Here is a 144,179-nt window from a genome sequence, read left to right on the forward strand (position 1 = left end):
ACATGTAGTATGTCGTGAATGTTTACATCTACATGTAGTATGTCGTGAATGTTTACCTGTACATGTAGATGTAGTATGTCGTGAATGTTTACCTGTACATGTACATATAGTATGTCGTGAATGTGTACCTGTACATGTAGATGTAGTATGTCGTGAATGTTTACCTGTACATTTACATGTAGCATGTCGTGAATGTTTACCTGTAGATGTAGTATGTCGTGAATGTTTATCTGTAGATGTAAATGTATGTCGTGAATGTTTACCTGTAGATGTAGTATGTCGTGAATGTTTATCTGTAGATGTAGTATGTCGTGAATGTTTACCTGTACATGTACATGTAGTATGTCGTGAATGTTTACCTGTAGATGTAGTATGTCGTGAATGTTTACCTGTAGATGCAGTATGTCGTGAATGTTTACCTGTAGATGTAGTATGTCGTGAATGTTTACCTGTAGATGTAGTATGTCGTGAATGTTTATCTGTAGATGTAAATGTATGTCGTGAATGTTTACCTGTACATGTACATGTATTATGTCGTGAATGTTTACCTGTAGATGTAGTATGTCGTGAATGTTTACATCTACATGTAGATGTAGTATGTCGTGAATGTTTACCTGTACATGTAGATGTAGTATGTCGTGAATGTTTACCTGTACATGTAGATGTAGTATGTCGTGAATGTTTACCTGTACATGTACATGTAGTATGTCGTGAATGTTTACCTGTAGATGTAGTATGTCGTGAATGTTTACCTGTACATGTAGTATGTCGTGAATGTTTACCTGTACATGTAGTATGTCGTGAATGTTTACCTGTACATGTAGTATGTCATGAATGTTTACCTGTACATGAACATGTAGTATGTCGTGAAGGTGTACCTGTACATGTAGATGTAGCATGTCGTGAATGTTTACCTGTACATGTACATGTAGTATGTCGTGAATGTTTACCTGTACATGTACATGCAGTATGTCATGAATGTTTACCTGTACATGTAGATGTAGTATGTCGTGAATGTTTACCTGTACATGTACATGTAGTATGTCGTGAATGTTTACCTGTACATGTACATGTAGAATGTCGTGAATGTTTACCTGTACATGTACATGTATAATGTCGTGAATGTTTACCTGTACATGTAGATATAGCATGTCGTGAATGTTTACCTGTACATGTAGATGTAGTATGTCGTGAATGTTTACCTGTACATGTAGTATGTCGTGAATGTTTACCTGTACATATAGATGTAGTATGTCGTGAATGTTTATTGATCTTAATATTCGGTTTCTTTTTGTAGAGATGCAGGTTTATTAAACATGTAAAATTACCTAAAAGAAAATGTACCCCAGTAACAACCCATGCCAGAACCACGCCATTGTTTAATTATGTTTGTTAGAAGTTTTTCGAAAATTATTATTGATAGATAGGTTATTACGAGTGAATGTTACAAAATACATGATAATAAGGATATTCTGCTCTCTAAGGATAACTAAGTTTCATAGATTTTGGTGTGAAATGAAGTTAATTTATTTGATCATAACTCACTGACAGAGTCAATTTCCAACCAAGGTTAGTGATTTGTTTTAGAGCAATCTATTTTATAAGAAATGTATCCTGCTTTCAAGGAAAATGTGATTTGTACACACAAGTAAGTTGTACGTTATCTGTTCCTTAAATAGAAACGTTATATGTGTACTAGTGACATTCTCGTAGGGGAAAGAGGTCAAATTTCGGATCAATAGTAAAATTACCATACTTCAGTAATTTGTAATTACAACAAATGTTTAAAAGATACCAACATAAAAACTCGTCATCACTAAACTTCTCTCTGTGAATCAGACATTGATTTTCAGTGACTTCCTACTATTCTAATTCACCTTTAAATGCGTATAGGGACATCCGATAACTGTCTTCATGTTATTCGAAATGCCATAACGATATGTCGTTGAAATAATAAAAAAAAAAAACATCTGCATTTATAACGTATCCACCATATACTACGCCTATGTTCCCCAATGAGATGGTGAGGTCACATCCACTTAGGGCAGCCGGAGGAGAGGGATTCTGAAGCATTGTCTAAATCAACTATTACGAGCTCTAAACCAATTATAACATATTCTACTATAACACAGTGAGTTGCTAGCGTCATGTTGAAATCGAAGAATTATTACCATTATAGAGTTTTCCTCTACATTTAAATACAGTTACATTGTAGAAAAAAACTGTCAAAGTTCCTATATTAAGGGATAATAATATAATATAGCATTGCCAGACTTTCCACTTTGACTTACCCAAAACAACAGAAGAGTCTCCTGAGAAATCGGCGTAATCTTTTCATCTTCTAAAATAGAAAACGAAAATCTACATCTTAAGGTAGGTCCCTAGTCCTGGACCTACTTGTGATTTCTCAAAAATTTGAGTTTAGATACTTAGATTGTTCATTTCAGGGTATGATAAAAACAAAATAATGGGGGGTTGTCAGTATAATGAGTAAATTATGGTATTTTTATTATGTGTACCCCCATTTGTCAAACGGCAATATCAGAATTCATTGAAGAAGTCCTAGAATATGTCCATAAAATTTTGTTTGAGGTATGATGCTGCAATGTTTTTCCTCAAATATGAAATAAATATGTTTAACTAAATAATTAAAAGTGAAATTTTAATATAGTTTCATGTTTTTTAATAATGGTGGTACAAAATTGAACTCAATACAGGCCCTCGGCAGTCAAAAATACGGCACTGCAACACCACTAATATGAATATTTTAAAAATTTGACTTGTGATTTTTCATTCAAACTCACATATTATGTTCATATATGAATGCTTGTTAAAATACATTTAAAAAATCTGCCCTTTCTCAGCATAATATTTTCACAGCATCTCAATTTATATTTACATTTTTGGGCCAAAATAACCATTTTGAAGATGATTTTCACATAACAGAAGATAACAAATATATAACAAGATAACAAATATATAACAAATGCAGAATTGTTTTATTTAATTCCACAAGTGCATGATTGCATATCATGGATTTTTTTTAATTTACAGATAATTTTAACATGTAATACCCCGGCCTGTATATCAATTAAACAAATATGTACCTCTGGTTTTATGTGTGAATTAGATGACAAAAAATGGAAAGAAGATTGGATCCATAGTCTACTTAAATATAAGTGATGGAGTGTTATTGTATTCATTTTACTAAATTAAAAAACATCCAGGTAAATGTAAAAACAGTATAAATCCACCCAATAATAATAGTACGTGAACCAATACTGGAGTTCGATCCGGACATGACGTCACGCTACTAGACCCCTACTTTAAGTGTTTTATAGACTAGAACGTGCAGTATAGGACAGCTGATGACAATGTAAGCGACTTTCCCTATTTAAGAGTCAAAATCAGTGAGCATCAAGCATTTCATGGAAAGTCAAAAATTTTATTTTTCAGAAGCTATTGATATACAATTTATGTTTGATTTTATCCCACTTAATACAAAACCAAACCTAAAATGTTTTGGACCCGTTACGGGTCTGATATCCAAGGTCATTCACTTCCTTAGCAACAGGTGCACATATTCTTGTGAAAATCAATGATTTTTAGTTAAGGGGGATATATTTCCTGTAAGTTAATATTCTATGTTATTTTGTCCACTTGATTTAGTTTTATGATGGTTTTACCCATTTTTGAAAAATAACGCACAATTTTTCCAGGGTAATTGTTGCCATGACAACGGAAAAAAACATGATTTTTAACACCTAACTGATTTCCCAAATATAGCAGAAGTATGTCGCTATATAATTAAAATCTACAACCACCCTTGGAAAAATGAAATCTATATTCTTGTTAGGGGTCATCAACATATTATACCTGTAAAATAAAATTCGTTGGCAACTTAAGTACAGAAAAGTTATAAAAGGTTCAAATGTATGTAGAGTTTGCATTTCAAAGCATTTTTAAAGGATGAAGGGGAAACAGATTAATTACAAAATTTATAAGAATATAATTCATATTTGTTCTGAGAATTACATTGTTATTTTGTACTTATTGTTGGTTGGAAAATTCACCTACATTTGAATAATATAATAGGGTTATTGAACTTACATTGTTGAATATTGGCACGAGTTGGTTGTGAAAATGCAACTTGCGAGTGCGTTTTGACAACCAACGAGTGCCAATATTCACCAATATACATGTAAGTTCAATAACCCTTTTATTATATAGCTAAAGTATTTACATGTAGTTGTTAAATTATATCCCTTTTCACTTAAAATACTCCAAAATAGACGATAATTCATCAATATTGGCATCTAAGGTGAAAGTGTGCAATATCAGCATGCATTTCTTAACTCTTCAATATTAAACCCGTCATTACGACTTGTTGACGTCATTACGGTAACATCAATATTGAACGCTCATACTCGGAATGTTTCGGGCGCACACAATTTACACAATGCAAAGTTAGCGTTCAATAAATTCTCGGGATATTGAACGCTAACATTCTCTAGATTTTACGCAGATTTTATAATAGACTATTAATTAGCTATATGATAATTATATATATTGTTTGAATATTATAATAATTATGTATTCAGGGTCATTCCAGTGTAACTAAAAGTCTCATTTTTGTGTTTGCAATTTTTAAAAATGATATTGTGTATTGAAAATAACCAACTAATATTCCTACTAAAAATCTATTTGTTATTTCAAAATATGAAAAAAATAGAAATTTCTCAATCTGCCCTCGGGCTCTCAGTGATAATGGAAATACACATGTTTGTATTTCAAATACGACATTTTCTTTATTCTCCTGTGTATCATTTCCCGGCCTACCGGTACTTAAAATACTTATCAAATAAAATTTTGATAAAGATACATGTATATGTGTCTTTTGTGCATTCATTTTGTAAAAGACAACAAAATTTGGAAAATTAACATTTTAGTTACTTTGAATCGTGCTTAGCATAAAGTAAGAACACCCAGCTGAACGTTTGTGTAAATGGCACAAAACACAACTTGTAAATATGACCATTTATCATGTTTATAATGCTTTTTGGAAAGTATCTGTTCTAATCGGATCACGCGCTCCTCTTTTTCCGTCACCAATATCGGAGTTTTACGAAGAGGTTTACTTTTACAATCGACGGCTGATTTTTACAATTTAAAGGGATCGTCTCAAACTACAGAAATTGGATGTATATAAACTGCTTCATAAAAACACCAAAACGACAATTATGTTTAGTGACTCTTATATTCTCTCCACATTCGTTCGACACTTTCGCAATGCATTACTCGTTTTGACATTTAATTAAGTTTTAAAATGTTAACTGCGAATGACAAGCTGAGAAATGCATAAAGGGACCCAGAAAATTGCCATAAAAAGAAAAGATTACTGTATATCATAAGCGTACCACAGCGCATTCAATGAAATCAGACGAACTCAAGTTATCCTAACATTTCTGAATAATGTGTCAGCAGTCCTGAAAACTTAAAAGTTCTCTATATATTACATCTTGGGTTTCTGGCTTTCCCAGGAACAAAGGAACCCCCACCTAACCACACATACCTTTAAACGGCAGCTCTATACTAGAATCAAAATTTGAGGGGGTAGGCTTGTCGAGATATATTTTGTCATAGCTCCCCCTAATTAAAAAACCCACAAGGTAATGTTTTGTACACCTCTCTTTCGTGTTGAAGCTCTAGGTCTAAATGTGAAGACAACTAATACGTCATGTGTATATTGTATACATGTATATCAAAATACACTGTAGAATCAACGATATTTGTGGTAACTCAGTTTTTCTTGATACACACACATGGATAGTGAAGATAAGTAAGTGATTGATCTCACAACTTCCACAAGGAAAATAACAACCACAAGGAAAATAAAGAGTTGGGGAAACATGGACCCATGGGAATACCAGAGGTGGGATCAAGTGGCCAGGAAGAGTAAGCATCCCCTGTCGACCGGTCATACCGGCTGTGAGCCCTATGTCTTGATCAGATAAATGCATAAACACCTTGAAAAGTTTGACTTAGATAGCATACTTGAGTCGCGCTAAGAATCAAGTGACCCGGCTACAGTACAATAATGAAATTGTTGACCTTCTTTTGTATAAACATTATTCCGCATAGAAATGACCAACATATTTACAAATCATGTTTATTCCACCAGAGTAAGAATCAAAAATATTTTGTCTTAGAATAAGCAACTCTCGGTACTACTGTCTCCAGGGACGCCAGCCTGAGCTTGAAGCAGCCTTCACCTATCAGAAATTTCCGGCTCAATCGGCTTACCCGGCGGGATACGTGCGCAATTCCGGTTCACAATCAAGTGTGTCCCCGGTCATCGCCGATTAAACCCGGAAAGGAGCAGATCAACAAATACAGGTTTAAATAGCTCAAAACATGAAAACTGGTCCCCATCAAAACCGATTACTCCCTGGTATATACTGTACATTATCGATATAAGCATCTGGCATGTGCTTGTCCTAAATGCCGTACCCTGTGGGGGTCCGGGTTAGAATAGGCGAGACCTGAAAAACCAAGGCCCCGTGTCACAACAGGTGTGGCACGATAAAGATTCTTCTCTGCAAAAAGGCCATAAGCGCCAAGCATTGGCCTAAATTTTGCAGCCCTTCACCGGCAATGGTGATGTCTCCATACGAGTGAAAAATTCTCGGGTGGGACGTTAAATAATATACAACAACTGAATGCCGTAAAAGTATTGAATTTTGCAAGTACGACTCCCATATTTGGAGTTGGCCCCTTTAAATTGTAAAAGTCAGCCGTCGATTGTAAAAGTAAGCCTCTTCGTAAAACTCCGATAAGAAGACTTGGACGTGGATCGGCGCAAGAATTGCATCAAATCAATGCATTTCCTCGCCGGAAGCGTTCCCGTGGATAAAGTTAAAAGGCCAGAACCGACTCCCTGTATAATGTTTTATTTAGATTTTCACCAGATTCAATTTTGGTATCATTAACGTCTTATTCACTCTAATATATAAACATATTAGTGGAAAACGATAGTGGTAGAATACTAAGATATGTTATTATACCTCAGTATGAGAATGCCATGCAACGCGTAATCTGATTGGTCTAGACGGTCACGTGCCTGGGAGGACAAAACTTCATATCTCCCTCTCAGACTTCATATTTCCCTATCATATTTCCCCCTTGGGCAGCCTCGTGCATTTTCCATAAATTTAACGTCAAGGTAGATGAAGTGTATTGTGACGTCACAATAAGTCCGAGTCATTCTACTTTCATAGTTCGTAAGACACAAAATATGCGGGTCTCTGATACACAGTTGAATCGCATGGTTTTGGTTGATACAAAAACAAGCAAGTACTCCTAGTAAATCAGCACTCAAGGAGAATGGAAATACAAAAACTGGTTATCATATCACTGTATTTCGTTGTTTGTACCTTCTACCGTAATACGTTGACGGCGCGGTGTAACCGTTAGGACGATCCCAGCTACATACAATGTAGATGAGCGGACTCCAATTTCAAACGTACTTTTGTAGTCTTGCTTTGTTTCGGTATAATAAACAATTTATTGCATGAATGTTCGGGAGATATGAAGATTTATTCACCCAAGAAAAATCATATTCCCCTCGGGCGTTGCCCTCGGGAAATATGATTTTTCTTGGGTGAATAAATCTTCATATCTCCCTCACTATCATGCAATAAATGTATAATATTTTAAATGCATTTGATAGCTCGCGTTTCATTTGTAACGTACGACTGTTACGTCATAGTTACATTTGTGTATACATGGCAACAGACTCTGATGGCGTCGATCTTCTTACCGGTTACGCAAACTTCCCCCGTCGAGGCCTCATTACGTCACCTACGAATAGACCTCTCCTCAAACTTCCGCCAGAGTTTGTTTGCTCACAAACCAATCTCTTCCAGTTAGGCATTATGGGATAGCGATTTCTTAGGCGGCTATACTGTGTGACGTCACTGTAGAATGACGAAAAAACCATAACGTCAAACGTAAACAGTTCAAAACAAGAACGTAAACATTAAACACTATAATTTATACCGAGTATCCCTACCTTTTAATGATATTTTGATAATTTTATGTTTAAAATCAAATCCATACTTTTATATCAATGCTCCTAATGTCAATATTTTCAAGCTTTTAACTACGAACTACTTCTTTATTGTTATTTGCCCGCGTGATAATCGTGGACTCACAATATACAAATCTGTATATTGTGCTGCGTCACATAGGAGAGGTCTGTACATAGGTGACGTAATGAGGCCTCGACGGGGAGTTTGGACCTCTCCTATGTGACGCAGTACAATATACAGATTTGTATATTGTGAGTCCGCGATTATCACGCAGGCAAAGAACACTAAATAATTAGTTCGTAGTTAAAAGTTTGAAGATATTGACATTAAGAGCATTAATATAAAAGTATGAATTTTATTTCAAACATAAAATGATCAAAAGATCATTAAAAAGTAGGGAGACTCTGTTCAAGTTATTGTGTAAAGTAATGAACTTGATGTTGTTTACAGTTGACGTTATGTTTTTTCGCCATTCTACAGTGACGTCACAAGGTATACGCGGCATAAGAATCGCTATCCCATAATACCTAACTGGAAGAGTTTGGTTTGTAAGCAAACGAACACTGGCGGAAGTCTGACCGGTTACGGAAAAGGATGAGCGTGTGATCCGATTGACGAGGTTCATTTGCGGTTACGGAAATAGCCGAGTAGTTACGATTGATGTAACACGTCACGGTCTATGTTTGACGTCATACAACAACTGAAGCAGTGACGGATACATTACGAGTTTGATTTATGCACCTGAAAATACAAACTTCCGGGTTTTTTGGAATTTAAAAATGAGAACCCCTCAAGCCGAGTTTCCATTCCTTGATATATAGCATTGCAACAAGCTATCAAATAGAATGTGTAGCATAAAATATCACTTCTAAAATAAATATTTTACCCCAATTCATAATATGAAGTCCGTAATAGCTCCAAGTGACTGAAAATGTTAAACCGTCTGTACTTTCATTTTAATATCAGGAATTTTCATCGGTGCCACTAACTACCCACATTGACATCGTCGAACACCTGTGGTAATGTGATTTAGATAAAAATAGACATAATAAGACATTTGTATATTTATAAAGACTTGTTATTAGCATAATTTATGTACTATAATGAATCAATATTGATAAATATTAGTATTTGAGTCTCTAAATCGTTATGGGTCTTCCATCTCTTTTGGGTAATTAGTCGTAACTACAGTTAATGGTTGGGATTGTGAAAGTATAGACGGTTTAAAAAATTTCAGTCACTTGGAGTTATTACGGTCTTCATTTTATGAATTGGGGTAAGAAATTCATTTTAGAAATGATATTTTATGCTGCACATTCTATTTGATAGCTTGTTGCAATGCTCAAGCACTCTGTGTAGTCGTATAGTGTCAGGGCCCAGCTAAAAGTCAACCAAAAAATAATAGGCATTTTTCCGAGTTCATTTCTGCATATCTTGGGAAGTATACAGAATTTCGGGATGAACTTTAGAAATTATGTAGATTGATTATGTATGAATAAATTAAAATACAAAGTAGAATTTTATATCAATTAATTTATTGTTTTTACATCAGCTAACTTGGGTACCCTATATTTAGAGTTATATACCTTTACTCTTTATATAGTAAATTCGACACCCAAGCGATGCAATTGCCTGTGTTGTATATATAACATGCGTTGAAATCTGTTGAACATACATTCAATTTAAATTTAAACAATATTTTATTATGTATGAAACATAAATGGATTAGGCAGCAGGCTTGCAGCCTATATAAGCCTTCTCCAAGAACATACATAGTCCTAATTTGTACGTGCACAATGTAGCTTGTCCAAGGTTTTATGAAGTAAAGGTCTCCTATTCATTTATATAATAGGATACTCGAAATTTTGAACGTATTTGCTATGTGTACGTGGGATTTTTTTTTGATTTTTTGTTATTTGATTTAAAATAGTTATTAATACATGAAATGTACCAAGAAAAAGACTTTATTCAAAGAATTTAAATGTTTGGGTAATGTTTTTTCATTGAATTTTCAATTACAGATGTATGGATAATACAAGTTTTAAAAAGGTGATTTCATCAATGATTTATGGTAAATATGGGTTTCAACAGTATCAAATTATTTACAAGTAGTTTTACAAAATTTATAACAACTCTCCTAGGGTATCCTAACTTATTAGTCAAATAGAATGTTCTCTCCTGGAACATTCCGTGGGGATCTGAGTTAGAAGAGGTTCTAAGTACCCCTTGTTTGTCGTAAGAGGCGATTAAAGGGGGTGATACTTCGGATAAAACAGGAAAAACCGAGGCTCCTTGTCACAGCATATGTGGCATTATAAAGACCCCTCAATCCTCAATGGCCGTTAGTACTTGCCAAAGATCAAATGAAAATCTGCAAGCATTACAAAGTGCAGAAAACTGATTGGCAGACAGTCGGACATTCATAGTGCAAACTTAAAGTCCCTCCAGTCTCGCCGGTAGTGGACTAGCAAACGACTAAACACACACACATTACATACCCCGGCTGGAGCAGATCTCGGTTCTTCTTGAGTTTCCTCTATCTTTTCTCCCTGTGTTATGTCATTCTCCTGTTCTATCTGAATTACAATATATATATATATATATAGAGAGAGAGAGAGAGAGAGAGAGAGAGAGAGAGAGAATACATTCATCACAACAGAATATTAACCTTGATAACTAGATTTGGCATAACCGTTACCAATTTTAAAATCTAGGAAACATCAGCACAATTCGTTCAATATAAATCAATATTTCTGATGATCTTGGAGAATTATTATCTATGTGCAATTTTCGAAAAGTCCAAACGGTTGGTAACTGAGGATAATTCATTGTTGCTCATCTAAACATACCACAGCCGGGATAGGTTGAGTTGCGTCCATGATTTTCTCTTTTATCACTTCTGCTCCTTCTTTATCATTCTTGAATTAAAATAATCATATACATCAGATGATTCATTTGGTTATTTGCCAAAGCAACTAAAATTGTATCTACTTGTATCTATCTAAACATACCACAGCCGGGATAGGTTGAGCTTCGTCCGTGATTTTCTCTTCTATCACTTCTGCTCCTTCTTTATCATTCTTAAATTGAAATAATCATATAAATCAGATTATTCATTTGATTATTTGCCAAAGCAACTAAAATTGTATCTACATCTTGTCGGAGAAGTGAACGGTTAAAACTAAAAAAACAATATGAATTCATGGCGCATTTCCTTTAAATGATTCCATTATGAATACCACTCTTACACCTACACCCTGTAATAGCTAAAAAGTAAAGAATCGTGGTACATGTATATATGATAGACGATTCAAAGAGAAAGACCTGCAATGCACGCAACCTACCATCCCATTGACTTAGACAGCATAAGATGAAACAAACTACATAAAGAGTCCGAATCTTAGGTCGGTGTTTAGGTTTTTGTTTTGACTCCTACATTTATATAGAAAAGGGGTCAGCTGCTTCCATAATATTATAGGTTACTTTGAAAACTATACCAAAATAATTTGAAAAGGTACTTCGAGCAGAGAGAATCTGCAAAGTCATTAATACAAATAGGTGTGAGCTCGTCGATAATATCAAACAAACACCAGTACAAACTGCAGGGATTCCAAATCTTTAATTATTTACTACTGCCCTTATTCCTCCAACCCGAAAGGATTCAGCTATCAATAATATATTGTAGACTGTCACTTCCACAGATGCATACGGGGAGCTGTGCACATTTTGCTGTTTTGTATCTCAGTTTCCTTGCATATAAACGTCATTGTTAAAAGGATTTACTATAGGATTAAACATTCATTTTGAAGAATGTTAAGTTTGTGAGTAAACTATCCAGAGTTTACACATTGATAAATTCTTCAAAAAGAATGTTTGATTCTTATAATTCCAATTCGTTCCTTGTATTATCAGTTTGGAATAGTTTCCCCGCACTGTGTTATTTGTTTTCAGGCTCGTATGTATACATAGCGTTTTGGGATTCATTGATGTGTAAATTCTCGTTTAGATTTATTTTTGTCCAATCAAAACAATTGTGATAAACGGCATTGGAATTATTCTTTAATAAAGATGTATTCCTGCATGTATTATAACTTTACCATTCGTGATGGACAACATAGTAGTCCAGTAATAGTTAACGAGTTAATGAGTGGAACGTGAGAAACTATACCATAGTGCATACCCACTCACCTGTCGGTAAAATTCATTAATATAGCTTTCATAAATAAAAATCTCCATGAAGTCGTTGTGGATGTCTCTCATTAACTTTTCACATTGCAATTTCTGTAAATAATAGAAAAATATTGATCTTAACAGTACGTATAAGATAAGCTACATGTGCAGTGCAGAGAGTATAAGACTCTCTTATGAGTAGCCATGAAATATAAGGTGATTCCACCCGAGGGTTGCAAAAAAGCTGTGAAACCCGAGGCTTTGCCGAGGGTTTTACCGCTTTTTTGCAACCCCGAGGGTGGAATCACCTTAATATTTCATGGCAACTCATAAGAGAGTATTTTTCTCTCATATTTCTAGAGTTTTCCGTTTTCCTTGTGCCTAGCGACGCCATTTTGAGAATTTTTCAATCAATTAATTTTTCGCTCTACATTAAAAATAACATCAGAATCGAATTCTACGACCTTCATTTTGGCAACTATGTTGCTGACAAAAAATCGGCCGACGAGTGTATAAGTGAATTGTATTAGAGTTATTCCTCTTTGAATAAATCAATAATCAGGGTGCGTGACGTAACTTGACAGTCATCAGCGCGAAACATTTTGACAGACCTAATCAGAATATGCATTCACAACTGCACGGTTTTTTTTCTTTTTCTTAGAGGAGCATTGATATTGATATTAATTGAGCAGTTATTTAATGACGAGTGTGTGAAGAGGAATTCCAAGTGGTTTTTGTTGGTGAATATGGGCATGGCTAGACTTTCGTTTTTCACGCGTGCAAGGACTCGAGTTTCATGGACATTGAACGCACTTATTTCACCTGAGACACGGACAGTAGACGTTGACAGAGTGAATGTGGAGGTAGGCCTAGACGTAATAGACCGTGTGGGCTGGGTTTCTGTGAACGGGCATAATGCACCGGATGACATAGGTGTATGAGGAATTTGTGACTGTTGTTGAGTGTGCAGTAATTGTTCAAGGAATGTGTATTTTTGTGTCCGGTCACATACACCTGGAGATTATCAGGGACATTACAATCTGTCATTTTTTGTACAAGAGCTTTGCAGACGCTAGTGTTCGTCAATCGAGGCGAGGTAAGTTGCAAGCTAGTTATGTATTGATTATGACGTCACGGGATATGTAAGATAAACGTCACGTGATATGAAAGATAGAAATATCTTACATACCTTTCTTTCATAGAATATCTGTATCTTACATACGTAGATATGAGAGAAAAAAATTTAATGTTGATATAAAGTTAGAAAGTGTACTACTTTGTATCAAATAACGAAATTTTACTGTCCGACTCAATATCAGATTGATTCATTGTATTGGAACTGAATTATTTCAAAGCAGAATAGATTACGTGCATGGCGGATCTTCCGAGTTTTCAGTACTTGGTCAAGTGTAAAAATATACTGTAGCACCGTAACCGACAACAGGAAGACAACTCTTCAAGTTTAACCATTGCTTTATTCAATCACAGTGGAAGATGAATTTATTGCATGAAGTTTGTTAAAATCAACATCAAAGTTATCCGAATCTAGATCATGTCCGACTCCCTTTACCTATGTGTGGTACATTCTATATTTTACAAGTGCAGCTGACAACTTACGAGATGCTGGTACAATGAGCGGATACTAAAAGGGCAAACTATACTAGCAACATTCTAATAAAGGTGATAAGCAAGTCATGTACTGACCTGGGTATCTACCATCTAGTAGACAACGCAGTACTCATCAGGTTCTCTTGGTCGTGATCCATGATTACAAATTGCAGAACTTATACAAGGTTCCTGGCAAATGACAATGTAGGTTCTATATTGTGACGTCATATAGAACTACATGTATATATATTCTTTTAGTAAATTGGCTTCTTATTGTGACATAATAGAATAGCATCCATTAATTGAAATCATTCGGCAAACTTCGGCCGATTCTGGTACTAGCCTCGAATGTATGACAGTAAGTGATATGTATATACGTCTAACATTTGTAATGCGGTCGTCGATTTACTCTACCGGAAAAACAGCCGCATTCAGAAAGTAGTGATCTAAATATGTTTTTTTTTAAAAACATTACGTCTAATGGTTCACTGAATTTTCGAGCTGGAAGACCACAAGATCAGGATGATAATCCACCTAAGTTCACTATCATAGTCCAAGACGTGATTTTGCGAGATCTCAGCCATTTTTGACAAGGGACTTCTGGGATTGGCGTCAAAAAATTTTCTTGTTAAAGGTTTAGATTTAGTTCGGATTATTTCGCGCGCTTTAGTCATTGGAGCTCGCAGTACGAGCCACAGCTTCGCGCTAGCTCGCTATAAAACTAGCATAATATGTTAATATGATCTGTGCAGAGTTTTTAAAAAAAAATTCAGCCTTATCATTTACATATGCCAGTAATACCTTGTAAATTTGTGGCATCCCCCCCCTAAATTTGCCACTTAAATTATCAGATTTATAACACATAAAACCGGAAGAACAATTTTATGGAACTCCCCCCCCCCTCCCCACCTCCATTTGCTAGCTGTATTCATTACAGTTCATATATCGCATTTCAGTTTTAGTCATGTTTAATCTTTTATGATAGACACCCTTTTGAGACCTACGCACATAATATTACATATGTATATCAAAAATGTTTATTGCACTTGTGGGATGATGCGAATATAAAACACGAGCCGAGAGTATTTTGGAAACGATAATATGCAAGAAATAGGGACTGAAAACTAAGTCGCATAACATTATCTCTTTATGTACACGTGGTTAATCAAACCATAGTTAGAATATGAATAAAAAATGTACGATCAGATATATTCCGAAAAAATAAAAGTTACAACTAAATACAGTCAGAATTGTCACATCGAGGACTATCGTCATTTGCAGCTAAACATTGTGAGAGTTTTTTTCAACCCTTTAAGTAACCGCCGCGGTGGCTAGAGGTTAGAGCGTTCGCCCCGCATACGGAATTTAAGACTGGGGTTCGAATCCCGGCCGCGACAGACTTAAGTCGTTCACATAATTCATATATTATGATCGGTGATATGACATTTTTAAAAACGGTTTCTATGCGAGATTTGTGTATTCCATTGAAATAGATAAACTCTGAAGTTACATATTTTATCAAAAATACGTCCGAAATACCCAAGGAATTGAACATTTAAAAATAAAAGAAGGGGGGTACCGGAAGTCCTGTCCACAAGCACCTGTGCCTTAGACCAGTGTTTAAAGTTGATAGAACACTTATCCCGGTTACCATTTACATGTATTGTTTAATCCAGTATTTATGTAAGCAGTTATTTTTATCAAATAAAAACTTTTGTAGTATTACATATTCTTTGTTACCATGCTAACATTAAGTTTAATATTGTATATGTCTTTATTATGTATTTATTGTTCTTTGTTTTACATGTAAAACGCTTTATGGTAATTGTTTCAATTCTATGTATATTACAATTATATGTAAAGTGCTATGAATAATAAATAATAATGATAAATGATAATCAAAAACAGCGGTTTTTAATCCGCTACCGCATTTGAGAAGCAGTAAATCAAGCGGATTCAAAACAGCTAATTTTTAAGTAGATTGATGAAACGTTATATTCTGAGGATCATTCCTCTTTCTCCCTGTTTGTGCTTCCCTTATTGATAATCATCGTCGCAAACCATGGTTTTGAGCCCACACACGCCCCCTCAAAGCAGTGCCTACGGTATCATGATAGGAGGAATCGACGAGAAACACCCGTGGGTAACTGACGATGGTTCACAATCAGCCATTTTAATTATTGCATGCAATGATTTTCGTTTTCCGTTTTAGAAAAGCAGCACTCTTTATAAGGAAAACATAAGGACAAGGGATGTGTGACCAATCTTAGTAATAAAACATACTTTATGCATTATGTGGTCTCAACAGAATTTCCGTCAGAATGATATTGCATCCTAATTCATTATCATACGACATACAGATTATACAAATTGAATCCTTTTCTAAGGCTACATTTATTAGATATGTACGTGTGGTACATATATGTACATTTTGTTTAACAAGTTGTTGACAAGCTTACGAGATGCTTTTACAATGAGCGAATACTACATTCTAATTAAAAATTGTTGTTGACAAGCTTACGAGATGCTTTTACAATGAGCGGATACTACATTCTAATTAAAAATTGTTGTTGACAAGCTTACGAGATGCTTTTACAATGAGCGGATACTAAAAACGCAAAATGCCACGTAGAAAATACGGTACTCACCAAGTTCTCTTGATCGTGATCCATGATTAATTAATGAAGTTCAGTCGGAGCTAAGGTTGTATCAAAATATGCATTCAGGCTGACAACGTAGATCTTTATTGTGACGTCATAAAGGACTTTGCATCATCAATACTTCCGGTAAATTGACTCGTTATTGTGACGTCATATGATTGGAATAAGTGCCAGTTTTACCTATGCAGGCATCGTCGCAAACTACGGTTTTGAGTCCACTCACGCATCTGGAGAGAATCGATCAGAAGCACCCGTGGGTAACCGGCGATTCCTATGCATGTAGCGATCAAAACTGGCAGTATTCTATAAACGTATTCGCCTTGAAAGTGCCACATCAAAGGCATTTTAAATACACAACCACACGACCAGAATTAATCATAATCTCTCTTAAATTATCAGATATATAACACTTAGATTGGAATAAAACACACACCAGAAAATCCCCCCCCCCCTCGGCTCCATTCACTAGCTGTATGACAATACAATGTACATAGATCATACTATATTTTTAGTCATATTTAATCTTTTCTACATGATAAACACACATTTAAGGGGACTGTTTCACGATCCTCCCCTCCCAATTTTGTTTTTCACTTTAAATGATCAAAATCTACAATCTAATATGTTTAGATTCGTTGATTGATTGATTGATGTTTTCCGCCACACTCAACAATTTCTCAGTTATCTGGTGGCGCCCAGTTTTTATTGGTGGAAGAGAGAATCCAGATACAATGTATCTGGGAAGAGACCACCGACCTTCCGAAAGTAAACAGGGAAACTTTCTCACTGAACGGCGCGAGCGGGATTCGAACCCGCGCCGACAGAGGTGAGAGGCCGTGTGATTTTGAGCGCGATGCTCTTATCACTCGGCCACAGAGGTTTCACAAAATATTAAGGTTATTCATCATGACAGAAGCTCGTTATAGAGAATTTATTATTTGTATTGAAAACAAAAATTGAAGTGTGTTATTGTTTACGAAATTTTCAAAATAAATGAATATTGATCCAAGTTTATCATAATATCTCACATCTCAAGTATATTTTAGGTTCGTTTAAAACTTTAAATTTGTGAAAGTACAAAATGAAGATGCTTTGATTTACAAAATTAACGTTTCACTGGTTTGTTTGTTTACATAAAAAGACTCTAGTCTTCGTTTACATAACACAAAATCAAAGCTAAAATGTTGCTCTTATCCTTGCATTCAGACGGTCCAAAGTTTAGCTGTCAACATCAAATGAGTTATATAGGTTTAAGTTTAACATAAAAAATATTTCTTTCGAAAAACGTGAACCAGTCCCTTTAAGACGTATACACATATTATATAAAAAATACAGCACTTGTCGGATGATGCGGAGATGAAACACAAGTCAGGGCATTTTGGAAATGATAACATGCAAGAAATTTAGACTTATGGAATTTTTTTTAGTAAAATTCAAACTATGTCGCATGACATCATCTGTCAATGTAGGCCTACATGTGTTTTTTAAACCATAGTTAGAATATGCTTCATAAGAGTGGGGAATAAACAATCAGATGGATTCTAAAGAATTACGACTAAATACAGCGAGAATTGTGAAATCCATGACCTCTGGGTCAGAGATTCAGGTCCTAGGTTGGGACCATTCTCTCACCAGAGGGCGCGTTACGTAAGTTTCACATACAGCGCCAATCGTAACTACTCGGCATTTTCTGTAACCGCAAATGAACGGTTACGGAAAAGGAGGAGCGCACGGAACTCTGGGTAGAGAATGAGGTTGGAGTGTTGCTAAAACGCGGAACGGAAAGCGGAACTAAATGGAAAATATTGTGTATAATAATATTATGAGGAGATCAGCTTGCAGTTTGTAAAATTAGAAGGGTCATGAACAAGCTTAAGGGAAGCAGAATGTACAGACACCTGGGAAGTCATGCACAGAATCCACCGTTTCATATAATTCATACAAAAACATATGACTTGTTTTATCGTCACTTTTATATGGCCAATAATTACGTGTAATCTGTATAGGTTTATGCATATACTGTCCGTGAATAAAACCAATCGTATTCAAAGATATCGAAGAAAATCGGGTGTATGCTACATGTACATGGTGTGCATGGGGTGTATGCTACCAGATTTCTTTTACGCATAAGTGCGGAATGTCATTCAATATTTAAGCATATTGATTGTAGTAGTACTTATATTTGTTGTTTACACGCGGTATGTCTGTATAATGTTATGTACTGAATCAATCAGTTCCCAAAAGCTTTTGTTTGACGTTACTAATTCAATCAGCACACAACACACACACACCCTAGAAGTAATCTTTGTCCTCATCATGGCTATGCATATCATACTTTAAGCTTATGTTCTTTGTCTAACCATATAAGGGTAAGGGCACTGAATGTAGCATAAGTGGATTCAAAGACAATTATGGACAAAAACGGCACAAATCGCCACACAAAGATACGTCGAAAAACTTAAAATATGTTAACAATTAACATTTAACATTTGCAGTATAAATAAAAATGTATCCAATGGATAGTTGTATTCTACTTAAAAGGAGAATCATTTTCACTCTATTCGTCCTCTCGCACATCGAAAGAAACAGTGGTTAGAAAGATGCATGGGGAGAGGGGGTAATTTGTACCCTTGATATTATCAAAAGGCTCACAAGCATCGTAGACCATTAAACTAAAAAGAACATTTTTTAAAGAATTTGGATAAAGAATGACATGGGATTTTACGTATCAGGTCACTAAATAACTGTGTAACTAATAATGTTTAGGCGTTACAATGTGTCTGAATTTCCGATGAAGTGAGATATTTGATATGATTTTATTTTTCACTTTCAAATGTTGTTCTGGTTATTTCCATAGAGGAATGGAAAATTTACGTTTTTTGAGACTAACTGATAAGTTATAATCCTTTTAGCTCAACTGAGCTGAAGTCTCAAGTGAGCTTTTCAGATCAAAATTTGTCCGTTGTCCGTCGTCGTTGTAGTCGTAAACTTTTCACATTTTCATCTTCTTCTCCAGAACCACTGGGCCAATTTTAACCAAACTTGGCACAAAGCATCATTGGGTGAAGGGAATTAAAATTGATTCAAATCAAGGGCCACGCCCTTCTCCAAGAGGAGATAATAGTGAAAATACATTAACAACATTTAAAAATCTTCCTCTCCAGATCCACTGGGCCAACCAAACTTCAAGTTTGTTCAAATGAATGTGAATACACCTGTACATATGTAAAAGCTTTGAAAATCTTCTTCTCAAGAACCACTGGGCAAGGAAAGTACAGATTTACATGAAAGTTTCCTGGCATAGTGCAGATTCAAGTTTGTTAAAACCATGGCCCCTGGGGGTAGGATAGGGTCACAATAGGGAATCAAAGATTTACATACAAATATGTAGGGAAAATCTTTAAAACTCTTCTTCTCATGAACCATTGGGCCAAAGACTTTTACATTTCCATGAAAGCTTTCTGACATAGTGCAGATTCCAGTGTGTAAAACATAGGCAAATACATAAAGAAAATCTTGAAATATGAGCCAAGGCAACTCAGGTGAGCGATGTTGCCCTTGGGCCTCTTATTTAAGAACGTTACCAAATCAATGCCAGCCACAAGAGATATTAATCTGAGAAAATATTCAACGATGTGTCAGCATACCTCTTTAATATTTGAATACTGCAGTTGGTTTCAATGTACTACATGTAGTTAGTCGTATGATGTACATATATAATGGAATCAAACATATCCCCATACACAGGTAGCTTACAGAGTTCGCTTTCCGTCACTCGTTTGTAGAAAACATTTTTCTCTCTTTATATATATTCAATTAGTATATTTTCATTATAGTTAGAATGAAGAGGTGTTAGACAACATGGTTATAAAATGTGTTGCATATACATGTAATTTGCGTTTTTCTCCCAATTTTAGACAATTTATGCAGAAGAACATTTACAAAGCAACAGTGGGTAAAAATTTAACAGATACAAATAACATCCAGGACATGTACCACGTGTAAAGGATTGTATACATGTATGTAACGTAAGTAGATTCATTCAGTATACTGGGCTAGTACTAATGCATGTACTCTCATATAAAACAACAAATAGAAATACTATACTACACTCAGTATGTTTAAAAATTGAACATTCCACACTAATTGTCTGTAAAGGAAATCTGGTAACATACACCCCGTGCACAACATGTAGCACACACCCCATGCACTACATTGATTTTTCGTCGATATCTTTGAATACGATTGGTTTTATTCACTGACAGTATATGCATAAACTTATACAGATAACACGTACTTATTGGTCATATAAAAGTGACGATAAAACAAAGCGTTGTCCTGATATTTGATCCTAGACACGCGGTAGTGCCATACTTGCCCCAATCGTCGGAATTGTGTTGATGTGTTTGATAAAACTAGAAAGTGTACAGTGGATATATTTGTTTCCATATATTCCTGAATTAATGCTTTCTTTCGTAACCATATGCTTTTCAGGGAAATATACCAATAAATTGAGATATTATGCGAAAACGAACCTCAACCATCTACGGTATATATATTTCCGCTTCGGAAACCTACACCCGGTCACAACATAGCCTACATTGTACACCCCGCATGCTGGGGTATATTCGGTGTGCCCAAGGTCTTGCATACAGTAAAAGGAAGTTCAGTTCGAGCTATGTGGATCAGCCCATTGGACAAAAATGACGTGTCCAAATTCGCTCCCTAGAAAAACATTGATTAGCAAACCAAAAACAATAAACATGTAATTTGCAGTGTAAATATATTCGTAGATTTATGGTATATTGAGTGCTAACTCTTTTAAAACATCTTTTACTACAATGTATCTCTGAAACTTTGGAAAGAACAGGTGCCGAGTTAACCGGGCATCGAATTCACTCTTACCGGGAATTGCTTTGTTCCCTAACTGAACACAGACACAATAGACAGGCAAGTTATGTAAGAAAAACGTATCATAGTAACTGTGTATTACGTATATAAATATATATGAACTTTTAAAATACGTTTGCTCCCAGCCGTTGCAATCTTACTTACTGGGTATTTAGTCCCAGTCAAGTGAATCGGAAACAAATTTTTACAATGTACGTATAGGTTAGACCCATTCTCTCACCAGAGGGCGCGCTACGCAAGCTTCACTTTCACCTCTGTTATCGTCTGATAAATAGTTCGGCTAACCACATGATCTCGCACGGACAAAATAGCGTCTTTGACTCCAACAGAAAGACACGTTTCTGTTCTTTGTGTAATGTAAGATTTTCATCATTATAATCTCACTAGTTTTTCTAATGTAGAGTCCATAGTTACGATTCGGAAGTGAAAGTGAAATTAATACATTTGACAAGACAAAATAGTTCCATAAATATGGAGGTTACACTAACGTAATACAGCGTTTCGATACCTACCAATGTGTTTTTAACTCATAAATTTATGTTTTATTTATGAAAATGATGTAGATTTATTTTATTTTCAAAGACGTTCTGTTTTACAAAGTTCTTGTAAATCAGACGATAACAGAGGTGTTGTGGAGCGTAGCGTAACGCCCTCTGGTGAGAGATTGGGTTAGACCAAGAAGTCATGAATGAGCATGCATGTCTGATTTTAAATGGCGAGATAAAAACATAACATCGTCTTGTTGTATTCAAAATTGTTTGAGTGTGTCATCTCGTTAGCATAGTTCCACCTGGATTTGAAAAATTTAAATAAAACTCTAATATTTTCAAACTTTCAAAATTCGAATAACAATCGAAATTAGAACTTTTAGGTCCTCAGGATGGAAATATAAAAACATATGACTCAACTAAGATCAGGTAATAGTATCTACATGAATTAGCTTGTCAAACCATGAAACTCCGATTTCTCAAATTAATTGCTGACACAAATTTCATTTACGAAAGAAAATTAATATACCCGATATCTATCCGGGCCAACACCACTACACTATGTCACACGTCAGTTAATTTCAAAACATATTATAAACAGCTCGTTACTAGGATGACCTTCGTTGAATTTCATTCATAATAGTCCATCCAACATTTAGATGAAAAAATATAGGAAGATAAATAGATAAAGATAGATAGATAGATAGATAAATAGATAGATGCGTGTGTGTCTCTGTGTGTGTATAAAATTATAAAGCATGACACCGGTTTCCGAAATTACTGACACGGATTCCATTTTCCGGAAAAAAAGAAAATACCCGATTTATAAGCGAATTCCAGGTATTTATAATGAAAGTAGAATAACTGACTGAACCAGGTACAACAACTAGAGGCGGGTGAGTGAATTTAGAAAGATATTCTAATATTTGAAAATTAATTGTTGTGACACTATCCATTTTTTCTATTTGAACCATTCTCTGACAACTAGAAGCAGTGTTGGGAATCCCTTGATGAGAAATGGTTAAATGCACTGACATGCGGGTAAAACATTTGGTTTCATCTACATTCGCAGTTGTTGCTCAGTCAGATTCTGGATATCTTCCTGACCTTTCTCCTGTGATAGGAATACCCAATCTTCTGTGTCGGTAAACGGCCTCTTTTAGACACTCTATGTATATCAGGCGCTGGTTTCATCTTCACTAACAAACGTCAATGCAACTTTTGCTCTTGAATAAATTATGCAAATTGACCACCATATTGAAAATGAGTTATCGTTCTTTGCCCACGCTTCGATTCGTCTAGCTAACTGCGCAACTAAAAATAGTATAGGTAATTTCCGAATGAAGTATGCGCAGTTATTGCCCTTTGATAACTCTTTTTTAACTCTAACGTGACATGCAAACAGCAAAGAAATCGGTTAATATTTGGAATTTTGGCGATTTTTTTTAAAGTTATGGTAGGTTAAAAAAAGGGATTTACATATTAAAGATGCAAAAATTAAACAAGTTTAGACAATTATGTGCAATTTCTTCAGATTTTGTGACAATTGTTTGAAATTATTTAGGCTTTCTACTTTCGATTTCGCAAAGGTTCATTATGCGTCGTTCTATGGATTTTTGCGTCGATCACCCCAATTGAGATTGGGTGTTCGTTCATGATTGGATGTTTCTGTCTGATTAAAGGTTGTTTTTTTTACATTTCAGAAATTGCTAGATCTGAATTATTACTTTGTAACGAAATATATGTATGCATATATCTGATACACAGTGCAGCGACTGCCAGTGTACATATGTGCATTTTACACATGCATATTGGTGGTATACATTGCATTAGCTTAGCAAAGTAGTAGCTACCAGTTGGGGTAGGGAGGTTCATATATGCTTTTTTTATTGCAGTGCAGTGACAGTGTGCACCAATTACTTTTGGCTTAGTATAGTAGCTATCCATAGCTTAATTTAATTTGTCTCTCATTTATACGTAATTTGTACGTACAGTGCAGTTTCGCTACTAGCTACTACTTCAATTAAGACGCGTGCAACGTTCGTACTTGATACGTTTACAATATTGTTTATTTTGATATGCTAATCAAGGTGCGCTTGCGCACTTGCGCTCTTCCGGAAGGAGCATAGTAAGTGTAGAGAACGTTTGTTAGTGATCTTGATATTCAAAACTGGAAGTGGGACAACTCAGCTGACGCACTAGCTTAGCGAATTAGCCCTGGGAAAGATTCCTTGGGTTCATACAAGCTGTAGAAGTGCTGTTGCACTGTTTACATGTACACGTGTTTTCTCTCCAGAGATTAATAACATAGGGTACTACTAAATGAAGAACTATCAGGGGCGGGTCCCGGAATTGCGGTTACGGGGGGGGGGGCACTTTATGGGGCAGGGGGTGTGGGGGCTGCTTTGAAGCCCCCAGTGGGTCCAGGGCGAAGGCCTGGTGAGGGTTCAGAAAGCGAAGGCCCCGGAAGCTCCTTGATTTTATAGGGCTTGAAATATGTCTCCTATTTAGTCATTTGTACTATTTTCTATATTTTTTTTATATGGAGAAATTAATAAAATAACGCAAATATTAAGAGTTTTTGGAAAAAATGAAAGTTCTCTCAATAAAGTAATTCAAGAAATCAAAAACTTTTGCCGTTTATATCTCCAGGAGTGGAAGAAATTATTACTTCTTTTATCGTTTAGTGTATTTTTCCGAACAAGACGCCACGATTTACCTATCCGCCACCGACTATAAAGCTCTATAGGCGGATTTTGTACGATGCAGTGATTTAATATATATGACCTGTTTATGATCATATTCAAGTAGCGTAGCTTCGTTAGGCTCGAGTAGGTACGTGCCTGTACAATTTTTTTTTTCATTTATCAAAACACATTTTTGTACATAAATATTTACAAAATATATGATGTACATATACATTTCTAGTCTTTAAAATCGGATATAAAATTATCATTCCGTCAGACCTTTTCTTTTTATAATGTATTCTACGTAATGGTTATATAATTTTTTTTCTTTTCTAAACTTTGGCGATCACAATGACTCGCTCTCGAACTTAACAGTTTAAAAATTTTCAAAAGTTGTACAATATCTAATGTATATTGCAATCATTTTGATGCTCAGGGTAGTGCAAATGAGTCCTAATATTTGAAAATTTTCTCCGGGGTGACCCCGACCCCCCTCAGCGGGAAAGGGTGAACCCCTCCCGCAACTACCCCCTCGGCGCTTCGCGCCTCGGTGAAACCTTCAGTTTCATCTGTCGGGCTTACACATTGGAATAGTCTAGCTACGCCCCTGTCCATCATCCTAGTAATATATTGCATTTTTATTAGGGTCCCACATGAAATGCGGGAAGCCCTATAGTAATCACATTGTCCGTCACAACGTCTGTCTGTCCGTCAACATTTTCTTTGTGATACGATAACTCGAACAGTTTTCATTGTACAGTTTTCAAATTTTGTACACATGTAATTTACAGTACGAGGAAGACACCTATAGATTTTTGGGGTCATGTCACTTTGTCTGTCTGTATGTATGTCATCATATTTGTTATTATGAACACCGTTTCTTTGTGACACGAATACGCAAACACTTTTCATTGTAAAGGTGTTTTTTTTTTTGTGTACAAAAATAATTTACAATAAGAGGAAGATACCTATAGATTTTTGGGTCATGTCACTTTGTCTGTCTGTATGCCACCACTTTTCTTATTATGACTAAATTTACCACTGTCTAAGGGAAATAATTCAATTTGAATTATGATAAATTCTATTGATATAGAAAATTTACAAAAAATAACTATACAACATTGTGTATGTGTATATATATTGTTTTTTTTTTAAATGCGATATAAAACAAATGCTTGGTGTTACATGTATATTAAATTAAATGTACGTCATTCCCAGTCAACAACTCTCTATCGGGATCGGAGTACGAAATTAAATTTCTGACATCCGGTTGCAAAGTGGAACTGCTTCATTGAAGTACTAATTGTACATTACACCTTAGAGAACTGTTCCTTTTAATATGTTGTACGGTGTGACCGTTGAGACGAGCGAAGCCCATTAACATCTTGCAACACGACTTTTATCCGCCTCTTCATTTAACGCGGGAACTATAACGCGCTTGGTGTAAACAGTTACAAATTGTGACGTCATATTAGCTGCAATGTTTTTTTCTTCTCTCAAACCAAGCAAAAACAAAACGTTTGAAGCTATGAGAAAGCTTGTCTGGAATTTAAAAACGTTAATTGTACTTTCTAAACAATCTAATTATTTTAATTACGGGATTGTCAACAAGTAAAGCTTTTTAAAAAAGCTTGCCGTCTTTAGCAGCAACTCTATAGAGCGAAGTTGAATTATGTCCCTTGTCTTCATTATTGAATTGAGCTAAAATAAATAATCTCACGGACATCATGCCTACAAAGCTGTGTACTGACTCCCATTGTAAAAGTTTGTATTTATGAAGGGTATATGTACTGGAAATCAAAATCACTGTTCCCTGTATTAGCACTGATTAAAGCCTCCATATCAAATGAAACTGAGATTTTCAGTGTGCATATCAAAATATTTATTTTTTAACAAAGTTATGAAACAAAACAAACTAAAAAGATTTAAATTGCTCAAATTTGCATAAAAATTATTCTTGCATATTGTACAGTACAACTGCTTTAGAAATTAACCAGGATAAAGACCTGAGAATATTGTAATAGTTTTGCCAAAAATTATATCATAAAATACATATCAGCAATCAAGAGTGAATTCATCAAAATGAATAAAAATTCTTGTGATTCAACGTTACTTCACAGACTTAAATACCATTGTGTCTCTGATTTAAATCATGAAAAAACGTCACTCTATGATATGTAAGAAAAAATATGAAACAATCACACATAATTAACTATACTTCTGGAAGTCCCTGAAAATACATAAAGTAGACTCGTTTACCTAAATTGTAATAACAGGTGGATGGATTATTCTTTTGCATGCTTTAAAAAAAACAGTGATCCTCATTTTGAAGTCAAGCCTTATTTATTCTTATGTAATTCTTAGCTTAAGGTATCATTAAAACTGTTTTGTAGGGATTAGCCCTACCGAATAGACAAAGACAAGCAATCAAAACAAAAAACGGCGAGTTTTTCTGTTTGTATGCAAAAATGAAAACATTGCTGTAAATGAAGTAACCATAGAAATGCTTTGTATTAGTTGCTTTTAAAAAAGTAATGTGTCAATTTCATGAATTGCATTTTTCTTTTGTTCGTTTTGTCGATTTTTTAAAGATTGAAAATCTTGAAAAATTGTTAAGTCGTACGAAAATTAGAACACCAGAAAATTATCTCCCTTGCCTTGAAGAGCATTTCAACCAATGAAATAATTGAAAATTTTCACTTCATGCACTTTCTACCAATGAAAAAAGAGAGGAAGTGCAAAGTCCGAAGACTGTAAAACACTTCAACTCTGTATACCGTCTTCCTTGGAAGACGGTAATGAAGTATACCACAGTGACGGCGACATTTTCCCGGAGGCATTATGGGTAGTCCCCATCATTTTTCAGCTGATGAAGAGCAAACCACGTGACTCAATTGCGTAATCATTGGAGCGAGCTCGTCGCGTCGCGAAACTTGCTATTAAAGAAAGTCACAAAGTACATACAAAATGAGTGTACCTTATTTATTACTGTTACCGAACTTTCGTCGGTGAAAATCTCGAAATTGTGTGTTTCACTTCTTGTTGTGAGTATTTTGATATCTGTTTAATATGATTTTTTTAAGCGCAGATTTCTATTTTTAAAACAGTAGAACACTTCCATCAGATCTTAGACCCCCGATGTCAGAATTTCCTTTTCCACCAATATGTCCAATTTAACGTAGGTCGTGGGTTTACAGACCTTTTTTTCTCACTCGAAAACCCCATCTGAAAATTTGACCGATGTATCTTGACAATGTATACTAATCTGTGAAAATTGTTTTTCATTCAACAGCACAGTTTTTTTTTTAGTAATTACGTCTTCAACATACCATTGTTTAAACGATAGCGACACTGTTTTCCATTGAATTATATAGAAAATAATAGTGATTGACTTTATTCATTGCATAATTCAACTTAAAATAGACAGAATTTGGTGCTGTTCATCTTGCATTGATAATATTAATATCAAAGAAAAACAAAAATAATTTGAAAAATATGTATGAAAAAAAATTATGGGGTATTCGAGTTCGTTTTTTAAAGAAAAAGATGTCAAAGTTTGATAAAAACTATCAAAGCAACATTTTTTAACAGATAACGTTACAAATATTCGCGACGTCATTCAACAACGTTATTCATTTACTTTTCATGCATCACTAAAAAAAGAACTCAAAACAACGTTATTGACTCCTGGTTTTGAAGGGGAAATGAAATAAGTAAGTAAGTAAATTGTTTATTATAGTGACATGTGTAATGATACAGTTATACAATTAATTTTACAATAAACGTAGTTTATTACATTCGGTCCAAAGGACCAATAGTCACTGATTAATATTTTTACAATGTTTAAACAAACACATAAATGAAGATGGAGTGATATTAGAATGTCTTTTTTGTGAAGTTCTGACGGATTTTAAAAGCATCAAGTATGAAGATAGCGGCTAGCCTAGGAAATATACATAAAATATGTGAGAAGAGTGCATTATCTAATGGCAAATTTGACAATTTCTTATAGAGGGCAAAGCCCTCTCACGGCCCGAAGGGCCGTGAGAGCAGAGCTCTCCCTATAGGTAACATGTATATACATGTTTAAAAGGAAAATATAGGAAAACAATGAAAAATTAAACCATACCTATGGAACTTGAAAATTTTGGTACTAATGGCGTCGATTCGAATACTATCGCGTGGACATGTATTTCTCCATTTTGAATCTCGTCTACCCTAGTTCACGTCGTTCTGAGATGTTACAAAAATTCGTAAAAGCATGTAAATCTTATTTTCTTAATCATATATAATCACTCCACCATTAACTCCATGTTTGTTGTGGTTCAGACGCTATGTTTGTAAATTTGCTCAAATACGACGCTGAATATGACGTCACAATGTACTGTTTACATCAGTTGCGTTATATTTCCCGCGTTCAATATATAGGCGGATCAAATCCTGCTAACTTCGGGTTGTTTTTGGTCTGTTTTGGATATAGATACTGATACCAAAACTTGTTTGCTTCACCTTCAAACACGGTCACGCCGTAAAACATATTATTTTAAGGTTACATTTTTGATTTCATATACATGTAGTTTAATCATGTCTTAATACCGAGCGAAGCTCGGACGGGCCGAAGGCAAGGCTCTAAAGGTAACATATATGTAAAAGAAAAAAAGTCAAAATCAGCGAAAGAAAAAGAGATAATCTCTATATACGTTCAGTGAAAATTTCGTGATCCATATGGGAGCCGCCATTTATTTTTTCATTACCTGCTTCAACAGTTATTCGTGTTTTATTTTGAATGCCAATAATAGAAGACTCTAACGTGCAATTCGTAATTTAAACACTCATTTTGTTCAAAGTGAATAGTATAATTATCATTGTAACAGGTTTTAGCAAATAAATACATATAAAGCCGTAATACGACTAAATAGATGAACGAGTTCATGAGTTTCTGTGAATAAGAGTATACGATAAATTACGGTTACTTTTTTACCATTTTGAATTTATTGGTTAATTTTGTTTAGTTTTAACGGCCTTTTTCATTGCATACGGAATGTATTATTATTGTTTATAATTGTTTGCTTTGAAAAAGAGAAAAAAGTCGAGGCTAAATGTGACGTCACAATGCACAGTTTACGTCGCCTTGCGTTCTATTTCCCGCGTTCAATGAATAGGCGGATCATGTAAAACTGTTGTCCCCATATAAACTCCTTTAATATTGAGATGTTACTGGGTGTTTAGGGCAAGGAAATTTCATTCAAAATATATATTTTTAAATGAATCACAATCTACCGTACTTAACGGAATTATGATTACCATTCGGGACACGGAGTTACGTACATGCTTCGCTCGGTCCAACGGTCACACCGTATACATATTAGCGAGCGAAGCTCGCGTCGCGAAGCGACGCGACGAGCTCGCTCCAATGATTACACATATGAGTCACGTGATTTGCTCTTTATCAGTTGAAAAAAGATGAGTATCACCCATAATGCTTCTGGAAAAATGTCACTGTGGTATACTTCATTGAAAATCCCGTAATTAAATTAATTAGATTGTTTAGAAAGTACCATAAACGTTTTTAAATTCCAGACAAGATTTCTCATAGCTTCAAACGTTTTATGTTTGCTTGGTTTAAAAGAAGAAGAAAATTGCTGCTAATATGACGTTACGATGTAACTGTTTACATCCACCGCATGATATTTCCCGCGTTAAATAAAGAGGCGGATAAAATGTCTATAAGTCGTTGCAAGATGTTAATGAGCTTCGCTCGTCTCAACGGTTACACCGTACCACATATTAGCGAGCGAAGCTCGCGTCGCGAAGCGACACGACGAGCTCGCTCCAATGATTACGCAATTGAGTCACGTGGTTTGCTCTTCATCAGCTGAAAAATGATGGGGACTACCCATAATGCCTTCGGAAAAATGTCGCCGTCACTGCGGTATACTTCATTGACAACCCCGTAGATAAAACAAATAAATAGTTTGGAAAGTACCACAAATGATTTTAAATTCCAAACAAGCTTTCCCATACCTTCGTACGTTTTGTTGTGGATAATTGATTGGTTTGAAAGAAAAAATACCGCAGCTAATGATGACGTCGCAATGCACTGTTTACAGCAACCGCGTTATATTTCCCGCGTTAAATGAAATGCCTAAAGTCGTGTTGTAAGATGTCATGAGTCTTCGCTCGTCTCAACAGTCACACCGTATGCATATTATTCTAACCAGAAATACAACTAAAGTTGTTTCTATTTTACAATATATTTATGTTTATCTAACACCCCCCTCACAAACACATAGAAATGCTCACTTTCCAACCCCTTGAAAACATGAACGCCGTTTAAAACTGTCATTATTTTTAACTTGTATTACAGATTCACTTGAAACGTCAGCTACTTTTTCTAATTTTCGACCAACTTCACATTCTTGTTCTTTATACATTTAGAGTCTTGAGCCCGTTGCAGTGTTTGAAATAACCGTTCACCCGCCCGCCCAAGACGCATGTATTTTACCACGGGCGAATAAATTTCTTGGTATAGTCGCCCGATCGGACGTGATAAAATTTCCGCTAAATAAAATCTAGATGAATCAACTTCAATCAATCAATCAATCAATGCTTTATTCTCATTATTGTACCTGTAACTAGATGGACAGACCTCGTCGATTTAGTACATTTTACTGCATATTCTACCGTACGGTATATAAAATTTCAATACAATATAATGTACTAGAAACGAATTAGGTCCATCGTACTTCATTAGAAGATAGATACATGCAGTAACACATGTAAAAGTAATTTTAAAATATGCAGGGCAAGTAGGTCTTTGACAGGGCTAACAATTTTTACAAGCAGTCAGCTAATTTTACAGCGAGTTTGAAACACTCCTTGAGGTGGGCAGTTGTAAGGTTCAACTTTGCTAGAATACATGTATTGTTAGTTTGCTGTTCCCCAATACCGGCATTCATTTGTAAATATGATTAAATCTCTCTCTCTCTCTCTCTCTCTCTCTCTCTCTCTCTCTCTCTCGTATAGGCAACTTCTGCTCAATTTTTTTCCGGGGTTCTGGAAATGTTTTCAGAGACATTTACAGCAGGACACATTGAAACATTTCTTTATAGGATATCCCTGCCCAACGCTTTTGATTATTCAATGTTGTCCGATCTTCACGTATGATGGGGTAGAAATAAAATTATGAACTCGCCATTTTCAAATGTCCGCCATAAAAGCATCAAATCTCTGAATAAAACTTTCATGAACTGGGAAACTCCCGTCCGATTTTTCCCGGGTTCTAAAAACGATTATAAAAGCATTCCCAACATCGCCATCTGTCTCACCTCCCCAAGTTGTCCGCTGCTAAACTTTATACAATAACAGGATAAAACATATTACTAGCCGAAATTTTGCACCGGAAACGAAAGGAAGACAACAAAATCAAACGAAGCATGTTCTACTTCGATAATAACGGTTGGTAATATTTATGTGATATCGGTAAAGTATTATGTTCTTTATATTCAGTCAATGACCCATGTATACTTTATTCAGACAAATGTTACGTCACAATTGAATGTGCACGTAAAAAGACGTTGAGTCGTAGGATTTGCGTACCCGAAAACGATGACGTAAACAAACCTGCGACCTACGTTAAAATCCTTTCCGAATGGTATGTACCATATTTTGCACCAATTTTCCATTTTAATCCTCTTAAAATGGGATTTAGTTGCACTCTGTTGTGTTTGAATGGATGAGTACATGTATGTGCCAAACAGAAGTAATTCACGTTTGCATCAATCGCTCATAAATATGCTTCATGATTCCTTTTTCACAAATGTTCTCTCGAATGTATCTTATTAATTCTGACATTTGAAACGGCCCCAAACATTGCTATATCAATTACAGATGTAACTTTCCTCTAATAACCCTCAGCGGGGCCCTTGCTGATCGTGTAAGTTTTCTAGTATTACATGATAAAGGCGCTATATGAGTTTGATTTATTATAGCTGCAGAACTGTAGCTATCTGAGAAAATATTGGGACAGATCAGAGAGCTACAGATCCACCCCTTATAAAAACCTTCCATATACGGCCCTAAAAAGTGCACAGTTGAGACCTTATATCGCTATATTTTTGCATTGCCGTCTCATAAATTTAATATAAAAAATCCTGACCATCTTTTCCCCCCAAAGTATAATGTTTGAAAGCGGAAGCAGCTGATCCGATTTTTCTTGTTATAAGCCCGTGGGGGTGGGAGGGTGGGGGGTATTAACAGACTGCTTGTTAACTTTCGATTGTATATTTTTGTAGATCGGTAAAGTTGGCTACTAGTAACCAGCTACTAGTAACTGGCTACTTAAAAAGAGAAAAGTTGGCTACTAGTAGCCAGCTACTTGAACCAGGAAAAGTTAGCTACTAGTAGCCAGTTACTAGTAACCAGCTACTAAAAGTATGAAAAGTTAGCTACTCGTAGCCAGCTACTACAAAATATAAAAGTTATAATTACTGATAGCTCGCTACCAGATAAAGGTTAATGAGTTTGAAAATTATTATCTATCAGATTTATTTCTAAAGAGGAGGTATGAAATTTCATGCTCAATTATCCCCAATTACAAAACGTTGCAATGCAAAATACGAATAAACTTTTTCAACTGAGTGTTTACTTTAAAAGTGATACGGATTGAATTCAGACCTTCAATCGTTTGATATACCATCCATTTTGAGATATCTGCTACTTTTACAATTTGATTCGAGTTATCCTGAAATTTCAACATAAGTGTGAATACCGTAAGAAACTTTATGTTTGTATTAGATATCTGACGAATTTACGACTATATACATATGGCAAGAAGAGATAGATGGTGTTTTGGTACGCCACGAATTTTCAGATATCGCTCTTTAGGAAATCAGTTACTTATACATTTTGATTATCGGTACAATGAAATTTCAAGATCTGTGTGAATACCTTAAGGAACTCCGTGTTTATATCATATATTTAACTAACTTACAACGATACGTATGGCGAGTAGTGATATTGGGTATCATGATATGTCATCAATTTTCAGATATCACGCTTAAGGAAGTCAGCTACATATACCTTATGATGGCAGGTAAACTGAAATTTCAAGTTTTTCGCAAATATCTTAAGGAACTCTGAGTTTGTATTAGATATTTGACTAATTTACAATTATCAACGTGAAGAAGAGTGATATTAGGTATCTTGACATGCCATAAACCAGATATCATACTTAACGAAGTCAGCTACTTATACGTTTTGATTCCAGGTAACCTGAAATTTCAAGTTTTTCATAAATATCTTAAAGAACTCCTTGTTTGTATTAGATATCTGACTAATTTACAACTATCCATGTGAAGTGGAATGGTATTAGGTATCTTGATATGACATCAATTTTCAGATATCACCCTTAAGGAAGTCAGTTATTTATACCTTTTGATTGCAGGTAACATGAAATTTCAAGTTTTGTACCAATATTTTAAGGAACTCTGAGTTTGTATTAGATATCTGACGAATTTACAATTATCAAAGTGAAGAAGAGTGATATTAGGTATCTTGACATGCCATAAATTTCCAGATATCACGCTTAAGGAAGTCAGCTACTTATATCTTTTGATTCCTGGTAACCTGAAATTTCAAGTTTTTCATAAATATCTTAAAGAACTCCTTGTTTGTATTAGATATCTGACTAATTTACAACTATCCATGTGAAGTGGAATGGTATTAGGTATCTTGATATGACATCAATTTTCAGATATCACCCTTAAGGAAGTCAGTTATTTATACCTTTTGATTGCAGGTAACATGAAATTTCAAGTTTTGTACCAATATTTTAAGGAACTCTGAGTTTGTATTAGATATCTGACGAATTTACAATTATCAAAGTGAAGAAGAGTGATATTAGGTATCTTGACATGCCATAAATTTCCAGATATCACGCTTAAGGAAGTCAGCTACTTATATCTTTTGATTCCTGGTAACCTGAAATTTCAAGTTTTTCATAAATATCTTAAAGAACTCTGTGCTTGTATTAGATATCTGACTAGTTTACAACTATCCATGTGAAGTGGAGTGGTACTAGGTATCTTGATATGCCATCAATTTTCAGATATCACCCTTAAGAAAGTCAGCTACTTATACCTTTTGATTGCAGGTAACCTGAAAGTTTTTAGAAAATATTTTAAGGAACTCCGTCGTTCTTTTAAATATCTGATTAATTTACCAATGCACATATGACAAAATCTGATATTAGGTACCTTGATATGCCATCAATTTTGAGATATCACGCTTAAGGAAGTCAGCTACTTATACCTTTTGATTGCAGGTAACCTAAGATTTCAAGTTTTCCGTAAATATCTTAAGGAACTCTGCGTTTGTATTCGATATCTGACTAAGTTCCAACTATCCACGTGAAGAGGAGTGATATTAGGGATCTTGATATGCCATCAATTTTCAGATATCACCCTTTAGGAAGTCAGCTACTTATACCTTTTGATTCCTCGACACCTGAAATTTCAACTTTTTCATAAATATCTTAAGTAACTCTGCTTTTGTATTAGATATCTGACTAACTTACAACTATCCACATGAAGAGGAGTGATATTAGGTATCTTGATATAGAATTAATTTTCAGATATCACCCTTAAGGAAGTCAGCTACTTGTACATTTTGATTGCAGATAAACTGTAATTTCAAGTGTTTAGTAAATATTTTGAGAATTTCCGTTTTTGTTTTTTATATCTGATTATTTTACCAATGCACATACATGTATCACAAGGAGTTATATTAGGTATCTTGATATGACTTCAATTTTCAGATATCACGCTTAAGGAAGTCAGCTACTTGTGCATTTTGATTGCAGGTAACCTGAAATTTCAAGTTTTTAGAAAATATTTTAAGGAGCTCCGTGTTTGTTTTAGATATCTGATTAATTTACCAATGTACACATGACAAGATGTGATATTAGGTATTTTGATATGCCATCAATTTTCAGATATCACTCTTAAGGAAGTCAGCTACTTATACCATTTGATTCTAGGTAGACTGAAATTTCAAGTTTTCCGTACATATCTTAAGGAACTCTGTGTTTGTATAAGATATACCATTAACTTACCATCTCACATATGACAAGGAGTTATATTAGGTATCTTGATATGCCATCAATTTTCAGATATCACGCTTAAGGAAGTTAGCTACTTAGACCTTTTGATTCCTGGTTACCTGAAATTTCAAATGTTTTGTAGATATCTTTTAAGGAACTCTGTGTTTGTATTAAATATCACACTAATTATCTACTATCCACCTGAAGAGGAGTGATATTAGGTATCTTGATATACCATCAATTGTCAGATAGATATGTTAGATATCTGACTAATTTATCTTTGCCGATATTACAGAGCTTTATATGAAGTGTCTTGATATGCAATCAATTTTGAGATATCACGTTCGACGAAGTCAGCTACTTATACCTTTTGATTCCAGACATCCTGAAATTTAAAATGTTTTGTATATAGCTTAAGGAACTCTGTGTTTCTGTTAGATATCTGACTAGTAAACTACTATCCACGTGAAGAGGTATGATAATAGGTATCAAGATGCCTAATATCACTCCTCTTCACGTGGATGGTTGTAAGTTAGTCAGATATCTAATGCAAACGCAGAGTTCCTCAAGATATTTACGGAAAACTTCAAACATCAGGTTACTTAGAATCAAAAAGTATAATTAGCTGACTTCCTTAAGGGTGATATCTGAAAATTGATGGCACATCAAGATACCTAATACCATTCCACTTCACATGGACAGTTGTAAATTTGTCAGATATCTAATACAAACAAGGAGTTCTTTAAGATATTTATGAAGAATTTGAAACTTCAGGTTACCTGGAATAAAAAGGTATAAGTCAATGTAGCTGACTTCGTTAAGTATGATATTCGAAAATTGTTAGCATATCAAGATACCTAATATCACCTCTTTACGTGGATAGTTGTAAATTAGTCAGATATCTAATACAGATACAGAGTTCTTTAAGATATTTATGAAAAACCTGAAATTCCAGGTTACCAGGAATCAAAAGGTATAAGTAGCTGACTTCCTTAAGCGTGATATCTGGAAATTTATGGCATGTCAAGATACCTAATATCAGATTTTGTCATATGTGCATTGGTAAATTAATCAGATATTTAAAACAAAGATGGAGTTCCTTAAAATATTTTCTAAAAACGTTAATTTTCAGGTTACCTGCAATCAAACGGTATAAGTAGCTGACTTCCTTAAGCGTGATATCTCAAAATCAATGGCATATCAATTAAGATACTTAGTACCACTCCACTTCACATGGATAGTTGTAAACTAGTCAGATATCTAATACAAACACATAGTTCTTTAAGATATTTATGAAAAACTTGAAATTTCAGGATACCAGGAATCAAAAGGTATAAGTACCTGACTTCCTTAAGAGTGATATCTGGAAATTTATGGCATGTCAAAATACCTAATATCACTCTTCTTCACTTTGATAATTGTAAATTAGTCAGATATCTAATACAAACAAGGAGTTCTTTAAGATATTTATGAAAAACTTGAAATTTCAGGTTACCTGGAATCAAAAGGTATAAGTAGCTGACTTCGTTAAGTATGATATCCGAAAATTGTTGGCATATCAAGATACCTAATATCACACCTCTTCAGGTGGGAAGTTGTAAATTAGTCAGATATCTAATACAAACACAGAGTTCTTTAAGATATTTATGAAAAACTTGAAATTTCAGGTTACCAGGAATCAAAAGATATAAGTAGCTGACTTCCTTAAGCGTGATATCTGGAAATTTATGGCATGTCAAGATACCTAATATCACTCTTCTTCACTTTGATAATTGTAAATTAGTCAGATATCTAATACAAACTCAGAGTTCCTTAAGATATTGGTACAAAGCTTGAAATTTCATGTTACCTGCAATCAAAAGGTATAAGTAGCTGACTTCCTTAAGGGTGATATCTGAAAATTGATGGCATATCAAGATACCTAATACCATTCCACTTCACATGGATAGTTGTAAACTAGTCAGATATCTAATACAAACAAGGAGTTCTTTAAGATATTTATGAAAAACTTGAAATTTCAGGTTACCTGGAATCAAAAGGTTTAAGTAGCTGACTTCGTTAATTATGATATCTCAAAATTGTTGGCATATCAAGATACCTAATATCACACCACTTCACGTGGGTAGTTGTAAATTAGTCAGATATCTAATACAAATACAGAGTTCCTTAAGATATTTGCGAAAAACTTGAAATTTCAGTTTACCTGCCATCAAAAGGTATATGTAGCTGACTTCCTTAAGAGTGATATCTGAAAATTGATGGGATATCAAGATACCTAATATCAGATTTTGTCATATGTGCATTGGTAAATTAATCAGATATTTAAAACAAAGACGGAGTTCCTTAATATATTTTCTAAAAACTTTAATTTTCAGGTTACCTGCAATCAAAACGTATAAGTAGCTGACTTCCTTAAGCGTGATATCTCAAAATTAATTGCATATCAAGATACCTAGTACCACTCCACTTCACATGGATAGACGTAAACTAATCAGCTATCTACTACAAGCACAGAGTTCTTTAAGATATTTATGAAAAACTTGAAATTTCAGGTTACCTGGAATCAAAAGGTATAAGTAGCTGACTTCGTTAAGTATGATATCCGAAAATTGTTGGCATATCAAGATACCTAATATCACACCTCTTCAGGTGGGTAGTTGTAAATTAGTCAGATATCTAATACAAACAAGGAGTTCTTTAAGATATTTATGAAAAACTTGAAATTTCAGGATACCAGGAATCAAAAGGTATAAGTAGCTGACTTCCTTAAGCGTGATATCTGGAAATTTATGGCATGTCAAGATACCTAATATCACTCTTCTTCACGTTGATAATTGTAAATTAGTCAGATATCTAATACAAACTCAGAGTTCCTTAAGATATTTGTACAAAGCTTGAAATTTCATGTTACCTGCAATCAAAAGGTATAAGTAGCTGACTTCCTTAAGGGTGATATCTGAAAATTGATGGCATATCAAGATACCTAATACCATTCCACTTCACATGGATAGTTGTAAACTAGTCAGATATCTAATACAAACAAGGAGTTCTTTAAGATATTTATGAAAAACTTGAAATTTCAGGTTACCTGGAATCAAAAGGTATAAGTAGCTGACTTCGTTAATTATGATATCTCAAAATTGTTGGCATATCAAGATACCTAATATCACACCACTTCACGTGGGTAGTTGTAAATTAGTCAGATATCTAATACAAATACAGAGTTCCTTAAGATATTTGCGAAAAACTTGAAATTTCAGTTTACCTGCCATCAAAAGGTATATGTAGCTGACTTCCTTAAGAGTGATATCTGAAAATTGATGGGATATCAAGATACCTAATATCAGATTTTGTCATATGTGCATTGGTAAATTAATCAGATATTTAAAACAAAGACGGAGTTCCTTAATATATTTTCTAAAAACTTTAATTTTCAGGTTATCTGCAATCAAAACGTATAAGTAGCTGACTTCCTTAAGCGTGATATCTCAAAATTAATTGCATTTCAAGATACCTAGTACCACTCCACTTCACATGGATAGACGTAAACTAATCAGCTATCTACTACAAGCACAGAGTTCTTTAAGATATTTATGAAAAACTTGAAATTTCAGGTTACCTGGAATCAAAAGGTATAAGTAGCTGACTTCGTTAAGTATGATATCCGAAAATTGTTGGCATATCAAGATACCTAATATCACACCTCTTCAGGTGGGTAGTTGTAAATTAGTCAGATATCTAATACAAACAAGGAGTTCTTTAAGATATTTATGAAAAACTTGAAATTTCAGGATACCAGGAATCAAAAGGTATAAGTAGCTGACTTCCTTAAGCGTGATATCTGGAAATTTATGGCATGTCAAGATACCTAATATCACTCTTCTTCACGTTGATAATTGTAAATTAGTCAGATATCTAATACAAACTCAGAGTTCCTTAAGATATTTGCGAAAAACTTGAAATTTCAGTTTACTTGCCATCAAAAAGTATATGTAGCTGACTTCCTTAAGCGTGTTATCTGAAAATTGATGACATTTCACGATACCCAATATCACTACTCGCCATACGTATCGTTGTAAGTTAGTTAAATATATGATATAAACACGGAGTTCCTTAAGGTATTCACACGGATCTTGAAATTTCATTGTACCGATAATCAAAATGTATAAGTAACTGATTTCCTAAAGAGCGATATCTGAAAATTCGTGGCGTAACAAAACACCATCTATCACTTCTTGCCATATGTATAGTCGTAAATTCGTCAGATATCTAATACAAACATAAAGTCAAACATAAAGTTTCTTACGGTATTCACACTTATGTTGAAATTTCAGGGTAACTCGAATCAAATTGTAAAAGTAGCAGATATCTCAAAATGGATGGTATATCAAATGTTGGAAGGTCTGAATTCAATCCGTATCACTTTTAAAGTAAACACTCAGTTGAAAAAGTTTATTCGTATTTTGCATTGCAACGTTATGTAATTGGGGATAATTGAGCATGAAATTTCATACGTCCTCTTTAGAAATAAATCCGATAGATAATAATTTTCAAACTCATTAACCTTTATCTGGTAGCGAGCTATCAGTAATTATAACTTTTATATTTTGTAGTAGCTGGCTACGAGTAGCTAACTTTTCTTACTTTTAGTAGCTGGCTACTAGTAACTGGCTACTAGTAACTAACTTTTCCTGGTTCAAGTAGCTGGCTACTAGTAGCCAACTTTTCTCTTTTTAAGTAGCCAGTTACTAGTAGCTGGTTACTAGTAGCCAACTTCACCGATCTTATTTTTGTCTACATGCATTAAATTCGTAGAAAGAACTTTCAGAAATTCATTTTGTGAATCCTTTCTTTTTTATTGAGCATTTTTGACGAAAATCTAATGTGTTCAACTTTGTGAATCGACTGCAAAGTTGATATAGAACGTGAGTTTGATGTTTGATTAATCTACACAATGAGTGTTGTAAAATCTGATTTAGGGCCTACATGTCTAATTGAATATCAAGTAATCAGGCCCTATTATGGAAAGTACTTTCACCCTTGTAAATCGAATTAATGTACGTGAAAAGGCAAAAAAGTCATTTACACTATGTATCTTCCTCGCGGCTACTAATACTTCTCATTACCAGCTCGTTGGATTTATCGCGCTTTGATGACTCTTGTGCGTCATTGGTAAGAAAATGCACAAATCTCGCGAGCAAGTGCGAGATTACTGGGACATAAACGAAACGGTCATAGCACACCCCCTCCCCCCTTTTAAAAGTTAAAATACATGGTGTATTTTTAAATAAAATTACCATTAGTCAAACTGCATTTTTCAAATATTCTAACACTATCTTATTAAAGATGTTACATGTTTTTAAAACTCCACCACACCTATTTTAAAAATTCCAAACAACGATGTTCTCTGGACACCCAAGCTTAGATGCAGTTTGGAAACGCATTAGGTGTGTTAATTAGTGTTATAAACGTCTTTAAAAATTGCAGTTTGGCATATACATGTATATAACTTGTTCTAAAATATGGAAACTGACGGAGGGTGTACGTGTACGTGCCATATGAACCTGTCCTAATTGTATGATAAAATAGAATGTCTTCATAGTCTGACAGAATAACTTTAAAAACATATTCATCACATTAATTACAAGAAAAGTTCTTGTGTTGGATGTGCATATAGGTTTTTCCCTTCACAGTTCTTCTTGCGATTGACGCTTTATATCGGTCAGACTTGGCAAATTTAGTAGCTTCTCTTCCTCACATAGTTTAATAAGTTCGTCTGTTTTCTTGTAAGAATAATCAATTCCTAAATTTGACTTTAGAATTTTAATCAGTGTTGTGGTTTGCAGTCGGTTATAATATATATTCGATACCATAATTCATATTATGTATGCCTAAGTAATGTGTTTACATTATGTTGTCCCGGTAGCAGGACTTTACGCGCCTTTAATTTGAAGAGTTCCACTAATGGAAATGATAAGTATTAAACAATACAATGCTTACTTTGTTATTTCATCGGGTGGTGAAGGTACATGTACATATAGCAAGCATTGCAGAAAAAATGTATTTTTTTTCCTGCAATGATCGCTACCTATCTCCCGATGAAGCAACAAAGAACGACATATTGTTGTATATATTAATAGGCCTTTTTAAAAAATATATAAACTAGAATTAAGTTCTTAAATAGAATACGGTTGTTCCATGTGTTACATGTACGTTATACGGAACAGCCAATGTACCCTTTGACCTTAATGACGCTTCATATTTGGTAATAAATATGCAGACAGGTGGTACTAGAAAATCAACATACTCTACCCAGAGTTACGTGCGCTACTCGCACTATACTGTGAAGCTTGCGTAACGCGCGGTCTGGTGAGAGATTGTTAGCTGACACTTGTTGCTCGAGAACTTTGTCACAGCCGCACGGCAAAATATCACAAGATACATGGAGTTCCTTGTGACTTCTGCGTACTGAAATGACACCGAATGATACCCCCCTTCTGAGAATGCAAGTCTCTTGAGCTTTAAGGGAATTAAATAGAATGTTCTATCGTGAAAGTGATAATGTCCTATGGACCCGGTGTAACAATAGAATGCCCGCAATGACCCCCCCCCCCCCCCCCCTCCCCTCCAATTGCACTCAGTACATGTTTTGGTAAAATCATGTCACACATTTTTATGCCCCCGAGATCGGGGGGGGGGGGGGGGGGGGGGGTATTGTTTTTTCTGTCCTGTCCCTCATTCTGTCTGAAACTTTAACCTTCCTAGTAACAGTAAGTGATAGAGCTTTCATATTTCACATGAGTGTTCCTTGTGACTAGACCTTTCCGTGTGTACTAAACTTTTTGACCTTGACATAGACCTACTTTTAAAGAATTTGACATTGGTCATAACTTCTAATCTTGCACATGAGCATTTCTGGTGACAAGATCTTTCTACTAGTACCAAGATCTTGGTGCTTGTGACCTTGGCCATCTTTGGAATTGGCCATGATCGGGGGCATTTGTGTTTCACAAGCACATCTTGCTTGTTGTTTTTTGGTGAGTAAATGTTGTTTATTGGCATTTATCGGGTTTGGATTTTTACAAACCCCTACATTCCAACTTAGCCAGTGAATATGGGGTAATTAATAGGTAAAACAATATATATACAACAGGCACTCACAAATAAAGAAAGAAGAAAAGTGTAACAATACTCTGGCTACATAATCCTTAAATAAAAAGTAGGCCAATGTTTAAGGGTATAGGACATTCATATGTACATGTACACGACAGTCTTTGCATGTAATTTACTAAATTGTCTACTTGACAATATTTATACATATAGCATCATACAGTTATAAAGTTTTAGTTTATTGTATTCAAAGTTGCTCAAATAACTTCTTTGTTTTTTTAAATTCATCATAGTGGTTTCTTATAGCTAATTTCAATTCTACATTGTATACTGTACATTTTTCAAAGTCAGCTTAAAGCTATTTAACTCAAGTGTTTTGTTGTGACACACACACACACACACACACCGTCGAGCACTCTAGAAGATTATATCGGAGATTTATCCCACTATATATATATATATATATATATATATATATAATATTAAATAAAATATCACAATACGTTCCAGGCCATATCATATCTTATTTAATATTTTACCTATTGATTACCGGACACTGAGACAATTTTTCACATATCTATCTATGTATCGATCTATCTATTTATCTATCTATCTATCAATGGCAGTTGTATAATGGGCAGTGTAAAAGGTAATGGGCGGTTGTTTCTGGGACCTGGCAGTGTGTACATTTGTTGTTTGTGTGCCTGGTGTACTGACTTAAATCGACCAATAGATCCTCCACCCCCCTCAAACGTGTGATGATTTTGTCGTAGTATATGTTAGAGGTTTTGAGCATGGATTGGATTTCATTTTAGTGAAGAGCCTGATCATTGTCGAGCTTTGTATACCTGCCAGACTGACCGTAGACCATTCTTTGATTGGATTGGATAATTTCTAAATTGTCGAACTTAATTTTCAATTTTCAGCTATTGGAGTTGTGTTAGGCTCGACTGCGTTTGAATCATAACATTCCTGAGATTATGTAATCAATAATTAATAATCAAATTAGTTCTAATTGACACTTGATTGATTTTTAATTAATCTCATTAAATTAATTTGTTAATTGAACTCATTAGATGACGTCATAGGTAGTCTCACACCCTGGTAGGCTACCAGGAGGCTACTCCATAGTAACTCTATGGGAGGCTACTGTGCTCGAACCCTGGTTTTTCCCCTACTAATATTCTTTTTTACAAGCTATAACATCAAAAGAAAACATATTACTGATCTATTCATATACATTCCTTATAAATATTTGAACTAGTTCAAATAACACCTTTCAGCGTACATACATGCAGTGTATGAAAAGGGTGCTATATAAATATAGTATTATTATTATTTTTATAGTTCACATTCATGCAATAGGTGTTCAATACTTTCTCTTTGTTGGCTACATAATGTACATAGATTGTGAATAATTTGTAAGAATGTGTTGGTAGTCAATATCCTGTGGTTAACACTATATTGAAACCACTTTAATTTTCTTTCTTTAATAATAAAAAATACATCAGAATTAATGTTTCCCCATTCATCTTGTAAAAGTTGAAACCGTTCATTCCATTTTTTTAATTGGCCTGTCGCCTTTAGGTTTTACTTCATTATCATTAAGAGTATTATAAAAAATAATTCTATTTTTGTCTAAAATCAAAGGAATTAAATGTGTTGGAATATCACATATCATTAATATACAACCAAAAAGTTACTTTCACAACTGACTCGCCATTAAAATTTTCCATTTTAATTAGCGTAGAAAGAGAACTAAAACCTACGAGTTTGAATTTCGCTGTGTTCCATTTTACCGGAAATTGTCATTGTGTAAGCGAACAGCTCCCAAATAATGAAATATCAACTTTTACAGACAATGTTACTACGCCGTTATTTTACAGAAGTACTATTAATTTATAGTTTCAAATAAACGCTGTGAAATGAGTTTACTAATATAAGTTAAGTCGACATTGCAGCGTGAAATCAAATTAATATGAAGATTAATGTTCTTCTTTTGATGAAAATTGCTTTCATTAGGCCTGAATGAAGAAAATAAAGCATTTTGCACTGGGAAACACATATCTTTAACCTCTAGCACTGCAGTGATTATTTCTACCTGTTCGTCTTTCAATTCTACCGGGTAATTCTGTGTCCACTACACATCGTACACTTTTTGTCTTCAAGCTCTTTACGACAGGTATGTTTCACCGTTTTCCATATATGGTACTGGTCGGTTCTTTATTGAGCATTCGGTCCCGTGGGGATCCGGGTTGGAGTAGGTCCTCAGTACCCTTTGCTTGTCGTACATGTAAGAGGCGATTAAATGGGCGGTTCTTTGAATGAGACCACAAAAATCGAGGCCCCGTGTCACAGCAGGTGTGACACGATGAAGATCCCTTTCTGCTCAAAGGCCGTAATAGGCTGTTTTGACTTTGGGCAAATCTTGGCCCTTAATGCCCCTTGCTTGGATAAATTATCTCCCCCTCATCTCTATTTGACAATCCATTTTAATGATTTGCATCATCTATGTAATATTTAAGTAGGCGTTAAAAATGACCCCTTTACTGATCAAAATTTAACGTTGATCACTTTTCAACGACCGTTCTTGATCAAAATTTAACGGCAAAATTTGATTGGGGTCAACTTTTAATGTTAAGAAATGACCCCCGGGGTCGTTTTTCAACGGGGTCACTATTTAATGTTACACCGGCTTGTCAATTCATTATGTTGCTAAGTGAATGGTACATTTTGGACGTGAAAGCATTTCTATGGTTTTAAAATTTTCGGTTTTTTGACAACTGAAAAAAAAAAATTCAACAAGTCGACATAATTAACGAAAAAGTCGATATAATATTCTGACAAATCGACATGATTACCACAACCAATGGCAGAAATATGCCACCATTTGTTTTCTGTTGAACCCCATTGCTTGCCATTTGCAACTTTTGTTTCAATCTAGTTAGATCTCTTTTTAGTGCCGTGTGACCGCGTGTACGTTTACACATTCCACGAACTCCGTGACCTTATTTCGCGACATTCTTGAAATTGTTGGAAAAGGTTTTCGATTTATTTTTCACCTTTTATTTGAATTTAAAATGACAAGTAACGTTTACCTTTATTTTACAATTATTAATTTTTTGAATTTGGAGATTGTCCTTCTTAGACTGTTTCATTGCACCAATGTTCAAATATGGAAATCATGTTATATTTAAATAACAAAGGCGAAGGTCGCAAACACTACATGGAAAAAAACTTAAAACGGCTTTTAGATTTTCATATATATATATATGTGTGTGTGTGTGTGTGTGTGAAAGGTTAAGATAACGAATAGTGATCAATCTCATTACTCCTATAAGCAATGCAAAATAGATAGTTGGGCAAACACAGAACCTTGGACATAGCAGATATGGGATCAGGTGCCTAGGAGGAGTAAGCATCCCCTGTCGACCGGTCTTATGTACAACATATAAGTATGCTTCCTTGTCTTGGGAAGGAGGGGGTGTTGATCTTACACAATGTAATCATGATGTGAGAGTTTGGAATAGCATGGGTTAAGGTTAGCCATATCATTTCAATGCATTTTGTGCTTTTTTATGCAGTATGCAGAACCAAACCGTTCAACCCGACTCTGCAGAACCTGATCTGTGTAGTCAAATCAACACTGCTCTCTTCACTGAATTCGGAATGGTTATATATGCGGTAAAGTATAGATTTTCTGAAATGTATTCGTCAAATATGTTAATTAAACCTCGTTGCACAATATACGTGTATCTAAAACGTATCTGTACATGTATTTGCCTCATTAAAGAAATGGATTTAATTATTGACTAACTTACATGAAATAAACTGGTGTTAGGTACTTTTCGCTTCATAGAATGCAAAGATTTTCTGTTTTAAATGTATATGAACTGTTACAAACCTTACTATATGGGAGACATTGATCAATAGTTGATTATTTTATCATTAACTAGATTGTGGCGATAGTGATCATATGCTTTTTTGAAAAGAGGCGCTTCAAAGCTGACGTTTGCCATGGTAGACCCGGATTACCATTGTGAGTAACAAGTTGATGTACTATCATACATGTACATGTATTTCAGAATACAAAGGCATATCAAACTTTATTTGAGAAACTGGTATTCAAATCATTTAATAACTTTTAAAGTGATGACTTTACAACGATGCTGATTGGATGAAAATTCGTGTGATGTCTTAGTCAAAAAAAATTTCGTCCGGAGTTCATCTGCACTAAGCACGCGGGACTACTTTTCTATGGAATGCGTCTTCCCCGTTCTAATTTAATTTAGCTCTATTTATAAACGGGGATTTTCACAGAAGAATTGTAAACGAAATATATTTGTTTGGTTTTTTTTTTCCATTGCTACCAAAAATAAACACAACCATATGAATAAAATACAAATTTAAAGAAACAAAACATATAGTGATGACATGGAAGAATTATCAACTTGATGATGTAGGAAACTGACTGGTAGAAGTAGACATGCAGATTACACGAGTTCCTGACATGTATGTTCGTTAACATGACGGAGAAAGCGACGACTTTTGATCTGGGAGATATTTATGAAATTGAACGGCGTTATATGGGGCTCAACAAGGGCGATTTAGATGAAGAGGTGTTGAGCTTTTTACTTGATACTAAAAAGGAGCCGAGCCGCATTCCACCGTTCCACATCCAGTCACCGCTTGTTCTCTTTTTGTATATCTAATTCAGCTTTTAATCATTGCATCTTTTATTTGGCGTATAATCTATTTGATTCTGCAAGGTAACTGTATCTGACCTGAACGCACAGCCAGTTTTGTTGTTTTCATCGTTACGATATATATGTATTCCTACGCGCCATTTCATAAACGTTAATTCAAGCTTTTTGGTGAGAGAAACTATTTGATTTTCTTTTTTAAAAACATAATTAAATGATAACTTATAATTCTTGTTTTGATGCATGTATCAAACGAAAAATTGGACGGAAAACTTTTTCATCAATGCGCGTATAATTTGAAACTTGAAGTATTGAATGCACAGAAAAGCAGATTTGTTTAATGATATGTTATAAGAGTAAGTTAATTTGATTGAATTAGAAAAAAATTCCTCAAGTATCACAACAGTTAAGATGTTGATATAATTGGACGTAGTTTTTATACACAATAAGTAATATCGATATTATGTTTCGACGTTATAAACATTGCGAAGGAGACTACTTTGTTATTGCTTGAGGCAGGCAAAACCCAACAACAAATGAATGGAAATTTGTCATTTATTGCGTAATTGACGCAAAAAAAAAATATACAATTGTATAAAGAAAATGCATACGATGAATTAAAGACTAGACTGTTTGACCTCATAGACAGTTGCTTTTTCAACAAAAGTGGGAAAAGGAAATATTCATATCTAGTGATCAGTCATCCAAAAAATTACTTTGTCAAACACCACTCTGATTTCATGCACAAGTACTCTGAAGTTGAAATGAAAAATTATATATACTGGAGTTTCTCATTGACAATATCTTTGTAGTCTGATGATTAGGTTTTCCAACATTCTGTTGGAATTCCCATGGGTACGAATTGTGCTCCTTTGTTGGCTGACCTGTTTTTGTATTTAATTATTCCTAAGGGTTGTTTTAAATCGTTTTATCTGTTATTAGTGTAATTATATCATTACATTAGGCGCTATATATTGATAATAATGATTATGCATTTTAATTCTGACACTATGAATATTTTATTCATACAGGGCTCGAAATCAACATATGCCCGCCAGTCTGTGACTGGTTAAAAGTCTTGCAGACTGACTTGACTGACATTTCTTTTAGTCATTTCGATGGGACTGGTTAATTTTCTAAAGCATCATTTTGGAAAATAGACTTATGAAATTTTATACACACATTTAGCATGCTTCGATCTGTAGACATCAGACGAATCTGATTCGTAAATATAAATCCCACATTTTAGTGTTACAATAGTGCCTGAGGCACATGGAGTTAAATTTCATTTTAGTAACATTAACGAAATATGTTTAATTATTTCTGGAAAACTCTTTCTGCGGACTGGTTGAAGTTATACCCCATCAGTCCGGCTGGACTGGTGATATAAAAAGTTAGCTTCAAGCCCTGTTCACATGTATGTGCACATCGATTTTATATCATCTTTTCTCTCACATTTGTAAAGCGCTTTAGAAAACTAATGTTGATAGGGCGCTATATAAATCTGTTAGTTACAATATTCTTATGAAGTCAGAGTTTATTCAAAAGTTTCCACATGAGAAGAAATAATCTCTTGACCTTCAACTTGACATTTAGATATATCGACGACGTTTTATATATTGATAATCATTTTCATCCATACCTGTATGTCGATTCGATATATCCCTGTGAAAGCGAGATAAAAGACACCACAGAGTCCCCCACATCTGTTTCGTATTTCGATATTTTAGTGAAAATGGATATTAACGGCAAACTAACAACTTAATTCTATGTCAAACAGCATGATTTCAGCTTCTCCGTCGTCTATCATAGCCTTAAGTCTATTATCAATAATTCGTACATTGTGGATCAGCTCTTTGGAGGAATAGGACAAGTTTTAATTTGTTCTGCTTTTAACATTGATTGGCAAGCCTAAAAACTAAAAAGAACATGTAGTCTGCGATGTAAATACGTTTTTAGATTTAGTGTAGTTGTAGAGCTAGGTGTATTTATATGTAGTTTTTGTTGTTTTGTTATTATTGTCTGTTGATATTGGCCACATTACGTAATCCTTTTCGTTTGTCTTGAAATTTCGATTCATTCCTTGTGTTTTTAATTTATTAGGGGGTGGTATGGTATAAACCCCTATTATAATTCATTACAGACCACTAAGTACGCCATAATAATTAGGAGGTCTATGAATGTACCTTTAAGAAATGTATTTCAATTTTTTGAAAGTATATTTAAGATGGTATACCTTACATGGAAGATACGCATTTTTACGCATCTCTGATAGAGTATGTGGAAGATTTATCTAAACTCTAAAAATAAGGGTTATAACATTCAAATCATAGTGAAAAATCAACAAATAAGAAAGAAAAAAAATTCTGATTAAAATTTAACTTCTCCTTAATAACTACAAGTCCAATTCTTTTCAAATTTGGTATGAAGCATCAATTGGACAAAGGGGACATAAATTATAAATTTCAGGACTCCAGCATTCCTGGGGCCCTAGGGTCGGGGCAAAAACTGCCCAAAATTGACCAATTTTCAAAAATCTTCTTTTCAAGAACCGCACATGTGTAAGAAAAACTAAATACATAGTGATGGAGAGCAAGAAGGTTTCTACCAAAATTGTAAATTTCATGATCGCCGGGGTAGGGGTTCTGACCACAGGACGGGACCAAACTTGGTATATAGTGTTTATGTGTAAAACACTTTAAATAACATCTTCTTTAGTGTGGTTGATACTATATTGACACCAAATAGATATTTAAAAAGAGCAGGTAGTCCTTTACCAAAATTGTAAATTTGATGATCCCAGGGGTAGGGGTTTTGGTATCAGGGTGGGGCCAAAATGGTCAGTCATTAAATGTGTGAACAATAAACATTTTTAACTTCTTCTTGATAACTATCATTCCAATTCTTTTCATATTTGGTACGAAGCATATTTGGAACAAGGGGGACGGAGATTGTAAATTTCATGATCCCCGGGGTAGGGGTTCTGACCCCAGAGCGGAGCCAAACTTGGTATATAGTGCTAAATGGATAGAGCAGGTAGTTTTTTTTTTTACCAAAATTGTAAATTTGATTTTCTCCAGAGTAAGGGTTCTGACCCCAGGGTGGGGCCAAACTTAGTATATAGTATGTATGTGTAAGTTTGCTGATACTGTATAAAATCTAAATGCATACTTAGAGATAGCAGAAAAAGATGTACAAAAAATGGTGAATTTCATAACCCAGGGTTATGACTTTAGATGAGTCCAAATTAGTCATATCTTTTGATATTTTAATGTTAATACGCCTATTATTTAAAGCCTTTCATCATTGTATCCATTTTTGAGGGCAGTGAAGTTTTAAGAACACATCTTGTTTATACTGTTGCTGAACATTAGAATTTAGCTTAGATATTCAGAACAGGAATTTTTTTTCTAGATTTCATAGCCCATGGAAGTATTTGTAGTTTTTCACTAGTATTCAAGTGACCGATAAGGCATGCGGGCCTCTTGTTTTTAAAGTCATGGAGTACGTAATAGGTTAATCAAATTGTATTGAATTTTTGCGATATTTTTAACCTCGCGTTATACTTGTGTGAAAAGTCATAAGATCAGATTAAAGTTGACATAACAAAAGATCATACAGTTGTTTGTAATATAGTTGATGAAAAAAGTTCACTTTTGGAAAACAGTGCCGATTGTTTCATTGGTTTACGTGACAGTTCATCATCGTAATATTGCATATATATTTTATGTCGCGTGTAATGAAATCAGCAAATCACCACATATATATAATTTAAAATTAATTGACTTGATAACACAGGAACGTATTCCTTTTTATATATCTAAAATAGAATATCATCTTATAGTCCTTAAACGAAAACTAAAACATCGTCAAAATGTGTCATAAAATATTTCGTCAGGATCGGTCAACATCCACTTATCAATGGTGTACTAAGCAGAGTGAAAAAAGGAGGGTGTATTTGCTAAAATGTAGTTGTAACAGGCATTTGTGTTGTGAGCAATGCTTCCGAACATTTTACTTGCACATGAATATGTGAATTATTTGTTTTGAGTAAATAATTTCTTTAAAATGTTATGAAGTATTCCATTTTATTTCGTTCTGTATTGTGGTAAATAAAAAGAGAAGTACTCAGCTTCAATGAAAACTTTACACAATTTGATCCACCTGTTTTCATTAGAATCTCAGTAATGTATTGACATTTTATCATGACATTGACATCGAAATAAAGGGTCAATGACCTTGAACTTTGGACCAACATTAAATTCAACTTATTTTTGTGATTTTGTGAGCATATTAGCTTATAATGAATGGTAATTTGACTTCATTTAGCCCATATTCACGCTATAAATCAACAAACGAACAGTGACCAGTAAATGACCAGTAACTTTTAAAGATACTGGTCATTTACTGGTCACTGTTCGTTATCTTCACTATACACAAGTTGGTAACTATATAATTTCTGCAATATATTTGTTTATAGTGTTCCCACAATACTTTCCATATATATATATATATATATATATATATATATATATGCATTTGATAGCATTGATCTGATTTTATTATCACCATTTATTTCATATCTATAGGAAATGAAACTTAGTATATAGCCATCGGAATGAATTTCCACATTATTAATCAGTTCTTGTTACCAAGGCAACAAAAAAACAACGTTTTGAATATCCTTTTCAGAAGTTCACAATCTAACCTTGGAAATATATACTTTATTATAGGTAAATAAGACCAAATTTACAAAGAAAATACATTGATTATATGTTGCTAATTTACAAGAAACACATATTTCTCTGCCATGTAAGGGGCTAAGTCTCTTCTTCACAGTGGCATATTGAATGGAGCGCACTTTGTTTTGTAATTCAGCATTTAACGAAACCCAATCAAAATAGCTTCTCTACGTTTTCTACTGTGACGTCGTAATCTATAATATTGAAAATGCCGCGTTTTGATTGTGGCGTCCCAGTTGCTATAATTTGTTTTAAAATGTTTCCGCAAAAATGAAACTACATTGTATATGGGAAGATAGCATTCAGTTTCAATTCCTAACAATATTAAGGAGAAAACCCAGAGTAAATGTATCATAACTAAATGTAATATCGATCGTAGCTGGAGCAAAAGGATAGATGTGGCGTCACGGTCTTTTTTGATGTCATAATCCTAATGATGAAGTCAATCTCTCCCAATCTTCAATTCGAAAGTTCGTTCGCTGTTTTTATAAACAAACTTAAAGCAAATCTTTTTAAAGTTGCATTTAATTTGTAATTCTGTCTTATTGTAAACAGTTGTTTTACAGGTAAAGATAGAATTTAAAAAGATAGTTAAATAAAAATCCCATTCTCATAATCGTTTAGCATGTCTTGAATAATCATTTATAGTGTTGCCTTAGTTACTATGTTAAACTTAGTTTAGTATTATTCCATGTACACTTTTATGTATTTATTGTTCTTTGTTTTAGTTTGTTTGACAAGTAAAGCGCCTCAGGGTAATTGTGTTGATTAGATAAAGTGATATATAAGTGTGGAATAATTGATAGATGGATATAGGGCTCACGGCGGGTATGAGCGGTCGAAAGGGGATGCTTACTCCTTCTAGGCACCTGGTCCCACCTCTGGTGTGTCCAGGAGTCCGTGTTTGCCCAACTATCTATTTTGTATTGCTTATAGGAGTTGTGAGATTGATCACGTTTATGCACCTTTGCATTTCCCGCCTCTGAAAATAGCAACCGCATACGTTGTGTTTCCAATTATATTGGCATGCCCAGTGATGCGAAACATGTGACAACAACAACCAACCCCTCCCCCCTGTGTCATTGCTTTAGGGTTATACGGACCCTGAAGCGTGCTATTACATCTCCAAAGCGTTTCGTTTCGTTCCGTGCAAACCGTTCAGTGTTCCGTGCAGACCGTTCAGAGTTTTCGTGCAAACTGTTCACCGTTTCGTGCAAACCATTCACCGTTCCCTGCAGACCGTTCAGCGTTTCGTAGAAGAATCATTTCGAACATATGATCAAGCCACGCCCATAGAAAAATGATGATCGTTCAAACAACGCCCTTAGAAACTTACAGACCGTGCAAAACGTGCAAGTCAATTCGGTATTGGATGTAAATGCAGGACAGGTGGACATTGTTGGGAATTTGTGCAATTATTTTAAAATGTCTCTAAGACGGGCTTTATACAATGACAATCTGCAAATAAGCAAAAGAAAACAGTTTATCATAAAACCACCATGCAGAGTAAAATCCCATACCATTTTACCACTCCTGGTAGTTTTTAGCAAGTACAGAGACATGTATATATGTGCCGTCGGTAGATTTTTTTTTATTTTTTTTTTTTTGGTATATAAGAATAATTCATTTGTCTTGTTACACTTGTATGATCAAGTTTCTCTTATTGATTAAAAAAAATCGTTTCTTCAAAATTGTTTATCGGAACTGTCTGCATAATGCGAAGACCGACCTTTGTATAACTTGTATACCCGGTATTCTTCAACTCTTTAATTTTCGCGATGTAAGAAATGCAGCCACCTGATACAACTGGGCTCTCATATCTGCTAGATAGTGTCAGGAATGTAAAACAAAACTATAAACTTAATCCATAACTTCATAAATTTGTGAATATTTTTTCCATTTTTTTTTTACATTGTTTTCCTTCCTTCTGTTTGTTCTTCACTCTACCATTTGTATGACATGATCTAGTATTCTGTTTGTTCCTCACTCTGTCATTTGTATGACATGATCTAGTATTCTGTTTGTTCCTCACTCTGTCATTTGTATGACATGATCTAGTATTCTGTTTGTTCTTCACTCTATCAGTTGTATGACATGATCTAGTATTCTGTTTGTTCCTCACTCTGTCATTTGTATGACATGATCTAGTATTCTGTTTGTTCTTCACTCTATCAGTTGTATGACATGATCTAGTATTCTGTTTGTTCCTCACTCTATCAGTTGTATGACATGATCTAGTATTCTGTTTGTTCCTCACTCTATCATTTGTATGACATGATCTAGTATTCTGTTTGTTCCTCACTCTGTCATTTGTATGACATGATCTAGTATTCTGTTTGTTCTTCACTCTATCAGTTGTATGACATGATCTAGTATTCTGTTTGTTCTTCACTCTATCATTTGTATGACATGATCTAGTATTCTGTTTGTTCCTCACTCTGTCATTTGTATGACATGATCTAGTATTCTGTTTGTTCCTCACTCTGTCAGTTGTATGACATGATCTAGTATTCTGTTTGTTCTTCACTCTATCAGTTGTATGACATGATCTAGTATTCTGTTTGTTCTTCACTCTATCATTTGTATGACATGATCTAGTATTCTGTTTGTTCTTCACTCTATCAGTTGTATGACATGATCTAGTATTCTGTTTGTTCTTCACTCTATCATTTGTATGACATGATCTAGTATTCTGTTTGTTCTTCACTCTATCAGTTGTATGACATGATCTAGTATTCTGTTTTTTCTTCACTCTATCAGTTGTATGACATGATCTAGTATTCTGTTTGTTCTTCACTCTATCAGTTGTATGACATGATCTAGTATTCTGTTTGTTCTTCACTCTATCAGTTGTATGACATGATGTAATATTATGTTCTGTATATTTCAATGTATTATACATAACTGTGCATTTCTAGTATATATAATTGCATAATCTTCACACGAGGGAATTAAAGTACGAATGTATGAACATTCGTACAGAAGGTGTGAAAATCGGCGGGGGCAATTGAAATATGACAAAAGGGGTATTTATAATTTTTTGTTTCTCAAAAATGAATGCAGTTTTCTATAGGTTTAAAATTGAGGCTAATATAACAATCGCAAACTTACATACAATGTTGAAAAAATCTGTTGATCATTACTGTAGTTAGTCATGATTTATTTTATCTATTCATTTATATATTTGATTTATTTCTCAGTCTATTTCAATCATATTTTGATTGTTTCTTTTTGTTTTATATTTTTCCTTCTTGTCCAAGGTGAAAGGTGTTTATCGACTGGTTAATACGATGTCTAGATGCATCTCCCCTCGCCCGAGAATATGTTCCAGTCTTACCTGACGAGAAGTTGTTTAATCATTGTATCTGTTGTCATTCACGTATATAAATATGTTTAGGTTTATTCAACATCTGTCTTTGAGAAGAGGCCTGGAAAATACAAATTGCACAAGTGTTTAACGGCATTTAAATTGAATGTACAAAAATAGCGAAACAGACGCTAATAAGTAAAAACGAAATCTACCGCGTCGTACATGAGCAGTCATTTTAAAATGGATCATTATCATTTCTTTCTCAACCCTTTTTAATATCTTGAATATTACATAATGAACCATTATATTGAGACTATTTCTTGTTTAAACTAACCCCAGAAAGAATGTAATGCCGAAAAAAATCAAAGCGTACAGGTCATGCCTACCGTTTCGTGCGGACCGTTCACATCCATCCCCCCCCCCCCCCCCCCCCCCCCCCCCCCCCCCCCCCCCCAAATGTGTTCTTTAACGACACTCAGAATGAATGTACAAAAATAGCAAACCAGATGCGACCATTTCATATATTCAGTTTCTATTAATTCAATAAAGCAATGAATCAATAAAAGTTGAATAATCGATATTCCACGACGATACAATTTTTGCATATTTTTTTTTTTCATTTCCGAAGTTAAAAAAAATATTCATTTGTTTTTATTCCAACGTGTTCATAAGTCATTGATTTAATAAGTAAAAATGAAATTTACCGCGTCGTACATGAGCAATCATTTTACCATGAATCATTATCATTTTTTCTCGACCTTTTTAACTCACCTGAGCTGAAAGCTCAAGTGAGCTTTTCTGATCGCCTGTTGTCCATCTGTCTGTCCGTCTGTTAACTTTTTACATTTTCGACTTCTTCTCCAGAACCACTAGGCCAATTTCAACCAAACTTGGCCAAGATCAGCCTTGGGTGAAGGGCTTTAAAGTTTGTTAAAATGAAGGGCGATGCTCCTTTCAAAGGGGAGATAATCAAAAAAGGCAAAAATAGAGTGGGGTTATTTAAAAATCTTCTCAAGTAACACTGAGCCAGAAAAGCTGATTTTTACATGAAAGCTTCCTGATATAGTGCAGATTCATGTTTGTTCAAATGATGGCCCCCAGGGGTTGGATGGGGCCACATTAGGGGATCAAAGTTTTACATACAAATATAGAGGAAAAGTCTTAAAAATCTTCTTCTCAAGAACCACTGAGCCAGAAAAGCTGAGATTTACATGAAAGCTTTCTGACATAATGCAGATTCAAAATTGCTAAAATCATGACCCCCAGGGGTATGATGGGGCCACATTAGGGGATCAAAGTTTTACATACAAATATATAGGGAAAATCTTTAAAAATCTTCTTCTCAAGAACCACTGAGCCAGAAAAGCTATTTACATGAAATCTTTCTGACATAGTGAGATTCAAGTTTGTTCAAATCATGGCCCCCGGGGGTATGATGGGGCCACAAGGGGTGATCAAAGTTTTGCATACAAATATATAGGGGAAATGTTGATATTTACATGATAGCTGCCTAACATAGTGCAGATTTAAGTTTGTTCAAATCATGTCCCCCGGGGTTAGGTTGGGGCCACAATAGGGGATCAAAGTTTTACATAGAAATATATAGGAAAAATCTTCTTCTCTCTTAAGAGCCTATGAGCTAGAAGAGCTGATATTTACATGAAAGCTTCCTGATAGTGCAGATTCAAGTTTGTTAAAAGTATGGGCCCCGGGGTAGGTTGGGGTCACAATTGGAGATGAAAGTTTTACATACAAATATATAGGGAAAATCTTTAAAAATCTTCTTCTCAAGAACCATTGGGCCAAAGAAGTTGACATTTACATGAAAGCTTTCTGACATAATGCAAATTCAAGTTTGTAAAAATCATGCCTCCAGGGGTAGGTTGGGGCCACAAAAGGGACTAAGGTTTTACATGCAAATATATATAGAAAGTCTTCAGATATGGGCCAAGGTGACTCAGGTGAGCGATGTGGCCCATGGGCCCCTTGTTTAATATCTAGAATAATGCCATTATCTTAAAACTATTATTTGTTTAAACTAATCTCAGGATGAACCAAATAATGCCAAGAAAACCAAAGCGTGCAGGCCATCCCTACCGTTTCATGCAGACCGTTCACAAAGCGTGCAAGCCACGCATACAAAGTGGTCAGGATTTCATGCGAAGCGTTTCGTGTAAATCGCTCAGCGTTCCGTGCAAACTGTTCAGCGTTTCGTGCAAATCGTTTATCGCTCCGTGCAAACCGTTCATCGCTCCGTGTAGATCGTTCAGCGTTCCGTGCAAGACTCGTTTCGTACCGTTTCGTGGTGTTGTAGTACGCTTCAGGGTCTGTGCTACATGTATATGTGGGAAAACGCTTACTTAATCCAAGCGTAAATTACCAATTTTACAGTAGTTTGATATTCACGCACAAAATAAAGAAAATCAGCCATACCATTTACTATGTCAAAGAAATTGTACTTATATCTGAGAAGTTTAACATTAAATGATCATGATCAGCTTCATCAATTCTAGGCTTTTGAATGGATATCAATTGATGCATCGTTACCAAAATGAAAGAGAATGGGTATAACATGTAGCAAACGTGAATCTACATTTATTTACCGTTAGATCATTTAGTTAAAATTCGGATATTGTTATAATTTGCTCTTTGAAAATACGGCATTGATACAGAAGGGTGATTATATAAAATTTCCGAAAATTTTAATTTTATTACAATGAATTTCAAAATGAAAAACAAAATGAAATATAGAAACTATGAATTAAGGAATGTCATTATAAACCATTCTATATAGTGTTAGAAAGAATTCCATGTTATCATTCTTTGCAGACCGATCAATTTCTTGGACGGAACCTCAAATTCAGTCGCCAATGCAGCAGCGTTTGGGTGCACTTTGGATCATATCATTATCTACTTATTCTTTGGGCCTGTGAGAATTACTGAGCATCCATGGCTATCATGTAAGATTTACATGTTATTACTATTACACCTAAACGCATTGATGAATGAAAGATGAAAGCGGAAAATTCTCAGTCATAACTTGTACATTTGCAATTGAAACTTATTTGCATGAAAGGCGAAGATAACGAACAGTGATCAATCTCATAACTCCTATAAGCAATACAAAATAGATAGTTGGGCAAACATTGACCCCTGGACCCACCAGGGGTGGGATCAGGTGCCTAAGAGGAGTAAGCATCCCCTGTCGACCGCTCACACCCGCCGTGAGCCCTATATCCTGATCAGGTAAACGGAATTGTCCGTAGTCAAAATCAGTGTGTCAAGAACGGCCTGACAATCGGTATGAAACACGTCAGACAGCATTTGACCCAATGATAGGTTGTATTGACGAACTAGATCGTTATAACGACCATACAATTTGCGAAATGCTGACTTCAACGAGACTGTTGAAACCCCTGTACCATCAACTTGTTTGTCATTAGCTTGCCTCGATTTTAAAACTGACCATACGTAGAACAAGCTCTTGTGTATCGAGTCAGTTGAGAGATATAAACACCATACGCAGGTGATAATGGAATATTGCTACATAAATATGTGATGTTGACGATGGAGAAGCTGAAATCATCCCGTTTGTCATACAGTTGAGTAGTCAGTTTGCCGTTGATGTCTACATTCAATAAAATATCTAAGTATGAAGCAGAATGCATATGGTTTCAATATAGCGTTTGTGTGGGATTTTAACTTGAATGGTCTTTGATGTCAGCCACACTATCTTACAGTTCTTTCCATGTTCATAACGTGCTTCATGATGTCCATCGCATTCTACCCCATTTTTGCAAGCTTGAACACTTCCTCGAGATTATTTGGATCCATCATAGGATTTCTTTATATTCTGCTTTTGTAAGTACAAATATTAATTTTTCAGAAAAAACTAATCAAGTGTTTTATATGTAACTTTAATTTTAAGCTGCGTAATTATACAAATTCGATTAAATCTCTTCAAATCCTCTATAGAAGAACGTTACACAATATGCAATCAATTGATCTTCAAATCCTTTGAAATTCATATTTAGAAAGACAAAAGTTAACTAGTAATAAAGATTTCATGAATTGGATCACAAGTACAAAATATTGCAAACAATAAGAATACCTTGTATTAATTTTGTTATTTAGGTCACTTGTAGACATTGGACGATTTTATGTCTGTACCACAGAGACCTGGGTAAGCATATACATACACACAACGTCACTTACCCGATTGAGCTAGATATTTCTTTCGATGTATCATCAAACAGTTTTTGTCGTCATCAAATTTCGTCGATTTATCAAAAATAATTTTACTGATACGCAATGTCGTGGAAAATTACTCTATGTATAAAATCTGTGCATTTCATTACTTTGCAATATCAAAAAGACGCTGAAAATTTGTATTCAACGAAAAATGATGACACCACAGTAGATAATAAATACATGTACGTAAAGTATCATCCTTAGTGTATCTTTACAGTTTTTTTTATTGATGTGTACTTTTTTTGGAAATTTGATGAAATCAATACTTCTACACACGTTACTATTGTGTGCTTGGTTTCAATTTACCACAATTAGAAAGTGTTGATATTCTTCACCGTGTTTCAGACAAGACGTCTGTGTAAATAAGAGTACTAGGTACATGTATGTACTTAGTCTAGCACTTTCCTACCCCTGGACACTTTAATCGCTGCATGTACTACACAAAATATACACCGATTATGTTAAGTAATCGTCGGAATCCAATTTACGTGTAACGCCACACCACTCCACCCCAAATCTGTTCCTAGAAGTTCATACCACATGTTTGTTTAATTTTAAACCACTCATTTAAGTGGGAAAAATTCAGACACGTGTAAAATTTCTTCGTAGTGAAAAATTACAATTTGGTATTTTCCTTTCATAGAACATCTTATTGAATTTGGGTATAGCATTTTGAATAGTTTACCAATATTATATATATTATATTATATTATATACTATTATAGTAGGCATTGTCTTCACACTGGTTTCAGCTGTGGTCCATTAAATTCATCACAATAATCTCTGAAGCATATCTACTGATTCTGTTCATTTATCGCTGTGTGACAGCCCTGTTCAAGAAATCAGTTAATGTAAGTCAATTTGTCAATTCAAGTATGTAGACTGCTTTATCTATAATTGTACTTCGAACATAATTAGATTCCATTTATTTTAGAGCAAGGAGCCTTTAGTCAAAATCGATCAGATGATGCATGTGATGGAATTGCTCCAAACACCTGTCTCTACAAGTACATCGGAAAACATCAAGTATAGCACTTTATGAGATTCTTTACGTGTAACAGATTGACAACCATTGATTAGTGTAATAAGTACATTAATTTTTTTTTAAATCCTCCCTCTAAAAAAACAAGAATCACAAAGCATGTATCAATGATTATAAAATCCCTTCTTAAAACACACCTTTTGATATTAGTAGGATTTTACAAGTGTTTTGGTTGAGATCACTTTACAAACTGTTTTTATTTGTACATTCATATTTGTATTTCAAATGTCTTTGCCTTCGATATCTTTGCCAATTGACATGACTATAACTATTTCCTCATGATTGCTATCATAGTCGGAAACCCACGGTTGATTACGCTTCCTTCCTCTCTCTATCACCCGTGGGTCCATTCATTCCTACTCGCTCGTTCTCATAAATAAATATTTTAAAATATCGTCCAATCAAAGTAATCGTTATAGTAATGGAACTCTTCTGTTTTTAAAGGTAACACTAACTTAACTTTGCTATCACAGCAATTGTATACCGAAATTGGACTGAAAGCGTCTCTTTAATTGGACAAATTTGCTTAGGGTTTTCCATGAGCGCCCAATGAAATTGCCTCATTCATTATTCAACAATAATTGAACATGGAAATATTCATATCCAGTGATCAGTCACTCCAAGAATTACGTTGTTAAATACCACCCAGATTCTAAGAACAAACACTCTGAAGCTGATATTGAAAATGATGCTGGAGTTCCCCATAGATAATATCTTCGTAGTCTTTGGTGATCAAGTCTTCCAACAATCGTTTGGAATTCCCATGGACACAAATTGTGCTGTATTAGCTGACCTGTTTTTATATTCTTACGAGGCAGAATTTATTCAAAAGCTTCTACATTAGAAGAACAAAACCTCTTGTGGTGTTGAACTCGAAATTTGAATACATCGACGATGTCTTATTTTAACAATAATCATTTTCATTCATATGTCGATTCTAGATATCCCAGTGAACTCAAAATAAAAGACACTGCGGAGTCTTCCACATCTGCCTCATACTTGGATATTAAATTAAACATAGGGAAATCTTATGAAAATGATACCACCGTCTTTTTGTTAAAATTTTACCCGGAGAACAGTATAAAGAAGTACCTATCATATATTGACGAAATATAAACAATTTCAATGATCTTAGAGAGAAGATAATAAAGAACACAGAGAGAGCTGTTCATGAAGCGAAGTTATGCTGTCTTCACAAAAGTCTGTACAGGTGCACCACAAGGACCCTAGTGATCAACACCATCGTCTTCATGATCTTTTATTATGTAATGGTTTAAATATGATTTTTTTTGTTTCAATGATTAAAGTACCATTCTTCATGTAACGTTTGTTTTTATCAATGAATTTTGACTTTGTTTCCAGATATTTGTTATTATAGTGGCAAATATTGATGATGCAGGAGAGATTATTGATCAGTTGCCTGATACCAATCCATCTTGGTTTAAGAAGACTTTGAAAACTTTTATACAGGTTATCAGAGGTATTGCCAGTTTCCCCCCAAACTCTCTCTCTCTCTCTCTCTCTCTCTCTCTCTCTCTCTCTCTCTCTCTCATCATCATCATCATCATCATCAATCGTAATACAGAAGCCATCCTCCGAACCATGAATTGATTCAAAAAGCATTCATTTCATTCCTTTGTAAACTCTCTGATGTATTTATACATACCTGTTTATTAACAGTGTCCTTTACAATCGCCAATATCCTATCGGCTGTATATTTGGTAGCCAATATGATCTTCATTTACCGATCACAGAGACAACATGTCATCCAAATGTGGAAGGGAGACCGATCTTTCATTCCAGTAAATTGTACGCAAAGCCACAGCGATATGTTGGTAAGTCATCTAACCACAGCTATTGTAAAGGGTTCCACCCGATCTTCTGTTCTATAGAACGAAGTAGAATTGTAAGTTTTCAGAAATATTGTACAAAAAGGATTGATTGATCGATTAAATATTGTTTAACGTCCCTCTTCGAGATTATTTTACTCATATGGAGACGTTACCTTTGCCGGTGAAGGGCTGCAAAATTTAAACCTATGCTCGGCGCTTACAGCCTTTGAGCTGATTTGGATCTTTATCGTGCCACACCTGCTGTGACACGGGACCTCGGTGTTTGCGGCCTCATCCGAAAAACCGGTCCATTTTGTCGCTTCTTACGACAAGCAAGGGGTACTGAGGACCTATTCCAACCCGGATCCCCTCGAGACGGGATTTAGTGAAAATGTACGATATCTAACAATCAATATTAGAGAGATAGCGGCAGTGAGTCAATGTTCAACTTGCCAGCGTCATTTTCCGTGGGCAGATTAACCCTCTATGTTAGACAAACTAAAATAAAAAAGAGCGCCAATTCAATCGAGTCATCATTCCTTGGAAACTTTAAGAAACTAAGTACCATAAATGATAATGAATAGAAATTCAATCATGTGACTAACAACTGAGCCATGAACATTTATGGGATGTACTACGCAACCATTTGACACTGAGACTAGCCAAATCATGACAAAAGGGTACGCGATATATCGCAAATCTGGTATCATATCATCGTGTAACTATAACGTATACTACTCTTACACAATGGTATTGGGCAAGGCAGTACCTGAGATTTTAACTTTGCTTTGAAAGATATTTTTAAAAGTGTCCGGGTACATAAATGAGACTATATTTTGTAATTCTAGTTAATATTGAAAATATCGACTAATCTATAGGACTAGAACATGTAACATTCAGCTTGAATATATTTAAAAACCTAAAATTTTGTTTAGAAAATTAGAAAGTCTTTAATAATCAGATTGCATACTCTTTGATTTTATTGAGAACCATCTATCATTGTAGGTTAAAAATCTAATGTACGCAGGGAACCAAGCTGCCCATCTCCTTGGAGGTTTGTTGTCATTTTCCTTGCTTTTGATACCAAATATAGATGCAGAAAGTAAAAACAAATGCTCATGAAAAGGATGATGAGTGTTGTTACTTATCTACCAAAATATTCATTTGTCAATAAAATTGATTATTTTGATTGTGATGTTTTATACGCCCGTCGAAGACAAGACGTATATATAATTATGGTATGGCGTCGACCGTCCGTCTTATGGGCAGGATATAGACCGAACCGTAAACTCCAGTATTTTGCAACTTGGTACATTTGATCACTATGATGAGAGGAAAATGTGTACTGTTTTTCAAGATCATAGGTCAAAGGTCAAGGTCGCAGTATCACTTAGTAGGAAAACCTTGTGGGCACGATACAAACCGAACCGTAAGCTTCAGGATACTACAACTTGATATATTTGATCACCATGATGAGAGAAATATGCCTATTGTTTTTTAAGGTCAGAGGTCAAATGCTAAGGTCCTAGTATTACTTAGTAGGAATAACTTAGGCAGGATATAAATTAAACCGTAAGCTCCAGGATATTGCGACTGGGTACATTTGATCGCCACGAGGAAAGGAAGATGGAGTTAGAGGTCATAGTTGCAGTATCACTTAGTAGGAAAATCTTGTAGGCACTAGGCAGGATACAAGCCGAACCGTAAGCTCCAGGAATTTGATTATCATGGTGAGAGGAAGATGCCTATTGTTCTTCAAGGTTAGAGGTCAAATGTCAAGGTAGTAGTATCACACTAGAAAGACCTTGTAGGCAGGATACAAATCGAACCATAAGCTCCAAGATATTGCAAGTTGGCACATGTGATCATCATAATGAGAGGAAGATGGCTATTATTTTTCAAAATCATACTTCAAGGTCATAATATCACTTAGTAGGAAAACCTTGTAGGTAGTATACAGACCGAACTGTTCGGCTAGGACCGTCAAACATGGTACACATACACTTTATACCAAGGGGAGGATGCCTATTGTTTCTCAACGTCAAGGTCGTAGTAGCAGGATACAGACCAAACCGTTAGGTATGAGACTATCAAACTTGGTACACATACATCTTGTGCCAAGTGAAAATATTGCATATAGAGTACATGATTTGTTTGTTTTTACGATGCAAAGATAGTATGTCAAACGCTGATGATTGCTGACACTATTTGAAGGCAAGTTCTTCAAATCATGGTGAAAGAAAGACACCCTATATTAGCTTTTCACGGGCGTATTATGTACCGTTGGCGGTACTCTTATTGTAGTATTTAAAAGACACATCAGCTCATACATTTAGAACATTTTGACTCAATCGGTCGTAATGATATATATTTCAAAGAAAAAAGATTGGAAAATATGCACTGATATGACCTTTTGACACTGAAGACTTTTTTGAGGTCATGGGATACCATGAAAAACTTTATAAATTATTGTTCCCTGTTAAATTCCTAAAAATGTGTCATATGCTTACCCCAAATAAGGACACATATCAGTTTTACTTCGCGTCACATGTGATACTTACCTCTTAATAACCTATGGATTTTCCTGTCTAGTACCTTAACCCAACCACAGAGAAAAAGAAACCGCTCCCTTTAGATCCCCCACTTTCGTGCATGTGCGCAATACCATGTGCTTTTTCTCTGTGGTTCGCCATATTGTAAGGCACCGTCTAGCCTCAGATCAACTCTTAACTTAATTATTGGTTATTTAATTGGCTTTATCGATGACTTTTTATCGCGATAGTAAACTTTTTGATTCATTTGACAGTCGGTAAGTCTTAGAAGTTGTTTTTCTTTCTGTATTATGTCTTCGGAAGATATCTGAGGAAACTCCGCAGAGCCACGGGTAGATGAGATGAGGTATAAACACTTATTCGATTCCTCCGACGCGTCTCAGGAGCGGGAAGCATGGCGTCGTAACAAAAAGCAGCAGTCTATGTCTCAAAGTCGAGAAAATTCAGTATTGCCTGCTAAGCGACAGAGAGTAGGTCAGTCAGAGCATGGCTCAACCGAATATCCTCCATTAGCATCTGGGGACCAACAACATGGCACCCCATTTTGCGCATAGTCAGTCACACCAGACACCCCAGGGCTATTTTACCATCCACAACCCCCTTATCCTTACCAACACATGTGGTTTAATCCCCCACAGTCCCCCAATGGTTTGTGGAATTGGTCGGCGCCTTCAGGGCGCCAAAACATGGCACCGTCTTCCGTGGCATCGGTGCAGTCTCGTATTAGATCGTCTGAGTCTCGTATTAGATCGTGCGGTAGTAATTCTGATGCAGACGGTGTTTCGATTTTTGAGCCGGTTGACGATTCTCTTGTAGACCAAGAGTCTCAAGGTTCGAAAAGAGTGGATAGGAGACACTCAAAACGCCTTCTCTGTTGTTTGTTACCCCAAGTTCAACATTGGGGGATGATACTGAAAGTACGTCATGTACTCAAGGGACCAAGAGTCAGACTTTTCATCAGTCTTCTCTTACTTACAGTAAAGAGGCCCTAGTGTCGTCTTTGTACAAGACAAAAAAGGAGGGGGTCAGAAAGCCCAAACCAAGTCAGTTACAGGAGTCTCACCTGTACAAAGCCTTTGGTGAGGCTGCAGTCATTCAAGGGGGCGAGGACGAGTCAGTCCCCAAGTTATGTTTCGACCCATCCCAGAAAATGTCGTTCAAAGTTCATGTTCATTTGTTATAAAAAGCAATATGATTTAAAATATATATATATATATATTCTAGATATATTTATGCGTTTGAAAAGTGGAGGAAACAATTCTGTCTTGTATATTAATGGTATGATAAATATAGGAATGTGGACAACCCTAGTAATTCGCTGATGAATGTTGATATGTTTTTAAATCATAACATGGTTAGTTTGAGTATGCATTTACTCCCAACACTTTTCATGTAAAGGATTTTTATTTATTTCTGAGTATATCAATAAAAATTCAGCTGGTTACTCGCATGAACCTGAACTTTTATTCACAAGTAGGGTCTCTTGCTCTTTTCCAAAAATAAAGTGTTACGTGATATTCAACGGACGTCATGGGAAATTAACATGAGGGGAATCTAAGGTAGCTCCGTCACATTCAACATATGGGTAGTATCGTTCGGTGTTTAACTATGGAACGCCGTTTCTGCCTTATAGTGTAAATCAGCCTTACGTTATGTCGATACATCTTTATGTTATGTGGTTACATCATTACGTTATGTGGTTACATCATTATGTTATGTCGATATTTCTTTATGTTATGTGGTTACATCTTTATGTTATGTGGTTACATCATTACGTTATGTCGATACCTCTTTATGTTATGTGGTTACATCATTATGTTATGTCGATACATCTTTATATTATGTGGTTACATCATTATGTTATGTGGTTACATCGTTATGTTATGTCGATACCTCTTTATGTTATGTGGTTATATCATTATGTTATGTGGTTACATCATTACGTTATGTCAATATTTCTTTATGTTATGTGGTTACATCATTATGTTATATCGATACATCTTTATATTATGTGGTTACATCATTATGTTATGTGGTTACATCGTTATGTTATGTGGTTATACCATTACGTTATGTGGTAACATCATTACGTTATGTCGATACATCTTTATGTTATGTGGTTACATCATTTTGTTATGTGGTTACATCATTACGTTATGTCGATACCTCTTTATGTTATGTGGTTACATCTTTATGTTATGTGGTTACATCATTACGTTATGTCGATACATCTTTATGTTATGTGGTTACATCATTATGTTATGTGGTTACATCATTACGTTATGTCGATACATCTTTATGTTATGTAGTTACATCATTATGTTATGTGGTTACATCATTACGTGATGTGGTTACATCTTTATGTTATGTGGTTACATCATTACGTTATGTGGTTACATCATTACGTTATGTCGATACCTCTTTATGTTATGTGGTTACATCATTATGTTATGTGGTTACATCATTATGTTATATGGTTACATAATTACGTTACGTCGATACTTCTTTACGTTATGTGGTTGCATCATTATGTTATGAGAAACTTTCAAGTGCTCGAGATTTATACAGATGCAAAATGGCGCGCTTAAATTCAAACGTTGTGTTTTCAGAATTATCACATTGTCTGGCCTGTGCCCTTTTTAAAATTTGTCGTCTTTTCGTTATTTCGAGGCGAAAAGACGGACAAAATGAAAGCGACTGTATCATGTAAATAACATGAAATAGACGCGAAAAAATTATTTGCTAATCGCATACTGATAGAATGAAATACACAAATTAAAGTGCATCGTATACATACAACACATTCAATGCTTGCAAAATAGTACATACACACAAGTAATGCACATAGCATGATGAATTTCAACTATTTAAAAAATTAGATTAGTTCACTACACGTATTCTTCAATCCAGCACTTCCCGTGGGGATCCGGGTTAGAATAGGTACTCAGTAGCCCTTGCTTATCATAATGGGGCAGTCCTTCGGATGAGACCGCAAAATCCGAGGTCCCGTATCACAGCAGGTGTGGCACGAAAAAGATCCCCCATGCTCATAGGCCGTAAGCGCCGAACATAGGCCTAAATTTTGCAGCCCTTCACCAACAATGGTGACGTCTCCATATTCAGTGAAATATTTTCGAGAAAGACGTTAAACAATATATGTAATTCATCAATCAATTCAGCACTTCAAACATCAACTGCCTTTCATTACTACTTTGAAAAATGGGGAGGAGGCAGCAAATCAATCGAACTTTGCATGTAGAAAATATGGAATTTGTGTGTTAAAATAAAGAAAAAGTAAATTGTAGAAAGTGGATAGACCAGACACCCTGCCCACCCCAACACCCTGTTTTAACGTGCATGGTATAAAACATCCACACAAAAAGATGTCTTCAGTAGAATACAATTATTTGAGTACCATAATTTAATTATAAAAGTTTCCTTCTTTGTAGATGTAATTAATGATTATCCACAACAATCAGCAAATTTCATATCGAATTCCTATAAAGTCAGACAGAAAAAAATAACGGGGAAACCTGTACATGTATTGTGTTGTCTTTCGGGGTTGTTTTAGAGGCGAAAAGTCGCTAATTATCGTTTTGTCGTCTTTTCACCTCGAAATAACGAAAAGACGACATATATCTAAAATGGTATAAATCAGTCACCATCATTAACCCAATTTCATTTTAAAAGTAATCCTGGAAACACTCTGTTTGAATTTGTGAATTTTAGGGCGCTATTTTGCATCTGTATCAATCTCGATCACTTGAAAGTTTATCATAACATAATGATGTTTGCACATAACATAATGATGTAACCACATAACATAAAGAAGTATCGACATAACGTAATGATGTAACCACATAACGTAAAGAAGTGTCGACATAACGTAAGGATGTAACCACATAACATAATGATGTAACCACATAACATAAAGAGGTATCGACATAACGTAATGAGGTAACCACAAAACGTAATGATGTAACCACATAACGTAAAGAGGTATCGACATAACGTAATGATGTAACCAAATAACATAATGATGTAACCACATAACATAAAGAAGTATCGACATAACGTAATGAGGTAACCACATAACATAATGATGTAACCACATAACATAAAGAGGTATCGACATAACATAATGATGTAACCACATAAGATAAAGAGATATCGACATAACGTAATGAGGTAACCACATAACGTAATGATGTAACCACATAACGTAAAGAGGTATCGACATAACGTAATGATGTAACCAAATAACATAATGATGTAACCACATAATATAAAGAGGTATCGACATAACGTAATGAGGTAACCACATAACATAATGATGTAACCACATAACATAAAGAGGTATCGACATAACGTAATGATGTTACCACATAACGTAATGGTATAACCACATAACATAATGATGTAACCACATAACATAAAGAAATATTGACATAACGTAATGATGTAACCACATAACATAATGATATAACCACATAACATAAAGAGATATCGACATAACATAACGATGTAACCACATAACATAATGATGTAACCACATAATATAAAGATGTATCGACATAACATAATGATGTAACCACATAACATAAAGATGTATCGACATAACGCAAGGCTGAATTACACTATAAGGCAGAAACGGCGTTCCATATTTAACCGTAACAAGTATAACTAGTAATCCTAATTGTTCGCGAACAATTAGAGGTCTTTCCACCTTTTCAGACATTCAAACAATGTCTTTGAATACAAAAAAATGTGTACTTTATATGCTTTAGACGGTATAAAAATTGCTTATTTTCAAAGTTTCTAGATGACCTTGACCTTTGACCTTGACCTAATTTTCAAGGTCAAAGGTCAGGGATGTCACTTCAGTTGGTCCTGTCTTCCTACAACAAATACTTTAGGAGTTGTAAATTTCTACGTTAAATTAAAAAATTTTAAGGGCATTAATTCCCGTTAGGGATCAACCAATCATCAAAAACAGGAAGTCATCTTTTACAATTGATCAGGCAATAAGTTTAGTGAACATTTCGTGTTCGTCCCATTTACGGTTTCAATACTGTAGTGATAACAATGGTTTTTACGCAAGTCGCTGTAAATCGAAGAAAGATCAAAGTTCAGAGTCGTAATGCAATGCATTGACTTAAGTTGGTTCTTGACTTATTGTGCATATTATACCTAATCTGTACTTTATATGCTTTAGACGGTGTGAAAATTGCTTATTTTCAAAGTTTCTAGATGACCTTGACCTTTGACCTTGACCTAATTTTCAAGGTCAAAGGTCAGGGATGTCACTTCAGTTGGTCCTGTCTTCCTACGACAAATACTTTAGGAGTTGTAAATTTCTACGCGAAATCGAAACCTTTCAAGGGCATTAATTCCCGTTACGGATCGAGAAACCATCAAAAACCGGAAGTCATCTTTTACAATTGATCAGGCAATAAGTTTAGTGAACATTTCGTGTTCGTACAATTTACGGTTTCCATACTGTAGTGATAACAATGGTTTTTACGCAAGTCGCTGTAAATTGAAGAAAGGTCAAAGTTCAGAGTCGTAATGCAATGCATTGACTTAAGTTGGTTCTTGACTTATTGTGCATATTATACCTAATCTGTACTTTATATGCTTTAGACGGTGTGAAAATTGCTTATTTTCAAAGTTTCTAGATGACCTTGACCTTTGACCTTGACCTAATTTTCAAGGTCAAAGGTCAGGGATGTCACTTCAGTTGGTCCTGTCTTCCTACGACAAATACTTTAGGAGTTGTAAATTTCTACGCGAAATCGAAAACTTTCAAGGGCATTAATTCCCGTTACGGATCGAGAAACCATCAAAAACGGAAGTCATCTTGTACAATTGGTCAGGCAATAAGTTTAGTGAACATTTCGTGTTCGTCCCATTTACGGTTTCCATACTGTAGTGATAACAATGGTTTTTACGCAAGTCGCTGTAAATTCAAGAAAGGTCAAAGTTCAGAGTCGTAATGCAATGCGTTGGAATAAGTTGGTTTGTGACTACTTGTGCATACAACACTTTTTCTGTACTTTCTATGCTTTTAACTGTATGAAAAGTGCCTGTTTTTAAAGTTTCCAGATGACTTTGACCTTGACCTGATCTTCAAGGTCAAAGGTCAAGTATTCCATTCCAGTTGGTTTCGTCTTTCTACGACTTATATTTTAGGAGTTTTGAATTTTTCCGTAAAAATCATAAACTTTCAGGGCCATTAACTCCCTTTAGGGATCACCGAAAACTTAAAAGTAAACACTACAACGCTTCAGCTTGATCGACTAAAGAATCTAGTGAAAGTTTCATGCTCTTATCATTTACGGTTTTCGAAGTGAACCGATAACAAGGGTTTTTTGCGTAAAGTCCCATAAGTTCGTTAGGGGTCAAAGATCAAATACGCAGGGTGAGATCTGAGCATGTTTCGAGATGTCAAATATGATGGTCTACATTGATTTTCGATAAGTCTTAAGACGTCAAGAGCTTCTCGCGGCGGAAAGAAAAGAAGACAAATAATAATAATAATAAAAAACAGAACAATATCAAAAGGTCTTTCCACAGAAAGGTGGAAAGACCTAATGATACCTGTGAATTTGAGATGTAATTTCACCTAATAACTGTAGTGCATTTACTATGGAAACCCTTACCCTAATTGCGTCTGAGCTTTTGGATATGCCCCTAAACTCAAGTTGGCTATTTGGGGAAGGCATTCAGGATGTGGTAGATAAGGTTCGGGTTCAGAAAAGTGCTCAAACATCGGCAATCGCTTTTACTTTTGCACCTAAGAAATGACCTTTTCGCGAGTCAGGCCTAAGTCACGCTTTTGGCAGTCAGCAGCAAGCCACAAATAGCCAAAATAGGAAGCAACCTAGGGGGGGGGGGTTCTGATGACTTTAAATCTGGCAAACCCTTTATGAGCAAAGGCAAGAACCAGTTCAGGAACCGTTCTGGTTCAGGCAGTGGTAATAATCAACAGTCCGGCGACCGTTTTAAGTCGCAATTACAGTCAGATGACCAGACCTTTCGGCATAGGGACTCGAGGGAGACAGGACTGTTACCCAAAGTGGGAGGTCGGCTGACTCAATTTATAAAAGAATGGCACAGTATAACTTCAGTCTGTTGGGTGTTGGAAAAAAAAGGGTATTTACCCAAATTCCTTTGATCAAGTGGGGGGGTGGGGGTAAATGCACCCCTGTTCCAGTAAATCTAGAAGCCAGAGAGGTTTTCTGTCAAAATATTCAAACATTATTAGAAAAAATATAATTGTTCCTGTTCCTTTAGATCCTATAGATTGATCACTGTTCGTTATCGTCGTCTTTCATCAAGTAGGCCAAGCCTTTCTTTTACAGCACCTTTTTCCTGGTCCCCAAGAAAACGGGGGAATATCGTCCAATTCTAAATCTAAGACCACTAAACAAATTAGTGGTACGCAGAGGATTCAAATTGGATTCTATACATACTATAAAGATGCTTCTTCAGCCGGGAGACTTTACAACGTCTCTGGATTAGAAGAACGCATACAATTATATCTTAATAAGAGAATCTCATCAGAAATATCTCCGCCTCGAATTTATGGGCAACATCAATTCAAGGCTCTTCCGTTTGACCTTTCTTTGAGCCCTCGGGTATTCTGCAAAGTCCTTGCCCCAATTATAGAACACCTTCATTTACAGGGCAATCAGGTGATATTTTATTTGGACGACGGACTGATAATACATCAGTCTCCTGTAATTTTGAAACAGTAATCAGAAGAGGTGTGCAGTTTACTAACCCGGTTAGGTTGGATTCTATCGATAGAGAAATCGAGACTGGATCCTAGTCAGGATTTTACTTATGGGGGGGGGGGGGGTGGTAGTTCAACACAAAATTGGGCAGATTGAGCCCAACAGTTCAACGGATTTTAGGAATTCAGTTGTTGATCGATCCTTTTCTGAAAGATATAACACAATTCATATTAAAGATACAAGTCAATTAAGATACTAGTAGTACACGGGAGGCAGATCGGACAAGTTTCCCATTTCTTTTTGAAATCCTCAAATTTACAGATTTTTTGGAGCCATGTATTTCAATGTTGAAATGTGTGTTTTGATATCTTTTAGTAATTCGTGAATACATAGTTTTTCATTCAAACAGCTTTTCTTATAAATGTATGATTTAAAAATCAGTTTTAAGGTTTCAACCTATCATTGGGTCAAATGATGTCTGACGTGTTTCATACCCATTGTTAGAGCGTTCTTGACATACTGATTTTGACTACGGATGACTCCGTTTACCTGATCAAGATATAGGGCTCACGGCGGGTGTGACCGGTCGACAGGGGATGCTTACTCCCCTAGGCACCTGATCCAATTCTGGTATGTCCAGGGGTCTGTGTTTGCTGAGATATCTATTTTGTATTGCTTATAGGAGATATGAGATTGATCATTGTTCGTTATCTTCATCTTTCATATATCTTGTTATAAATGATCAATAGTCTGTATATCTAAATGTATACAGATTAAAAGTAAATAAATCGAATGTATGCCTTGTAGGTTATCTCATTTTCCAATATGTGGTGGTCGTGTTGTGCATGGTGATAGCTTACGGTTTTGTTTTACCCATTATGAAGGAGGTACCATCTCTTTTCCTGAAACCGTTGGCGTTTTCTATGTACGTATGAACTCGTGTTTATATAGAATCTTAATTGTAACATGTCATACTGTTTAATTAACGATTTGATCTTAAGGTTTGGATTTTGTTTTCAATTTCAGACCTGGTGTGGTGTTCATGTTTGTTTTTAGAGCTGTACTTCGAATCATCAGTAGTAAATTTTTCTTGCAAAATCATTATCTCAGCTCTGACAACGGCGAGACCTGGGAGAAGGTTCTGGCTTTGGACAACAGGTATTTATAATTTGAGTATGTGCCTTTTGTAGGAAATTGTAATGGACGCTTTTATCAAAATACAAATTCGTGTGAAAGGAGGATTGATGTTAGAAAACACCCAAACTATCTTTTTAATATTTTGTACTACATGTAAATGGTGATCAATCAACATCCAATATTTAAAAAAAATGTAATTAAATCTTGTCAATGAACGACAATCAGTTTGTTTGTTCTATTGAATGGTTTTGCGGTCGCGGTAGTACAGTGGTAGAACTTTCGCTTCGTGATGGGGAGGTCATGAGTTCGAACCCTGTTTGTGCCATGGCCGCATCAACCCTCACTGCTACGACCCTTAGCGCTAAGGATAGGTCAAACTTTTTATGGTACTTCACTTACAATTGGTGACGTCTCAATATGAGTGAAAAATTCTCGAAAGGACGTAAAACAAACATTAACTTAGAGCAAAATGATTAAGATTCTATGCAGTCTAGCTCCAAAATGTTTGTTTTTATTAATCTGTCATGGGGAAAATGTAAAATATTCTACCGGTACCTATAATTTCATAACATTTGTGATGTTTGGCCATCTCAAACTTGGCTCTCGTAAAAATCAAGTATCCAAGCTACTGTAACAGCTCATTACCTATTAGTAGTGTTTCTGAATCTGTAAAAGGGATTCTCATTATTTTGTAAACAAAATAGCAACACATTCTCATGGGGTTTTAGTTGAAAAACACACAGCTGTCACGTGAGAATTGGACCAGGTTAGATTGCTAATTACTTGTAAACCGTCTCCACATCCTGACCCTGGTAGTGGATAATTACAGCTGTACCTAAATATTTCTGAAACATTTTGAAATTTTAATACCGATATTCACGAAATTATAATGTGGTGATTTATCAGTTTAAATGTTCCTTTAACGTATATTTATAATAAATACCTCTAGACAACCAAAATAGGATATATGGCTTTGTTTTACAATGTAATAAAATATAGTAATGGAATGTCATGATATAATATGAAAACAAAGGAGTAAAATGCCAAAGAACTCAATTATATATGTGTCAACTTATAAAAGTTATTCCATAGTGCTATATATAAGCATAAGAAGTACACTAACATGTTCAATTGTTCTTTTTATTTTGCGAGAATAACATCAATCTCCTTGCTCCACTATCTGTTCAATAAATGTCCAACTGTTAATGACTTGTTATTTAGTAACTTATTTAATCAAACATAAACAAGTGTTTTATCGATTTGCTTACATTAAAAGAAAAGTAAATTGCCGTATATCGGGTCATGTTAGACTAAGCGGGCTCAAAATGTCGGCTTATTGGCGGATGGGAGAAACTTTACCAAAAATAAAAAAGCTATTTTTCTGTTCTTAAAAATGAAAAGATTGTTAAATGAAATTTTACCAAAATATAAAGTGCTAAGATTTCAAACTATGTTTTTGAAAGAACAAAATGCTAAATATATTCCCGACACCGAAATTACCCAACATACATGTACAGTCATCTGAAGTTTTCAATAGATAACCATGGTTCTATTACATGTAGAATGTAAGTGCGGTAGGCGATGGATGTTTATCCGTATGTATGTCTCAATATCGTAAACAGTTTTCAACATAAGCACTGTGAACAACCATTACTTGGGGGGTCGCTAAAAAGAAAGTGGGAGTCGCTTTCAACGCCAGGGGGAGTCGGTAATCGCCACTTGGAATTCGGCCGTAAGGTAGGTCAGCGTTTTTCTTGCATTTATAACATTATTGGTACAAAGGATTAATCGCACGAGACAATACAATACGATAACCAAGGTATATCTACGCAGTTTGTCTTGATTAACATTCTAGGTAGTTCAAACACTTCGGCTGTATTGTTCAGAACAGAACATTTTCGATGTGTTGTCTTATGGAATAATTACGCACCAAAACTTGATAGTAGGTAATCCATATATATTGTTTTTCGTTGTTCATCACTGTTCAATACTCAGGATTTGGAAAATACTCGCTTACAGAATGCGTGGGGTCGATTCCTGTTGGCATTGCAAAAATAACGGAGTCGATTTTTGTTAAAGATTCCAATAGGGGATGTCGCAAAATTCTCCGGGCTAAATTTATTGGTACCAAACAACTTGCTGTCCTTGATAAAAAGGACCACAACACGTAGACCATAGGCAGGAATGGACCCCATGCATTCCGTAAACGAGTATCTTCCAACTCCAGAGTATTAAACAATGAAGAACAAAGAAATTCAATACATTTGGATTACCTACTATCACAGTTTGGTGCATATTACAAAGTTTTTGTCACCGACTCATCAAACTTTTCTATTTTGCAAATAAAGCCGAAGTTTAATTTCTGAACAAACTAGAAGGATAATCCAGGCAAACTGCATACGTAGGTGTACGTTGGTTATCGTATTGTTCCGTGCGACCAATCCGTTGCACAAATAATGGCTACAAATGCAAGAAAAACAATGACCTACTTTACGGTCGAATTCCAGGCACGATTATCAACTCTCCTTGGCGTTGAAGCGACTCCCCCAAAGTAACGGCTGTGCATGGTGATGGGTATTCCATATTTTATAATCCTTTTGTAAATTGATTGATTTCATTTTGGATTATTCCACCACATAATCACCTTTAAACCACTTTATGTACTTATACTTATCAATTTGCAATAGATGACCTTAACACAATTTGATTGAATATTGTTTAACGTCCTTCTCGAGAATATTTCACTCATATGGAGACGTCACTATTGGCGGTCAAGGGCTGCAAAATTTAGGCCTATGCTCGGCACTTATGGTCATTGAACAGGGAGGGATCTTTATCTTGCTACACCTGCTGTGATACAGGACCTCAGGTTTTGCGATCTCATCAAAAATTAGGTCATGATTTCCATCTGTTGGAATTTTTTGGCTATACATATTCAAATTGTTTTGGGGGTCATGTCTTGCACACTGTGATGCATAGGATCATCCAATGTGGTCATTTAATGCATCTTGGGGTAAAGGGCAGTGTCACAGCTTGTGAATTTGAGTATGCAAACAGAAATATGCACTATGTACAAATAGTTCCAGTTCTACAAATACATGTAGATCCAGTTCTTGGCAGTGAATGTTTATCGCTGTACTTGTCATTATAATGATTTCTTTGAATCCAAGACAACATAAGTTATTGTAGATAATGTTTTCTGTTTTAGTCATATGGGTTTTTATGCCCCGCCATGAATTTGTCGGGGAATGTAGTATTTGTCATGTCCGTCTTCCGTCCTTATGTCACACTTTGCGTTTAGCTCTGTGTTTAGCTCAATTTCAAAGAAACTATTGAAGATATTTTCATCAAACCTTACATGCTGATACATATTGATATCATCTATTCAACTGCATCAGTATATTTTGACCTTGACCTTTCCTGTGACCTTGACCTCAATATTTCCTATTTTGGTGTTTAGCTCAGTTTCAAAGCAATTAACGAAGATTTTTTTTGTCCTTTTTTTAATATGGCCAGGGTATATAGTAGAGAAACAGATTAACAAGTCAAATTTTGATTAAATTGGTGTTTGTCATGTCAGTTTATGATATCCATGTATGTAAATGAGGATCAGCATTCCATGCGAGTATAATATTTTTCTTCTTTTGTTGGAAGTAATTTTGAATAATGATAACCTTTCTATTGATAGCTAGGCAACATTTAAGCAATGCAAATTTGCTATTTATCTTTATAGCAATTTTTTTGAAAATTTTGGTAAATTTGAATAATATTCAGAATGAAATGAATGGGTGATACTTGAGTTAGATAGTTTAAAGATAAAAATAAAAAGGTGATTCTTGTTTTGTTGGAACACCGGGACTTTGCCATAGAAATAATGCATTAGATTGATAAGGGAGAGTGTTAGAAATGTTTTCCTTTTTGAGTCGGCTCGCAAGGCGAGATGCTCCTTGCTGTCAGCGGCGTCTTTTAAAAGCGGCATTTTAGCGGCTCACTTTTCTCTTTATTCTTACACCGAGAGCAAATAAATCCCGCACAAAAAGACCTTCAAAAATTTAATTTCCTTTTTAGGTCATCTGAGTAAACTCAGCTGACCTATTGCAATCGGTTGTCGTCCGTCGTCGTGCGACGTCCGTCGTCCGTAAACAATTGAACATTTTTAACTTCGTCTTGATAACTACCAGTCCAATTCTTTTCAAATTTAGTATGAAGCGTTTTTGGGACAAGGGGGACATAAATTGTAAATTTCAGAATTCCTGCACCCCTGGGGCCTTTGGGGCGGGGTAAAAACTGCCCAAAATTGACAAATTTTCAAAAATCGTCTTCTCAAGAACCGCACATGTGTAAGAAAAACTAAATGCATGGTTATAGAGAGCAGGAAGGCCTCTACCAAAATTGTAAATTTCATGATCCTTGGGGTAGGGGTTCTGACCCCAGGGCGAGGCCAAACTTGTTAAATAGTGTTTATGTGTAGAACACTTAGATAACATCTTCTTTAGTGCTGTTAATACTATGTTGAAATTAAATAGATATTTAGAAGGGAAAAAAAACAGGTAGTCCTTTATGAAAATTGTAATTTTGATGATCCCAGGGGTAGGAGTTTTGGTATCAGGGTGCGGCCAATGGTGAATTATTAAATATGTGAACAATAAGTATTTTTAACTTCTTGATAACTATCATTCGAATTCTTTTCAAATTTTGTATCAAACATATTTCGAACACGGGAAACACAAATTGTAAACTAGTTCTAATTTTAACGGGGACCGTTACATATGTTCCCCAAACCTCCCCTAATTAAAAAGTAATGCCATTGTAAACCTATAGCAAAAAAAATATCATTTTATTTTAGCCTTTAATTACACGTAGTGCGTTTAATAGGGTCATTTCAGTACCAAGAAATGAAAGAAAGTAATGTACACGCACGCGAGTATGATTCTGCACTTTTGTTGATATTATTCAACAGGCCTTTGTATCATATACCCACAGTATGAATTTCATAACGTTTCCATCAAATATAAGGAAGTTATAGTGATTTTAAAATCGTCCAATCAGAATTCAGCACACGTGCATGCATGTGCTGAGCAGTAGTTTTAACCAGAGCCATTTAGGAGGAGTACCAAGACACACCTAGAACCTGAAAATCAAAACAATTTGATAAAAAACGAAAACGTTATCGTCCTTTAAAAAATTACGTTTTGAAAGACGATACATGCGCGTGTGTGTTGGCATTTTTATTACACCAATATATAGATACACAAATTATCTACCTAATAGTATGCTGTGAATATCAACTCATTCGCTTCATTCATAAGATAGTTACAGACGTTTTAGTATTATCCAATCAAAATAAAGCGCACGTGCATGCACGTGCAAATTGGTAATTTTGACCATGCACTTCAGCGAAGGATCTCAATACCTACCTATGACATGAATATCAAACCATTTGAATGAACAACAAAAACGTTAGACTGATTACAAATTAATGTACGAAAATTGTGATGCGCAGACACGCGCGTGCAGACAAAATGAATATCATTTTTCATATCTGCAAATGATATACTATCATCCTATTAAGGTTTCATATCGATCCCTTGTATATTCTGATTTTTCATTATTTTTTTTCTACCAAAATTGCAATGCACGTACTTGCGCGTGCATGCATGTGCAGACAAAATGACTCGTTCTGCACATCTAAAAATGCTATGCTATCATCCTGGAAAACGCGCATGCGCGTGTGTGTTGGCATTTTTATTACACTAATATATAGATACACAAATTATCTACCTATGCTGTGAATATCAACTCATTCGCTTCATTCATAAGAGAGTTACAGACGTTTTAGTATTATCCAATCAAAATGAAGCGCACGTACATGCACGTGCGAATTGGTAATTTTGACCATGCTCTTCAGCGAAGGATCGCAATACCTACCTATGACATGAATATCAAACCATTTGAATGAACAACAAAAAAGTTAGACTGATTACAAATTAATGTACGAAAATTGTGATGCACGTGCATGCACAGGCACGCGCTTGCAGACAAAATATCATTTTTCATATCTGCAAATGATATACTATCGTTTCATATCGATCCCTTGTATATTCTGATTTTTCATTTTTTTTTTTTTCAAAATTGCAATGCACTATCATCCTAGAAAGTTTCATATCGATCCCTTTTGTAGTTTTTGAGAACACTCCCGGACACAAAAGTACCGGAGAAAAATAATAAGAAACAGTAAAAACAATATGTTCCCAAACTTTGTTTGGGGAACATAATTAAGGAGTGGATTATCCCTATTGATTTTGAGGTCACATGGTCCAAGGTTAAGGGTCAAACTGTACATAGGAATATACTGTCCACTCAATATCTTGACAACCCTTTGCTTGACAGACATCAAACTTGGTACACTGGTACATTATCAGGCGAAGATGACCCCTATTGATTTTCAGATCACATGGTCAAAGGTCAAGGGTCAAAGTGGGCATAGGAATATACTGTCCGTTCAATATCTTGAAAACCCTTTGCTTGACAGATATCAAACTTGGTACACTGGTACATCTTCAGGAGTTTATAACCCCTATTGATTTTTAGATCAAATGGTCAATCAACTCTTGACATAGGAAGATATTGTCCGCGCAATATTTTGAATTGATGATACTACTCTCAGTTAAATGATGTGTGTGTGTAACCGTTTTCAATTTTGCACCATGGGGGCATATGTGTTTTACAAATATATCTTGTTTAAATATGGGGCGAGGTGACTCATGGGTCTCTTACTTTCATATTGCATTAAAATGTCACATCGGGCGGGGATTTCGTGTCCCATGGACATATTTCTAGTTCTTCCTTATAGACAAGGTTACACTCTTTCCAAACGTAGTAAAGATGAAACACAATGGGTGTATACTTTTTAAGCACAATTCAATAAAAATTTATTTTTATTCATTTTGTTGATTCTTTAATCGTTCATAATTTTTGCACACAATTAAATGCGAGAATAGTTTTCTGGAGAAGAAAAATAAAGAAAGGATGAAAACATTGGGCAGGGCCACATCTTTGTAAACAATACGAATTCAATCAAACGGAATTTTATCAAATAGACGTGATGTTTTTCACTTTAATAACATTACACAGTTATGATACATGTATTTGTCGATAGATAGTTAACAAGAATGAGTAGGCTAATTGAGCAATCTTTTTGCAGGAGAGTATACCAGAACCTGTCCTTTTTCCTGTTTTTCTACTACATGCTGATCGGTCTGTACCGGTGTCTGTATCGTGTTGTCATCTCTGTAATTCTGAGTTTATTCTACTTCTCTCGCATGGATAGACCTATACTGTTCCCTGGGTTTGAACATTTAGATATAGGTGAGTGGTCAGAAATCTGTAACTAAATTGTTTTCCAAATTATGTCCACACACACAAACACACTCTTTATCTCTCTCTCTCTCTCTCTCTCTCTCTCTCTCTCTCTCTCTCTCTCTCTCTCACACATACTATTCTCATATACAATTAGTGATTCAGATATCTATTTTCGTGCAAGTAAATATCATAATGGCGCCTGTATTTTCACAAAGAATGACACAAGTGAATCTTATGAGTTTTGTTAAAATACATGGTTTGTTTCCATTGGTTCAAGGGTATATGACGTATCTCGGCTTCCTGGAGGTGGAATTGCATCACTGTCATCCAGTTGTCGTCGTCTTTTGTGACCAGATCATCAAATCTGTCAAATCAAAGTCCTTCACATCCCAGGAAAGGCAAACCAGAATTGAAACGGATGTATATGAAAACGACGTGTACGTATTTTCAAACGTGCATACAGCCCGAGTAAAGAACAAATGGCTGAAGATGAGAACTTTGATTAAAAATCAGTCTCTGTGTAAAGACTCCAAGACCAACATTTTCTTTCAGCATCCACTCCATGCAAAGAAAACGTTCGTGGGATGTAAAGCTGAAATCAAATCTAGCGAGGTGTAGACATTTGTGAAATTTCTTTATTGAAAATTCGTTAATTTCAAACTCAAAGGATTATGTAATACACATATGTTATAGAAAATTGCCATAATATGTCGTATGCATTTAAAGAGAGGAATACGTCATCTAACTTTTTACATTACTGTTACTCATTTTGAATTACTGTATACAGGGTATATTTCGCCCGTTTTTATTTTCGTCTTTTTCCTGGACATCATGTTTCAGGGTGTTTTAACTAAAACGAAAAGTGATTATTTCCCTGTACACAAAATGTACTAATACTTTTATAGGACCATTTAGCTGTATAATATGTGTATGTTATATGCTTAACTTCTAAGGGGATCGGACCTGTAGATTATGAACTGAGAACAAGTTGAATATTTTAATAAGTATACTAGCATTTTCGATATTTAAGCACGTTTAAATAACAAAATATCACACATACACTTTGATATTCGGATTATAATTTTTCAAGGATGTTTAAAAATGCACAGTACTAGTCCCCTTTTGACGTTACAATACCCTCCCTTGTTTCATTTTACCACTAATGTGTTCGTTTAATCAACATTACAAGTACGTATATCACCTTAGTTCACTTAGTGTTATGTAATCTATTAAATCTACATCTGTAATCTCAGTCTATTTGACAAAATAAGTATGTTTTCTGTTGCACTGTTATCAGCAAATAGCGCTACAAAAATTATCATTTTTTTTTTAGCAATGGGGACTATTTCTCATTTTTTTTATTTGCAATTTTGTCTTTTGGTGTATTAATTTCTATGTATTTTCATGAATTAAACTGGAATATCTTAATCTTTGGTTTTTAATTATGGGTTTTTCGTAAAAATAAAGAAAAATATGTTAAAACATTATTAGAAATCTTTACAATTATGAATTTATATAGCTCTCTCTTTTTCATATTCTGGTCTCGAGATTGCGACTTTAATTCGTTAAAAAAGGAAAAAATGTATTGACCTTGAAAACTATGATATCATCAATATATCATCTTTAGACTTCTAAACCATGATAAAACATTATTCTAAATATTCATAAGTACGGATTCACATATCTCTTTAAGTTTTGATATTAGAATTTAAGGATTACGGCTTTGTTTGACCTTGAAAATATATTTGCTTGAAAACTAATACGGTATCTTTTCCTTAGACTTCTCCCACTCACCTTTTGGATTGTTGATCTTAATGCCAGATTTAATTGTTTATTAATTGGCTTTGTTGATTTTGTTGTTTAATCGTGTTCTTATAGCAATCATATTATTTTTCGTTGTCGTAATCCAGAATGGTACGGACTACCAATTTTTTTTTTAACTTAAAGCTGACATGAATTAATAGATACGTACTGTATACATTTCTCATCTTATCCGCCATATTCCTCTCGGGTAGCCTTTACTCAACCCGTATACATGTATATACCTCAAATGTGATTGTCACACCTGAGTGATTTTTCTAGGTTAACTCGAACAGTGCACATCTCCGATATTAATATAAAGGGAATGAAAAATAAATAAAATCACATTTTAAAACATGCTTTACTGAAAATTACAAAATATCTATTGTATACCAATGAAACATTCTGAAAGTGTAGATAATTTAGACAAAAATGCTATAAAAAAACCCACAACTTTTCTTGGATACTTGCAAGTGCATGCAAGTATTTGCAGTTTCTTATGAAATAAATGTGGAGAAATCATTTGCCAATTACATACTGATAGAATGGAATAATCAAAGAGCATAAAATATATCAATTTATGCAAAATACAGGTGCATGCCATATGCAAAACATGTAATGCACATGACATACCCATAACCCCCAAATCAAATGCGGACATCTATTCAACGGGAAAATCTATAAGCCCGTGATCTGAAACAACCGGAAGTTCCGTAACTCAACTACACAGAAGCTGAATACGTCATTGAATGTACTTTCGCTTTTAAATAACAGTCGCAATGTCCACTATCACATATCAAGTAATGTAAAAGCAAGGCGTTAATGTGATAATATCGTAAAATGACGGCAAATAACAAACTGTTCCAGGGTTGATATTAGAAACTTAGTACGAGGTTGAGTGTTGTCTGAGAAAATCCTTCAGCAATTCGTAGGACTGTCAGTTTTTTTTTGCAGTATTGTACGAAATATTTACTTCAATATTTGAAAGCAATTATATTTGTACGAAATATTACTTTTGACACCCTATACAGTACTATGAGGTCCATGACTTAATATATGCTATACATGTACAATAATATGTATGATACCCGTGACTTCATCTAAATCATGTACAATACCAAGTAGGAAGCCCGTGACTTCATCTACACTCTATACAACTATGTATGAGACCCGTGACTTCATCTACACCCTTTACAGTACCATATATGAGGCCCGTGACTTCACCTGCACTCTATACAGTACTACGTATGAGGCCCGTGACTTCATCTACACTCTTTACAGTACTATGTACAAGGCCCGTAACTTCATCTACACCCTATACGGCACTATGCCTGAGGCCCGTGACTTCATCTACACCCTATACAGTACTACATGTAAGTATGAGGCCAGTGCCTTCATCTACACTTTATACATTACTATGTATGAGGCCCGTGACTTCATCTACACTTTATACAGTATTAAGTATGAGGCCCGTGACTTCATCTACACTCCATACGATATTATGTATGAGGCCCGTGACTTCATCTACACTCTATACAGTACTATGTATGAGGCCCGTGACTTCATCTATACGATATTATGTATGAGGCCCGTGACTTCATCTATACGATATTATGTATGAGGCCCGTGACTTCATCTACACTTTATACAGTACTATGTATGAGGCCCGTGACTTCATCTACACTTTATACAGTACTATGTATGAGGCCCGTGACTTCATCTACACCATATACGGTACTATGCATGAGGCCCGTGACTTCATCTACACTCTATACAGTACTATGTATGAGGCCCGTGACTTCATCTACACTTTATACAGTACTATGTATGAGGCCCGTGACTTCATCTACACTTTATACAGTACTATGTATGAGGCCCGTGACTTCATCTACACTTTATACAGTACTATGCATGAGGCCCGTGACTTCATCTACACCATATACGGTACTATGCATGAGGCCCGTGACTTCATCTACACTCTATACGATATTATGTATGAGGCCCGTGACTTCATCTACATTCTACACAGTACTAATAATATGTATGAGGCCCGTGACTTCATCTACATTCTACACAGTACTAATAATAGGTATGAGGCCCGTGACTTCATCTCCGCTTTATACAGTACTATGTATGATATATATGATATACTGTAAAAAGAAAGTACTATTTATCAATACATTTAGAAAAAGTACACATAAACTGCTTACATATTCAAATTATGTGTTTACAATCGGAGTCACGGGCTTTTCGACATTTGAGTTCACGGGCTTATAGACTCTCTGGGCCACGCAACCGGTTTTTTGTTGTTTTTTTGTTTTTTTTTTTACTGTCTTTCTTGTGACGTCATAATCATAATTTCGATTATCTAATTCGACAAGCTACTATTGTCTGTAATACTAAATTAGGAGGCAGATTTTCTGGTGGCCGAGAGGTCAGAGCGTTCGCCCCGCATGCGGAAGGCCGGGGTTCAAATCCCGGCCGATACAAACCTAAGTCGTTAAAAATATGTAGTGACAGTTCCATCGCCAAACGCTCGGCATTAGGTGTGAATGTGACGGGTCCTCGGAGATGACCTTAAAAACGGATGTCCCGTGTCAGAGTAGGTGTGGCACGCTAAAGAATCCTCACTGTTCAATGGCCGTAAGCGCCGAGCATAAGCCTGCCTAAATTTGAAGCCTTTCACCGATCTTGGTGACGTCTCCATATGAGTGAAAAATTCTCGAGCGAGACGTTAAGCAAGATACAATCAATCAATTTCCTTTTTCTGCAAATGAGTTATTGCGTACATCATTTCAATTAATGTACGATATAATTATTACTGTCTTCATTGGATATGTGATAGACTATCAGTATATCAATTAATGTGCGCAATATATTTGTTAGGAACAGCAATTATTTGATATGAGATATCTACAGTTTTACAGATCTGCAATTGAAATACTGATCTCTTTAATTGAATTGCTGCTCTCGTTTTCTCTCAAAACATTAATGCGCGCATTATACAAAAGCGTTGTAAATAATTAAAGATACCTTAAATTATACTGAGCTACAAATTTAATTTGGCAAGCAATAATTCCACCACATTGATTCGCGCATCAAATCAATCAATGAGAGTAATAATTGATTTGCGCGCAATAATTGAATTAATTCTATATCTGAGTGCCAAGCATAGGTATAAATTTTGTGGTGCTTCACCTACAACTGGCGACGTCAGAGGAGTGAAAAATTCTCGAAGGGACATAGAACGGGGGGGGGGGGGGGGGGGGGGGGGGGGCTGTGTTACCTTCTTGAATTATCTTCACTGGAAACTTTTATTTTCATGTTACTGCAAATGAACTCGTTGATGAATCAATTTTGACTAATGATAAGCGGGTAGTTAAGAATATGTATGGTGCTTAAGAAAAATGCTACGTCGTTTACATGCTTAGATCGAAATTAATCATAATTATATACCTATATCCACAGACACTCGAGGTTTTAAATATCTATAATGAAAACAAAAGTCTTCCCATAAACAAAGTGAATATTTTGTTTGTAGTATTACAGATCTTTAAAACGTCGAGTGTCTGTGCTGTATCCATGTTCGCCTAGCCAAGGGTTTACGATCCGCTCCGCTTCTCCTGTAGAGAAGCGGAGCGGATCGTAAACCCTTGGCTAGCGAAGATGTGCTGTATCCTGAATTGAAAGTTATTTCATTGAAAAAAGTTTAAACTAACATGTAGATGCACTTGTACTTTCTCGTGAAGACATCAGTTCCAAGCATCTGTATAATAGGTATCTTAGTCCTAGGCACCCTAAAATATTTTTCGGAGTCGTTTTGAACTGTTCTAGAAAATGTGCACATGTAGTCCTGAGGGGAAAATGTTTAATATACATTTCTTGGAAAAAGCTATTAGACGTGTGTACAACATTAATGTGTGTGTGTGTGTGGGGGGGGGGGGGGGGTATTATTCATTCTCTATAGAAAAGTTATATTGATGAGCAGAAATTCTCAATAATTATTTATACACTAGTTGTTACACTGTTCACTGTAAATACCCATTTGTTGGAAATGACATGGGCCATGCAGCCGTCTTTTTTGTGACGTCACAATAGTTTCTTTGTTGTGATGTCATAATAGTACACAAGAGTTAAGAAAGCCACTTTCTGTCTCCAAGTGTATGGTAAGTATTATACAAACAGCCATAGGGCTACTTTCATTTCCGATTATCTACTATTGTCTGTAACACTACATGTAAATTAGGAGGCAGATTGTTTTTGTACCAAAAATTCTCTGAAACGGCGAGGCATAATAAATGTTTTTATTTTATATGGTTGTTTATTCATGATCTGTATTATATCATAACCTCCCTTGTTATCGATTCCAAGAATTAATGAACACAGGCGGTATTATGGAATCCCATTATTGCCATCTGCTCCATCGTGTCATCATCGCGATAGTTTTAAGCTAGGATGGCGATGGCACGATAATACGAATTAAGGCGATAGAGCACATGGCAGCACCAGGATTCCATACGGTGTAAACAATTTTAGCAGCTTCGCACGCGTTTGTTTTCATTGACTGTGTGTATCGGAGTAATCATGTAGGCCTATAGGAAAGTTGATGTGGAAGAAAATATAGATACACGTAATGTCCCCTCATTTCTTTTTTCTTCTTCTATTTTCCCAATTTTCCCCAGGTCAAGGGGTTGAAATCCATTTTACTTGAACTGAGAAATATTGCGTATCACAAATCACTGACTAGAAAAATGACCACAACGGGATAATTCTGGTAGATCCATGTTATCACAAAAATAAAGTGAAATGCAAAATTAAACATTTAGAAGGGTGTCTGTTGTCATATTCAGAGTAAGAAAATTTATGTTTTGTATGAGAGAGAGAGAGAGAGAGAGAGAGAGAGAGAGAGAGAGAGAGAGAGAGAATGGACACATGTAGGTTTGCAAGTGAATGATTTGCATAGAATTTTAGGGAATCAAAATTGTAATTTGGGGACCAAAAGTATCTGATAATATGCTCTTCTAAAAAAAGATATTGAATGGCAAAAATAAATGAAAATAGATGTAGGTTATGTACTGTGTCGTTATATTACTTACTGAGATTTTTAAGTATCACTTTATTGATATTCATTATCACATTAAATTTATTAATATTTTATTGAATGATCTTACATATTGATGATTATGTATATACTGAGCAAAAAGAAAATATTCAGATTATACACATAACGCAGTTACAATCTCATTTAAAAAGGTCATGTTTATAGAATAGAATGGGGATGATGGCATATGTCGCTTTTGTGACGTCATAATGATTTCATTGTTGTGACGTCATAATCACTCTCTGTTGTGACTTCATAATCATTCCAGGAAGTTGGTTGCATCGAATACTGTTAGGAAAGCCATTGTGCGGTAAGTTTTACACATACAACGATAAGGTTTAAGTGTAATAAAGTTCAAAATCAACCCATTATAATCGTACTCAAATAATAACTATACAACTATTTTAAATTATGAATGATTCTATAGTTATCATATGAAGAAATCACAGAAATTGATAGTTTGATTTCCTTTGACACTAACGTTACCTATATATTTTAATAAGTGAATAGCTGCTAACAACATCTGTTGAGCCAATATTTGATTCCTGCTGTATATTGAATTACTATAAAAATGAAATTGAACGGTAAAGAGTAGTAGTTATTTTCAAACGTTCAGTGAAAAATTGCTGTTATCTTACATACGTTACCAATACTTACGTTACCATAATTACAAAATTGTGTCTATAACTATATAATCAAATGCAGTTTGGTATTGTGTCACGTAACGTATATTGAAATACTGGCAGCCATTTGCAAAAAAAGTTTATTTGCTGCGAGAATTTGATTTGTAAGAGGTTGTGTGCTGCATAGTAATACTTGTCTAACTCTGTTGCGAGGTAAGCTATAAAAATCCATTTCACACAGGTTGTTTACCAATGTAATAAAGTGAAAACCGTAAATTTAAAATTGAAATTTAAAGATATATATATTAAGTTCGCCGATAGTTGTCTATGACGTTACTGATGGTAAACGTATGTATCAAAATTTGGTGTCGTATTTGTAATTGCTTTCTCTCTACCACAGTTGTATTTCAGCTTTCAATAATCCAATGCTCTATCCTTACACACGTAGAATTGAAAAGAAAAGCATGAAATATCTATCAATTTATGAAACAATCCGATTATTTTCAATGTTCACAGAGCAGGTTTCAACATGTTGTGGTAACTTTTTGAAATGGTATTAATGTGTCAAATTTAAGTGATTTTACTTCATATTTAGAAAAAAATACTTGCTGTTTGAAAAAATATGAGATATCAATGAATCATTAGTTTCATAAAAATATTCGTTTTACATTGTTTATACTGAACACATGAAGTTATACTACTGGATACAGTGGTAACGTAGGTATCGATATTTACGTTACGTTTAATTTTTCATTTTATACCATCTTTATGTAGTAGTTACCCCATATGATATTGTTGGTTATGTGCATATACCCGATGGGCGTGGTCATAATGACACGAGGGAGCGTATGTGCAGATACCCGATGGGCGTGGTCATAATGACACGAGGGAGCGTAGCTCCCGAGTGTCATTATGACCACGCCCATCGGGTATCTGCACATAATATATCAACAATATTATATGGGGTAAGTGACTTGTACCATAGTTTACTATTATTCATTATATTTTATGATAGCTTTCAGAAGCGCGGTCGCCTGTTTACAATATGATGCCAATTGTTATGTCTTTACATTACACTTTGTACACCATATATTTCTATCATAATGACTTTCTATCACCGAAAAATGTATGTTCATTAATTATTTTTAAAAGGCCGTTTTTAAAGTGCATATACACCATATATTTCTATCATAATGACTTTCTATCAGCGAAAAATGTATGTTCATTAATTGTTTTTAAAAGGCCGTTTTTAAAGTGCATATAAATGTTTGGACTGTTGGTTTTGATATTTTTATTCAACATTTACGCATTCTCCAACTTTTAGTACCGGTATTGGCTTTAAAGAATTGAAATTTAAAAATTCAAATAAAATTCTAAGAACCCATATTCGTCCATTTTTCTGTTTAAAAATTTAGCAATATATTCAACTGATGATGGTGGTTACTCTTTTAAAAATCCTATTTGATATCCTTCTTTCTAATACATATTTTGACTAAATTGGCTGGAAAAACATTTACATGTATATACAATAGATTTTAAAAAATGGTGAAACATAAGGGAGAAAAAAAATTAAGAATTGTAAGATGCGAAACCATAAAAGAAACACAAGTCTGATTCACTCTGTCCGCTAAACAAGTTTATCTCTCAAACGTGTTCTTATCACGTGACTGGGTCTTTATAAATGATACCTGTATTTCTACGTACACGTGTTACTCGACTAAAATTAAGGAGAATATGGAAATAGAAAGTCTTTGGGACGAGACCATTGAGGATATTATCTTGTATCAAGGTTTAAGTGAGATTCAGTGCGAATATTTATAATGTAATTGGAGAACTTAGTCTGAGTCAGTTATCTGTGTTTGATATGTGCAATTTTGATCTGGAGGAACTTCATACAGTGGACAGTGATATTGTTTTTTTCTCGAGAATGTGGGCGGGGTTTGAAGAAAAGTGTGGGTTATGTACAGATAACCCACACTTTTAACAAAAGAAAGCACGCCAAACTATGGTACAACCACTAATACCATCTTGAAAGAACTGTCGTGGTTTAAAACTCGTAGATGAAGACAGAAAAACAATAGAAAATATTTTCTTTGTTAAAGACGTGTCAATAATTTTGATACATACGTTACCATGAACATACGTATCGTTTTCTGCGTTTTCAATATAATTTGTTGATTATTTCCATGTTTGTAGTTAGCCGTTTAAATGTTAAGTTGTTTCGTGAACGCCCTGTATAAAAATACCACTTTGTTTATAAACTATGGAATCCGGATAGGGCCACGTAGTTCACTATCGCGCCATCGAAGTTTGGGTCGATGGTGCGATGACGCGATAATGCGATGACGATGGCGCGATAATGCGATGGCGATGGTGCGATAGCGCGATGACGATGGTACGATGGCGCGATAACGATGGTGCGATACTGCGATGGCGATGATGCGATGCTTTACAGCGGCATCGCATCATTGCCATCGTACCATCGACCCAAACCTCGATGGTGCAACAGTGAACTATGTGGCCCTATCCGGATTCCATACTAAAAGTCTTTTAATGGTGTTGTTGATTTTTCAAATTTTGTTCCGTGATATGTTTGCCTTCACATATTTCACCAGAGTATATTAATTAACGGATGTTTATTTTTCGACAATTAGTATAATGCCAATTGACTCCCTTTAGTGAGAAAAGGTGTTTACGGTCTCACCCGAAGGACCGCCCCATTTAGTCGCCTCTTACGACAAGAAATGGATATTGAGGATCTATTCTATTCCGGACCCCCACGGGATGTCACAATATATAGAATACACAAGATATAGAATATACATCACAAGATATTGAACATACATCACAAGATATTGAACATATATCTCAAGACATTGAACATACATCACAAGATTATCGAACATACTTCACAAGATATCGAACATACATCATAAGATATTGAACATACATCACAAGATATTAAACATACATCACAATATATTGAACATACATCACACGATATTGAACATATATCACAAGATTATCGAACACACATCACAAGATATTGAACATACATCACAAGATTATCGAACATACATCTCAAGATATTGAACATACATCACAAAATATAGAATATACATCACAAGATATAGAACATACATCACAAGACATTGAACATATATCACAAGATTATCGAACATACATCTCAAGATATTGAACATACATCAAAAGATATTGAACATACATCAAAAGATTATCGAACATACATCTTCAATATATTGAACATACATCACAAGATATTGAACATACATCATAAGATATTGAACATACATCACAAGATTATTGAACATACATTTACAAGATTATCGAACATACATCACAAGATATTGAACATACATCATATTAAGATATTGAACATACATCACAAGATATAGAATATACATCACAAGATATAGAACATACATCACAAGATTATCGAACATACATCACAAGATATTGAACATACATCATATTAAGATATTGAACATACATCACAAGATATAGAATATACATCACAAGATATTGAACATACATCACAAGATATTGAACATACATCACAAGATATTGAACATACATCACAAGACATTGAACATACATCACAAGATATTGAACATACATCACAAGATATTGAACATACATCACAAGATATAAAATATACATCACAAGATTATCGAGTATAGCAAGGTTTTACACGCCATAGTTTTGGCCATGATCTGTATACAAAGTATCATAACCTCCCTTGGAATCATTTCATCTTTCTAAGATGGTATTCTAAAAGCCTCGCATGCATTAGTTGGGTTTTTTTTAAGTTTAGGCCTAAATTCCACCTTTTAGCTTTGACAACTTGTGCATATGCGCAGAAAGGCTAGAAGAATATATTCATCTCTCAAATTTTGTTTATTCCGTCCATTGTCTACCACTTCATCTGTTTCTAAGTGAAGGCGTATTTCTGAGAGATTTAGAGGATCACGCACAGATGACAACATGACAATTCACAAAAAAACAAAAAACTAAAGATCGCGTTGAAGGCTTAGTCTTAGAGTTTCTCCCGACATTGAAACACGAAATTAACAACCTTTATACATGGAAAGGTGTCTGTTACCAGTTGAGTAAAAAAAAAAAAAAAAAACCATGTAGCAAACTTGCTTGGCTCGGGATATGACATTTGCATAGAATTCTGTGGTCCCCATAATTGGAATCTTGGGATCAAAAACCTTTTAATGGCAAATATGGACCAACAGTTTTAGGGAAGAGTACCGTGTATCAGAAACGCTCGCCCGAGATGAAATAAAATATATCGTTGTCTGGCTAAAACATTACATCTATACTGAAAATTTCAAGAATTCTCTTTATTGATGACCACATGATGTCTATTTGTATTACATATTGTAAGGATACATATTGATAATTAATCACAATGAGCAAAAGAAAATATGTAAAACTGTACATAACATAGTTATCGTGATGGACCCAGGATATCACTAGCAGTCATGTTGAAGTTTTAAGGGTTTTTCTCAATATTGAAGTAGAATTAAATTTTAAAAAGTATCTAATTATTAAAGTAAGAAAATCCCTGGGTTGAATTTGAGGACAGAGAGGTAAGGACTTGGTTGGAATAATGTTTTTCTATGCTCTGCATATATTTATTTCCTATATAGTACATTGCTTTGGCTTAACAAGCTACAAATTGTTTAAGGTAACTCCACCCCTCTAGAATTATAGGCTCAATCTTATATTTGATTCTTCAGATAATGCATCTTCGTAACAAATAAAAATGATAAAATAAGTATACTGCGGTTTTAATAATTTTTTATCAATTAGCACAATATACCTGTTATCAACGTCAAAAAATTGCAATTTTCCTTAAACAGCATTATCAATGTTTCACAAACAATGGTTGTAACGATGTAATAGTATTCATAACAATTTCATGAAACGGTTTCTTTAAAAAATATACAAAATGTTTGTGAAAAATAAAGGAAATCTATCGCATAATGGACTTGATAAATAATTTAATGAAAACAGAATTATTGCCCTTGGATTCAATATTTTGAAACATATAAATGATTATTCATTTATAGATTAGACTTTTGAAATATTTTATGGTTAACAAGATTTTTTACAATAACTATTGAAAAAGACGCCAACAAAAATGTTCCTATCATGCATAAATCTTATCAAATCATTGACTTTGCAAAATCTTAATGACATTACAGGAGGGTGGAAATACTTTAAATTTCGTCTCGATCCGTCGATTTTTCATAACATGTTACAGATCAAGTTTAATTTTGTGATTTTTTGCTGAGTTACGGCCCGTTGACTTTGAGATATCTCTTTCACTTAGAGAAATATCTCTTTAAGTTAAAGAGATATCTCTTTCACTTTAAGATATATCTTTATTAGATTTTGAATGAAAGATATCTCTTAAAACATAGGAAAATATCTTTTATATATCTCTATTACATTTTCTGAAACTTCTCTTTAACTTTAAGATATATCTCTTTTGCATTGGTAAAAGCGATATCTCTCTAACTTTAAGAGACATTTCTCAAAGTTAAAGAGATATATCTTTTCGAATATACAGTAAAATGGCTTGTCATACGTATGGCGAGATGTTTTACTATCTATTCTATATTATTTCATTAACTTTGAAAGATATCGCTCTAATTTAAAGAGATATCTATTAAAGCTAAGAGATATCTCTTTTGCATTGGTAAAAGAGATATCTCTTTAACTTTAAGAGACATTTCTCAAAGTTAAAGAGATATCTTTTTCGAATATATAGTAAAACGGCTTGCCATAGGTATGGCAAGATGTTTTACTATTTATTCTAAAGAGATATTTCATTAACTTTGAAAGATATCTCTCTAATTTAAAGAGATGTCTCCTAAAGAAATATCTCTCAAAGTTAAGAGATATCTCTTAACCTTAAGATATATCTCTCAAAGTTGAGTAAACATTGTAGTTAATTCATTAAGGTCATGGCTTTAAATTTTTAAAAGAGATATCTAGATATCTTTATCATATTTTCTGAATGAGACATCTCTTTAAGAGATGTCTCTTTTGCATTGGTAAAGAGATACTCCTTTAACTTAATGATAAATCTCTTTAACTTTAAAGGGACTGATTCACAATCCCCCCCCCCCCAATTTTGTTTTTCACTTTAAATGATCAAATTCTACAGTCTAATATGTTTAGAAGGTTTCACAAAAAAAATAAGGTTATTTATTATGAGAGACGCTCATTATACAGAGTTGATTATCTGTTTTGAAAACAAAGATTGAGGTGTGTTATTGTTTACTAAGTTTTCAAAACAAACGGATAATGATCCAAGTTTATTATATATATCACATCTCAAGTATACTTTAGGTAAAATGTGTCATTTAATAGTTACACTTTGCGATAGTACTAAATGAAGATGCTTTAGATTACAAAATTAACGTTTCAATGATTTGTTTGTTTACATAAAAAGACTTGAGTATATGTTTACATAACACAGAATCAAAGATAAAATATTGCTCTCATCCTTGCATTCAGACGGTCCAAATTTTGATTGTCAACATTAAATGAGTTAGGTATATTTTTGATTTTTAACATAAAAATGAAAAATATTTCTTTCCAAAAACGTGAACCAGTCCTTTTAAAGGCATAGGGTATATCTTTTATATAAAAAATAACATCACAATATTTTGCAAAAAGAACTCAAAAAAAAAAAACAAACCAACAAATCTGTAGTATTAATTATGAGTTATCTATAGCTGCAGCGCTTTGAAATTGAAGTCATTTTGACCTTTTAGCCCTTTATAAAAACTTTGTCTGGAGGGCAATATAATAAACTGGTACCCCGCTGATTGGTGGCTACACACAAACATAAGAGATGCGAAGTCAACAGGGTACCAGTTTAGGCAAATGAGAACAGGGAATTATCTTGTAATTACTATCGTATCCAATGTGTTTGTAAACATTTTGAAGAACTTTTTGTGATTTTTTAGTTATGAACTTAAATTTCGCCACCTTTTTGGCACGTGCAAAATGTCACCAATATCTTAAACCCTATGCCTTTAAGAGATATATCTCAAAGTTAAAAGAGATATCTCTTTTTCGAATAAATAGTAAAACGGCTTGTCATACATGTTCATTACGTATTATACATATGCACCTGTATTTTGCAAGAATACGGGATATCGGAACAAGAAAAGTTTGGAACTCTTCAGAAAAAGAAGTTATAAAAATTAAGCATCACTTGGGCAACTCTTGTATACAGGTAGCTAAAGACGACTCATTTCTGATATAAAAATATTTACCATGTCTGTAAGTTATTTTGCAGAATGTTGTAAGTGAATGCCCTAGTACCAGCACCACGAGTTATTGGATTAAATCTGATATTTAAAAGCGAAGATATAAAACGTTTATTTCCTCTATGTACGTATATGGATATTTACTTAGGCCTAATGAGATTTATTTTCTCGGGTCAATAAAACAACCAACCGCTATGAAATAATATAGATAACCACAATTTATGCATCGATCCCCAGATACATACATACAGTGCTCAACATGTAGCCTCCCCCTTCCCCTCACTTCTACCCCCCCCCCCCCCCCCCCGTTTTCTTCTTCACATGTATCGAGCTATTATCATATACAGTGTTTATTTTTAGTACATGCAAAGATCGATTTATTAGCTGGTCACTAGTTATAATGGCGATGAGAGGTAGTAGAAATGCAGTATTGAACTCGTACATGTACTGAAGAATACACTCACACCCACCACCCTTTAGTTTACGATTTTGGGGTTTGGGCAGAATTGCTTTTCTTGATAAAAAAAAAATTCTACATATATTATGGCACCTTTTTTCTCAGTTTGCTCCCCATCCCTCAACTTCCAAAATCGTTACAAAATTAGTTTAACTGTTCCTGAACTCACTTTATCTTATAATAATTATTAATAACTAAGTGCTTGTCTACTGAAAGTTGCCCAAGTTATCGCAGAAAACGTGATCTTGTTGGGCATACTAAATATTAAAACCACGACGGAATCGGAGACGAAATAATGGTTAAGATATTCCGTATTGATTTGAATAATATATAGTTTTTTGCTCTTTGCTTATTCCATTATTTCAGTGTGTAATTGGCAAATGATTCCTCTGCATTTATTTCATGATAAACTGCAAGTACCTGCAAGTATGCAAGAAAAGCTTTTTTCACATTTTCGTCTAAATTCAGAATGTCTCACTAATATACGATATGTATTTTTAGCAATGCATGATGTTTTAAAACACGATTTTATTTGATTCTCATTCCCTATACATTACTATTGGAGATGTGCACTGGTCAAGTCCTGCTAGAAAAATCACTCCAGTCTGACCATCACATTTGGGGTATATATACGCGTAGAGTTAAATAGACAATCTGAAAGAAGTATAGCAGATAAGATGAGAAATTTGTACCTATTCATTTTTTCAGCTTTAATGTCCAGGATAAATCAATGACTAGGAAAAGTGATTCTGTTTTAAGATTTGATTGTTCTTTATTTAGTTAACATGTTACATTTATTTGATAGCGCATTAAAGTACGAATTAGACATCGTGCTTTGTTCTTAGTTAAAATGTACGTTACCTGTGTGGTGATTCCCAAATAGCTCAGTTGGTAAGGCAGCGGACTAGAGATTCAGGGGGCCCAAGTTAAAATCCCAGTCTGGTCCATTGCATTTTCTCCCTTCCTGTTACATTTGATGAACTGACAGGTGAAAATGCCTGCCAGGGAATAAAGATCTTGGGATGATATCTTCAATGTGAAGACAGTTAAGGAGGGAGGAATGTGGTGGTCAGACATATTCGATGGAAGGTGACCAGATAGTTCCAACTGGTGGACCACCTGACCTGAGACTTAACTTCAACAATTTTGAAAAACAAAATCAAATAAGGATGATCCAATACAAGGGCAAATCCAGTAAATTTTCACAGGGAGTGTGATCCAAGATTTTACTTTTTTATCCCAAACAAAGGGGATTGCACCCCTCCCAGCACAAAAGAGCCATTTCTACTAAAATGTACTAATTCAAAGGGGAGAGGTTTGCAATTTCTGTAGCTCCATATCAGATATGACATTACAAACAAGATACCCAAGGGCCACATCGCTCAACTGAGTTACCTTGGCTCATATCTGAAGACTTTCCATATATATTTGCATGTAAAACCTTAGTCCCTATTATGGCCCCAACCTACTCCTCGAGGCCATGGTGTTTGCAAACTTGAATCTACACTATGTCAGAAAGCTTTCATGTAAATGTCAACTTCTTTGGCCCAATGGTTCTTGAGAAGATTTTTAAAGATTTTCCCTATCATATTTGTATGTAAAACTTTGATCCCCCTTTGTGGCCCCATCCTACCCCCGCTGGCCATGATTTGAACAAACTTAGATCTGCACTATGTTAGGAAGCTTTCATGTAAATATCAGCTTTTTTGGCTCAGTGGTTCTTGAGAAGAAGATTTTTAAAGATTTATCCTAAATATCAATATGTAAAATGTAAAACTTTGATCCCCAATTGTAGCCCCATCCAACCCCTGGGGCCATGATTTGAACAAACTTGAACCTGTACTATGTCAGGAAGGTTTCATGTAAATTTTCTGGCACAGTGGTTCTTGAGAATATTTTTAAATGTCAGACCTTACCCTATTTTTGTATTTCTGTGATTATCTCCCCTTTGAAAGTGACATGGTCCTTCATTTGAACAACCGTTAAAGACCTTCACCCAAGGATGCTTTATGGCAAGTTTGGTTGAAATTAACCAAGCGGTTCTTGCGAAGAAGTTGCCTTTGGCTCAGGTGAGCTAAAAACATTTTTTCCCGATTACTTTATTTTAATGACATCAAAAGAGAATATAAAATATGTAGCATTAGCACACATGAAATTTCATTAACACTTCATACATGAACAATTTCCTTCATGCTTAAACTTGAGAGACATGGGGGAGTGGAATGTGTTGAATAAATTCCGCGACACTCATATTGTTTTACTATGTACACAGCACATGTTGATATAAAAATCACATATTCATAATAAAAAGCATGAGATGAAATTAGAGTTTTCAAATGTTTGGAATTCAAGAAGTGAACAGTCCAAATAGTTATGAACTTAAAAGTGGAAGTATAAAAGAAGACATTTTTTAAAAATTTGATTTGTAACATCAGTGACAACTGATCATAAAAAGACGAGAATTTTATATTCTTAAAGTGTAGACAATAAAATTGTCTTTCCTTAACACACAATAGCACTAGAAATCAATACAATGATGAAAATTATATACTATTGACATATTTACCATCAACCTTAGAGGCTATATCATAAATAAATATATACACTAGTGTAGTGAATGGTAACCCCCCCCCCCCCCCTTTATGGATTCAAAATGTATATATGACTCTGTATAGCAGTTTTGATGTTAAAATATCATTCGCTGATGTAGCTTTCAGACAATATTTAATCATATATTTATAGTTATGATTGGTCGTTTATATGTATATGTCTCCGTTATATATATGATAGAGGTAATTCGGAATGAAGCTCTGTTTCACTTCATCCTGAACTTTTCAGTTGAATATTTATTAACTTAGTTCTACAACATGTATTTAGGGTTTGCGTTATTATTTTCTTATCGTTAATTATGTTCTCCAAACAAAGTTTGGGAACATATTGTTTTTACTCTGTTTCTTATTAAGGTCTTCCGTTTCAGACGGAACGCGGTTATGTTAAGGCAGGTCATGTTTCATTTATGCACGTAAACTGCGTAATTTTTAAAATATGTCTTACACAGAGAGAGGGAGCTACTAACTCTTAAAAACTATTTTGGTTGTTTACATGAGAACCCCTTACCAAACTATACAGTATGCGGCAACCTTGCGGCAAACTTACAGTAAACTAGCGGCTGACTATTTTGTTCACCAAAAGCTTAAACACTAGTTCGCAGCCATTCGCCGGTAGCAGTGAACTTGTGGCGAACAAACATGAAGTTCGCTGGAAGTATACCAGAAATCTTTCTTTACCATATTTGTATATCACAGGAGATCCAAATACTCCCTGGTAGCGGTGAACTTGTGGCAAATGAAATTACAGTTCGCTGCAAGTATACCAAAGATCTTAGATTTTATTATATACTGCCTCGTAATGTAGGTGATCTTGTCATTTTGTATTAACTGAATTCAAGATTAATCCATAGCAAGTTTTAAAATTTTACTAAGGAATTATTCTTTTTGTTGATGCACATTTGTTTTCTAAAATTGATATTATACTTAAAGCATTAATGGTTCTGTAACAGACTACAGCGGCTATAAGCTAAAATAACACTAAACATGCATGCAGGTTAAATTTTATACAATTTTATTTACAATACAAAAATTCAATCATCAGCTACCATTTCTGGAAAGTCCATTAGATCATGCCATTTCTCACTGGAAATTAAATCACTGTCATCATCTTCACTGTAAAAGATTGCCTCTTCGATTAATCGTTGTACCGCCTCAACATTCGCAGGTTCTTCCATACGTTCTTTAATATAATAATTTATTGAATCGCCATCATCTGATGTAACTTGTGACTGGGCTTCTCAAAATTCTTGTACATCAGCTGACAGCTGGACACTTTGCTTTCTTTGGTGGATTTTTCTTTTCAGAGTGCGATCTAGGCCTAGCTCTCCAAGTTTGTCTACTCTTTTTTCTAAATGCTTGTCACTATTGCCATCGTCTACAAAAATGATTAAATATACGAAATCAATATATATATTATTTAATCATATATAAATATATTTAGTCAGACTGTTTATATCAGCTAATTACCCCCCCCCCCCCCCCCAATGGTTTGCCTTCATCATTACATACATTGCATGGGTATTTCTTTAGTAGCTTCATTTTGCTGAATCATTCAATAATTAAACGTACTATCTAGTAGTTATACCATTCACCTCAATACGTATTGGCCTGCAAAATATTGTATGCACTCACCAGCTGCAAGGTGCATGGTCATAAACTTCCGAGTTTTGACACAATCTGAGCATTTTAACTGGTAAATATATAGTATAATAGCTCACTATTATACAATATATACACCAATTTGCTCAGATTGTGTCAAAACCCTGTCATTAATTCATATCGTCACCCGTATTATCAGTTTCTACCTTATATCAGTATAAGCAAATATATTATAACATTACAGAATACAAGAAACATCTACTTACCTCGTAAAGAACCGTCCATTTTAAATGTTTATAAAATATGTTCTTGAATGCCTCGCAGTCACCAACTACTAGCTGAACTTGCAAGCAATTGTCTCACGTTTCCAAAATGAAACCGAAAGTAAACACGGGGCGAAGAATTATAAAAGTTGTAAACCGAATACTTTGAATACTTAAGTTAGATTGATAATAACACCATTTTATAAAACTATTTATTTAAAATAACAAAATCCTTTTGTAAAATAAAAGAAATTGTTTAAAGAAAATGCGTATCAGCATGCTAAACTAATTTCGTTTTGTTTAAAATAGTACCTGAGAACTTTCGATTTCTTCCGTCTCCATCACCCAGACGCTTGTTTTTATCAGATGTGCGTACGAACGAGTCGATACATCTTGATGATCAAGACTATTCAAATTGACGCGCGCTACCAATTCGAAGTAGTGAAAATTTCAAGAGAAGGCCAGCATGTCGAGAAGAAGAGTTATACTCCCAGGGAGATTTGCCGACGAAAACAGTAAGTTCATCATAGATAAGAACATGCATTGGCTGCATTTGTTAGTGTAAAAATACATTTTAAATTTGACATAACCATCGTGTTATTGGACATTCACTTTACATGTTACGACGTACTCTGCTTTATGCAAAACCATAGGCCTATGTATTTTTATTCTGTATATATCTGTGTGTATACGTCTGAAAAGTTCAAAACTATTGAAATGGTTTTGTTTTCTAAGGGTGGTATGTGATACAATTCTCGCAGACAAAGAACTCAGCCCCCTGGTATAGGCCTAGTAAAATCAAATCAATTAGAGGAGACAGGGGAAACGAGGGAGGAGAAAGTCCAAGCACCTTAGACAGATGGTGTCATGTATCATATGGAGATATTGAATTTGAAAGTGGTATGTTGATTATGATAATTATAATAATTGTGTTTGTGTCAATAAATATCTAGGCCTATTTGTATTAAAATATTCACAAATATATAATTTAACCAATAAAATGGCATTTATGCTGTTATGCAAGTTAATTAAAATATTGACAATAATAATTTAATTGGTATACACGTGTGGTAATTAATTTGGTTAGCACATCGGGCACACTCAAACTAGTAAAAACTTGGTCCGGATCCGGTCTAGTTTATTTTGAATCATGGTAGCCCATCTGGTCGTATTTATACAACACATTTAACAATAAAACCAAAGTATATCCAACTGAATTTGAAATTTCTATAATAACATTAATGTTGACAATAACTTTAATTTACAGTACTCATCGCATTTCACTCAATATCTTGATGTTCTACCCAGAGTTATCCTTCCTATCGTGCTCTCTAATGTACTATGCCCTCTGGTAGCGTACTTTACGACAACAGGGAAGACAAAACCCCACTGTTTAAAATAAGTTATTAATATCTTTTATGAACCAAGAGTTGCAGAAAAAACTTGCAATGATTTTGTTGCAGACACCTCTTAAATTGGTTATGCTTTGAAAGGTGAAATCAGAATGAAAGATATTTTAAGAAATTAACACTATTCTTGTAATTTGAATTATGTTTATTCAAATTTCATTTATCTTTGTATTTTTTTTTCTTACAGCATTTGCCATTACAACATTGGGGATGGTCAACATAGACATTCATGATTGTGAAAGCCATAAACACAAATAATGGAACCATGTACTGTGCTGTTAAAGAAAATAGACTATCTAAGTAGACGTCCAGTGCATTATTTCATTTAATTCAAAAGTCAACATTGTGTAATTTTTTTCGTGGATGACATTGATTATTTGATCTGAATTTGCAAAAATTGGATTGAGTGGGAATAAGTGCTGTGATTTCAAATGAAAGCCATGATAGACACATTGCTTTTTCATCCAGATGTAAGTAAAATCATAAATGCATGTTTTCAATTCATATATTGAAAATTCAGTTTATTGGAAATGACTGTGACTTGTGGGTAATTGTTTTTTTTTATTATTATTATTTATAATTAAAAAACTTATATTATTGAGAACAGTATAAATCTATGGCTAATTCTCTAAATTTGATGTGTTTTTTATGCATATTAAATCAATATAAATTGATTTATTTGTTATTGATGGTGTTGCATATAGTCATAGATTATACTTTAACTTGGTCTAGTGTGTAGTTTTATTTGGCAAGGTAAAAGACACTTTTCATGAAAGAAACCTACAGGCTACTGAAAAGTATTATCCTTTTAGTCACTAGCTGACTAGCTGTAATTTTATTCTAAGTAATACAGGTAGAAAGAGGTGTGGTGTACCAGTTTACTAGACCATGGTGATAGTCCTTATGGTAATTAATTTACTGCTTTCAGTGGGTTAAATTACAAGCATGCATGAGATATGAAGAAGCAGCAGTGATTACATTCTTTTAAAAATAACCATTGATATTTTAAAAATGAAATTGTCATCAACTGATTTTCTATCATAAATCATGTAAATGCAAGTCATTCCTCTTTTAATTAACTGATATGAATGCTAGATGCAAGTTCATAATTAATGTATTTATGGCCATTGGGAGTTTTAGGGATGTATATTTGAAAGCTGCCAGAGGTTTGCCACAAACTATATTAGGCTATCTGAAAATGTTTGCCAAAGGTTCGCCGCAAAGTGTATGTGGCTATCGGAAGTTTACCAAAGGTTAACCGCAAAACTTCACCAGAGGTTCACCATAAACCATTCCATATATGGCAATCTCAAGTTTGCGGCAAGTTTACCGCAAACTTCATTTGCATGGTAAAAAGTCGCCGTAAGGTTGCTGCAAACAATCTGCCATAACCTTGCCGCTAAGTTTGCAGCAGATTCGCCGCAGTACTTCGCCAGAAGCCTTATTTTTTGGTAAGGGACATTTTGTATCATAACATGACAAACATGCGCTTCCGTATGACGTCATTGCATGACTGTTATATATAGATCATGGAGGTACCTTAACAGAAAATGTAAAAGTAGCACATTATCCCAAGATTTAAATATTGGTGTAACTGGCGATAATGACGGTAAAATACCCATACTATATCAGAATTACTGATAGAATCCTACCACTTTCAATAAGAAATGATTATTGAACATTTACACACGAAACCATCTTCATGTAGCCCATGTTTTACATTTTGCACTGATGCTATGCAGTTTTCTTAACAGACGATTCTATCAGTAATTACCGTGTACATTAGGTTATGATCTTTCACACAGTGTATAAAAAGTCTCTAAAAGTATGCGGCGTGGTGTGTTACTTTTGCAGTTTTATTTCAGTGTGTGACAGAGGAAAATCGGATCGACATGCTAAATGGAATGTTTTCCCCGTTAAACAAAATTGTCAATGAATGGTATCAACATACCTTCTTAATATCAATAAATTCTCAGCATTTCACGTATACAGTGGAGCCTCGTTAATCCGGACAATTTGGTTCGCAGCAAAATCGTCCGGATAAATGAAGCGTCCGGATAATTGAATCGCATATTTTCTAACTTTGCATAAGTAACCAGTAAGTGTCTACTTTATTGATGCATAGTGAATTAAACACATTCTATCATTGGATTTAACCATTTGCATTAGTAAATAAATTAATATAATGTTAACATTTACATGTATTTCAAAGCACTAAAATTTAATGTATGTGTTCAGTGTATTTGCCTGTGCTTACATTGTACATGCATATGATCCCTACAAATAAATATACAAAACTGTGTACCGTCTGCACTAAAACAAATAATGAATCACTTTATGTAACTATAAGTAAATAAATCATTAGTAACTAACATAATCATTTACACTTCAAACATTTCATCACACTTTTATTTCTTAAAGAGGCCGGTAATTTCCATCTGTCACGATTCACGGGTTCGGCGGTCTGTTAAAACAATCTTCATCGTCCAAAGTTGTATAAGAATTTCGTGATTATCATGTCAATTGACAACATTCTTTAACCAAAATTCAATCTGCCAGAGTTTATATTTCTTAATCTATAATTATCCAAGACAATATCGGGAGAACAAAATCATTTAAGCTCGTAATATAAAGACCTACTACTGCTTTGATCTAGTCACGCGCACCTATTATTTTCATGATGCGATAATAACGGAACAAAACTCGGGTGAAACTAACATTACAGGTACATACAGAATTTAATTGTCATTTTCCTTAAAATGGTAATTTTCTCACTTCTACCCAGAGTTTAAAAATTCGAAAGCAATAAAGCTCTACAACATCGTAACAAGAATCAATCGTACACAGGTACATTCTACATGCGTGACATTCTAAACGTTAAAAACTTATACTACATATACATGTGCATGAACATACATGTATATTTCACGCCAATCAACAGTATAAAATCCAGAATCTAGAAGTATAATCTACACTCTTTGGATGTGAATAAGCCGATATCAATTTACGAATCAGTACAACTGATATGTGTAGCAGTTAAAAAATTATCATTACGGCATGATGTTTAATTTATTAATACTATTAGGGTATTGATCAAGACTACAAAATAATATGCTACAGATTTATTTACAAAATTCAACACTACACGCAATAAAGATCTTACACTGCTTGAAAAAACAGCTTTACAAAACTTTACTTCGAAAGTAAATTTCATTAAAGGTGTACCAATATGCAAGGTCATCTTTGCATTAACTTTACGGAAAGTAAAGGTGTAAAGGTTACCTTTACAAACACTGAAATGTGATTAAATATGACCTTTCACATTTAATGCTATAAAGTTTCATCTTTAATGAAATTAAATATGATTTTCTTGTAATAGTTTTTTTTTTATGCCATCTTTTTTGACCTATCAAAGATTACCTTTACAAACACAGAAATGTAATTAAATATGACATTCACCTTCAGTGTAATAAAAAGTCATCTTTACTGCCAATAAAGATTATTTGGTAAATTATTTCTTTAGTGCCATCGTTTTTCAAAACATCAAAGGTTACCTTTACAAATACGAAAATTTAATTAAAAATGACCTTTCACCTTTTATGTAGTAAAATCTCATCTTTAATGCCATCAAATATTATTAAGTTTTGTTTTAACGCTTTTTATGATATATTGGCTATAACCTATGTTGTGGACCTATAAATCTGTGGAAATGCCTTGACCAACTTTTGGATATTTCTGTTAGATAACTCTACACTTGCTTTTTTTTCTACAGCACACGGATCGGAATTTTCAATTATATTTTATCACCTTTGGGAGACAAACATCTGCTTTTTTCAAACATATCATGCATCATAATTATAAATTGAAATGAAACTTAAATAATTATCTGTTCATAATTTATTTCACAAAAAAGCAGCAGGTAATAAAAGGTCACAAACAGAAAATAATTAAAAAAATAAAAGTAAAAAACGAAATCTAAACTAATTACATGTATGTCATGAATATATGAATAGGTTCATATGCATGTGTATGCATAAATAAATTTTCTAGTACGAATCTAAAATTTACTTCACAACCATGAATAATGAGCAATAATTAATATAAATGTATTAACTAAATGATTCAAATAAGCAAATGAAACAAAGCAGAAAAATAATACACCTAGAAAATGAAACATGTGTTTTTTTCTTTGTATACATCTTCATCCTTTACATTCAAAAACTTAAAATTATGTAAGAAATTCTGGTTACACATCCTCTTTGAAGAGGAATTGTCCACTCTTTTTTGTTGACAATAGAATTTTGTAAATAGGACTATAAAAACCTGGTTTGCAAAAATAAATAACTTTATCAGTAGGACAATGTTTACTTTATGTGTCCAGCATCAAACAAAAACATACATCAAAGAGGTATATTGTAATTTTGAGAAAGTAGGTGTATATACATGTTTGCTCTATGTGTCTAGCTTCACACATGAACATGTATGTGCTGACTTCACAAAGCGATATATTGTGTATGTTAGAGAATGTAGGTGTATATACATGTGTGCTCTATGTGTCTAGCTTCACACATGAACATGTATGTGCTGACTTCACAAAGCAGTATATTGTGTATGTTAGATAATGTAGATGTATATACATGTGTGCTCTATGTGTTTAGCTTCACACATGAACATGTATGTGCTGACTTCACAAAGCAGTATATTGTGTATGTTAGAGAATGTAGGTGTATATACATGTGTGCTCTATGTGTCTAGCTTCACACATGAACATGTATGTGCTGACTTCACAAAGCAGTATATTGTGTATGTTAGATAATGTAGATGTATATACATGTGTGCTCTATGTGTTTAGCTTCACACATGAACATGTATGTGCTGACTTCACAAAGCAGTATATTGTGTATGTTAGAGAATATAGGTGTATATACATGTGTGCTCTATGTGTCTAGCTTCACAAACAAAGTTGTGCATTTATATTAATATGCAGTTGTTTTGACCTTATAAAGGGGATAATTTACAAAAAAAAAAATAGTAACAAACAAAAAGTATTCTCAACAGTCATAGTTTCCCACTACAAAATATCCTATGCAAATATAAACTGTGACATAAAACCTTTTTTTATGTAGCTTGCTAAATGTTTCAACACAAAAACCTTTCTCTAGGCATCACAACAATAACATTTTGTCCTCTTACTTCATCTTTTGCATATACAAATTTAGACTTAATTCTTTGTACAGGTATATACATTGACGGTCCCTCTACATCAAAAAGATCACAACTCCATGCTTCAACTGGCTTTCCATAGTAATTTAGTACTTGTTCATTTGGCCTTGCAAACCAACTAACTCGAGCTATTAGATGCACACAAGATTTCTCATCTATCATAACATTGTGCAGTAGAATATTCTCGATTTGTCCTGGTCTAGGTGAGAGTCCCATATCTTCGTATTCACAGATCTGTCCATCATCTTTATGCCAATATGCATTTATCATTGAAGACCTGTTACTCCTTCCCAATTTGATGCCTAAAACTGAACCAAATATATCTACATATTTTGTTGATCTGCAGGTACTACAAACAGTGATTCTACTTTCGTCAATATTTGGATATAAAACATTGTACATTCTTTTTAGAAAAAATACCTCTCTTTCACTTAAAATACAATTTTTCAATGTTGATATTTTTACATCATATGAATCTATTGTCCAACTCAGTGATTCAACACGAACATCTTTAGATGACATTTTGACAAGATCATAACTGGCACCTGTGTTCATCAAACTTAAAGGGAACGTAGGGTATAAAAAAATATTTTCACATTTCAAATACTAAATATTTAGTAATTAAGTCCACTGGTTATTTCCATTTGATTGTAATCTGTTGTGTAGAAATCGGCTATTAAATATAGCTACACATCATCTGCTGGAGGCTACCATTTTGCAAGATAAAGTTATCCCTCTTTAAGATATTTCCCACAATCCCATCTGTTTATGACGTATACCGGGCAATTGCCTCTCAGTGAAAGCATCTTATCATGTCTGACTGCAAAGGATATCAATATGAGCCTGATTATAATGAAGAGGAATTATTAGCAGATTCAAATGAAAACACTAATGCATTGGGATAAATTGATGAAAACGACACTCTTAATTCTTAAACTTTTAATTTTGTATTCTTTATACAGGATTGTTCATTATCTTCACTTCTTCATTCTTCACTTGAACATTCCTTAGCACATATGATGGACAATGACTGGGCAATTCTATCTGTATATGTTGCACAAAGTTGGTTTATTCTTCAATATGGATTGAGAGTGGGATATTTTTGTCACTATTCATGTCTTCATTGAGCTGAAAATATAAAAATGAAATCAAACCATTAATTTATAACTTTAGTAATGAATTTTCATGAAAGTGCATGTACATGTATATGTATTTCACACAACAAAGAGTTTATTTTTCATAGTAGTTTTCTCTCTTTCTGATTTATTAGTACATCTGTTTACAAGAGAATCTTACAATGTGAATCTGTATACAGCACAAATTAGTTGATTATCACTACACCCCTGCAGTAATTGCCACGTAAATGTCAAGACTTGAAAGATTAACTGCACAGGGGGAATTAAAATGACCTTGGTTGTAAAACTTTGTTGATCATTTAATAGAGAAGTGCATCAAATTACCTGTTTCCTTAGATGCTGATAGTCCAGGTTGGTCAATAGGTTCTGCATATGAGTTTTCATTGGTTTCCAAAAGAAAATGGATTAGCTGAAAAATAATGACTAATTAATTATATATACTTACTTCATATATACTATACTTCATATATACTATACTATACATTTGTTTACTTGTACATTTTCAATTTCTTTAAAAACAATAGTATAATACAAAATGTGCTAGTGCTGTGATGATTTTTGAAAGTATTACATGTATCCTGCTTTTCCTTTTCCTCATCTTTTTGAGCTATTTTCTCTTATTTCTTTAAGGCTTGCTGCCATCAAATATTTTAGTTACTGCATCTTCTTTTTAATAGGTTTTGGTGTGTATCCCAATATCTTAACTTAAATAGATATTAATTTAACTTTGAATATTTAAAAAGCAGTGTTTACCCATCCCTTCATATTTAGCCTGTGCAAAATGTTCACTGGATAAGGATAGATTAAATTAGAAAATCATTATATAAGTAAAAGTTTGTTGTAAATAAACTCTGATTATACACATTAAGAATTATTAGTATTTACTGAGTAAAAAGCAAATATAACTGGTACTTACCCTGATATCCTCTTTAAAAGACTCTTTCTCAAAATGCCGTTCAAAAACAAAAGATTCATTTCCAAGGTTATGTATCCAATTATTGCACAATGTTCATAGTTTTGGGGGGAGATCAGGGATGCTAAAAGGTAGATACATGTATTCCCTTTCCTTTGACCACAGTGCAAAATTTCGCTTGAACTCCCGACATTTAGATCATAGATACTCTGTAACCCGTTTAGTGCTAGGCACAGCAGTTGTATTGAATTGCCGCATACACGTCATCAGCCGCCATGATAAGAGATTCTCCCATTCAGCTCAGTTTTCAGTGTAAATGACAGATTAAATCTTGTTATCAGCAGCAATTATTTTTTCTATGCTAGATTTTGTTGTCTGCATGGTACTAGTTTTCACATATCAAAATTTGATTTTTGACCCTACGTTCCCTTTAATGTTCCTCTTTCATTGTCTTCATGTAAAACCTTTAGTTTTTGAAAGTCAGATCCAAATTGTTCCTCTAAGATTTCATCAGAAAAAAGATCAACAGCATGACTGTTTTTTAGAAACCTTCTCATCAACTGAATTTCAATATTTCTTTTGTTAGTGGGTATTGATCCCAAAATCCCATTTTCCCTCTCAAAGCTAAACAGCCAAAATGAGTACACAGGTCCAAAGTCATACAAACACTTGTCAAGATGAGCATGCAAGTGCATATTTGGAGTAATACATTCACTACCAAATGCCTGTTCTACTTTCTTACAAAAAGAAATTAGTAAAAGATGTGCAACCTTTACATTATTTTTTGACAAAGTGCGTGTACAGAGTATTTTACATGCTAGTACAAATTTCCGCCAGTACTCCAAATGCTCCCCTGGCAAAACCCCCTTTAATACATAGATAGAAAAAAGAACTGTCCAATTTTTGAACTGATCTGCATTAAAGGATCCAAAACTACTAGCCATTTTCTGGGGAAGCTTTCCTACATCTGATGGACAAAATATTTTTTCAATTCGTTTCTGTATTATATCAAAATGCCCAGGTAGTAAAACCTTGTGATCTTTCCATATTAAAAGCATTCGCTTTGCAGTCCCCAAAAACAGATTGTGCATAGGGTCAATGATAGTCATTGTAACAGGGTCAAAATATTCTAATTCTAACAATACAGAATATCTCACTCCATATTCTTTCTCCAATTTTTCCCTACTAGATTTTGTTTTGCTCTTCACAATTTTCCTTACAATTTCTTTATGAGCTTCCAAATTTCTATGTTCCCAAAGCGACATGTCGAATCCACCATAATTCTTTTCTCCCACCCCACCTTCAAATGTCCTCATGCACTTGTTGCAGCCTTTAGTTGCTGCATGCCCTAAAAATCCACATAATTTTCGACTTGCTGGAACATCACAGCCAACACAAATTAATGCTAATTTGAATGTAACAGGCTGTGATGGCGAGTTGAAACTTTTCATACAAAAACCATTCCAAGCTTGTTTTAGTTCTTCAACTAAGGGCTCAATAAATGTATTTGTGGGAGGCTCTGATTTCATATCAGGAATAAGACCAACTAAAATGACATTTTTCTTTTTAAATCTTTCAATTATTGGCAGGTTTAAAATGGTCAAATAAATAGCACCCACAGAATAGTTTGTATGTTTAAATGGCTGGAACCAATCTACGTTTAACATAATGCCATAATTACGTTTTGAAGTGAAAAATTCATATTTTCCTCCATTAAAACATTTCCAAACATTGCCCTCGTACACATCCATTAGAACTTCATCTGGTACATTTCTATTGCGCCAAGATTCACACAGATCTTCAAAACCCTCTCTGTTTACCAAAATTTGTAAACTTTCTTCAATGCTCTTATAACAAAATTTTTTTCTAGGTATAAGTTTTTTCTTACCATTAATAGTGACTGATTTTAAAAGAAATTCCCCACAAGGTTTTCGAAAGTGCCTAAGCGCATGATTTGAAACAAAACATTTGTACATTTTTTAGACGTTTCAACACCTTCAATAACATCTACACACTCTGAAAAATCATAAATAGCAAAACATTTGGTACATACTGCATATTTTCGAAACATATCATTTCTAAAGGAAATACTCTTATTCAACTGATATAAATTTGATGGAAACTTCTTGTACAATTCTTGAGTAAATTCAGAAGTAGCTGACACCAAGTACAATACTGATTTGACAAGAAGAAGTAAATATGAAAAAGCAAGATCAGACACATAAAACAAGGACTGCCAGCGCAATAATACTTTCAAAACTGAAACTATCAACAAATCTATATTATCTAAATCTTGATTTGAATCTTCCTCCTCCAAAAGGGAATTGACATCTATGTCACACAGTTCCTCTTCATTGTCAGAAGACTCAGAAAAACAGATATCATTCACTTGAACATTATCTTCTTCTTCCATTGGAACATTGTCAACTTTTTCATTTTCTGTACCTGAGTTCTCTGATCTCTCTGTATGTGTCAAAGAATTCACAAAAGGTGTTGCTTGTGCTATACTAACATCATCACTGGGACACTGTGTTTGATTTGCTGGACAGATGTGTCTCAAAAGATGTCTCCCAGAATACTCCCCACCACAACCAGAACATGTTTTGGGTTCCCTCCGTCTCCTTTTTCGTTCCATCTGTATTACAACTAGAACTTATAAGGTTCCTTCAGGAAAACATGTCTTTTCACTGAAACCAAAAACAAAATACATGTACTATTATCCAATTTTCTCCTTCATCAATCAACTGAATTACCTACCTGATATTGGTGCAACTAAATATGGGGAGGAGTCAAAGTTTTGTGGGAAATACACATATTTATTCTTTCCAACATAGTAAATTATTCTTAATAGTATTTTTCATAACTCTTTAATCTGCATGCACGGATCTAGAGGGGGTCCGGAGCCCCCCCCCCCTTTTTTTGAATTTGCGAAGTTATTAAATTCACATAGTAAAGTATCTGAAAAAAAATGACATTGGACCCCCCCCCTTTAGAAAACGTGAAACCTGTAAAGTTAGTAGGGTAGGAAGAACCTTAATAAGTAGAAAAGTTGCTCAACCCCCCCCCCCCCCCCCCCCCAAAGCTGGCCATCAAGAAGTAGCTATTTTAACTTGACAAATACTATCAAATGCAATGAATTGTAGGCCTCGGTACCTATGCTATGAGTTGGAAATTTCTAACAGACAGACAGATGGACATGGTCACTATACCATAATGCATCCCATCATAGACGGGCAAATAAAAATTTAGTAAATTACATAGATTCATACAGATTCTTTTTATCTTTCATGTATAAGCATTATCTCCCTTTGAAAAGATCAATGATTAAGTTTATTGGCCAATTAATTGGGCTGTAACTATATTAGAATTTGAAAAATATGACAAAATTTATCTTAACTTTTGATTTTGAGTTCAACGTGTTAAGTTTCAAATCGTAATATGAAAGAGCAGTCAAAAACAAAACTAATATTTTGTCGGAAAACAAATATGTTTAGAGTTCTGACTTGTTGATAATAATAATAAATCTACATCAATCATATATCAAAAAAGGAAATATATATTCTTACCAATTCCATCAACAGTGTTTACAACATGACCACTGCTGTATTTCTTTATGTCAGCCTTTGCTTTCACATATTTTATGAAGTCCTTAAAGAGCCTATCATGTTTCAAGTCATCTTGTTCTGCAATAAAAATACACATATAATAAATAAATAAATATCAAAGGTTCTGCTATTGGTAAAAAATAAATCCTTCAATTGGTCTCAATTTTTTTTCAATTTACCTAAAAAAAAAACCACTCTTCAAAATTGAATTTCATTTGATACCACAAATAATTCAATTTTAAATTCATAAGAACTTAAAACTTCAAGGTGAATGCTACCCAACAATCTGGAATTGGATGGTATGTCAAAAACAGATTAGTGAAATGCCTAATGTCACAGCAACTTAATAATGGAGCATCAAAAAAAAAATAATGAACTTGTAATTGTATTTAATTTGTCAACCCACCAGATTAAGAGATATGATCTCTTTTGAATCCAGTTATTGTATTTCATGCTTCATATTGATGAGATTGATGCTGTATTCTATCACAGTTCACATTAGTGTTTAGTAACAATATTGTGGTTGGGAGACCACTGTTGTGCAATAATTTACTAACTTGGATTTCTATAGACAAGAATCAGTTCAAATTTCAACAAACTTCCCTTGATACTGGTATCCTCCCAGCCAAATCCTACTTTTTTTAATGCATGGATTACATTTTTTCAACATTGAAATAAATGACAAGTGTAATACACCTCATGTTTTCTATTATAATTTTTTGAAAACATAAAGCTGCTAAGTTGCCTTGGATTATCAGTGAGGTTTTTACATAGATAACTTAAAATGAAGGCAGAGCACTGAATCATATGTTTTACTAAACACCATATGCATACCATTGTCCACTGGAGGTTCTTCAATTTCTCCACCCGAGGGACATTCTTCACCAGTCAATGATTTCTTTTGCCGATTTGCTTGTAGCCGTCGGATTTCCTTTTTCCTCAAATGCCTTCTTCTAGTCTTTGCCTTTACAGCTTCTGCACTTTTTCTTCCCTTTTCTTTTTCCATAGATCTGGAAGTCACATGTCAACAATTACAAGAATATCAGTTTCAACAGTAAGCTGGGGATATATTAAGTCATAATGATGCAATAATGAATATAAGAATATACATGCATATTATCTTTCAGTTTCCTGGCACGTATATAGTTTAGAAATCTTAATATACATAACTAACAAAGTGATACTTAGTACTTCATCTTATCAAAAATTCCTCCAAAAAGGCAATCCTTAAAAAGGTGTTTGTTTGGGATTACTGCTTGGAGGTTTTAGACTCAGAGGGGAGGGTGGGAAATTATTTTTAAATATTTTTTCTTCAAAATTAAAATCAAATTTTAAAAAAGTATCTTTCTTTCTTAGAGAAATAAAGAATACTGTTAGATATCACAAGTTCCAACTTCACTATTTTTCAATGAGAAGGAATTTAGCTTCCCTAATTCTTGTACATGTAGACTGGTCTGCTTTCCTGTGTGTTTTCAACTAATCATAGGAAACAGCACTGAATTGCATGTATAAAGGTATTTCAACAAGACAAGCAGGTTGTTTTAAATTCATCACAGTGACTGATTATTTTGCAAAAACACTTTTAAAAATGCATGTTTCAGTGGCTTCAATTTCATTTCACGTGATCTTCAAAAAGCTTTATCATACAAAATCTAAAGTAACATGAACAAGAGTTTACTGATCAGGAATAAGTAAATTTGTAGACAATACCTAAATGATAAAATAAAAAGCCTGAAAGGTTTCAATTGTGTTGAACATGAAAACAATTATATAAATTCTCTCCAATTAAAGTTTTGTAATTAATGTAGGCTGTTGACAATTCATCGAAACAAGCAATAAGTGTACAGCCATCTGATTCTGAAAGGGGGGGGGGCAGATTTAGGGGTTTAGCAGATTTCCTTTTCTTCCTTCTCTCTCTCTCTCTCTCTCTCTCTCTCTCTCTCTCCCTCTCTCTCTCTCTCTCTCTCTCTCTCTCTCTTTCTGAATGTAAAATATTTCAGTGAAGAAGAAAATAAATTAGCTGCCCCTGATTATCTTGGAAATAAATAATCTGTTTTTCATTGACATGAAAATAAATAATCTGCCCCCCCCCCCCCCCCAAGGAAATTGTCATCCCCTAATTTACTTTGGCTTAGAACTAGAATTGTTTTTTTAGATGAATGGACGTTATCAATTAAAATCTATACATATATATAATTTATATATATATTACTTCTTTTTTTCTTCCATTAAATAGTTGTTAATTTATTCATGTTCAATGGTAATAGAAATGCTGTATTATTAATATCATTCTGTGGTGCATTTTCCTATAATCAGAGTTCTGCATACTTTTAATTAAGATAATTGTCATTCACACATTTGTGTAGAAATGATTTGCTATCTTGCTTTTGTAATGTTAATTACAATCAAACATTTTAATCTTTTCTTCCTTGTATTAATATTAAACTAATGCAAAGATGCTAATATCACATGCTGGATAACAGCATGTAGGGTTCATCAACAATCAGATGCAAAACAAATAAACAGTTTATCTGGGTTAGTGAATGTAATTTATACAACCATCATTTAGCAGCATGATATGTGGAATGCATTCATCAGATGACTTGTTACCCATCATATATAAAAAAGCATGTTTTAGCTTGAAGGAAAAGTTGTTAAACAAAATGGGACCTCATACTGTGATTATGCAAATTTAAGCTTCCTTTAACCCTGACATGCAATTAACAACAGGTCATTAATGGATAATCTTCACAGTTAGTTGAGTGGGTAGGGCAATTCTTATCTATGCATTAATCATGTAAATAATAATTCCATTTACTAGAACTGAGCACTGATAAAATTTGCTGAAATCTTTTGTTTCCCACTGAGAGGAATTATTATATAGCATTAACATTTTGTTAGACTTGTTCTACAGTTTATATATACAATATTTTACTCTTCGTCAAGTTTAATAGCTTTCATAGTCTTATCAAACTGATCATTGTCAGACTTTGTATTCAATCCCCCCCACCCCACCCCCCCCCCCAACCCCTTTCCACAAATGATAATTAACCTGAAGGTCCACTTCAAGAGTTGTTTATGAAGAATAAAATGATAGATAAATTTAAATAAGTCAACCATATACCAGTATGATTAATCATGATTTATAATGTTGACCTCTCTAGATTTTAATTTTATGGAACATATTATATTTAGAACAAGCTTCCTGATCAACCCTCAGCCCCTATATATAATAAATATACCTGGTTTTAAGCATTATAACTTGACAATAACTTTCAAGTTTTAAAACTATTTTGGCTTGGGTCATCATTTTTTTTTTTTAGCTGCTGCTCAAAACAGTAGAACTGTTCTTTTAGATAACATTGGAAAACTTTTCAGTGCTAAATATGAATAAATATCAAAATATTGTTTCTCCTTATTTGTTAAATTCTTATTCCAAAGGTCTGTAAGTAAATTTAAAAATAAATGCAACATAATTCCCAAGGAAATCATCTGCACATTACACAATATCAAATAAGTTGATAAGTATAAAAATGAAAATATACTCTCATTTCTCAAGTAATAATTCCATAAACTTTTAAGTTTTTTGCACTTCTGATTGTTTGTGTTATGTGCGAAAATTGGCAATACAATGTTTCGATCGGCACGTGCTATCTAACGGACTTATCATCACACACCACCTAATTGGAGGGAGGTGTTGACAGGGTACAGGTAATCGCTTCAATTAGACAGTTTGGCTTGTTTTCTTTATAATTTACGCCTTGCTAAAATAGTCCGACACAGACCTTCCCTAAACAAAATTACCGTCCGGATTAACGGTACAATTTTCAATGCATTATAACGTTTAGTAGTAAAAAGTGACCGTCCGGATCCGGAACGCGAATTTCCGGATTAATGATGCAAAATAACGTATAAAAATTCCGTTCCCTCGAAAAATCGTCCGGAAGGTGAAGCGTCCGGATTAATGGCGTCCGGATTACCGAGGCTCCACTGTATATTCCATATATCCCATGCCATATATTTCAAATACTCCACATTTTGTCGAAATTTGGATAAACATAAACAAATTTCTTGCATGTCTCAACGTCACTCGATGTATAGTCATGACGTCATCAGTTTACTTTCATATCGATCAGACAGAAATTACACGACAGCAGTATAGCATTTAGAATTTCATTGGATCTTAGTAGCTGCATGGTTTATTTTATGCATAAATAAAACTTAAATAAAAAATAAAATCGGAATTTAATATATAGTTAGTGATATGCTTATTTCAATTATGACGTCATATTGTTTCGCGGATTTCACCCCAGTAAAATTTTTCATAACCTGCCTTAACGTACCCGCGAAGACCCTATAGTAATTGTACTGGTTATTATTATTATAAAGGTCTTCCGTTCCAGACGGAAGACCTTATAGTGATTATTCTGTTTATTATTTCACTGGTCTTGGTGACGTTTCCATATGAGTGAAAAATTCTCGAGTGAGACGTTCAGCAAGAGACAATCAATCAATCATATTATTATTATTAAGGTCTTCCCTTCCAGACGGAAGACCTTATAGTGATTCTACTGTTTATTAAGGTCTTCTAGTGATTGTACTGTTTATTATTATTATTATTATTATTAAGGTCTTCCGTTCCAGATGGAAGACCTTATAGTGATTCTACTGTTTATTAAGGTCTTTCGTTCCAGACGGAAGACCTTATAGTGATTCTACTGTTTATTAGGGCTTTCTACCTTTCTGTGGAAAGTACTATTGTTATTGTTCTGTTTATTATTATCATTAGGTCTTTCCACCTTTCTGTGGAAAGACCTTTTGATATTGTTCTGTTTATTATTATTATCATTATTATTATTTGTCTTCTTTTCTTTCCGCCGCGAGAAGCTTTTGACGTCTTAAGACTGATTGAAAATCAATGTAGACCATCCTTTTCGACATCTCAAAACATGCTCAGATTTCACCCTGCGTAACTGAACTTTGACCTTTAACGAACTTTGAGGACTTTACGCGAAAAACCCTTGTTATCGGTTCTTCTCGAAAACCGTGAATGATAGGAGCATCCGACCTTTTCCAAAACATAGAGGTGACTTGGTCCAATTGACATGGGAATTCAACCAAAGGATTCGAGGACCCATTCAGGAAGTTAGTACCCCTCATGTTTTACGGTTTCTTCGTAAGAAATTGTCGACTCCTAAAGTATTCGTCGTAGAGACACCGAACCCACTGGAACGGGTTGGGTGACCTTTAACCTTGAAAAATAGGTCAAGGTCATCCCGAAAGACCAGAAAATGGCACTTTTTATACCCTCTTTCCCGCTTCAGATAGCAGTGAAATACATTATGGGTCAGCATGGAATTCTGGACTGGTCTGGGTATTATGAATTACAACTCTGAACTTTGACCACTTTGCGAATGTCGCGACTTAACGTCGAAAACCCTGTTATCGCTACTCCTACTAGACCGAAAGTCGTGGAGAGGCGAGACCTTCGCCGACGAATTCACGATAAAACACTCTCGCACAGAAAAGTTGACCGAGGGAAACAGAAAACCCTGAAGCACAGTTCTTGCCCCCGAAAGTCTCCAAAGTCGTCATTGGAACCCACAACTTTTTCACAGATGTAGATAGAGACGCGAGACCACTTAAACTAAGCCCTGTGACCTCGCTGGCCTTCAAAATGAGGTCAAGGTCACACTTTCTCTCCCATGGGTTTTGAGAAGTTTGACCTTGAAAGTGGGTCAATGTCAAAGGTCAAGGTCACGCATCCAGGGGCCAGTCTCCACGAGTAAGGCAAACCCACCCATCGCGCCTGTCGTCCCCAAGGAAGAAATCCCCACCCTTCAAGTGATCTGTCTGTGATCAGCTGTTTAAATACACTATTTTGACCGGTCTCATGCCCAACAACAGGATTCTAGCTAATCTGACCTACACCTACACATCTGACCTACAGCAATTTCTTTCATTTCTTGACTTCCTTGTAAATCAAACATTAATTGCATTTGCATTCAAGAAAAGACATCAATATGTCTGCCAGCTAGTGCATCAAAATAAAGACCAAGTTCAGTTGTTGTTGTTTTTTTTTAATGATAAATGATGATGCAACTTTACTCCACAGTTGAACTCATTGACATTCCATCCCCACTGTCATTGTAAACAAATAAACACTTACCTGCAGGATCAGATGGGATGCAGTACTCCTATTCTCCGTTCAGATTGATCCTACATGCACTCAGACACTTTCTAATTCACCGGCCGCCATTTTGGCTGTTTGTTTTCAAAGCCTAAATCCGTATGCATGCCTCCTTGGGTGAAATGACTGAAAGACATTGTCTCCGTGAATTAGAACACATAGGATGAGCAATTACAAACTGTATATTCAATTCCACAATCCACAACACACACGGTAAAATCCAGTGCACAGACTCCTGCCATCTTCTCAACATCAACATGAGGCTAATAGACTCCCAGCATGCATGAGCAATCTAGGAAAATGGCACATCCGGTTTCTTTGCACCTCCAAATATCATATCTAACAGGTCCAAAGTCACCCCAAACACCTGCACAAGTCCTATTACACTTTTACCTGATATGTGCATATGTGCTGGCTATCCAACACCCACACCCCTTTCCCCCCCAAAATTTGACGGGTACTTAATGCGAAACCAAGCATTGAACACACTTCAACACTCAAATTTAGGCGGCAAATTTGAATTTCTTTTCTAGCCAAATCAATTTTTTTGGGCCTCATTTGACCTACTGAAGAATGGATCAAGATCAAAGGTCAAGAAACAAATCCAGAAAAGGTGGAAAGACCTCTAATTGTTCGCGAACAATTAGAATTACTAGTTATTATTTTTTTTTTCACTGACGATTTCTCAGAGATGGCTGGATGGATTTTCTTGAAATTTTCAGGGATGATAGAGAATAAAAATACCTCCAGACACATTTTCATTTTTTCGAAATTCCCTTCCGTTCGTCAGATATGTCCGATTTCCCGGTTTTTTTTCAAAAATATTTTGTCCGCGCGAGATCTCAGAAACAGTAAAAGATTAAGATACCAAACTTACAGGAGTGATAGACCTAAAGGAGCCAGTTTGGGTTAAGCACGTCCGCCATCACTTCCTGTCGTCACCGGAAGTGATAAAAAAATCGAAAATTTCAACTTTTCTTTTTTTTTTATAAATACTTGCATCACTTTATTGCATCTCTTTTGCAGTTTCAAAATATGTAAGTCCCAAAGGAAGCAAAAACGACAACTTCCTGTTATAAGAGAAAATCGAAATAAATTGGACGTTTTTATTTCCCATAAATTTCGCTTATGAATAAAGTATTTTAAATAATTTTCAAATATATTACTGACACCGACAATATCTAAAGTAAAGTCAGATATCTTTGTAAAACATACTTCCGGTCGTGCGATTTCCTGTCCTCAAAATGAGATTTTGTTTACAAAATTACCCAGTAACAGTTAAAGATTAAGGCACCAAATTTTCAGGAATGATAGATCATGACAAGTAGGTTTGTCGAATATAGTTAACTCCGTCAGCCGTCACTTCCAGACCTCACCGAAAGTGATCAAAGAAATCGAAAATTTCAGATTTTTTTCTTTTGACGCAGAACAAACATTAGCTTATTGTTTCATTCTTGTTCTTTTGAAATATGTTGATCCTACCGGAAGCAAAAACTGCAACTTCCGGTTTTAAAAGAAAACTGGAAAAATTGAGTTTTTGACTTTGCCTTAAATCTCGCTTGTATATGGAGTATTACAAATGATTTTCTTGTATGTTATTGACATTGCAAATGTCTAGAGTAGCGTAAAATATTTTGGTCAAATCTACTTCCGGTCGCGAGATTTGCAGTCAGTCTTCAAAATGAGAATTTGTTCAAGCTAATATTCTGTAAATGTGAACGACTGAAGTCCCAAGTTTTCAAGACTGATAGTCAGTCATCAGTGTGTTTGCATCATGTGAGAATCGTACATAGCCGTCAATTCCGGTCATGATAGGAAGCGATATAAAAAATAAATTTTTTTGAAGTTTTGTTTTGTTTTGACAGATATTGGGGCTATTATGGATGATGATTAGGTCTTGTTTATGTAAAATATGTCCACAGGAAGTGGCGACCGAAAAACCGGAAGTTGTCTCAAACATGGGTATTTTTGACGAAAGTTAAAAGTATGATTAGTTGAAAATTATTAAGGTGTAGAATGAAATATTTATTCGATTGGAACTCTTCGGTTATGACCGGAAGTGAATAAAGACAACAGGAAAGTAATCCGGAAAATAAGACTTTTCACTTTTTAAATAGAGTTTCCTCTCTTTTTTTTTTTTTTTTTTTTTTTTTTTTTTTTTTTTTGTCGACACGATTTCTCATAGATGGCTGGATATTTTCTTTTCAGTCGTTAATCATGTCCGATTATGTTCCAATGCATTTCACAAAACTGGAACCGAATTTGACTAAGGCAATCTGAACTGCAGTTTATTTCCCACACTGATGACCTTAATATCAACGGATAATGTGTGAAGAAAATGAACATTCGATTGTACTGAGTGGCTTTTGAACTTCCAATCTCGACAGGAAATAGTATAACGGAAGACCTACTCATTACTAGTAATGAGTTTCTAGTTATTATTATTATTCCTTCTTTCTTCTTGTGACTTTTTTGTCCACGAGTGTTCTCAGAAACTACTCAAGGTCTCACGATGATGTGCAGAACGAATGTCATTTTGCATGAAAATGCATGCATGTGAATGCACGTGCATTGGATTTTTTGTTCACAAATTTTGGAATCAGTCTATTTTCTTGGGTTTTCAATGAAATCGTTTGATATTTATATCGTAGGTATAACTTGACACTCTTAACTGATTGGCATGTTCGAAATTTCAATTTTGCACGCGCATGCACGTGTGCTTCAATTTGATTCGATAATGCAAATTCGGCTATAACTTTCATGTCAATTAAGGAAATCTGATGATATTTACAGGATAGGTAGACATGACAAATATCTACTGATTGATGTTATAAAATTTGCAAATGCGCATGCACGTGCATTGTCTTTTGAAGGTTCAATTCTTTCAATGACCATAACTTTTTTGTTTTTTGTCAAAATCTTTTGAAACTTAGGTTTTATATGTATCTTGAGATTCTTAACAATCCTGTACAGTCATAATTAATATCTGGCACGTGCATGCACGTGTTCTACATTCTGCTAGGAGGATTTTCAAATCGCCATAACTTTCTATAAATGATGGAAACAATATGAAATTTATACTGTAAGTATATCTATCAAATGTCTATTGAATGACATTAACATTGATGCTGAGTCATACTCAATTGCGCATGCATGCACGTGCATATATTTTCTCTCATTTTTCGGGTACTAAAATGGCCATAACTATTGAATTAAAAACTCAAATGAATTCAAATCTACCCTGTAGATCTATGATAAGAATGTCTATTAAATGGTGTCAACAAATATTCCATTATCAAAATCGCGTGCGCGTGAATGCGCGTGCATTGTAATTTTTCATGTCTATATTTAAGTATTGGTCTCTAACATTTTTAGATTGCATTGAATAGGTTTGAAATTTAGGTTGCAGATATGTTTTGGGCCTCTCCATTTATTGATGGTGTCAAAATCACTTCCCTGCAAGTGCATGCACGTGTACTTAATTCTAATTGGACGATTTTGAAATCCCCATAACTTTCTTATAAATGAAGCAATCGATATCAAATTCATATAGTAAGCATATCGTTCAAATGTCTATTAAATAGCATCAACAAAATTGCTGTGTCATACTCACGTGCGCGTGTATGCACGTGCATTGATTTTTGTCTTCGTAGTTTTGAATTGCAGTTAATTTCTCGTTTTTCGTTAAACTGTTATGAAACTTCTCTTCTAGTCATATATTCTGAATTGTAATGTATCAACATGGACAAATTACTCACCAGCACGTGTGTGTACGTGCACGAAATTTTCATGTCTCTAACTGATTTGTTTTAGCATGAAAAGGACTGAAAGTTATAAAATAGTTATATATTCAGACACTTCACATATAGATATGGTGGAAACTTGTTGTACTGAAACAAATGACACCATTTTGTAAATGGGGGAACGTTTGGGGAACATAAAATACGGATGTATATTTAATTGCTGTTATAAAATTTAGAAATTCATTTCAAAATTAAGGATTATCTCCCTCATGCATAGCTCTTATCCTTGGACGAATTTGGCTCCACTTTTTTGGCACGCTGTTTTTGGCTATATTTAGCTCTAAAACTTCATAGTTATTTCGGATTTCAAACATTTCGGTTGAGCATCACTGAAGAGACATTATTTGTCGAAATGCGCATCTGGTGCATCAAAATTGGTACCGTATAAGTTTTACATGTAACGGTCCCCGTTACATTAATTATTAGATCCAGTGAGCTAGGCATTCCGCAGCACATACCCGCTTGCTCGATATTTGAACCAAATGTTGTCCGATCCCAGCCTGTTTAATGCATCAGCATTGCCTTGAAATGATAACACCCGTGAATATGAACATGACTTTATTGATGCTTCAAAGGGTACAACAGCACAATTTACACGATACAACATATGGAATGGAACAAGGTTTGTAAGTGGATGAAAAGGCCGCAATTTTTGTGGGGGACAGGGGGATACATGCAATTGTACCAAGACAGTATGGGCACAAAGGAGGCCGAGTGTAAGCACAAATGCCTGATCCGAACGATTACCGCGTTCTGGACCAGTGTAGGTGGGACCGCCCTTCTCCCTGTCTCCAGCGCCACCTGGTTTTACATTTACCAGACTGTGGCCTCCGCCCGCTTGAACGAGGTCGAGGTGGGACCAGCCCTGGCAGGCCATGACCCACGATTGCTACCATATTTGCACAACTACACATTGAGCCACGCCCCCTGCTTTGTATGCAGGGTAGGAAGACCACCAGGTTATGGGGCCACTTGATCCCAGCCTACACTACGGTATCCCCCAGTCCCCGCCACAGGACATAGGCACTATGTCCCCCCCCCCACAAAAATAGGAATTGAACACTTAATTTGAGCTACTCTGAAGGGTAGATGTTAGACGTGTTATTTCAAAACAACTGAATCCCAGATTGCAAGTTGTTTAGATAGATGTCTAGACCTGTTTTGGACAAATGAGTACCATCATGCCTGAACAGGGGAGTTTCTGAAACCCTGATAGTTGTATCATGGTTAATATAACAGCCAGTGACTTCTTGGATAATAAACGTTTTGATAGCCTTATTGACTTTGAGGCGTTTGCTATTGATTTTGCCGCCTGCAGTAAGTGAGGCACCGTGCCAATATAATCTGGGTAACATTGATGAAAAAATTAAGGTGGTGTTGGGAAGAAGTACATTGTAGCGGTACAAGCTACACTGGATTCTGTGGACAAGCTCAATGCCTGTCAATGCAGGTGTAGTAAGGTCGTTAGAGCCAAGATGTATTAGCAAAAATTTTGGTGGGGGTAGATGAAGTAAATGGTCAGACACCACACTATCCAGTTGGTCCCAATGCATTCCCCTGCGACCAAGCCAATTGATTAAAACAGGTCTTAATTTTTTTTTATCGACTTGTAGATGTTTTGTAGAATTTCCCCCGCTACCTTGCGGATATTTCACATGAAAAAAATCCAACTTTGTGGCTCCGTCTGTCATCAGGAACTCTTTTTTAGATTGCTGTACGGCTTCTATCTTATTCAAATTTTTATCCTCGTTGAGATTTTTGGATTGTGTGAATTCCACCTAAATCTCGGAATCCAAAGACGGGCGTCGAATATTTAGCCGTACATAATCATTGGGAGTAGTATAAGGCGCCTAGATAGACGGGTCAACTGAGTGCAGTTTTGAGTGCGGGCCGATAGGTGGTTCAGCGGAGTGCAGTTTTGAGTGTAGTTTGGAGTGCGGGGTTTTATAGACGGATCAAGCAGCTGGCCAGGTGGCCGGGGCCACCTGGCTCGGTCAAGCGGGGTTGGCGCGGTCAAGCTGGGCAGGTGAGGAGAGGTAGCGCTGTGTAGCAGGCGAGATGTGGGGGATAGCGTGTGAACGTTTTGTATTCCTGGTATATTCCTTTATGTTAAATTTTCAAATAAAAAGAATTAAAGAACAATGGTTGAAAGTTTACACCTTTATTCAATGAACAATTAAAAGTTTACACATTTTTCAAATCAACAATTTACACACAATTAAACACAATTTATAAAGTCCACACAAATTTACAGTCTTTTACGCGGACTTGGATTTCTTGGCGGCGGTTTTCCTCTTCTTTTTGGGTGGTTCTTCTGTGGGTGGGGGGTTTGCGTTGGGAACGTCCTGCTGTTTCGGACAGTCCGCAATCCAATAGCCCACTTGCCCACACTTGAAGCACGGGTCGTGCTCTTTAGTTTTCTTGGTGGTTTTCTGTGGACAATCTGGCGCCCAATGCCCCGTTTCCCCACAGGTGAAGCAGGCGTTGTTGGTAGGGTCCTTACGGGGTTTAGCGGCCAATACTTCCTCCAGTTTTTTCATCAGCACTGCGGTGTGATTGGCGATTTCATCGGCCAGCACGTTGATGCGGTTGACGATTCCGTCCAGGGTGGTCGTAATGATCGCAAAATCAGCCCTGGTCATGGGGGACTCTTCATTACTAATGGGAGGATTATCGTATAATCCCAACTCCAGTCCCATAGCATCCTGTGAATCGGGGAAGAAAAACCCCAGGCCTTCATCTGTAGGATTCTGACTAGGGAGAAAGTCCGTGGTCTGTGCCATTTCCAGCTGTATGTCAATGTATTCTTGCTGCGTCTGATCCACGGGCTTCTTAGCTTTCTTCACGTCGACTTGTTTCTGTGCCATGTTATCTAGCGAATATCAGAAGATAGAATGAGGTGTGACAACTACAGTGTAGGCTCCGCTTTTATAACAAGTTCAATGACATGCGCAGAACATCAGGCGTTGTAATTTAATAATCCTTCACACCAAATACGTACGGTTCATCGACATCGTAAAAGTTGAAATAGTTGTTTACACAGGTGATGGCATCTTCTAATTTCCGAGCTCTGATCCGCGGAAATTTCACTTCCTTGACGCTTTCCCACATTTGATGGTATCCAGCCCAAAACATACACCATACACTTCGTCGGATACGCGGTTTTTTCAGCCGAATAAAACCCGATACTTTGCGAGTTCCATCAAGCAGCGTGTAGAACTGGAAAGTCATAAATTGTATATTACTAATTTGCCGGTACGATTTCTCTAAATCTGAAGCAATATTTTCTTCTGATAAGCGATCTAAAACATATTCGAAACACCAATTTCGAGATCTACGTTTGTTACGCATGTGACGTCTTCTTTCCACTAAATTTTCCCAAATATTTTCATCGTATTCTTCCATATTAATCTCTGGTAAGGATAGACCTTCCATGTTAATGTACTAAACAACATTTGAACATAATTTATTGATCACGTGACGAACGCCTGACGTTTTTAGCGTGAGAGAACCTGATTTTCTGAAAACAACTTTCGCGCGCTTCGTCTAGCGCGTGACGACGTTCTGCAGCACCTTGCGTTTTTAGCGTGAGAGAAACTGATTTTCTGAAAACAACTTTCGCGCGCTTCGTCTAGCGCGTGACGACGTTCTGCAACACCTGGCGTTTTTAGCGTGAGAGAACCTGATTTTCTGAAAACAATTTTCGCGCGCTTCGTCTAGCGCGTGACGACGTTCTGCAACACCTGGCGTTTTTAGCGTGAGAGAACCTGATGTTCTGAAAACAACTTTCGCGCGCTTCGTCTAGCGCGTGACGACGTTCTGCAACACCTGGCGTTTTTGGCGTGAGAGACAAAGAGAGAAACTGATTTTCTGAAAACGCCTGCTAGAAAAATATTGCATCATGAGACAAAATGCTGATGACCTTAGTACACTATCAAATAAACAAGATTTTTAATACCACTGAAAAAATAAAAACCTCTGAAAAAATTGAAATAAAAAGCTCTGTTTTTTCTGTCTTATTTTATTTGTATTCACCATGGGTGGAACTTCTAACACGCGGTTAGACGGTCATGCTTATATCTTAAATTTTGTCAAGATTGTTGAAAATTCATCATGGTATAAATCTGCTAGAGCTGATGCGCAATCAGCGATACCCGAGGTGGAGAATCTTGATAGCTTTCGACGGATTGCTTGATCGTTAGCCAAAGACACAAATCCAGGGCGACTAATCATGTTTTATCTGTATGCCGAGGAGCTCAAGAAAATCATCCCCGATCAAACCCGCGACATTGCGATCATTCTACAAGAAAGTTTACAAGAGGGGTTCATGGAAATGATGCGTTTTAACTAGTTTTCTTCATTAACAAATCATGGCTGGCAGTGACAACATCGCAGAAAAAGCGCATAAGCATGCATTAAAATGCATAGAGAAAATGCAAGACGATGGGGGTGTTTCAAGATGTTAAAAATTATCTGATATCGGGAGTGTTTCCAATAACCCTAGACGAGTATACAGATCTACGGAACCATGGGTACAAGCACGTCTATAACGATGCAGGATTGATGTTAATTCATATCGTGGGGGAGAATTCAAGAAACGCATGCCAGAAAAACCCATCGAGATTGAAAGTATCACAAGCGACTGGCTTCGAGAAGTGTACATAAAGTGTAAAGAACTTAAATCATTTAATTTATGAAATCATGGCTGAGAGGGACAACACAGAAAAAACATTTGTCGGACAGTGTATTGAGGAGGTAGAAAACTTACCAGGATTTCAATTTGTGAAAGCCTATCTTCGTTCGGAAATATTTCCAATCACTTTAGACTAATATTCATGGATATGCAACCATCTAATCGAAAACCGTATCGGGACCTCGGCCTTGGTCTTGATTCATTTAATAGCCGAGGAATTAAAGAGAACGATGTCAGACCAAACACCCGGGATCGAGACCCCCCCGAGCGCAGTATCTTCACGACATGTACATCAAAATACGAGAAAATGCGTAACCTTTAATCTGGCCAAAAATGAAGTGTATCTGTTACCCGAAGAAGATCGAAAAAGTATCTGGATGACTGTAGCCGCCGATCGATATCGATTCCAAAGAAGAATCCAGAGTGTGGAGAACATTTTAAAACCTATCTTAGAAAAACTTTTTATTTCTTTGTAAGTGACATGAATAAAACATTGGTGTATGTGGCGTGAATAAAAATGTTTAAAATACATAGATTGTGTTTGTCGAGTCTCTCAGAGGAAGGGTTTATTTTATTACTCGGGAGAAAAATCCTAAAAGTGGATTGACAATCAGTTAGAATAAGATGTTTTCTACTATATTACAGGTTATTGGTCATTTTTATAGTTGTACATGTCCGAGAAATAAAGACTTTAAGTGTCTGTGTTAGTGGCTTTCACCTCCACTGGTGCTCTTTGATCTCTGTTTCATTGAAGAGTATGCCCCGTAGCAAAATAAAACTAAGCTTAACGAATTCAACGTCTCAGAATATATCGGATAAAATTCTCAATTCAAAGAAATTGAGTGTGTAGAAAAAGAAAATGCGAAAAAACTCTCTTCACGAAAGCACAAATTAGCCATTTTGACGACCACCATCTTGCCTTCGTCTCCGAAGCGAGGGATGTTTTCGAGGAGGTCCGCTCTCTCTCGTTATATAACGACGTTTTCCCCAGTTCGCTTCACTGGTAATCCAGCAAGATTAGAAGATTTTGAGAAGATTTTTTTGAGAACAAGAAGCAGACGAAAAAGAACAACAATGTCGACAACGAGGATGGTCTTTGCCACCTTACCGGGGATTAGATACCGGCTGCAGCTCGTTACCGAGCGGAACAATGGTGGGGACTGGGTAGTCATGAGCACCCGGGAATTGGGCCAGTTTAGCCCTCTTGATAGGGCGGGGGCTATGGAGCTCGTCAACCAAGTGCGGCGGCGTTACGAGCGCCCTGGACGGGGTCGCACCCGCCGTAGGACAGCACGCATGTCCACCACCCCCAGACGTCGCCCCCAGTCAACAGACAGCCCATCGCAACCCGGACCCTCGGAACAGCCCTCGCCATCGATACTGAAGGGATACTCGCCCTCATCGATGTCACCGCAGCCACCCACTAGTCCGAGAGCGAGCCTGGAAAAAGTGGTGCCCCAAACACCCAAACCCCCGTCAACCCCTGTGAGACCCCGGGCACGACCTCGCGGTGCCGTTCGTGTGCTGCCACTCCATACAACACCGGCATCAGCAGGACCGCCGACAGAACACGAGACCGTCGTCCCGGGGTGGGCAGATCGAGTACCATTGATCTGGTTCACCTGCCCCATCTGTCTGCAAGACGCCAAACACTCACAGTCAGAGTGTAGCCACTGCAAACAGCAGGCGGTGTGCTGCGAGTGTGTGGTCCAGCTGGAGGGAGGAAGATATAGGCGGTGCCCCCTCTGCAGATTCATTGGCGTGTAGAAAGGCACAGCTACAGAATAAAAACCCCACGGCCCTTTTAAGGGCCACCCACATCTTTTGAAAAGATGGTGTTTATCACAATGATTGAGAAACGTACACAAATTAACACCAGTAGCACTTTATTTACTACCAAACATATGATTATGTTTTAATGACAATATACACTTGTTTATCATACCTATAAGCAAAGTCTTGAATAAATTGTCTGTAACGAGTGGAATTTCCCACTAAACCACAGACAATCTTAGAAGGAAAAGCTAAAGTCTTGTACGACAATCTACCCAAATGTCACAAGCACTGTTGAAACCATAGTTCTCGTTGTTCACGGGGGTCTCGATACCGTGAAATACATCCTTTACCATAATCCCATTGTCCCAAGAAACAAATGACATCAGGTTGTGTAGAACGCGGCAAAATGTATAAACTTCCAGGAACGCCCCGATCGAGGGTTGTTTTAGGAATTGCCAGTCTTTGCGCTAGGGCCAAATTATTCCAGCGAGCAATATTTCCATTTGTCAATAAATTATATTGTTGCACAATAGCATCCACCGACATAGAAAAAATATCTTCTTCCACATAAGTCACGCTCATGATGTGTTTTTGTTGAGTGCCGATGCTACAGCTTTCGTTTTTATAAATCACACTTACGAGGTGTGTTTGTTGAGTGTCAATCACGAGAGTTTCTTTGTCAAAGGTTCGGGGGCCTATCGAAAGTGGCATTAGAATATGATAACATGAGTTTTTCTCTATCGATCTAACTATCATTGGGGTTTCTACTGCCTCACAGACGTGAGAAATGAATCATTAAAGAGGTCGAGAAGAAACATCGAGCCTCGACACGAGCTCTTTGACCTCTGTTTCTTTGAAAACTATGTGACCTAACACAATAAAATTAAGTTTAACGAATTCCGCATCTCGGAATCGATCAAATAAAATCCTCAATTCAGAGAAATTGAATGTGTAGAAAAAGAAAATGAGAAAAAACTCTCTTCTCGAAAGCACACATCCGCCATTTTGACGGCCGCCATCTTGGCTTCGTCGCCGAAGCGCGGGATGTTTTCGAGGAGGTCCGCGCTCTCTCGTTATATACCGGCGCTCTCGCCAGTTCGCTTCACTGGTAATCCAGCAAGTCTTAAGAAGAATTGTAGAAGAATTGTAGAAGAAGAAGATGAGCTATTCCCGGCTAGCGAGAATTCTGCTGCGCCCCATGCCTGGGCTGAGGACCTCCATGCTGCCCCCCATTACTAACCACAACGTGGTGCCAGAACACCTTCGGGAAGATTGGGAGGCGGAGCTACGCCTGGTGGAGCGGCCCCCGGGCAGAATTGTGTTCAGAGCAGATGGGGAGTGCGAGTGGCACTTTTTTATGAGGGGGTGCCTGACGCCCCTAAGCAGCCCCTGAAGAAGAGGTACCGCCGCCGCCACCGGAGAAACAAGGCCGACAGCCAGTAAGGGGGTAGACAATCCCTAGACAGTGTGGGGGACTTTCATAGTCCCCCCGGCCCTTTTAAGGGCCACCCACATCTTTTGAAAAGATGCTGTTTATCACAATGCTTGAGAAACGTACAAGAAACTAACACCAGTTGCACTTTTATTTTTATTTTTTTTTATTAAGAAACACTTTTTGATGCTCGATAAAGTTACATAGTTTTGATGGTTAATAACTTTCCGTGTTCTTCATAATCCCCCGTCGTGTAACGTAGTCTTTCGGATGCGAGACTATTCTCACATGCTTTCCAGCAACGCAGAGGATGAACGAAATACATCATGTTACGCTTCGTTCTCCAGTGTTTTATTTGAATCAACCCTCTTAACGTTTGTTGATCTCGGGTCATGATTAAATACTGGAATTCACTCTGAATGATTTTAGCGATATCCTCCGGTCCTGCATTGTCTAAGATAAAAGTCCATGCTCTACTTTGAGGAGTTTCTCTCACTCCTTTAACTCTACGATAAACTGGTACGTATTCCATCTTTTGCCAGACTGATTTTGTTATTAGGGGAAACCTGTCTTATATAGCTACACACAACACAGATTTTATTTTCTCCATTTTTATTAAGTAGAACATATTTACAATGATACATTCATAGCATGACATTGACAAGTTTGTCCTTTATGCGTTCTAGGTTTATCAAACCTCTCTTTAAACCAATGTGCTACATAACGATCTCGTTGTAACACTGTGCCTTTCCAAGGAAGTAACCAATCTTGAACCGTTTTTCTATTACGATGGCGTTGATGTAAATAATACACACAATATTGCCCACAGATATCCGTGTTCAAAGCTTGATAGCAATTCGTGTTATGAATACATGTGTCTCCGTGCCGTCGAATAAACTCTGTGATTTCTTTATGGGCCGGGGGTAATCCGTAAGAATCAAAATATTCTATGACGGGGCTGCTCAAATACAAACAAACCCAATGGGCTCCGGGGCGATGCTGGGGGTCCGTATTGACCACGATCGCTTTTTGATGCGGTAAGACCTCCGGTAATACGTCTCTAGGATACACACCTCCAAACGAAGACCCTAAATCTCGAGATAAGACGTCTCTCAATTGATACGTGTCCATCAGTAATCGATGCTGACTTCTCGCTGTTTGTTGACTTCTAGCAAATTGTCAAAGACGGCATACACCACGCAGTTCAAGGTCTCCGCTACGTTGGTCGTGAATTGTACTTCCACTCTCAGGTTTCCCGTCTGTATGAGATGAAATTTATCGGTCTGAGCTTCTTGATCTTTGGTGAAATCCACACACCATAGAGTGTATCCCTTTTTATACTCTTCCAGACTGATGTCCGGGGCCCAATCCTGTCCTAATTTTCCCAGGCCTTTGCACAGGGTCAGATACGATCTCAGATACTGATTGTCGTTGAAATTCGGTTCCAGGGGTCGGGTTTCTATCATTTCTCCATTGATACTGACTTCTAATTTCTTGACTTGCTGATTTTTTAAATGAAACGGGTTTTTAGTATCATCGCCGTTAAAGGCGGCATTTTCGACGAAGCCCAAGAGAATCAGTTTGGGCATCTGTCCTTGAAACACGTGATCGGTGATTTTCGATTGGGTGCCGGTGGGAATGGTGAACGTTTTCACTTCCACTCTTCTCAACGGATATTTAGCCGTTTGAGTACTCAGCTGTTGATTGATCAGATTGACGATGTTAGGAATCGGTTTGACTTTTCTCACCCACAAGATCATACTTTGAATGGCCACTTTGCCACTACTCCCCGCAGCGGTCATCATGCAGAATTGAGACCTGGCGCGGTTGAATCTCAGACGGACGTCTACTCCGTTCGGCAGACATTTCTCTTGCTGAAATAAATCCAGATGTAAACGATCCATCAACACGATGACTTTACTGTTATCTATCTTCTCGTGACGTTTTATCAACCCCACGTTCTTGGAATTATCGGGATAGATAGGGGTAGGGATGACGGCATTGATGGTGAGTGTATCACTGGCTACGGGGAATTGCTTGTCAGGTTGAGTCAGAGCGGCTAACCCGACTTCGTCCATGTGCCCGGCCGTATCTTTTCCCCACAAGGTACAGGCCTTCATCTGGGTTTTCAGAGTCCTGTGACTATAAGACAGTAATTTCTCCAAGTAGACTTTGTACGGATAAGTATCCGTTCCCGGAGTGATGACTTTTCCATTGAGACTCACATCGATTTCGCTGAATAAGGAATGTAAGATGTTATTGACGGGAGTGGAAGTAGAATTGCCTCCCGTGAGAGCTGTGCCATCTCCTTTGGTAAATTTACAGATCACCTGGAGATACGATTGAGATAAATCCAGATATTCATCTCCCTGTCCTTTGATTTCGAATTCGATGGGAGCTGTATCTGAATTCAGAGTACTGGAAATCGGATAATATTCCATCCATTTAGAGTCTTCTATAGTGACGTTCGTCGGGGGAACTTTAAACAGTTCCAGACTATCCGTCCCGCAAGCGCAAGATTCTCTGTGCAACATTTTTTGATGTGTTACCGATCTTCGATGGGGAATCAAATGGGTGCTCACACGTCCTACACCCTCTTTTTATAGGTTCAGCCAAAAATGTCGGGAGATCGTTTCTTCTTCTTACCTCGGGACTTTCCCCGGGGGTTCACTGCTGGCGCTCTCTTCCTCTTACGAGATCCTCCGCGCGCTAAGATGGGGGAGAAACGTTGTTTGGCCATACCCGCCGTATTCTTAGCGGCCCGTATACCGTGAGTCTTGAGGGCGTCTTTGAGATATCTCTTATTTTCTAAGACATCTAATTCCGTCTTAGCAGCGGCTGTCAAAGCTTGATTGGCCCCCGTTTTGAGTAAATCGGTGAAAAATCCCTTGCCTCTCTGTCTTTTTCTTTTTCTTCTTTTTTGACTGGCTGTTGTTTTAAGTATTTCGTTTAAAAGTTCTCGGCCTTTCTGTTTTCTTTTTCTTTTCTTTCTACCCATAGTGCTTGCTAACGCTTGACCTCCGTGAGTTCTGAGCGCTTGTTTGAGAGATCGTTTATTTTCTAAGACATCTAACCCTGTCCGGTACCCGGCTTTCATGGATTGTCGTGCTCCTCGTTTCACCATACCCGCTAAAACACTGTCCCTTGACGGGCTCTTAATTTTTGTTGAATTTTAGGCATGGCCATACCGGCCATATTTTTGATGCCTTGTACTCCGTGTGTCTTGATGGCGTCTTTGAGAGAGCGTTTATTTTCTAAGACATCTAACCCCGTTTTAGCGACTGCTGTTAAAGCACTATTAGCCCCCGATTTGAGCAAATTGGTGAAAAAACCTTCTCCTGTTTGTGGTGCGGGGTTGCCTCCTAGTAACCCTCCTACGACCTGACCGATCACGGGAGCCGCTACTTTATCCACTATTTTTAAGAGACTACCCCACCCGTGACCCCGCTGGTGTAATAAACCTCGATGATACTGCATCTTTGTAGAGACTGACCCCCTTCAGGGTCTAACCCGCTTTTTATACTTTTTGCGACCCCTCTTTTTTCTTTTCATGCCTTTGCCTCCTTGAACGGCGCCGATTACGGCACTAGCAATCATAGGAAGGAGAATGGAAAATATTCCGTGTCCTTTCTGACGCCTGACTCCGCGATGATACTTCATCGTTACACGACTTTTCTCTTCAATACACTTTTCGGAAATGAAGTTTCACCAGTGTTCTACCATTTAAAAAGGGCATGGGGGTCCCCAGAGAGGTCATGATGTGAATGTCGATGGTATCGAAATGTTTTTTACTCAGTTTCAGATATTCGGCCCTGGTGGGTTCCCATTTGGCATGTTGGCCGTCCACCAGGTGAAACGTACTAGGAACCACCCTTAATAATTTCAATTGGTTGGACCCCATCACTTGAGGGTTCACGACATCGCAATACACGTACATGGATTTCAGATTTTCATAGACATCCATGGTATTGTTCCCCAAGTAAGTCACGTTGATCCATTTGGTGTCCGGTTCGTTTGGCAGGATGAGTTTCTGTCTATCCATACCGAGCTTGTAAGCTAAGGATAGGGGGAAACGAACGCACAAGGGGGCTTTTCTGAGCATTTTCCCTTTAAACTGATACATGACGCGCTCGTATTTTTCGAAATAAACTAATTTCATGAAACTCTCTTCTTTGGGGTTACCCATCGTTTTCCATATCTTTTTCATACTTCTGACCAGACCTTCGTTGATTTCGTCGATTAACGCCGCGGAATGAATGTAAGCTCCGGGTCTAAAGTGAATTCAGACGATACCCATCTTCTCACTGATATCGATGAGATGAAACCAGAGAGTGTCGCTCCATTCGACTAGTACGGGGCACTGACTCAAGGGAAGCAGCTTGACTTTTTCCATCCGAAATCGTACCCATTTGTAAATATCGGGGTTTTTAACGTGCTTAAGGTACTCTTCGGGGAGGAGGATATCGAAATAAGCCTCTTCCGTTAGGATGTTTTTCAAAGCATTGGGGAACATCATTTCGGTTAAGCCCACTTCCCATTCCCCGTCCGTCAAATCCATGGATTGGGGTAATAAGATTTTAAATTGAACGGCCGTATTGTTCGGAAAGGATTCCATAGAACCATCACTAGGGAGCGTTAAGTAAAACTCTTCTCGTCCAGCCATGATGACTCAAGTGATGACCATGACTCACTACCTCCTGTATTTATATTTGTAAGACCAAAGAAAACATTTTTACATATTTTTATTAAACATTTCAAAAAATTACAAAGTCATTCTTCTTGATCGCGGCCACCACCGCGACTTAATGATAGTAGAAAGGATTCTTCCATCTCCAGTGTTCGTCTCTCGACTAAGCGGCGTCGCATCAGCAGATAGTGTTGAGTCCCCCAGCAATCGACCACATCATACCCCTTCATGTCTTTAAAATCTCGGAGACACTCCTTCACGTTGTCAAACCAAGGGCTTTTAATTAAAGTCCATTCCGATTCGTGTTGTCGAAATGTATTGTAAGCTTTCACTTTCCAGCAGAAATCTTGATACTGGGTCTTCAGGATAAAGGGTAGCGATCCATGAATTACCAGTATACGTTTGTACAAGTACACGGGTTCCTGAGACACTTTATTTTGGTTACAATGCATCAAACACATCTTATCCGAAAACCATGCACTTTTCTTCCCCGTCTGCTTCCAGGCGTACTGTGTTTTACCCATGTTGAACTGATGAGTTGGGAGCAGCTCGTTCCTCTTTTATACCGGTTAAATTCATCTGAGGGCTAGGCATGATGTATTCCACGAGAGAACTCAAGGTGACCATCCAAAAATCGCGATTGGGATCTCGTAAGGCTAGCATCACCACCGAAGTGATGATCGTTAAACAGAGGAATAATTGTGCGAAATACACAATTTCTGCTCGAGGAACTTTTTCGCCTCAGAATTTCCATTGCTGTGTCAGGGTAGAATGAGATCCGCTTGCGGAATCCATGAGTTGAAACTAGAGGGGTATCCTTTCCACTTCACTTGGACTTCTGAAATGACTTTTTTCCCCACACGGCGCTTTTTATACCCTAAGATCTCCTCCACTTCGTACACATCGTCTTTTTTAATCACTGTTTGTAATTCTTGAGGGTAAAACGTCCCTTCTAATTTTTCTCCGTGGTCGTCTTTAATTCGGTATATGTTACGCCCCGGAACTTTTCTGGAGATGGTGAACAATTCGGTGGTCCAGTTCGGTAAATACCCCTTATCAAATGTACGTTTGGCTTTACTGATACGTACCCGATCTCCCACTTGTAATGCCGAGGTGTTTGTAGTCTGTTTTCCGTACAAGGTTTTCCAGACCTTTAATACATTTGTGGGGTTGACTTGAGCAGGAGCTCTCTGGATACTACGATGATACGCGTGATTGTATCCGTGTACCAGGTCGGGTAAGACATCCACGTACCGCCGTGTTTTATGGCGTGTAAAATAACGCCACATACGTGCTTTCAGTGTGCGTTCAAAGCGCTCCACGATACTGGCTTTGGTTTGGGCATTACGTGTAGTAAAGAAAAGAATGGTTCTGAAAGCTTGAAGAAATTCTTTATTCGTAAATTCTCTCCCTTGATCCGATTGAATGCGGACGGGGCGTCGTCCGTCTCGAAAAATCTTTCGGAGACCTCGTATCATTTCTTTGCCCGTTTTCTGTTTTAAAGGCACCACCCACGCATATTTAGACAACACGTCGATGGCACACAATAAAAACGTATACCCATCATTGTATTTTTTCAAGTTCGACACGTCGGCTAAATCTAATTGCCATTGCTCGTCTATATCGGTCACCCGGGTCTGTTGTCTCTTAAAGGACAAGGGACGTTATTGGCCAAAATTGGCCGCGTTTCAAAAACCGATCACATTTTGCAGGTAGAAAGGTGATAATTTTCTCGTTTCATTCATATATAACATGTACCATTTACTTGTTGCTGATATTGAGAATATAACGTTACAATATTGCATTGTTAACTCAGACGCTGTCTTCCTACGGTCGCTTTTTCGGAACGACGTCATCGACGTTATAGGATTTACAGTCCCCTGATTCTTCTAGAATATTTTTCTAAAAGTTACAATTTTAACTTTTTATATCAAAATACTCATTGATATCAAAGACTATTGAAAACTGGCATGCTATTGAAAATACATTATTCATTTACATGTAACTTAATCGTGGTCATAGACATTTTGCGGAAGAATCTTGTGTTAATTAGAGTGAGGAAAATAATGCGTGTAAATATATTTGTTAAACGTTGTTGAATAGAATGCAATCATATTTTCGAAGGTGCTGTTCGATATCCTCCTATTCAAATGAAATATGGACAATAAATTGGCTCTTGAATTTTCTTTTTCCTTTTTTAAACGTTGATTGAGTCGGATAAAATTACTTGTTATGCTATGTACACCAAGGACTATATAACAGGTCTGCTTACATGTGTATGCAATATACATGTTACAGTACATGATACGAATAAAATATATCTGCCTGCTGTGGGTATTTACAAAACATATTGAATAAAGTGTGGTAAATGTACATGTACTAAACGATACAAATTTATGTTGCATGAATGGGATATCATTTTCTTGGGTACAGCAAAACACGTCAAGTAATATATACATTAACTTCAGATGGTATATTTCATATAGCAAATGTATTTAAAATCCTTCACAAAAATGCGTCATGTTTATATCTTTACATTCCCCTAAATGGTCAACAAAGAGTAGTTCCAACTCTCTCTCTCTCTCTCTCTCTCTCTCTCTCTCTCCCCATATAGTGTTCATCTTTGATAAATGAAAATTACATCAGTCAGTGGGCATGTCATTGTATGCACCGACATTCAGTCTAAATCTAGAACAGACTCTGAGAAGTTGTTAGAGTACATGTATAGACAATGTAGTATATTTAAATGCTTTTCCCAGGCACTTTTTCATATGTGAATAAGGAAATATTGAGTGAACCCCCCCCCCCCCCCCCCCATTTTTGATAGTAGTATTGAATGAGAAAAAAATAGGCTTAAAATTATGAATTGAACCCATGTAGCAAAGAATATCCCCCCTCCCTGCGATTTAAGAATTCGAAGATCAGGCAGAAAGGTTTTTTTTCATTTCCTAGTTAACTACCAACTTATCTTTCGACTCCACCCCCAATAAATGATGCCACGTGTCTGTTTCCAAGAGACAGTATATGTAACTACAACAGACCTTTTTTAAAAACGAATTTAATAAACATCATGCATCATTTTTCAATGTGCGGGCCAGGCCTATCCAGAACACCTTGACGTGAGAGAGAGAGAGAGAGAGAGAGAGAGAGAGTGAGAGAGAGAGAGAGAGAAGCGTCTACATATGTACATAACCTTACGGTTATACTCCAGTTTTCCTAATCATGGAGGGGCATACATCAATACTATTAATATAAACTTTTAATAAAAATCACCACAACACATATATTATATATTTTATAAGATTGATAAAAGTTGAAGTGTCATTAGACTGGTCAAGTTGTTCCCATAGCAAGGAAATAGTCGACATCACCCCCCCCTCCCCAAAAGTGGAGGGGCAACCCCTCTTCGATACTACGGTGTTTGAATATTTATATCTATACATGTATATATACACATGTGCATCCTACCCAATTACCTTTGTTATATAAGTGCACCTGTAAATGTGCATCTATTATATATATATATATATATATATATATATATATATATATATATATATGACCCCGTGGGGATCCAGGTTTGAGTAGGTCCTCAGTACTCCTTGCTTGTCGTAAGAGGCGACTAAATGGGGTGGTCTTCGGATGAGACCGCAAAAAACTGAGGTCCCGTGTCACAGCAGGTGTGGCACGATAAAGATCCCTCCCTGCTCAATGGCCATAAGCGCCGAGCATAGGCCTAAATTGTGCAGCCCTTCACCGGCAGTGGTGAGGTTTCCATGAGTGAAATATTCTCAAGAGGGGCGTTAAGCAATATTCAATCAATCAATATGCGATATAGAGAAAAAGCTGCCACAACAATGGTCGAAGTTTCAAATCGATCACAGGTTTTCGACGTTTTAAAGAAACCACATCTCGCTGGAAGATATAAATAATGATTTGCTGTTAATTTATTTTTAATTTAAACCGTTTTAAGAACCTTTGGAATCAATATCTAATTACTAATGTAGTAACATCTAATTTCAACATGCATCATATATATACATGCATGCATGTACGTTAAAATTGATGTAAGAAAACTGCTTTAAAGAAAAACCCGCACAAACACGTCAATATTATTAGCAACAAGTTTTATGCATTATATTTGATATATTTGTATCAAAGATAGTTTAAAAAGCGAAAAAAGTAACATACATCCCAACTATCTAGCTCTTGAGATGTAACGTATTTTTTGCCGAAAATGAACGAATTTTGGTCCGATTTTTGTAAAAAGAAAATAAATTCGAGTTATTACAGGTCTATGCGTGTCTTTGATTATATTTTTTTTTTAAATTCAATTTATTCTTAAATAATCTTATTTTGAAAAGACATGTTCCCGTGACCTTTGAAAACGAAAGTAGAATAATTTCCATTCATCATGCGGTGGATTTTTGATCCGCCTCAGTGACTCGAAAGGCAGACATCTGCATTTAGTAGGTGCAGATATTTATGGCAAACTAGGTAAAGCATTAATTGTTTGACAGGACATACATGTATTTATTAAATCGCAGAGTAAGTAAAAGTTTATGAGGTTAAATGATGGAACAGTTTGCTTCAGTTCTATAACATGCAAAATATTGACTTTGCGTAACGAAAACGGCCGATTTACGTATTCATTCTTTTTTTAAATTCATATTGTTTGCAGCCAACAACCGACACCATATTGATAATGAAAGAAGAATATTAATGGATAATTAAACATGCAAAATATAAATCTGGTTGTTGCATGCAAAAGTTTTTTTTTTTCTTTAGTTCTATAACATGCAAAATATTGACTTTGCGTATCAAAAACAGCCGATTTCGCATTCATTCTTTTTTAAAAATTCATATTGTTTGCAGCCAACAACCGACACCATATTGATAATGAAAGAAGAATATTAATGGATAATCAAACATGCAAAATATAAATCTGGTTGTTGCATGCAAAAGTATTATTATTTTTCAGTTCTATAACATGCAAAATATTGACTTTGCGTATCGAAAATAGCCGATTTCGCATTCATTCTTTTTTAAAATTCATATTGTTTGCAGCCAACAACCGACACCATATTGATAATGAAAGAAGAATATTAATGGATAATTAAACATGCAAAATATAAATCTGGTTGTTGCATGCAAAAGTATTTGTTTTTGCTAAAGTTTATTCATAATTTATTTCAAATCAACAGATTCCGCTAAACAGCTCAACTTTAGCGTATATTCATGACGTCATAATAAAATATTACGTCATTTTCATGCAAGTGGGATTAGAAGAACATCCTAGTTGTGTAAATAAAAAGAATAATTAAGCATAGTATGAAAGTTGAAAAAATGAAAAAAATCTCGGCGGTATATAGCCAATAACGTCCCTTGTCCTTTGCGACGTATGGGCTTGTGTAAGGTATACGTATCTTGTTCTTTGACCCATTCTCGAATGTTAGAAAGTGTAATCTTCTGACCTAATCTACGCACTTGACGATACAAAGCTTGCACTCCACCATACCCTGTCTTAGGATCGTAATAAAGTCGCTGTAAGATCTGTTTCGTGGATTTTTTCATGTTAGTGTTAACCATTGTCCGGTTTCACGTGATGTCTTTTTCTTGGAGCCCTTGGAATGTTTGGGGGTCATCATGCGTTTAGGGGTTTCATAGAAAGACTGGTCAAAACCCGAGATTTCTTGAAAACCGCTCTCATCTTCATCTATAGGTTTAGGAGTACTGCTTTTTCCCGGCCTGTCCATTGCTTTTATAGCATCGCGGTTGGTCACGTATCCTTTAGGGGCATTCGTTTCTTTTAAGGCTGGGCAAATTGCTGTAATCCCGCAGGTGTTTCACGATGTTTCAATGGTTTTTGTCTCTGGGATTCGCTGATTAAATCCACGATATTAGAATCGGGAACCTTATAACCTCTATAACTGATTTCTCCTTCTTTATTCCAAATTAACACCTTAGATTTCTTGAGATGATCGAGTAATAAACCCGCTTTCTTTTGACCTGGTTTACTGACGTTTTTGATAATCTGTTCTTCTAATGCAGCGGTATCTGGGGCTGCTGCGCCTACAGGCGGGGGAGGTGCTTCCCCCGGAGGGGCTGGTGTGGGTAGTTTAGAAGGATTCTGTTGTCGAGCTTGTTGTAAATATTGTCGATACCGGTGAAGTTGATGCCCGTACAGAGCTACTTTTTCGCCCTCGGTTAAATCATCTCGATGGTCGATGTCATCTAATTCGCTGCGTAACCCCACGATCGATTGAAATTCGGGAGGCTTGGGTAATTTTCCTTTCAATTCATTCAGCATGGCCTCGGGGACTAATACCATTTTACGACTTATGATTTGTTGCAAATTTTACTACAGCCAAATGAAGCTAAGCCACCTTTCTGACTGATGAGTAACGCACGGCGTTTTTTCACGGGTTGTCGTTGTACTAGTCGTCTCAAGATGTGTTTCTTAGGATCTAGTTGCCGCTTCTGAGTGGGGGAGAGAGGAATCACCCCTTTTAATATATTGTACAGGATCTCGCAAATCTTTAAAATGCAGTCGTTGGAACAATGTTTTAACACCTCCCTCTTTAATTAGGGTGAATAATGAGGGGTGCCCAGAGTTTGTAAGAGAGGTAAATGAGGTCTTAATCGGGATTCACACTTCTTCGTATGAGCCATGGCGAAATAATGAAGGTGTGTGCACACTTTGTCACCTTTTTATACTGTTAATCGCTAGGGTGTGCGGGGTTGAAGCGCCCGTGATGCACGGTCTGCTCGTGACGATCGCGACTACTTTTCAATTTGTATTGCAGGGGGCAATATCGGCATTTATATTTCTGCTTAGGGGTCGATGTGGTTAAGGGCGTAAAACGGGTCATTCCCCCAAATGCTTCGCTAAAGCTGGGTAAGGCGGTATCACTGGTTCTAGCACTACCTATGGGCCCACTCATGGCTCGCTCCATTTTCTTGGCCCCTATTCCTTGTTTCAGTTCCGATAAAGTCTTGGTTCTCTGGGGTAGGGTGTTTTGAGCTGTCATATATTTCGTAAACGGTATCTTCACGATGAGTTTAAGGGTCTTCTTCTTCTGAGGAAATTTAGCAAAACGTAAGAGATGGGGCGGCAGGACGTTGGCTTTAGGACCGGGGGTCTTGCGGTGAATGATGAGTTTAGGGACTCTCTTGGGAGCTTTCTTGGGAACTTTCTTTTTCCTTCTCTTAGCCAGTTTCAAGAGGGAAGCGGGTAACACGCGTTTTTTCTTTTGCTTCACTACTCTCACCACACTGCGGGGACGTCTTTTACGTTTTTGCGTCGTTCCCCACTTGAACAAATGACGTATGATGGTCCCTCCCAAGAACCCGGCCCCACCCCGTTTCAAAATGGCATTTTTACGTTCTTCCTCATTGGCATGCTTATCGGCAATGACACTCAGGTCGTGACGATGTGTTCGAATGAAGCGCTCCGTGAGTTTATTCACGGGTAAGACCCCTTGTAATAAATTTTTAGCCCCAATGGCAAACCAATTGAATAAGGCTTTACGCCCTAATTCGATGAAATGGACCCGTTGCACGGGATCCCGTTCCCCCTGTAAACGCCGTAACGTTTTCACTAATTTACTCTTTGGTGATAGTCTACCCATGATGATATGTTACAGTGAAATGAAATGGTTACTCACGAGGAGTCATTATCTATACTCTTGGAGGCATGTACACGGCTAACGTGCTAAAGAGTTCACTTCTTAATCTCAATTCCTCGGGGGTCTGAGGACTTAAATCGACCAGTAAATACCCGTGAGGAATACGGGTGGCTTCATCATAGGCCGATGGTAAATGAGGCATTTGTAATTGTCGACTTAACACCCCGATCTGAGATTTATCTCTAGGATTTTTAAACAATACGAGATAATGGGCATTCAGACTGATTGTCCGATGTTGCACAGCTCGATCGAAGAGATTTTGCGTGATGTAAATGACGCTGGTATTACGATGATGCGCTATGCGCGTAAACCAATCCACAATGGATTCTATGGCCTTTCCCCCAATCATATCATCAAA

The 144,179-nt window shown here is 35.6% G+C and overlaps 4 protein-coding genes, 3 long non-coding RNA genes and 1 pseudogene across 12 annotated transcripts; 2 read left to right on the top strand and 6 right to left on the bottom strand.

The window, feature by feature from the left end:
- Window positions 1-10,510: 10,510 nt before the first annotated feature.
- Window positions 10,511-13,979, bottom strand: LOC130048112 (uncharacterized). Its single transcript, XM_056144346.1, has 5 exons — window positions 13,965-13,979; window positions 12,279-12,371; window positions 11,102-11,170; window positions 10,940-11,008; window positions 10,511-10,666 (listed from the first exon to the last, which is right to left on the bottom strand). The coding sequence occupies exons 1-5, from the start codon at window positions 13,977-13,979 to the stop codon at window positions 10,511-10,513; spliced, it is 402 nt and encodes a 133-aa protein (XP_056000321.1).
- Window positions 13,980-21,404: 7,425 nt separating this feature from the next.
- Window positions 21,405-82,923, top strand: LOC125682467 (stimulated by retinoic acid gene 6 protein-like). Of its 5 annotated transcripts, none has more exons than XM_056159585.1 (16): window positions 21,405-21,478; window positions 46,410-46,509; window positions 46,782-46,864; window positions 58,410-58,540; window positions 59,321-59,441; window positions 59,715-59,763; window positions 60,584-60,682; window positions 60,766-60,857; window positions 62,009-62,138; window positions 62,236-62,353; window positions 62,554-62,708; window positions 63,711-63,759; window positions 73,804-73,921; window positions 74,023-74,154; window positions 81,338-81,501; window positions 81,773-82,923. In XM_056159585.1, exons 2-16 carry the CDS (start codon window positions 46,411-46,413, stop codon window positions 82,111-82,113), a joined length of 1,881 nt encoding a protein of 626 aa, XP_056015560.1. In that variant the 5' UTR covers window positions 21,405-21,478; window position 46,410; the 3' UTR covers window positions 82,114-82,923. The 5 variants fall into 5 exon arrangements, with proteins under 5 accessions (XP_056015560.1, XP_048779054.2, XP_048779025.2 ...); XM_048923097.2 differs by lacking the exon at window positions 21,405-21,478 and adding an exon at window positions 22,710-22,823; XM_048923068.2 differs by lacking the exon at window positions 21,405-21,478 and adding an exon at window positions 22,915-23,072.
- Window positions 82,924-100,393: 17,470 nt separating this feature from the next.
- LOC130053065 (uncharacterized) lies at window positions 100,394-101,389 on the bottom strand. Its single transcript, XR_008801522.1, has 2 exons — window positions 101,270-101,389; window positions 100,394-100,779 (listed from the first exon to the last, which is right to left on the bottom strand). It is a non-coding gene; the product is annotated as an uncharacterized LOC130053065 (long non-coding RNA).
- A 484-nt stretch (window positions 101,390-101,873) lies between these two features.
- LOC130053066 (uncharacterized) lies at window positions 101,874-103,347 on the top strand. The gene is made up of 2 exons (XR_008801525.1): window positions 101,874-102,166; window positions 102,863-103,347. It is a non-coding gene; the product is annotated as an uncharacterized LOC130053066 (long non-coding RNA).
- Window positions 103,348-108,822: 5,475 nt separating this feature from the next.
- LOC130053056 (uncharacterized) lies at window positions 108,823-110,157 on the bottom strand. Of its 2 annotated transcripts, XR_008801519.1 has the most exons (3): window positions 109,951-110,157; window positions 109,359-109,738; window positions 108,823-109,026 (listed from the first exon to the last, which is right to left on the bottom strand). It is a non-coding gene; the product is annotated as an uncharacterized LOC130053056 (long non-coding RNA). The 2 variants fall into 2 exon arrangements; XR_008801515.1 differs by having other exon boundaries at window positions 109,359-110,157.
- A 209-nt stretch (window positions 110,158-110,366) lies between these two features.
- LOC130048113 (uncharacterized) lies at window positions 110,367-112,675 on the bottom strand (annotated as a pseudogene).
- Window positions 112,676-113,456: 781 nt separating this feature from the next.
- On the bottom strand, window positions 113,457-114,599 carry LOC130053053 (uncharacterized). Its single transcript, XM_056159593.1, has 2 exons — window positions 114,387-114,599; window positions 113,457-113,630 (listed from the first exon to the last, which is right to left on the bottom strand). The coding sequence occupies exons 1-2, from the start codon at window positions 114,556-114,558 to the stop codon at window positions 113,488-113,490; spliced, it is 315 nt and encodes a 104-aa protein (XP_056015568.1). The 5' UTR covers window positions 114,559-114,599; the 3' UTR covers window positions 113,457-113,487.
- A 17,977-nt stretch (window positions 114,600-132,576) lies between these two features.
- On the bottom strand, window positions 132,577-133,980 carry LOC130048116 (uncharacterized protein F54H12.2-like). The gene has a single exon (XM_056144372.1). The coding sequence runs from the start codon at window positions 133,978-133,980 to the stop codon at window positions 132,577-132,579; it is 1,404 nt and encodes a 467-aa protein (XP_056000347.1).
- Window positions 133,981-144,179: the final 10,199 nt, after the last annotated feature.

Source organism: Ostrea edulis, chromosome 1 (assembly GCF_947568905.1).
Source record: "Ostrea edulis chromosome 1, xbOstEdul1.1, whole genome shotgun sequence".
Classification (NCBI taxonomy): Eukaryota; Metazoa; Mollusca; class Bivalvia; order Ostreida; family Ostreidae; genus Ostrea; species Ostrea edulis.

What these genes read in the sequence shown, in the direction of transcription:
- LOC130048112 (XM_056144346.1), bottom strand. An exon ending in TTAATGAATTTTACCGACAG is followed by an intron (nt 11,171 to 12,278) that starts GTGAGTGGGTAT and finishes TTTCAATTTAAG; the next exon opens with AATGATAAAGAAGGAGCAGA. An exon ending in CTCAACCTATCCCGGCTGTG is followed by an intron (nt 11,009 to 11,101) that starts GTATGTTTAGAT and finishes TTTTAATTCAAG; the next exon opens with AATGATAAAGAAGGAGCAGA.
- LOC125682467 (XM_048923068.2), top strand. Translation starts at nt 22,945, where the DNA reads ATGGTTAAATGCACTGACATGCGGGTAAAACATTTGGTTTCATCTACA. An exon ending in AGTACATCGGAAAACATCAA is followed by an intron (nt 60,858 to 62,008) that starts GTATAGCACTTT and finishes CAATGATCTTAG; the next exon opens with AGAGAAGATAATAAAGAACA. An exon ending in AAACCGTTGGCGTTTTCTAT is followed by an intron (nt 73,922 to 74,022) that starts GTACGTATGAAC and finishes TTTCAATTTCAG; the next exon opens with ACCTGGTGTGGTGTTCATGT.
- LOC130053053 (XM_056159593.1), bottom strand. Translation starts at nt 114,558, where the DNA reads ATGGAAAAAGAAAAGGGAAGAAAAAGTGCAGAAGCTGTAAAGGCAAAG. An exon ending in AGAACCTCCAGTGGACAATG is followed by an intron (nt 113,631 to 114,386) that starts GTATGCATATGG and finishes TTTTTATTGCAG; the next exon opens with AACAAGATGACTTGAAACAT.
- LOC130048116 (XM_056144372.1), bottom strand. Translation starts at nt 133,980, where the DNA reads ATGTTGCACAGAGAATCTTGCGCTTGCGGGACGGATAGTCTGGAACTG.